Genomic DNA, 140,893 nt, shown 5'->3' on the forward strand with positions numbered 1-140,893 from the left:
CCCTGAACAACTTTGGTCAAGCCTAACTGGGGGAATTGCCTGAACCCTAATATCCCAGCTCAGTCACAGAAATCGTCTGCAGGATCATAACTGGTCATTCCCCGAGTTGGCAAGGCTCATTTGACAACAAGAAGGAACTGAGACTTCAGTGTAGTTGGCCCAGTCCTGTGGAACTCTCTACCACTAGAGATTCAGCAGGAGCCTTCTGTTTTGACTTTTAAATGCTTACTGAATTTTTTTTCCCCAGCAGGCTTACGCAGGCAGTTGAGAATACATTGTACCTCAATAGTGAATTGATAGCCGATCTTAATTTTTAATACTTCTTTACTGTATGGATTTATGTATGTTTGTTGTAAGCTGCTTTCATATGTTTTTAAGAGGTAACGGAAATAAATAAAAGAAATAAATGTTTTCCTCTCAACGGTGGGTCTTAAGAACATGGAAGGGCCCTCCTGCGGCGCACCAAAGATCCGTCTAGTCTCAATCTCTCTTTTCATGGTAGGAAGCGTAGGATCATGCCACACACACCCCCCGAGCCCAGTCCTAGTCAGCTGCTAGGAATGTTGAAAGCTACCAAGTCAGACCATTGCACAAAACAGATGAAAATCCCTGAAATGAGAAGTAATCAACTAGAAATATTATCTTATGGAAATAAACTAAATAGTAAAAATCAAAAAGTTTAAGGAAAAAATTAGAAAAACCTAAAACTGAACAAAACCTTAACGGGATGCTGGCTACAAAACTCTTTTCACTGAACTATTCAGTTTCCTCAGAAGGAAATAGAAAAATCATAAACCTTAAATGACCAAAATTCAAAAAAAAGGGGGTAGAACTCCCAAAAATTCTGAAGTATTATAATAGTTCAGTCAGACGAGGTTTGTAGCCAACATCCCGTTAAGGCTTTGCTCAATTTTTAGGTTTTTCTAATTTTCCCCTTAAACTTTTTGATTTTTACTATTTAGTTTATTTCCATAAGGTAATATTTCTAGTCGATTCCTTCTCGTTTCAGGGATTTCCATGGTATTTCATTTGTTTTGTGCAATTTCTCGGTTCCGTGACTGTCTTTTTTCTACCAAGTCAGACCATGCCTCCATCAAGCGCAGTACTGTGGACATAGCTGGCAGCTGTTCTCCAGGGTTTCAAAGATAGTTCCCAGACCTGCCTGAAGTTGGCTCTGCAATGCTCCACCGTTGAGATACAGCCCCTTCCGTGTGCATGACCACACACTCACATAAAGTCCATAAGCAGGATATGACTCCTGCTTGTGCAACGGGACTTCACCTTCCTCCCCCCCCCCACCCGCAGCTCTCTAAGGTAAAGGGTAAAGGGACCCCTGACCATTAGGTCCAGTTGTGGCCGACTCTGGGGTTGCGGCGCTCATCTCGCTTTATTGGCCGAGGGAGCCGGCGTACAGCTTCCGGGTCATGTGGCCAGCATGACTAAGCCGCTTCTGGAGAACCAGAGCAGCGCACGGAAACGCCGTTCACCTTCCCGCTGGAGCGGTACCTATTTATCTGCTTGCACTTTGACGTGCTTTCAAACTGCTAGGTTGGCAGGAGCAGGGACTGAGCAAGGGGAGCTCACCCCGTCGCGGGGATTCAAACCGCCGACCTTCTGATCAGCAAGTCCTAGGCTCTGTGGTTTAACCCACAGCGCCACCTGTGTCCCTCCGCAGCTCTCTATGTGCCCCCATAGAGAGCTGGGAGCAGATCTGGGAAGCATGAAGGGGGATGAGAGGAAGTCTGCGCACTCAGCAATGGGTCCCACCCAATCAACACACACAGACACTTTTCAAAATCTAATACAATTTTATTAATTCTCAAAACCAAGAAAAAAACAGCAAACGCTGAAGAACCGCTGTTGCAAAGAAGTGTTCACACTCACACAGGCGGACAAAGAAAGCACTGTGGAGGAATATCAGAGCACCCATTAAGAACTTACAACACCTGCTTCTCCTCCTACTTCCCTCATTCTTATAAAGAATGCTTTTCGTAAGAGGTCTCTGGGAAAAGCTAAAAACAACGACAACTTGTCAGTATTTGTGTGTGTGTGTGTGTGTGTGTGTGTGGATACACAGAAAATAGAGACTAGAGTTATAAACTAGAGTTATAAACGCTAATCTGTTCCCTTCTTGACTGCTGTTAACTCCTCAGGAGTCACACGGAAATTAATGGGCACGTTCTCTTGAGCTCAGCGCCGCAATAAAGTTTGTTTAGGGGCGGGGCAGACGTATCCCTTGCCTGGGGCGATTCAGGCGACGTCTGCCTTGTGGCTTTCCTCCAGCTTCTTCTGGACCATGTTCAGCAGCGAGTCGGAGTAATGCTTCAGAAGAGAGCGGGTCTCGCTGTCCTGAAGGCGCTTCTGCCAGGGCGATGGGCTGTCTGTGGCTGTTGCCACGTCTGCGTTGTTCTTGATCTCTCGGGAGTCCAGCTCCCTTTTCATCCAGGAGAAAGTGCTAACCATCCGGTTCTTAACGTGGAGAAGCTCCTCCTCCGTGGAGTCGCTGCAGGATGTCACCTGCACAGCAAAAGGACAAACGCTTTCACACCCAGGATTCACACCCGTGACCGAAACTGGGCTGGGACAAGGATGCCAGGGACCCACACTGCCACAATAGTACCCCACAGCCCTATATAAGCCATCTCCTAGACATCTGACAGGATAATCTGATGACCCCCAAAAAAATATGTAGATGGAGAAGAATTTTTAGAAAACGTTCTTACGTTGCTGCCTTTTCCTATAGCTTACCTTATCGTAAAGCTGCAAAGTCTCTTGAAACTTGGTGCACAAAGTCTGCAAGTTTATTTCAAAGTTTTTGACCAGGACCTGTGATTCTAAGAACATAGGGAGGGGGGCGGGAAGAGAGAGATTTCTACATTTGGAGCCTTCCTTCCCAGAAGGGGAAGAGAGGAACACACCCAACAGCATTCTTCAGTTTCCAAAGGTATCAGAAGAACGAGAACGGATTGCATCAACTGGAAATCCACCCTACACAGCGACAGAGTCAAATCTACACCCTGCAGCAGCCAATGTTTCTCCACAACAGGGAACGGTAATAACTTCCGCCTCTGCAACATGACAAACCTGCTGCAAACGCAACATTCCAGAAAGTTTCCTACCTGAGGCGATGAACGCTCTGGCGTCAAGCTTTTCCTTCAGCTCGCAGCTGGTTTCTTCAGAAGGTTTCTAAAGCAGTTACATCATAGACCGTTAGAAACCAAATCCCCGGGCTGCAAGTTTAAAAGCATTGTAGATGCCCCAAACCCAAGGTCTCAGTCCCTTCCTTGCCTGCAAAATACCTAGCCACCATTTCACATGCATCGACTTTGAGGCCAAGAGTTTGGGCATTTCAGCAGGCTATAGAGGTGCCAGCGCAGCATTTGCCAATCTGGTGCCCTCTGGAGGTTCCAGACTAAAACTCCCATCAGCCACAGCCAGCGCAGCTGCATTAGTGTAACAAGGAATGCCCTGGGAATTTCACACACACTAAACGGTTACGAGCAACTCCCAGTTTATGTGGGGGTTACGTTCCAGTTAAACTGCTTTCAAGTCATTTACGTTTGCAAATGTGGCAGGATCAAAGAAGAGCCTCTGAACTGTGCACCTGAAGCAGCCTTTGAGGACATCCATTTGTCTAGACCAGGGGTGGCCAACTCCCGAGAGACTGCAATCTACTTTCAAAATTAAAATCTGGCAGTGATCCACCCCCGTTTTTTAGGGGTTCAGGTCAAAGTTGTGGAGCTTTTTTTGGGGACGGAATATGCCCCATTTGGGGGGGGGTTAGAGATTTTCTGCAGCTCTTCTGAGGGAGGGAGGAACAGAAGCAGCCACTGACCTCACGATCGCTGGCCAGATAACGGCATCCATTTCTAAACTCCGGCTTCCCTTCTGTAACAATAGAGGCCGGTGCAGGGAGAGGGGCCGGGGCCGGAAGGGGGCCAGCGATCGACTGCGATCTAACAAAACCTCGCAGGGATCGACCAGTAGATCGCGATCAACGTGTTGGACATCCCTGGTCTAGACGACAGCCTTGTGGGGTCTTTTCCGAGACCGTATAACACCTACATTGGCTCCCAGGACGTTTCCGAGCACAGTTCAAAGTGTTGGTGCCGACCTTGAAACCCTAAATGGCCTCAGTCCAGTATACCTAAAGGCAGTGGCGGAGGAAGCCTCTAAGTCACCCAGTGTGGGGCACCGGGGGCGGGGCAAACCGTATGGGCTGCCACTCAAGCGCTGTCCGTTAAGGCTTCCGCGCAATTGGTGCCTGTACCCTCGGGCCCTCTACAGCTGGGGGGAGGCAGTGGGCCATCTTGTCACACACCCCCAGGGTGGCACCCGGGGCAGACCGTCCCCTCGCCCCCCTTCTTACGACCCTGCCTGAAGGAGCGTCTCCACCCCCATCGTTCAGCCCAGACACCGAGATCCACCTTTGAGGGCTTTCTGGCGGTTCCCACGCTGTGAGAAGTGAATCTACAGGGAACCAGACAGAGGGCCTTCTTGGTGGTGGCGCCTGCCCTGCGGAACGCCCTCCCATCAGATGTCAAAGAAATAAACAACTACCTGACGTTTAGAAGACATCTGAAGGCAGCCCTGTTTAGGGAAGTTTTTAATGACTGGTGTTTTAATGTATTTTTAATCTTCTGTTGGAAGCCGCCCAGAGTGGCTGGGGAAACCCAGCCAGATGGGTGGGGTATAAATAATAAATTATTATTATATTATTATTATTTTCCATTGTGGCTACCAGAGATCTTTTAACTGGAAATTCCCTTCTGCCTGCAGAGCCCCTGTTCTGCTGCCACTGAGTCGCGGCTGCGCCCAATCTTCACAGAAGGGCTGGGAGACAAGACGTCTGCCAAGATGCAAAAGGGAACAGCTGAGCCCAGCGGCTCATCCTCGATTCAGGCGGCCAACTTGCCTCTGGTTTCTTGTGCTCTCCCGACAGGAGACTCTCCTCCACCAGGTGGTCTGCAGCAGCGGCCTGAGAGTGCTGACGGAGCCTCGGAAGAAAGGGAGCTGCAAACCTGTGTGAAAGGAACACAGCCGTTCAGATGGTTCTTTCACGAATGGAGGGTTGAAAATACAGATATATATCTGCCCACCTGCTATTTTTTTGGCAGCTGGAGAGAAAACGGGTAGATATGCTCAGGCGAGGGTTCTGGAACAAGGCCGCCTCCTCCTCTTCCTCCTCGGGCGCCTTCAGATCCTTTAGGCAGCCATCAAACTTTTCTGCATCAAAAAGGGGAGAGCAAGCGGGAGCTTTTCCCAAGTTCTTGACACAGCCAGTGTGGACTGGGACCTGGGAGCCCAGGGTTCAAATCCCCACCCGGCCATGAAGCTCAGTGGGTGGCCTTGGACCAGTCACTGCTTCTCAGCCTAGCCCACCTCACAGGGTTGTTGGGGGGGTTAAATGAGGAGGGGGAGAACCATTCACCCCACCTTCAGCTCCTTGGAGGAAAAGGTAAACACAGCTAATAATATCACCAACAAAGAGTAGCTGAAAAGTGAATACTGGCAAACACACCGAGGCAAATGACCTCTAATCCGCCGTCAAAGTGCCAATGGCCTGCCAAGGGGTTTTCTACTTAGTCAGTGAATCAAAAGAACAGCACCCTGAGAAACTGCCCCAGGCACCTCCGGCTGTGCCTATTAGGCGAGGGGCTCTTGCTTATGGGAAGAGCACAGCCGCTGTGCCGTTCGGTGTCAGTACGCCTTGCAACCGGTGTCAGCGACTGGGCTCAATAACTGGTTCTGCCCCGACTGAGCTAGGCGACCGGGGCACTTCCAGAGACCTTCCAATCCTGGAAAACAGGTCCCTGTGCACTGGACTCACAACTGTGCATTGTGAGCCCTAGATTCAGCAGAGTATAAACAACGTGGAAGCTAGCTGTGCAGTATAACTTCTTTTATTTCTAATAGCTACTGCAAACTAAACTACCGGCTTGCATGAGAGTTACAGCTCTCACTCAGCTATCTAATCACTACATAGATAACACACAGAGACAGGCAGTCAGGCAGGAGCGGAAGAAGCAAAGAGCAGTTTCCGCCTCCTCCTTTCTCAAAACACCAACCATATCAGGAGATTCTGGCAATGGGAGGGGGTGAAAATATCAACATGCGGCTCAGTGCCGCAGCTCCGGCCTTACCTTCCGCCTGGGCATCAGCCAGCGTCTCAAAGTGATTCCGCAGGTATTTCTCTTGCTCAGGGGTTTGGGGCAAAGAGCTGGTCTGCTGGAAGTTCTCATCCACGTCCGTCATTTCCGTTTCTGCCTCCGAAACTAGAGCGTCCGATTGGCGCATTGTACAAAGCCAGGGGGGGGGGGAGGGAAGGAAAGGAAGAAAAAGCTCAGAGGAGAGCTCAGTCTGCAGACTACAAAGCCATTCTGGATTCTGGGCCAAGCCCTGGCTTCTTCTCCCACCCAAATCTCCTGGATCACCTGGCACAGGAATGAACTTGGGATGGCTCCGTCCGCAGAGCACGAGATGCTTCAGCTCAGGGCTGCGGGTTCGAGACTCACATTGGGCAAAAGATTCCTGCACGGCTGGGGGTTGGACTAGATGACCCATATGGTCCCTTTCTGCTCTACAAGTCTACGATTCTATGCTTCTCCTCCTCTCCCTGACTCTCCCTTTCCTGCAAACACACACCTCATTCCCTGTAGCTGATTTATAGAGGATGGGGGAAGGTCTCATCCTGCAGCTGCGAGTCCCTTTTTCCTCGCTTGCTGCCTTTCATGCGGGATCTTTTTTGGGGAGGGCTGTGACAACCATGAGAGCAGATTCCCTTCCTGCTGCCCCCTCTACCAGCCCAATTTGTAGGGTGCGGGGAGAGGCCGAGGCAGGCTGCATCCCCATCATCTCTTCTTGGGCAGAGCAGGCAGCTCCCCCCTCACATGCCCTTGGGGGTTCAAGGGCCAGGTCTTTCTGCTTCACTGGGCCCTGGAAACTGACACTAATTGGGCAGGGGTGGGGGCACAATGGCCGGCTGAGAGGAGAAAGCCCTTCTGCAGCTCAAGCACCAAAAAAATACCCCAGATGTGAGAAGGAATCATCTTTCAGGCTACCTTCTTGCTGGTGGCTGAAAGCAGAGACCTCTGAATCTAAGGAAGTCACAGAGTAGATTTTGTCTGGCAGCTTCTCCTTGGTATTTGCCGCTTCCTTCTGGTAAGCCGGCTGAAGGAGCAGCTCCTTCATGTAGCTCCTTTAAAGAAAGGTAAAAAGTGCCTGTGATTCTTGGGGGGTGGAGAGAACAGCGTCCATCCATCAGTTCAAGCTTCTTTCAAAACTTCAAGGGCAGAGGGCCCCAGAACGGGGTGTGCCCTTGGGATGTCTCCAGCCAAATCCAAACCACATCAGGGTCTCCCCCTCTGTAAGTCCTGCAGCTCTACCCTCAGCGCATTTACTCGACGGTAAGCCTGCAGGCTTCGAGGCCAGTTCCTCCCAGGCTGCCGCCCTGAGCGTCCAAGCGAGGACTGACCTTTCGCTCTCAGGGGTCTTGCTGCCAGTCTGTTGGGGGCACAGGCTGTCCCCACTGATTTCAAGCTCTTCTTTTGCCTCCTCATCAGAGGACAGATCTGACTGCTGGAAATCTTCAATAATGTTGCTGGGGTAGTCCTTGGCCTGGAGGGAAAACCAAAAATAGCCTGTGACCTTTCCCCCCGCCCCCGAAAAGGGAATTAGTCCCCGTGACTCTCCCTTCCAACGTTTTAAAAGGATTCAAAGACAGCAGAAAAGATGGAAGTAAGAAATGTTCTGGAGCCGGAATATCCAAGGGCTGCAGTGGCTCCAAAATAAGTTTAAAGGCGCACGAAAGCTCTCATCGATGGATCGACTCCAGGTACAATCAAACTAAAAAAAAATCACAAAGGCTAACTGGAAAATCTGCTTGTCCCCTTGAGGAAACCCAAGGCAGCCGCACCCTCTGATAACCTGGTTTTGTAAGAGAGCAACTGCCTTGATTGGTTGGTTTGTGCGCTGTTAAAAGCTGGGGGGGGGGCAGATGCAGGTTCTGCTGCAAAAAGCCACAAGCCTCCTGGCACAAGCAAGAGCCACAGAAGCGCGTCCAAAGTACAGCCCAAAAGAGAAATATTTCTCCCTGCTTCCCAGGTGGATGGGGGCTCACTGGTGAAAGGAGAGGAACTCTAGCCACACGGAAAGGCACACACATAGCATGCTCCAGGAATAAGTACCACCCCTGAAAATGAGTTCCAAGGCTTGTCCCTGGACTTCTGTCCCTGGACTCAAAGGACATGGGGTGTGGGGGTGCAGGTGGACAGCAAAGTCGACCTCAGGTACAAGCCCCTTGTACCAAGGAAACTTTTCTCACCTCCGAGAGCAGCCGATTCAGATTCTGTGGTTCCAGCTCACTGTCCTGCAGGCTGCTGTTTTTAATTGGGGTGAAGTAATTCAGGTCTGCATCCAGCATGGTCTTAATGGGCTCTTTGGCGGCACGTTCTGCCCATCGCCCTTGCGGCTGATAACTCACCCTGGAGTTGAAGGCGGCGCTGTCCGCATTATCTGCCTCTCCAAGCTAGAGAGAGGAAAGTTGAGAGGAAGTGTGTGTGTTTTTCTTCATGCCACTCATGTGGTTGGGATAAAAATCGCCAAATCAGAGAACTAATCATGGATGGGTTGATGGCTAGCAGTTGGTGTTTTGTAACCCACCCCTAACCTACAATAATAATAATTAATAATAAAATTAATAATAATAATTTATCATTTCTACCCCGCCCATCTGGCCGGGGCTTTCTAGCCACTCTGGGCGGCTCCCAGCAGAATATTAAAAACATGATGAAACATTGAACTTTAAAAACTTCCAGATACAGGGCTGCCTTCAGATGTCTTCTAAAAGTCAGATAGTTGTTGATTTCCTTGACCTCTGATGGGAGGGTGTTCCACAGGGCGGGCGCCACTACCGAGAAGGCCCTCTGCCTGGTTCAGGTACTTCACTTGCCTCCTTTGCCTTGATTTGCAGACATTTGGAGACCCACAGATCACAGTAGAAGCCCCCCCCCCATTTGATTATCAACACATTGAAGAGGACCATTTGCTTCTCTGCAGGACCCAGCAAGAGTGGTTCTTGTTTTCATCCTATCCAAGCAAAACTTGCACCAACAACGCACTCAACTGCTTAGCTGTCAAAGCTGGAGGACTGCAGCGCCTTTAAATTTTGGACCAGCAGTTTCTGCTGCCTGTGATTAAGCATGCAAAAATAACTGCAGTTCATGCTAACCCGGATGGATAGAGAGAACCATAGCTGTCAACTTACAGATATGAAAATAAGGGGCCAGCAGCCTCGAAAATAAGGGATCAGCAGCCAAAATAAGGGATTTTCAGAGCACAAGGAGGTTCAACGTCTGAACCCCTCCGAGCCAAAGGCACAAAGCCCAGCCAGCAGCCAAACGAAGCCTCAAGTGGTGGTTCCCACAGCGCAGAAACCTGGCAAAGGGGATGCAGCAAGGAAAACCACCGTCCCCTCTCTGCTGGGAAGCGCTGAGCAAAGGCGGGTCCCCAGGCAACGTGGCCGATTTGATCGGCACAAGGCATGCAAGCTCCACCCCGCAGTCATTCTTAGACGCCTTATTGGGTGAGCAACGCAGCCAAGCAACACAGTTGGAGCCTCCCTCCTCCCTGGCCGGCAAGGAGGGAGGGAGAGGAGCTGCCTCCTTTGAAACCCGGGAAATTTAAGGGACATCATCAATAAGGGACAGCAGCGGGACACAGCGCTGAGATAAGGGACTTTCCCGCCAAATAAGGGACGGTTGACAGCTATGGGGAGAACCCTTTGTCTCTTAACCATGGCAGTGGCCACATTTGGACGTCACGCTAAGCCACACCACGGTTCCGGAGGGTGGAGGGGATGGGAGCTTTTTCAGGCTGGCACGGCACAAAAGCTAAGCCAAGGTTTGGCTTTGTGGGTCATGCAAACCTGACATCCTCCTTCACATCTGCAGCCAAGGCCCAAGGCGTGGAACAAACCCACCCCTGCAAACAACACCTGTTTCATTATTATTTCCCATGCCCTGTCTCAGGACCAAAAGAGCACTTTCTGCAGGATCAGCCAACACTTGTTTGGAGATCTGCAGGAGAGGCCATGGTTTTGGCACCCTCAGGGAACGTGACTTGATTTCGGTGCTGGTGCACGTCACACGAGACAAGGCCTTCTCAGTGGTGGCACTCTAGCTATGGAAGTCCCTCTCTCCTGAGGTCAGGTGGTCCTCCCCGTTATCAGATGGCAACTGAAGACCTTGTTGTTCTGACAGACCTTTGGAGCATAGTACGAGTGAGACCATTTGTATTGTTTAATGCCGACTTGCCTGCTGTACTTTTTGATTTTACGTTTCTTTTTAATGCTGCCCCTTGGTGGTTAGATGCCCTGGGCAAGATATAGGAAATTAATTACAACAGGAAGAACGTTGGTTACTGGGATTCTCCGCCTCATAATACAGCCATGGTTAACCTGGTGCCCTCCAGCTGCTTTGGATTACAACTCCCATCAGCCCCCGCCAGCTGTGTCAGCCAGGGCTGATGGGAGTTGTAGTCCAAAATATGTGGAAGGTTGGCAATGGCTGAATTAATCCATATATAAAAAATACCATTTTTGTAAGAGCACATTACATACCAGCCTTTTTGCCCACATGGGTAGTTTACCATTGGTGAGGACGCATGCAGGAGCTGGAGAGAGCAACAGGGGAGGGAGATTGGGGTGAGCAACGTGAAAGCAGAGTTAAAACTCTTCATACAAGGCACAGATAGGAAGAAGAAATCCCCCCTTTGCATTTAACACAGAGCAATCGAAAAAACACTGAAAAGCAGAACTGGGTCCCGTGGAAACTTTATCTACCAACTCTCAGAAACCAAAGCAAGTACAGTGGTACCTCGGGTTAAGAACTTAATTCGTTCTGGAGGTCCGTTCTTAACCTGAAACTGTTCTTAACCTGAAGCACCAATTTAGCTAATGGGGCCTCCTGTCGCTGCTGCTGCTGCACGATTTCTGTTCTCATCCTGAAGCAAAGTTCTTAACCCGAGGTAATATTTATGGGTTAGCGGAGCCTGTAACCTGAAGCGTATGTAACCCGAGGTACCACTGTAGAAATAAGAGGGGTTTTGCTTTTCAAAGTAAAGCAGAGTACAGTCATACCTCGGGTTATTTGTGCTTCAGGTTGAGCGTTTTCAGGTTACGCTCCGCGCTGACCCAGAAGTAACGGAGCACATTACTTCCGGGTTTCGCTGTTTGCGCATGCGCAGGCACTCAAAATTACCGTATTTTTTGCACCATAACACTCACTTTTTTCCTCCTAGAAAGTAAGGGGAAATGTCTGTGCGTGTTATGGAGGAAATGCCTACGGGTGGCATGCCTACGGATTTTCCCCCTCTAAAAACTACGTGCGTGTTATGGTCGGGTGCGTGTTATAGAGCGAAAAATACGGTACATCACATGCATGTGCAGAAGCGGCACATCGCGACCCGCAGAGGTGGGTTGCATTTGCTTCAGGATGTGAACGGGGCTCTGGAACGGATCCCATTCGCATCCAGAGGTACCACTGTACAGATTCTCAGCAACGCTTCTGAATACCAGTCCTTGGAGACTGAAAGAGAGCGCGCTTGTCTTTAAGTGTTTTTCTTGTGCATTTCGCACTGGGGCATCTTGCTGGCCCCTGTGAGAACTGGATGGGCCTGATCCAGATGGGCCTGATCCAGCAAGTCTCTTCTTACGTTCTTTGCATCCCAACAAAACATTACCAGAAATCTTATAGGGGGCGGGGGAGGCGGAGAGGACAAAAAGGCCTTTACAAGACCACCGTCACCAGGGTCTCCATCTGGGCCTCTCCTGAAGTTTGATGGGTTTTCCGTGGCTTCTGGCCAAATCCCACGCATCCCCTAGGCATCCTCCCTCCCAGCTGCCTTGGGAAGTGCCTCGTGCCTCCATACCTGTATCCAGGACAGCTTGGGGGGGCGTCAGAAGAGCAGCGTCTTCCTCTTCCCTCTCCTCCTCCGTGTCATAGTCAGTCAGGCGCTCAGTCCCACAGGGAGACCTTTCGCTCGGCAGAGCAACGTAGGGCTCACTCCTGGAGGAAAGGAGGAGTCAGAGGGATCCCTTTCAGGACTCAAGAGCGACAGAGTCACCCCGGTCTCCCCATCGGGAGCAGAGAGCGTCCCCCCAAGACCGCAGCTGTTCCAGTACCTGACCTGATGAGGCCACACGGGCTCCCTGGCTTTCCTCGGCTGCTGGACTTCATCCAGGTCCATCAAATGTTGCTTCATGCAGGTGGTGATTTCAGGACTCAGGTGCCATATGAAGATGCAGCTGGAGAAAGGGAAGAGGGCCAAATCAGTGGCCTGAACCGTTCCACATCCCTGGTGTGTTTCCTGCCCTCTCCTGCCTAGATCTGAAAAGGCCACACACATCTGGGAACCCCGTCCAGACGTCCTCTTCCCTTAAAGCTAACTGAGCAACAAACGCACACTAAATGACCCCGCTTTCAGGTCGACAAATTTCTAATTCACGCAAGCATCTTTCGCAGTTCAGGTTGCCCACCTGTCTCCCGAGACGGTGATCAAATGTTTGCAGTCAAAGGTGAATTTCATCCCTGTAACAACTTCTGCAAGATAAAGATGCGTTCGTTGTTTGGTTGAATCAGTTATCACGACAATTTATAAGAAACAGACTGTAGTGTCTGGGGCTAATGGGATCCAAAACAGGCAGAGGGCACCAGGCGGGGTGGGTGGGTAGGCTGTACTATGTACTAGAGAAAAGGTACCATTAGGTCTAGTCGTGGCCGACTCTGGGGTTGCGGCACTCATCTCGCTTTAGTGGCCGAGGGAGCCAGTGTGCAGCTTCCGGGTCATGTGGCCAGCAGGACTAAGTGAACCACAGCAGCGCACGGAAATGCCATTTACCTTCCCACCGGAGCGGTGCCTATTTATCTACTTGCACTCTGACGTGCTTTCAAACTGCTAGGTGGGCAGGAGCAGGGACTGAGCAACAGGAGCTCACCCCATCATTGCGGGGATTCGAACCGCCGACCTTCTGATCGGCAAGTCCTAGGCTCTGTGTTTTAACCCACAGCGCCACCCGCGTCCCTTATGTACTAGATATGCGCTTGCAAAATAACCGAACCAAAAAAAGCAGCAACAGCACCACAAACCTGAGTGTCCAAACATTTTGGCAACACACTCCCCAGAGTGGAAGTCGATAATGGAAATGCTCTTGTCTGAGCAACTGGTGGCCAAGAATGTTCCAGAAGGATCCAGGTGGACCTGCAGGGATTGGAAACAAAGAGGCTTCACTCTTTCAGATTTACTTTAATTGTTGTCGGTTGAATAACGAACCACTTATTCACAGTTCAACAAAATAAGCGTGCTGGGCATTCCTTACAGCGTTTAGTCGGAAGCAACAGCCCACAAGAATATTAGGCCACATTCCAGGAGGCCTGGGTGCAAGGGTGGGCAAGAGCCCCGGGTGTTGCACCAGGGGAAAGATTATTTACTCAGTTACCTTCAGAAGGGATCCGTCATCGCCTTGTGAGCCTTTGTAGCACCACTTCTGTTTCCCGCTGGCTGTGTTGTATACCCTGGAGGAAGGTCAAGTTACATTTGGGTGTGTGCAAAGTCTTGCTGGTTTGACACAACTGAAGAGCTACGCTTTGATACTGGGCTTTGTGTCCTGTGCCCAAAGCCTTTGAAAGAGCAGTGGAGCAACAGGTTCATTATGCAAACACTGGGAATTAAAAGCACTCTCAGCGTACACAGTCCCTGAGTCAATGCCTCGGGCTTCCTAGACGTGACTGTGCTGCAACTGTGGGCGCACAGATGCTCATAAACTGGCCAAAATGGCAGTTTTCAAGCATAAAGTTAATCTGAAGGAGTTGGTGAGCTAAATACACAGGGAAACAATTTCATCAAAATGAAACAAACATTTCACAAAATGAAACAGAGCTAGACTACTAGTCCATGGGCTGCTGCTTCTGACTGGTGAGAGGACTTACTATCTTTCCTATTGCGGGGCTGTACAGTGGTACCTCGGGTTAAGTACTTAATTCGTTCCGCAGGTCCGTACTTAACCTGAAACTGTTCTTAACCTCCTGCTGCCGCCGCGCCGCTGGAGCCCGATTTCTGTTCTTATCCTGAAGCAAAGTTCTTAACCTGAAGCACTATTTCTGGGTTAGCAGAGTCTGTAACCTGAAGCGTATGTAACCCGAGGTACCACTGTACTCTGGATTTGAACCCGGAGCCCCGTGCATGCAAAGCATGAGCTAGTCTTCCTGGCTAGCACTTCTCCAGCAGCCACTGTGCTCTTGGCATCTCACTGGGCCTTGGAGCTGGAGGATGAGAGATGAGGATGAATTCCCTGGTTGGTCTGGCTCCTATCTGCTGCTCTAGCCAAGCAGTAAGGGAATTGCTCTGTGGTACTTGCAGTGATAAGGAAATCAGCCCTGGGTGCTCACTGGAAGGACAGATCCTGAAGCTGAGGCTCCAAGACTTTGGCCACCTCATGAGAAGAGAAGACTCCCTGGAAAAGACCCTGATGTTGGGAAAGATGGAGGGCGCAAGGAGAAGGGGATGACAGAGGACGAGATGGTGGGACAGTGTTCTCGAAGCTACCAGCATGAGTTTGACCAAACTGCGGGAGGCAGTGGAAGACAGGAGTGCCTGGCGTGCTCTTGGCCATGGGGTCACGAAGAGGCGGACACGACAAAACAACAACACTTGCAGTGATTTTCCCCGACCCAGAACTTCATATATTTCCTCTCAGGCTCCTGCCAGCCGCTACAACTCATACAGGACCAATTTACAGACCTTTGTGGAACCAGCAGAGCCCTCAATAAAAGCAACCGAGCCTTAATAGGAGGTGAAAGCCCAGACATACTCTCAGAAAAAGTGCCAAAATATTTAAGAAATTCTCATATTTTGTTTAGAAGAGTAAGAATATCCCGTTGATTAAAGTCCTCAAATGATAAAAGGATGAAGATTAATAATTCAGCTGTCCGTGACTCAAGAGCTGCCACAGGTGTTTGGCGATTCTTGAGATGTTTAATCCTGGCTCTTCCCATAGAATTTCCCTCTCGGATTTAGGTGAATATGGATATTCAAAAGCAAAACTTGAAAACAGCTAAAGTTTTGCAAGTCGCTTAGAGACTCTTTACAGAGCGCGCAATTAATAAATTGAATAAATAATACTTTAAATCAGAAACACTCTGGCGATAATAGTTCCACAAACAGAGCACTTAACTATATAAATAAACAACCAACAATATGACATTTAGAAGACATCTGAAGGCAGCCTTTTTTAGGGAAGTTTTTAATGTCTGATGTTTTAATGTATTTTTAATCTTCTGTTGGAAGCCACCCAGAGTGGCTGGGGAAACCCAGCTAGATTGGTGGGGTTGTTTTTTGTTTTGTTTTTTAAATAATAAATTATTATTATTATTATTATTACTACTACTACTACTACTACTACTTCTATCTCCACATCAAGATCTGCCAAACCAAAATGGCCCAACTCCACCGCTTCTTGGAGGATATATCTAAAGAGCACTGGCTGTAACAGAGAATGTCAAAAGATTTGAGATGATTTAGAATTGTAGAAATGTAGAGTTCGGAGGGACCACAAGGAATCTTTTGCCCAACACGGGGCTCAAACCCACAAGCCTGGGATTAAGAGCCTGATGCCCCATCAACTGAGCCACGCTCTCACCCTGTTCTTCCCCTTACAGGCAACTGTACCCCAAGAAAAGCACCTAAGCAAAACGCGGAGATTTGAGGCAGCCGATGTCGGGGTAAGTGAGAGTGTTTCACTCATTTCCAGAAACAGAAAGACTGAAGGAGCAGCTAAGTACTGATTGTTTAGACTATCCAAGGACACTTTCTGAGGGTACCGTTTTCTGGACATACGTGGCTTCCTACAGAACACAGCGAACCGTTTTTCCAGTCTGCGTTATCTCCTGAACTGACCACATGTAGAGAGGGGGAGAGAGATTTTGCAGCTCGGAAGAGAGAAAGGCCTTAGAACTTTAATTGTACCTTCACCTGCAGCTGTGGTGAAAGCCTGTTAATAGCAGGAACCATTTACACATTTTATTACCTACAAGTAAAGAGTAATGACTTGTCTGAGCTTTATTGCTTCCATGACCTATTTCTTCTCTGGTGTCTGGGCTAGAGAGCCTATGCGCTTTGAAGGAACGTGCACAACTATGTTGATTTACGGCCACCAGCACACACAGCGACCGTGCCAGACCTGATTCTTTTATGGTTCAAAGACCAACAGTCTTAACAGTCTATTGACAGGATGGACATACGCAACAAGGCAGAACAACAAAAGTGCAAGGAAGGCTAGCGGTCAGGAGGAGGAATGCGGAAGGCAACAGCTTACTTCCTTCCAGCATTCGACTGCGTGGAATGCCGAAAATTCTGCGGTGGAAAATGCGGAAAAGTTTACCTGACATTTCTGTCCTGACAGGCCACTGCAACATACTTCTGTGTTATGTCGATATCCATGTCGTACAAGGTCGTTTTCTCAGCAACGTGGTGAGTTCTGATGAAGTTAATTCCATCCGACACCTGCAGAGTGAAAATGACCCAACTAAGATCAGAACTGGTGCGGGAATTTTACCCAACAGCAGCGCAGCAGGTCTTTAGCGGCCTCACACATAAGCATGAACGAATCAGATAAACTTTTATCTGGATACAAAAGGGGAAAGGTCCCCCTTTCATTATTTGGCAATGGCTCTTTGGAAGAGGAAAACAAGCTGCTCAAGTTCAGATGCGAGCAGCACTTCCGGATGAGGCCAAAGGTGCCTCCTCTGGCTCAGGATCCTGCTTCCATGGCGGACAACCGGATGCCTCTGGGAAGCCCACAAAGGCAAGAGCCCTCCCTGCTGCTGTTTTCCTTCGTGGATTTATCCAACCCTCTTTTGAAAACCATCTGCATTCGGTGGCTATCGCCAAACCTCCTGGTGGCTTATTCCGTAAATGAATTGTAAGCACCTTTTGTGCACTGCGAAAATAGATGCTTTTGTCGGCTCCACAGCTGATCATTTGAATCTCTCCATTTCCTGTAGGTGAGAAGAAGAAATCTGTAGGTAAGTGAAATCTGTAGAAGAATCCCCTTCTATTTATTTAGATCCGTTGTTTCCAAGCTTGTTTAGACCAAGTTAATGACCTTACAGGCTTCCTCCACATGAATAGGAGTTCACTTTTTGAATAATAAGAATTATATGTCACGGGGAGAAGGGGCATCAGGATTTTAGAGATGCTTAGGTGGGGCATGGCCAAAAAACCCACTGATTTAGATGTACACCCCACTCTTCAAAGACAATAGCCAGGGTGGCTTACAATAAAACACTATCAACCCCAGGAAAACACTGCACTGGAAACTTCTCCTCTGCAAGCCAGCTGAAACTGGAGTGGTGCGAGAACACAGGGAGAAGTGAATTAATCTGTACAACTGCACCTAGAGGTTCCGCACCAGAACTGATATCCATTCTGGGAAGAGCAAGGCTCCCAGAAATACAATCAGCTGGAGCAGATTGTTGGGCAACTTACCAGCAAACCTTACAGCTGTTATGGCTGAGGAATGGTCGTCCAACGTCTGCTCTAGTTTATAATTTTCCTCCACGTTGAGCACATGAATCAGCCTGTCTCGGCTCGCTGAGGCCAGCAGGGCCATCCCTACAGGAGGCAAAAAAGATGGGCAACTCTGCCTCCACTCCAAAGGGACTTAAAGCAATGGAAAAGACCCACTAAGGACATGCTGAAGTTAGATCCATTCATTCCAGCGGGTCTTCTCTGAGTTGAATACCCCCCATAGTCCCAATCCTGTAGCAATGGGAGCGAGTTTGTGTGTATCTATATACATCCACATACAAAAAAAGCCCCAGGCATGAGCCTGGAATAAATGTTAACTGCACACATTTTCAAATTTGGAAATTTACCCGTTTCTGGCTTAGAATATTGTAAGCAGAGAACTTCTGAATCGTGAGCTTCCACTTTAATGACTTCATCCATATATTTTAGCTCGTGTATCCTGTAAGACAACACACACATTTTAATAACTTTTAAGTATTTGGAGGCAGTCCTGCCAAGGCTGTTGTTCCTTAGGAGCTTGCAACCCCGTTAGATGGCCTGCATATAAATAATACAATTATCGCTGTTGCTGAGAAATCAAAGATGTAGAAACCCACCGCGTGTGACTGGCATACGCAGTGCTGCCTTAGCTACAGCTCATCACGCAATTATATGAAAACACAGAATCTGGCAGACGATAGAGAATGAAACAGACCCACCTGAGATTTCCGGCTCTGTCCCCAGAGGCCAAGTGCTGGCCATCTGGGCTGACTTGCATCACACGGACACCAGATTTCACATCAAGGTAGTTGGCATTTTCACCTCTGTCTGGCAAATTTGTTAAATCTTGCAGGTGCTGGATGTTATTTTCCACATATATAATCTTCAGCAAGTTCTTTATAGAGGAAAGAATGTTTTAAGAGATATCTCTCTCTCTCCAGACACCCATTCTGTTAAAAAGAAGACTCATCAAAAGGAAAGTAATTTGTAACAAACCAGAAGGGAACTAAGTCAACAAAACCTCAATTAGTTTTAATTACTAGCATGCCTTCCAGACATTGAAATGCGCAACCTACGCATTGGTATAAATCACTCAGGTTTAATCTGGCATCATATCAAGTCTGAACCAGCCTCTTAATAAGCAATAATGCTTACATTACTATAGATGTTTTTCTGAAAATCCACATGCGTGCCATTTTCCAAGTTCCAGAACCGTATAGTATTGTCCGATGAGCATGTTAGAAAGGACCCTGGGGGTAAACATCCTCTGTGGTCTTCAAACTCAGGATAAACCTAAGATGCAGCCACAAAGAGCCGAGGGAAAAAACAGAAGAATCAAGACACAAAATCCAAGCCGTACGATGGACCTAGTTTGTCGAACGCCATTAATAATGTGTGGGCTTTAATTATTACTTCCTTAAATTGGAACGGCCCATTTTATTTCATTTTCATCGTGTAAGCTACTTCCTGAATTTTTATGAAGAGCGGCACACAGATAAATGAAATAAATAAACGTTATTTTCTTAATCCTTCACATTGTAGCAGGAACCCCCCACCCCAATCATTCTGTTTGACTGTAGCAGGAACCCCCCACCCCAATCATTCTGTTTGCACAAACTTCACACACACTCACACTCACACACTACATACGCCACATTTCTGTTATAAATTCATAGAAAATCAACCATACATCGGATTTGCACTGTTCCATTTTTATTTTACTCCATATGACAAGGACTATCAAAGGGGGGGGGGCTCGGTTCTGGTCAGCCATAATCCCTTCACCATCCCAGCACATCCACAGGAGCCCTGCCCAGTTGCTATGTCAACCCTGATGATCCCAGACAGAAGACAAACAAAATCACAAAGAACTTGCATATGGGAGTGGATTCAGCACAGACTGAAACAAAGGACAATAATCAGATCTTCCCTCTGGGGGCAGGAAACTGCAAACCCCCTTTGTCTCCTGGAAGTGACTCATGGGCAGGGGGAAAGGAGGAACCAGCCAGGTGACAGGACACTCAGGTTACCACCACAACTCCTCCCTCAACCCCTCCTTTCTGTAATGTATGCATGATGTCAACCCCTTCTGTAATGTATGCATGATGTCAACCCCTCCTTTCTGTAATGTATGCATGATGTCAACCCCTCCTTTCTGTAATGTATGCATGATGTTTCTGGGGGTGGGCTTGACCTGGAGGATGGGAATTTCAAAAGATTTTATAAGGTCTTGCACACCATTTTTCTGGGTCCCTCCTCTCTCCTGCAAGTGAGGGGAGCACCCTGTTGCAACAGTTCAATAAAGGCCAAGCCTACAGGCTGCTGTTTTGCTCCAAATTATCCTGGTTGGTATCTTTGTTTTTGTCCAAGGGAGCCCTCGGATTTTTCCGGTAACAACATCCTTTTTAGAAAAGAAGAAGCCCCATCCACTCACCTCAACATTCCACACAAAGGAGCTGTGGAAAAGGTCAGACCACACTTTCCCGACTTGACGGGTGTCCTTCACATCCCAAATGTACAGACTGTGGTCCTTGTAAACGCAGGAGAGCCAGTGATGGCGGGGGTCAAAGGCCAAGGCAATCGTATCTGAGTAGGTGGCACCTGGCCTTCTTGAAAAGATCGGGGGGGGGAGAGGGGGGGGAAACATGCTCCTTGGTTACCAAAAAGAACCAAACTGATGAGCTTCATTTTACACACCGATGCTGAGATAAGCTGCAAAGACCTTAAGTGCAAGGGAAGTGGGAACACACACACAATCAAAAGAAAGGGGCCACTGGCGATGGGGAACAGTGAAGCTTGATGTGGAGGCAGGGGCAGCAACAGCCTGCTAATGTGTGATGTCTCCCAGCTGCACCTCTCCTTTGCTTCCCATGTGCGGCCACCAGAAACACGAGAGAAGCTGAAAGTCACCAGACAGCAGCATTTTGCCCAAACTGTGCAAGGACGACGTGTCCCAGTGCAGTTGGGAATCAATAGCCTAAGCCAGTGGTTTTCCACCAGTGTGCCGTGGCACCCGGGGGTGCCTTGAATGATGGTCAGGGGTGCCGCAGGCAACACTGGCCCAAGTCCCTCTTTCCTTCCCTCCAATGCCCTCTTGCATCTCTCCCTCCCAAAGGCTGGAGCAGCTGTTTGTTGCTACAAGCTCCCCAGGCCAGGAGCTGAAGTGGCCTCGGAGTAAGCAAGCAAATGGGTGAGGGAGTCCAGCCAGCCAGTCCGCCAGCCCTTGCCGTTGGGAATGGTCTGGCAAGAGGGAGGCCAGGCAGGCAGCCCATTGGCCTTTCTTGTGCTTGCTGCCTGCCTGGGAGCCTTTCTGCTATGCAGGCCCAGCGACACTCACTGTTGGCCCTGCTACCTCCCAAAGGGAGTAAGATGGCCTCACGTTCGCCTTTGGCCAGTCTCTGTTGCGTAGCATGAGGAGGCACCTCTCTTTGGGGCAGGGGGGGACAGAGAATAAGAAGAAGAAGAAGAAGAAGAAGAAGAAGAAGAAGAAGAAGAAGAAGAACAACAACAACAACAACAACAACAACAGGAGTTTGGATTTGATATCCCGCTTTATCACTACCCAAGGAGTCTCAAAGCGGCTAACATTCTCCTTTCCCTTCCTCCCCCACAACAAACACTCTGTGAGGTGAGTGGGGCTGAGAGACTTCAGAGAAGTGTGACTGGCCCAAGGTCACCCAGCAGCTGCATGTGCAGGAGCAGGGAAGCGAACCCGGTTCCCCAGATTACGAGTCCGCCGCTCTTAACCACTACACCACACTGGCTCTCAGAGACCACAGGCAGTAGCGGCGGCTGCCCTGAGGATCCCAAGGAGAGAGGAGAGGAAGCTAAGGGAACACTCCACAAAGGAGGGTGTTTGAAAAGGGGCGAGGGGCTGCCAGCTCTGCAGGCAAGGGGTGACACAACTGAGCTCCTGAGACTCGGAGGTCTTATTCAACATCTTAATCAACGACTTGGATGATGGACTCAAGGGCATCCTGATCAAATTTGCAGATGACACCAAACTGGGAGGGGTGGCTAACACCCCAGAGGACAGGATCACACTTCAAAACGACCTTGACAGATTAGAGAACTGGGCCAAAACAAACAAGATGGACTTTAACATGGAGAAATGTAAAGTATTGTACTTGGGCAAAAAAAATGAGAGGCACAAATACAAGATGGGTGACACCTGGCTTGAGAGCAGTACATGTGAAAAGGATCTAGGAGTCTTGGTTGACCACAAACTTGACATGAGCCAACAGTGTGACGCGGCAGCTAAAAAAGCCAATGCAATTCTGGGCTGCATCAATAGGAGTATAGCATCTAGATCAAGGGAAGTAATAGTGCCACTGTATTCTGCTCTGGTCAGACCTCACCTGGAGTACTGTGTCCAGTTCTGGGCACCACAATTCAAGAAGGACACTGACAAACTGGAACGTGTCCAGAGGAGGGCAACCAAAATGGTCAAAGGCCTGGAAACGATGCCTTATGAGGAACGGCTAAGGGAGCTGGGCATGTTTAGCCTGGAGAAGAGGAGGTTAAGGGGTGATATGATAGCCATGTTCAAATATATAAAAGGATGTCACATAGAGGAGGGAGAAAGGTTGTTTTCTGCTGCTCCAGAGAAGCGGACACGGAGCAATGGATCCAAACTACAAGAAAGAAGATTCCACCTAAACATTAGGAAGAACTTCCTGACAGTAAGAGCTGTTCAACAGTGGAATTTGCTGCCAAGGAGTGTGGTGGAGTCTCCTACTTTGGAGGTCTTTAAGCAGAGGCTTGACAACCATATGTCAGGAGTGCTCTGATGGTGTTTCCTGCTTGGCAGGGGGTTGGACTCGATGGCCCTTGTGGTCTCTTCCAACTCTATAATTCTATGATTCTATGGAGTGCATGTCCCCACAGGGGAGCCGCAGAAAGAATGCAGTTGGTCAAGGGAGCCGTGGACACAAAAGGGTTGAAAACCTCTGGCCTAAGCAAATGCACTTGCAGAGCTGCGAGCTTGCTGGGTTAAAACACCACCACTACCTGCACATTCTTCAGCATCAAAGCATCAGGCCTCTGCCTAAGCACAAGCCTGCACATTCTCCAGCCCAGCTCCCATGCCTCCTGGGCCCCAAGAGCTTTGTACCTCAGCATTTCTTCTCCAGCGACGTCGATGCCCAGGTGGTGTGGCTTAGGCAAGTCCGAGAGATAATGCAAGTTGTGGGTGTGGAAGATGCGCACGGTTCCATTTGCACAACCGCAGAAAATAAACTCTTCGCTAACGCAAATGCAGTTGGCTAGAGACACCTTGAGAAAGGGAAGGAGGTGGTGTGCGGGGAGATCGCCAAGGAGGAGGCTTCTCGTCTTCCACCCACCGCCCCAGAAACAAAAACGGCATTTGTACCTTCAGATCAATCCACTTCTCCAGCACGCGCTTCTCGTTAAACTGGCAGAGGAGGCCAGAATAAGAAATGCAGAACGTGCTACCTGACATTTTGCCCTGCCCACATGCCACGTCACAGAAGATGTTGTTGTGAAGCTCTCCCAGAAGACCAGAGCGACCAACTAGTGGAACGGTCTGTTTAATCTGAAATGACACACCAACTCAAGCTCAACGGTTTAAGCTAGCCTATGTCTTGCACTGAAAACAACAGCAGAAGGACATCAACTACAGTGGTACCTCGGTTTAAGAACAGCCCTGTTTACGAAATATTTGGTTTACTAACTATTTGGTTTACGAACTCTGCAAAACTGGAAGTAGTGTCCCAGTTTGCGAACTTTACCTCGGTCTAAGAACAGAAGCCAAATGGTGGAAGGGCACCAGTGGCGGGAGGCCTCATTAGGGAAAGCACGCCTCGGTTTAAGAACGTTTCAGCTTAAAAACGGACTTCCGGAACAGATTAAGTTCGTAAACTGAGGTACCACTTTAATTTTCTCTCTGGGGCTTCATAAAATGCAAATAAAACTTCTCTGCATTCACAGGCAACAGAGTCTCATTTTATTTTATTTCTTCAACCAAACACAAACCTGATGAAAGTGGTTAATTTACTTCTTTAAATGTCTCAAAACAGCCAGTGAGACACATTTGTTGACTTGGTCGTAAGAGTGGGGATTCAAAAGGATGCTAAAATATAGAATCTAAGGTGCTTGCTTAGAATTCTGGGGGAAATGGGGCCAGTTCGTAGAGTTGCAAAGTAATTTAACTGACCAAGAAGGGTTTCCAACAAACAATGGAAAAACGAATGAACAATAGAAGGGGCTATGGAAGTACCATACAGACGGCTTAACCAGGAAGCCATTTTGAAAAGAACTTCCCGTTTTGCTGTCAGTCACAGGATGCAGACAGGTTTACCTTAAACTCCCTGGATTCATCCAAGAACCAGAACTTCACGTGCCGGTGGCCGACAGTAACAAAGTAGCTGTCCTCTGAGAAGGAGATGGCCATAACCTTTGAGGAGATTTTATTGGAGGCAATGAGTGTGCCTTTCTGCAAAACAGAAGCATGAATACCCACCAGTCATTCCAGCACGAGATGCAAATGGCACAAATAGCCCTTGAACAGAACCCATTAAGAGTATGCATCAATCTTTTCCCAGTGAGAATGTGTGATAGGAATTTTGAGGTCTTAGATATATGGAAATGTTCATAAGTGTACCAACCAAGCACGTACATAGATCAGCACAGGAAGACCAACCTGGAACCATTTTTGATTCCTAAACTGAGCAAATGTTTTCTCTGCAAGGTCAGAGGAAAATGGAAAAGCCTCCCCATTGTCTTTTCCTTCACAAATCCTGTCTTAAGGGTATGTCTGTGTTTGAACAGGGTTCCAGTTACAGATGGGTAGCCGTGTTGGTCTGCCATAGTCCAAATAAAAAAATTCCTTCCTGTAGCACCTTAAAGACCAACTAAGTTAGTTCTTGGTATAAGCTTTCGTGTGTATCTGAAGAAGTGTGCATGCACACGAAAGCTTATACCAAGAACTAACTTAGTTGGTCTTTAAGGTGCTACAGGAAGGAATTTTTTTATTTGAACAGGGTGTGAGCCTGTGACCTGTCCCAGGAACTAAGTATTTATCATTAGGCTCCCCAGGCAATCCAATCAAGTAACCTGCCAGACAGGAGATAAACAACATTCAAATTTCTGTTTTAAGACCGCCTTTTCTGTGATGTAGGTACGATGTATCTGGGGGGCGGTCTTAGGTTACACCCCTTCTGTGATGTAAGTATGATGTTTCTGGGGGTGGTCTTGATCTACAGGATGGGAATTTCAAAAGTCTTTTTAAGGCTTTGCACACCATTTTTCTGGGTCCCTCCTCTCTCCTGCGGGTGAGGGGAGCACCCTGTTGCAACAGATCAATAAAGATCAGGCTTACTGGCTGCTTTGCTTCTCAATATTCTTTTGTTGGCCTCTGTTATCTTCTTCTACCAATAGGGAACCTATGTAAGGACTCTATATGGGCTCTTGGATACCCCATAAGGGAAAGGGGCAATTTTTGTTTACAACAGAATGTATATTAAAGCACACACCATTGCATTCCTCTCCCCACACCCAGTCTTCACACTGAATAACCTGCACATTCCCGGTCCTTGCCCATCTTCTCCCACTGAGACACCCTAACATGGCCTGATGGGAATTGTAGTCCAAAGAGCCTGGAGGCCATCAGGTTGATGAAGGGCCTGCCCCAGCATCTCAGATGACATCCCTGCCCTCAAACGCGGCAGAGGCTACTTGCTCCTGGACCCCACCTTCCGGCGCCTTACCTTCCAGTCCCACACGTTGACAATCATGTCATGCGGATATCCCACCGAGACCAGGTATTTCATATTGGGGGAAAAGGCCACACACGCCACGCCGTGCTTGTGGCCGTGCAGCTCCGACACCTGGGTTTTCTCTTCGACATCCCACACGCGGACTGCCGGCCTGTGCCCGTTCTGCAGGAGGAAAGGCCAGAAGTGTGGTCACTGGGACCATGGCTAGACAGTGCTCAGCCCACGCTGATTCCACCAGGCCACTAGAGAGGGAGGGAGCAGCCAAATCGCAGGGCCTCTCCCTTGGCTCTGTTAAAAGACCAGCTGGATCCGGCCCCTCCCTGCCGCGGAGAGGGTGAGAGAGATGGGACTCCCACGGCTCTGCTGAAAGTCAGCAACTTCTCTCCACGTTTCCCTATTTCTGCTATTCACTTCAAGGTCTCCGTCACTGAGAGCCGACGCCTGAGCTTGCTTTTTTCTTTCTCCCTCCTATTCTCTTTTCCTTCTGTGTTGTTGACCCTGAGATTGTGAGACTGAGAGGAGGGACCACCTTTTCACAGATATTTGCAAGGTGCTCAGGAACTTTGTTTTGCCAACCACCACCAAGGGACTTCCTTGAAGGATGTGCAGAGAGCACTTCTTGCTCACTGGCAGATGGGGTTTTCCGGTCATAAGGTGTGACGTGCAGGCCATCTTAAGCTCTGGCACGTCTCTTGATAATTCTCACACGGCCACCGTCCATGCCACTCCACGGTGGGCTCAGAGAAAAGAGAAACGGTTTAGAACCGGGGTTCCCAACGTGGGGCACATGCCCCACAGGGAGGAAATTTGATTTTTAAAGGGGGCAATTCGATGATGAGTTATTAACAGTGATTGGCCCTCCACGTGAATAGGACTTCACTTTTTGAATAATAAGAATTATCTGTCGGGGGCGGGCATCATGATTTTAGAGATGCTACAGGGGGGCACGGCCAAAAAGGGGTTGGGAACCGCTGGTTTAGAAGGGAGCACATTGGAATCATCCAGCGCTAGAAGACCACTAGAGGGCATGATTAAGTAACGTTGAAAACACAAGACAAAATATCCCTATGATTTCAATTGGCATTCTAATCCTAAACACTCTCACTTCAGTAGCTTGTGATGGCCTGTGACTGCTGCATTTAAGATAACACAGGTATCTCCTTTATATTACTTTGCTGTCACCAGCCAGGGATTCAAAGTGGTATGACCGAGGTGCAGGTCTCTTGCCAAAGGGAGTTCAAGGCATTGCCACAAATTACAAGTGATAAAAGGAGGCTTCAAAAATGTATTAGTATAATTCGCATGTTTAGATCCGTAAGATTTTATTTTTTTAAAAAAAAACATACTTTGTACTCCTTGCATAATTTTTAAAGAAAATTCATTCAGGCAAAACTCACCTCACCAGTTGCAATATATTTCCCATCAGGAGAGAAAGATAGAGCACTAACTGTTTTCCTAAAAGTGGGAAGAGAACACCTTTACATTTTATCTCTCCATAAAATGAATTCCAAAGAAACGTCATGTAACTCTGTTACAGGAAAAGCAACAAACATTTATTGCGGCAGAAACCTGTGTGTGGACTAAAGCCCACTTTTCAGGTGCATAGAATGACATTGCTCCAAACGGAATGGGTGCAAGTCCACAAAAGCTTTTGCCACAAACTAGGTGTGAGTCATTATCGAAAGGAATAATAATAATAATAATAATAATAATAATAATAATAATAATAATAATTTATTATTTATACCCTGCCCATCTGGCTGGGTTTCCGCAGGAAACAACAAAGAGCTTTAAAGTCATCTGCACATCTTGATTGTTAACCAGCTGAGTGCTTTCTTAAAATTATTATTAGCCCACTTCATTATTTGTTTAAACCAGTGGTGGGGGACCATTTTAAAAAAAATCATAGCTACCTGCTGGTGTTACTCTAATGGAAGTGACATCAGCTGATGGGCAAGGGGACGGGGTTTGCTTCTGCACTGGCTGAGAGCTAGCGTGCAGGATTTAACCTTCCACTCATGAACTGATGGGCAGGGGTTAAATCCTGATTAGTTTGGGTGTGCATTCCTGTCAGGAGTAGGAGGAATGTCACACACAGTAGAAGCAAAACATGGAGCTAACTGTTACAGATAGGTAGCCGTGTTGGTCTGCCATAGTCAAAATAAAAAAAATTCCTTCCAGTAGCACCTTAAAGACCAACTAAGTTAGTTCTTGGTATGAGCTTTCGTGTGTATCTGAAGAAGTGTGCATGCACACGAAAGCTCATACCAAGAACTAACTTAGTTGGTCTTTAAGGTGCTACTGGAAGGAATTTTTTTTATATGGAGCTAACTGTAAGCCCTTTTACAAACCGCTGCATGCTGGTCTTTAAACCTCTGGTTTTGGGAGGTTCAAAGTGCCGTGCAGAGCTTTTGCAAATAGCTCTGCGCTGCTCTTTAAACCTCCAAAAACTGTAGGTTTGAAGAGAAATGTGGGGCTATCTGCAAAACACCATTCAAACTGCTCCACTTAAAGGTCCAGACAATTGGGGCTTCAAAGCGAAGTATTCTATGATGAGACGGCCCTGCCCTCCAGTCAAATTTGGCTCTCCGTTGGTGTGATAAGAATCTGGCCTGCTAGCAAGAAAAGGTTCCCCATTATTTAAAACGATTTACTGATCAAATAAACACCACAATAATGTTCTGTTCTCTGGGAAATCACTTTCAACAAGCTTCACCCATACTTGGCCAGGAATTCACATGCAAGCAGCAATTTTTTATTTTTATTTTTACTATAAACACTCCAATTAGGAAGAGCGATATGAAAACTAATATATACATTACCTAGCAGTATTAAAAATATGCCTCTGTTTATTCTGCCGAGGATTTAAAATCACAACCACACATCTGGAAAGAGAGATCAAAACATTTACATGAGGGAGAATTTCCCAACTCTAAATAGGGGAAAGTGACTAAATTTTACTGCCTGGAAAAATGTACTCAGGGGAGGGAAGCATTCATTTACAAAAACTGTGGTTTATTATCCTGGATTGATCAAATCAACCATAGTGAAAATCAACCACACTTCCTGGTTCAGGCATAATGGCAACCGTGCTTCAATAAAAATGGAAGAAAATGCTTCAAGTCACTTTGTCATACCCGAGGAGAGGGAAAGGAGAACATGCAGACCTGAGGCTTGTCCAGATTTATTCTCACAGCTTGATTTAGTATTATGTGCAAATTAAGCCAGCATGACTGGTCACAAGCTCCCTTCCTCTCTAGCAACACAACAGGAAATAGGATATTTGTGGATGATCATGCAGAAGACAATCAACAAATACCACAACAGTGACTAACAACATCTGTCTAAGGGTCTAATTGATGGTCCCAGAGATCTCCCCCTGCCCCCCAAAAGACTGGCAAACAAATCCATACTTCCCTTCTAATAGTACAGCTTATTTATAATAATATAATAATTTATTATTTATACCCCGCCCATCTGGCTGGGTTTCCCCAGCCACTCTGGGCGACTTCCAACCGAATATTAAAAACAATACAGCCTCAGACATAAGAAACTTCCCTAAACAGGGCCGCCATCAGTTGTCTTTTAAAAGTAAAATATTCGTTTGTTGCCTTGACATCTGCTGGGAGGGAGTTCCACAGGGCAGGCACCACCACCGAGAAGGCCCTCTGCCTGGTTCCCTGTAACCTCACTTCTCGCAGTGAGGGAACCACCAGAAGACCCTCGGTGCTGGATCTCAGTGTCCGGGCAGAACGATGGGGATGGAGACGCTCCTTCAGCTATACTGGACCAAGGCTGTTTAGGGCTTTAGAGGTCAGCACCAACACTTTGAATTGTGCTCAGAAACGTACTGGGAGCCAATGAAGATCTTTCAGGACCGGTGTTATATGGTCTCGGCGGCCGCTCCCAGTCACCAGTCTACATGCCGCATTCTGGATTAATTGCAGTTCATTGCAGTTATTCAAACCACCCGTTTCACTGAGCATCAGGCTCCAAAATATCTAGCTGCACTGACTACAGCAAAGCACCTACCCTGTTGGATAGGCTATCTGCCCTGTGTTTGGGTCACAAGTTAAAGCACTGCTGGTTTGAGTAGTTATTCCCAAGACTTTCTCTAGCATAACCTGTCCAAAGAAAGAAGACAGAAAACAGTGTCATGTGTCCATTCGTAATAATGCCATGATTTCTACTGAACGTGAATGCAAGTGGAGAAGTCATGTCCGCAGCCCAGTGACCCAGGAAGGAACTTTCCCTCGGCCTTTGCTCCTCTAGGAGAGTTATCATTTTTCATGTTTCACAACAAGCAGAAACTCAGCCTGAGGCTTTTCTCAGATGCTGATTCCATCAGTCACTATGGAAACTTTCAAGTCCCAACTTTAGAATAAGAATGTGACTGAATGCCAGTTGCTGGAGAGCAAAAGGAGGGGGAAGCTGCCACATTCACACCCTGCTTGGGGTGTCCCAGAAGCCTCTACTTGGTCACTAGTATAAAGTGGATGTTGAACTAAGTGGATCTGATGTTCTTAGTGATGTGATAAGTTTGGACTACAGAATTTCTGCTGCTCACGATGCAGTAGCCTTCATGGCAGCCCTAACGCACAGTAGGTGCACCCCAATACTTACTTTTCACCAGCTTTTAACTGGAATTCCCTCCTTCCTTCCAGTACAGTCGTACCTTGGTTGCCAAACGCCTTGGTACTCGTACGTTTTGGCTCCTGAACACAGCAAACCCGTAATTGAGTGTTCCAGTTTGCAAACGTTCTTTGGAGCCCAAACGTCCGAAGCGGCTTCCGATTGAGTGCAGGAAGCTCCTGCAGCCAATCGGAAGCCGCGTCTTGGTTTTTGGACATTTTCTGAAGTCAAACGGACTTCCAGAACCGATTCCGTTCGAGAACCAAGGGGCGACTGTATTTATATGCTGCTTTTCTGACAAAATAATGGCACATCAAAGTGGCTTCCAGGCCATTTAACCCCATCCACCCCTCTCTCTCGCTCAACAGTACATTTCCCTCCCAATTTAAAACATATTGCCCAATCATAAAACATTGCTCATTGTTGTGGAAACTTGACAGATAAAGTACTATTTTAGAAATGTTTCCCCCGCTTTCCTTTCACGGGAAGAACTCAAAGCACCTAATATAATTGATGTCAAAGATTTTTAAAATAACAAGTTTGTGAAAATATTGAACAGACTTGGCAGCTCAGCTTCCAACATGGGTCTCTTTAAAAAGAACAGGTCTCCCACTAGGCAGCAGAAATTATATAGCAATTGTAAACACTATATAATTTTATAGTCACAGAGGTGCGTCTTTATGCTGGCTCTTGACACTTGTTGTGTACAATTTTACAACCCACCTTCCTTTTGTGGCTGCATAAATTGTTTTACACCCTTTTTAATATTGTGCTTTAACATTGTAACCCGCTTTGGGGCAAAGGGCAGGTAATTAATAATAATAATATCCTGCCTTTCCACCAAAAAGTGCCTGATATAATGTATGTAACACACGAATGTGTCACATGACACATGCACCAAACACAACCCCAGGCAAGAGCCCTCAAATACAGAGCCAAGGAGCTGTATTGGCAGCCCCTCCCCCAGAAAAAATATCTTTGCCGCAAGAGCAACATTATTTGTTTACAAATTACTGCTAAAATAAAATTAATTACTGTAATGTACTGTCAATTTAGTTGTGAATGATTTAACTTCATTGATTGAATGCTCCATGCAATTTAAAGTTCATAAGCCAGTGCTTTCTTTCTTAAAAAATGTTTAGGGGGTACTCTCATTTCCTACTCATACTGAAATACTGCCCCTCAATGAGGCCAAACTTGGATTCACAAAATGTTTAGGGGTATGCGTCCAGGGTTTGATGAGGCCCTCAGCTCCTGAAGGTAATGGGGCCCTTTATATGTCCAGCTGTCCTTTGTCCACAGCAAATGGTCACTGTTTCTTGTGTTGAATATATGGTATTTAAAAGGGACGTGGGTGGCGCTGTGGGTTAAACCACAGAGCCTAGGACTTGCTGATCAGAAGGTCAGCGGTTCAAATCCCTGCGACGGGGTGAGTTCCCGTTGCTCGGTCCCTGCTCCTGCCCACCTGGCAGTTCGAAAGCACATATAAGTGCAAGTAGATAAATAGGTACCGCTCCAGCGGGAAGGTAAACGGTGTTTCCGTGCGCTGCTCTGGTTTGCCAGAAGCGGCTTAGTCATGCTGGCAACATGACCCGGAAGCTGGACGCCGGCTCCCTCGGCCAGTAAAGCGAGATGAGCGCCGCAACCCCAGAGTCGGCCACGACTGGACCTAATGGTCAGGGGTCCCTTTACCTTTATATGGTATTTATGGTAAGTTATGGACCTCATAGGTATCTCAAGCCATTTGCACATGTTGTCGTGCAAACAGCCCATGCAGAGTGTTGGCACCCTATATATAGAAAGGAGCAAACCAGAGATATTTTAGGGGGCAGGCTAGCAGATGGGGCCCATGACTTACATCACAGGAGCCTACACAACACAAAACACTGTTGCTGTTTGTAGGTTTTCTTTTATTTGTACCTCCAGTTTTTTCCCCTTTAAATTTTTCAGGGGCCCCCAAGATAGTGGGGCCCTAAGCTAGAGCTTGTTTAGCTTATACTGTACGTAAATCCAGCACTGCCTGTGTCCCCCCTGAAAAAAAGCACTGACATCAGCCAATCACGCACCAGAAGCAGTAAGTCTATACACTATAAACATAACTTGAGTTATGCACTATAATAAATGGACTAAATGCATAGCTGTCAACGTTTTTAAGGGAAATTCCCTTATTCCAAATGGGATTCCTCGCAAGAAAAGGGAAAAGTTGACAGCTATGACTAAATGTTTTAACATAACCCGAGATTCTTAACCCCGATTTAAATTCACTTCGTTACTAACCTATTTCAAATGCTTCGATTACTGCATGAACCCCTTAACCCCGCCCACCGATGTAGCCCCGCCCACAGCCCCTCCAAGCTCCGCCCCCGAGCGTTCTTCTCTCTCGCCGGCGTTCGAAGGCAGCCGCCTATGCCCCCGCCCACCGGCCCCTTGGCCCCGCCCACAGCCCCTCCAAGCTCCGCCCCCGAGCGTTCTTCTCTCCCGCCTCTCGAAAGGCAGCCGCCTTTGGCCCCGCCCACCGGCCCCTTGGCCCCGCCCACAGCCCCTCCAAGCTCCGCCCCGAGCGTTCTTCTCTCCCGCCTCTCGCCGGCGTTCGAAGGCAGCCGCTTTGGCCCCGCCCACCGGCCCCTTGGCCCCGCCCACAGCCCAAGCTCCGCCCCCGAGCGTTCTTCTCTCCCGCCTCTCGCCGGCGCTCGAAGGCAGCCGCTTTGGCCCCGCCCACCGCCCCTCCAAGCTCCGCCCCCGGGCGTTCTTCTCTCCCGCCTCTCGCCGGCGCTCGAAGGCAGCCGCTTTGGCCCCGCCCACCGGCCCCTTGGCCCCGCCCACAGCCCAAGCTCCGCCCCCGAGCGTTCTTCTCTCCCGCCTCTCGCCGGCGCTCGAAGGCAGCCGCTTTGGCCCCGCCCACCGGCCCCTTGGCCCCGCCCACAGCCCAAGCTCCGCCCCCGGGCGTTCTTCTCTCCCGCCTCTCGCCGGCGTTCGAAGGCAGCCGCTTTGGCCCCGCCCACCGGCCCCTTGGCCCCGCCCACAGCCCAAGCTCCGCCCCCGAGCGTTCTTCTCTCCCGCCTCTCGCCGGCGCTCGAAGGCAGCCGCTTTGGCCCCGCCCACCGGCCCCGCCCACAGCCCCTCCAAGCTCCGCCCCCGGGCGTTCTTCTCTCCCGCCTCTCGCCGGCGTTCGAAGGCAGCCGCTTTGGCCCCGCCCACCGGCCCCTTGGCCCCGCCCACAGCCCCTCCAAGCTCCGCCCCCGGGCGTTCTTCTCTCCCGCCTCTCGCCGGCGCTCGAAGGCAGCCGCTTTGGCCCCGCCCACCGGCCCCTTGGCCCCGCCCACAGCCCCTCCAAGCTCCGCCCCCGGGCGTTCTTCTCTCCCGCCTCTCGCCGGCGCTCGAAGGCAGCCGCTTTGGCCCCGCCCACCGGCCCCTTGGCCCCGCCCACAGCCCCTCCAAGCTCCGCCCCGAGCGTTCTTCTCTCCCGCCTCTCGCCGGCGCTCGAAGGCAGCCGCTTTGGCCCCGCCCACCGGCCCCGCCCACAGCCCCTCCAAGCTCCGCCCCCGGGCGTTCTTCTCTCCCGCCTCTCGAAAGGCAGCCGCCTTTGGCCCCGCCCAGCTCCTTGGCCCCGCCCCCAGCCCAGCCCCCGAGCGTTCTTCTCTCCCGCCTCTCGAAAGGCAGCCGCCCTTGGCCCCGCCCACCGGCCCCTTGGCCCCTCCCACAGCCCCAAGCTCCGCCCCCGAGCGTTCTTCTCTCCCGCCTCTCGAAAGGCAGCCGCCTTTGGCCCCGCCCACCGGCCCCTTGGCCCCGCCCCTCACCGCCTCCTCCGGCCCCTGGAGTTTCGACCGGCGCCTCAGGCTCAGGAGCGGCGGCGAGTCCGCGCCGGAGGCCAAGGGCCGCGCGTAAAAACCTCCTCCTCCTCCGCCGCCGCCGGCCATTTCCCGCTGGCTTGGGAGCTCCTCTCCGAGCCCCGCCGCGGCCTCCCTTTTCTCCGCCGCCGCCGCCTCCTCCTCAGGCGTAACCGTCCCAAACAGCGCGCGGAAAACCGCCTCTGCCCTGCTATTGGGCGGATATCCCGTCAGTCACGCCTGAATGCAGCCAATGAGGAGGGCGAGGCGTGTCCGCAACAGCCGCCTTTCCCCGCCGGGTGCGGCTGAGCCAATGAGGAGGCGCCGTCCCGCCCTCGCGGCTCTTCCAGTTCGCGGGTTCGAATCTCATCTAGCAACGATGCGTGTTCATTTAATTAAAATTTTAAAATGTCGTTTCCACCCCATCTGAGACGCCTAATCTACTCGATCGGCGGAGTTGACACTGCTACAGGTGCCACATTGCTGCGTTTGTAACAACTAGCCGCACCTACCCTTTGGAACTCCCTGCCTCTTGACATCACTGGGCTCTTGGGGGCGCCTGCGAAAAACATTCCTGTTTAGACAAGCCTCCCCAAATGCGCAGAAAGCCAATGCAAACTTTAATCCGTTTAAAAGCATTTTGACTTTTATATGCTTCAAAGCAGGGTTTTAATTTTTATTTCACCGTCTTCTGCAAGCTGCTTTGAGGTTTGTTTGTTTGTTTGTTTTCCAATCCAGCAGTGTGTAAATTTCAGGATGATAATAATAATAATAATAATAATAATAATAATAATAATAATAATAATAATAATAATAATAATAATAATATTTGTACCCCGCCCATCTGGCTGGGTTTCCCCAGCGACTCTGGGCGGCTTTCAACAAAGATGAAAAATACATTAAATGTCACACATTAAAAACTTCCCTGCCTTCAGGGAAAAAGACTGCCTTCAGATGTCTTCTAAATGTTAGGTAGTTGTTTATCTCTTTGACATCTGATGGGATGAAACTGATCCGGCTAACAAGCGGCAAATTGCTCAAGCGTCTGTTCAGCGTCTGTTCAGAGGGCAAGTTTAGAAATTAGAATTTAAAAAGAAAGAAGGAAATGTGTCTACTCAGAAGTAACTTCCACTGAGATCAGCGGGGCTTGCTCCCAGCTGACAGCCCCACGGAACTCAACAGGAATCACTTCTCAGTAGGAAAAAAACCTCTTTTTTGCTTTATAAAGTGTGTGCATGCGCGAGCGCACGTGTGCATTACTCTGCATTTCATGACGTTGCCTCCTGGGACTGTAATGGATCCGAGTCACACGTGGTTTCCAGTTTCCGGGTTGCCTTTGGACGCCCAAACAAATCGGAATTACAGAATCGAATCATGGGATTGTAGAGCTGGAAAAGGGGCAGAGGGTCATCTGCTCCAACCCTCTGCAAAAATACCCGAGCAGCGGTCTTTCTACCTTACCCCCCCCAAAAAAAACAAACAAACCAGGAGTTCTTTCTCTAACGCAGGACCATGTACCAGTTTACAAACTTTGAAAACGTTGGCAAACTTGTCAGAACCGCTTTCTGCAACTCAGACAAAGAGAGAGAAGCATGGGAAAGTGATAGGCAGGAAGGGCACGTGGAGTGAAGAGAATTAAAAGTGAATCCCATGTTTCCGGTTAAGGGAAGTTTTTAATGTTTGGTGTATTTTAAATATTTTGTTGGAAGCCGCTCAGAGTGGCTGGGAAAACAAAGCCAAATGTGCGAGGTATAAATGATAATAATAACTATTATTATTATTAATTTCCCCACACGAAATAAAATCCCAAGTGGGGGGAAAACAGCCGCTCCTCTCTTGGCTTCTTAGACCAGTGTTTCCCAACCTTTTTTGGGCAAAGGCACACTTGTTTGATGAAAAAAATCTCGAGGCACACCACCATTACAGCCCCGTGACGTCAGCGCGCAGCGTCACGCCGGGAGGGACGCATGAAAGTGTAAGTTTCAATTTTTTCCCCTCCCCCTTGCCGGGGAACCTCCAAGCTTTGGGGGTGGGGGGGGGAGGCAGCAAAGCGAGGCAGGAAGGAGAGCGCGGCTTGGCTGGGTGAGCTTTGGCAGGGAATGAGAGCCGTGAGGCGGGCGCTGCGGATGGAGGCGCTGCCCGCCGAGCTCGCAGGCAGCCAGGCAGGCAGACAGACGGCGAGAGCCCCACGCTGGGCGGCCTCTCCTCGCCGCCGCCGCCCCGCCTCTCGCCGCCCGACTCGCCCGCCTCCCTCCAGGCAACATCTCGCGGCACACCAGGCAACATCTCGCGGCACACTAGTGTGCCGCGGAACAGTGGTTGGGAAACACTGTCTTAGACTCTCAACCTGTGGGACCCCAGATATTGTTGAACTACAACTCCCATCACCCCTAGCTAGCAAGGCCAGAGCTGAAGCATGATGGGAGTTGTAGTCCAACAACACGTGCCCAGGTGGAGAGCCACTGATTGGAGGGAGGAAGACCTGCTCCCCTGTGAAATATTTCCAGCCTGCCCTTGGCCACCATTTCCCTATCTCTAGGGTCTCACCCGCGTTGCCCCCACCCGCAGGGTCTCTACATTTTTTCCTATCTCTACGTTCCCACTCCGGGCGCCATTCCCCCGGATGCCGGCTTCCCGGGCCCCGTCTGCGCGTGCGCGGGGGCGGGGTCTACGGGTCGGGAGGAGGGACCTGAAGGAGGGAGGCGCCGAGGCCGCGACGTCAACAACCGCCGGGCGCTGCTTCTCCTCCTCCACAGGTGCTGCCGAGGCCGCGTGAGGGAAGCGCGGAGAGAGAGAAGAGGAGGCGGCGGCGGCGGCCATGACCAAGTACTGCCGGGCGCCCAACTGCTGCAACTCGGCCAGGGAGCCGCGGACGGACAACCGGCGCCTCAGTTTCTACAAGTCAGTCAACTTTAGGGAAGGGGGGGAGGGGGAGGGGGGAGTTGGGGGGGAGGGGCGTGACGTCACCGGGGAAAACAAGAACGCGGGGGGGTTGTGACGTCGCGGGGCTGTGTTGTGACGACACGGGGGGGGGAGAAGAAACGGGGCGCGCGCGCAGCCAGTGCCGGATTTATTTGGCCCCCCCCCCCAAATTAGGAGTCTTTGTAAATTGTGTTTCTCAAGGAAGTTATTCATTATTATTATTATTATTATTATTATTACTACTATTACTATTTAATATTTGCCCCCACCCCCCAAAAATTAGGAGTCTTTGTAAATTGTGTTTCTCAAGGAAGTTGTTGTTGTTATTATTATTATTATTATTATTATTATTATTATTATTATTACTACTACTACTATTACTATTTAATATTTGCCCCCACCCCCCAAAATTATGAGTCTTTGTAAACTGTGTTTCTCAATGAAGTTGTTATTATTATTATTATTATTATTATTATTATTGTTATTTTATTATTATTACTATTATTATTATTACTATTTAATTGCCAAATGCTAATGCGTTCGCATAATTCAGTTTGTTAGGAATTTTTAAAAAAATCATTTTAAGTTGGAGCTTAATAATGATTTCGTTATTAATATACTACCTCTTAATTGTGTTTCACTATTAATAGACTTGATTGTATTTCAGTTCAACAGTTACTTTGGTAAAATGCATGTTTTGTGATGTGCCAATGGCTCGAGATACCAATGAAGTCGATAAATTACCATATACAGTGGTGCCTCGGGTTACAGACGCTTCAGGTTACAGACTCCGCTAACCCAGAAATAGTACCTCGGGTTAAGAACTTTGCTTCAGGGTGAGAACAGAAATCGCGAGGCGGCAGCAGGAGGCCCCATTAGCTAAAGTGGTGCTTCAGGTTAAAAACAGTTTCAGGTTAAGAACGGACCTCCAGAATGAATTAAGTTCTTAACCCGAGGTACGGCTGTAGTGCGACTGGGACACAACGGGGCCATTGCAAAATCGGCAGCAGATGCAACAGCGTTTGAGGCAACTGCGTGCAAAGTTTTGTGGGAATAAACAGGGTGGGCTCCTGAGAGAGCCTGTTTACTAATTAAACACATTTCTAAGCTGCTTAATATTTTAAAATCTCAAAACCATTTTCCACCTCCGGAACGAATTAAGGACTTAACCCGAGGTACCACTGTATAGCGTATATTCAACACAAAAAACAGCAGCAATTTGTTGTGGACAAAGGACAGCTGGACATGTAAAGGACCCCATTTCCTTCAGGAGCTGAGGGCCGCATCAAACCTCAATCTGGCCCTGCCTGCACGTGGGGAAGCCAAGGAAGTGGGGAGGGCACCCCCTAAAGGTGTGGGTGGTGGTGGTGGGGATAGGGGGACACCCCCCCCGGTTGTGGGTGCTTTAAATCGGGCAACTTTCCCGAACCCAGGAGCCACACGTTTGGGGTCCCATTTCTTAATCTTTCTCCATATATTTTGGTTGGTGCCCCTGTTTTCCACCCACCCTGGATCAGGCTGTGACCCATTGATAGGTTCCAGCCCACCAGTTGAAGACCAGTGCTTCAAATAATAATAATAATAATAATAATAATAATATCATTATTTTGTTAATTGTACCCCGCCTATCTGACCGGGTTGCCCCAGCGCTCTGTGCAGCTACCAACATACATATAAAAACATTGCATATTAAAAAGCTTCTCTCTACAGGGCTGCCTTTAGATGTCTTCTAATGGTTATATGGTTGCTCACCTCCTTAACATCTGATAAGAGGGCGTTCCACCATGCATCGAACTCCCGGCTGTAGCCTAGATACTTTGCCGTCTTGTTTGCATGACATCACGCTAAGCCCGCCTTTGCCAACCAGGTTCCAGCCTCAGGTGTTTTGGACTACAACCCCATTAGGAATTGTAGCCCAAAATGGCGTGGGGGGCGTCGCAGGCACCAGCTTGGTGTAACTGGCTTAACTCAGGCCTGCCAAGCTCAACATGTCAACACCGGCATGTATATTATAATTTGTTTTTAAGACTGTGGTCCTTGGAAGGAAGGACGTCCCAGTACTTTCCCTCGAATTTCACTTCCTAGTAAGCAGTGTCCACAACTTCCACCACATGGGTTTTATTTATTTTCACCCAACCTGAGGAAGCCAGAAAGAGGAACCAGAATATGTGGTTATGCTTTGTAACACGGTCATGTTGCATACATCTCAAGCTGCTTTGGTTGTCCGTTTTTGCAGAAAAACAAGATATCAGTACATTATTATTTTGTCTTTCATTTCTAGAGCTTCAGATATGGAATGTTAACCTTGGGGGTTGGCTCTTGAATGGATAGTGAGGAGGCCCCCCCCCTCAAAGGATTCTTTCAGGCAGCCTCCTGATTGCTTCACCCTCCTGTTATCTTCCTTCTTCTTAAATCCTGAATAGCTGCGTTTCTAAAGCCACTCAGTAGTTGCTAAGGCTACTTAATTCACTCTCTCCTTGATAATAGGAGACAAGCCAAACTAGATCAGACGTTGGTGATAGGAGAGCCTGACGGGTGGGGTGGTTGTTGCTTTTTGCATTTCTTTTGGAAGTGCAGGGTGGGACTAAATATGGACATTAGCCCTGGGGGAAGAATAGTTTAATCATCCTCTCTCTGCCCCCGCCTTGCTATTTTCCCAGTGTAAATCTTCCTCCCACCTCTTTTTTCCAGTGGGACTATTGTAAGGGGGGAATTTACCTTGCTGGAAGCAGGGCAGGGTCAGGAAAGGAGTATCCATCCCCCCAGCACTAAGGCTGTGTACATACCTACGCCTTTAAAGTACATTGAGAGAACATTCTTTCCCCCAAAGAATTCTGGGCATTGTAGATTGTTATGGGTTGCTGAGAACTGTAACTCTGTGAGGGGGGAATTGCAGCGCACAGAATTTTTTTGAGGTGAAAGTATGTGTTTTGAGTGTTCTCTCAAGGTATAGTGTGCGCAGGGCCTATGATTCCGATCTGATTCACACTCGCGCACCCTGTGGCTGCTTTTTAAATAAAAAGCAAAGAGATTGGATATTCAGTCACTCAGCTTGTCTCATTTGACTGTTAAGGTGTGTATGTCTCCCTTGTAAAATGAGGGTGTCCCACATCGTACTATGTATGTGTTTGACAAAAAGGTGGCCAGGTGTGTCAGTATATTTGTTTATTTGGCACCAGCCAAGTATGGTTTTGCCCCACCAACCTTGGTCTGCCCTCAGCCAGCCAGCTATCATCTGCCTGTCTTCTAGCTTAAACCCAAGCCATAGAGTGGCACTGCTTTGCCAACTGCATCTTCTTTAGTCTCAGCATTGTCCTTGTAAAACTCAGCAGGGAGGAGGATGGGGGCAAAACCAGAATTTTTTAGCTCTGCCTGTCATTGGTTCTGCCTCTGCCTGCCTTCTGTCCGGGTAGACACCAGACACCCCTGGCGAAAGGACAGGTCCCTTCCCAAAACACTTACACGCTAGAGAAAAAATTAGGGAGGCCACAGGTGACCTGGAGGGGAATGGAGGCCTGGGCCAAACAGGGGAGGAACATGCATTTATTTCAGATACAGGTGTGTAGACTTTGGCATTTATTCACTCCTCCACACAGGTTTCCTCTGCACAATCCTGAACGTCTCCAGCAATGGCTCTCCCAGATGAACCAGGAAAAGTGGGTCCCGACGAAGCACCAGCACTTGTGCAGCGAGCACTTTGCCCCGTCCTGTTTTGAATACCGGTGGGGGGCGCGCTTCCTGAAGCCTGACGCTGTTCCCACCATCTTTCAGACCTCAGAAGGCTCGCTGGTGAGTGGTTGGTCACCTGCCAAGAAAGTATATTGGAGAATTGCCGTTTTCCCAGCTGATGTTTTTGCTGGGTGGTGTATCAGTAGCTTAAGAACATACCAGAGGAGCAGGGATCCTCTGGCCAAAAGCTGTGCCCATGTTTGCCTCTGGATATGTCTGCCTCTGGCACATGGCCCCCCAGGAGGCTACTCCTTAAGCAACATGGCCCCTGGGCTGGAAAAGGTTCCTCAGTCCTAACATAGCATTTAAATAAAATCTGTTTGGAATTGGAGGCTTTTCTGTAGTAGATGCTCAGGTTGGGTTACAGCAGTGAAAGAAAAAAGTGAGTTGGTAGCCGAAGAGTGGTTTTTTTCAATTGTATTTCATAAAATGTATACACTGCTTGATTGTAAAAAGGGGGGGGGGATCCTCAAAGCAGTTTACAAAAAATGTATTGAAATGAACGAAAGAATGTAAGATTTTCAAAGAGTTGAAAGTAAAAACAGATTAAAACTTGCACCGGCTTTCTAAACATCTGGGTAGGCTTGTCTAAGCACAAATGTTTCTAGCAAGGGAAAGTGCCAGCCTGATATCAATGGGTGTTAAGTCATTTTGGTTGTGCGCTCAAATTTAGCAGCCGACAAACCCACAGCGGACGGCTGGTTAAATTTCAGAGTGGGCCTGGTCATGTTATTATCCCATGTTAAATCTCTCCACTTTTGTGTTTGGGAGATTCACTTGCTAATGACAGAAGTTCAGTCTGTACTGGATCCTTGCATGCCTCTTTGCTCTCACAAACTGTTTACGCTGATAGCACTAGTTAGATCCAGCCTGCTTTCTAGAACTGCCCCCCCCCCTTGGTGGCTGCTATATATATATCTCAGCTGCGCAGCATCTTGGACTTGGACCCGAGAGCAAACAAACCTTTGCCATGTGATTTGTAACACAGAATAATAAACACCGCAGAGTATTGGGTTAAGAGGTGGATTTGTGTATGTTCCACTGCTGGGAGCATGTTTTGAGGGTAATAACCGCTGTGTGCACACAGCAAAGCAGTTAATGCCACGTGTCCTAAACACTGGACTATGTCAGGGGAAGATCAAAGGCTGGCTGAAGAGGGACCAAAGCCCTGAGTGTAGAACGATGCCCTGATCTTTTCCTTCGTTACTCAGGTTCTGCACTCCACATGCTGCAGCATTGTAGAAATGTCCGCATTTATTTGAAACACTTTTACCTGGCTCTTTGTGAGATGAGTGATGGACAAAATGGTCCCTGCCCCACAGGCTTACAATCTTAATAACGGGACACAAAATGGGAAAGAGCTAGGGTAGGGAAGCAAAGAGGCATTGGTTCTTAAGTTTACGCAGTTCTTATAAATGACCAGCTTAAATATAAAATGGCTGAGGGAGAGGAGCAGAGCTAACTGAGTGGCGCTGCTTTCGCATCTCTTCCTGTGCTGCAGACTGATGGAATGTTTTGGTCTGTCTCCCCTGTCCCCCCCCCCATTCCTCTGTGGGCTCCTGTAATGGGTGACCTGGAGTAAGAGTCCTAAAACTGGAGGAGTATCATCTGGCTGATAATGCTTAGCCTCTAAATAGTGCTCTTTCAGTGCTTAAGGTACACATTTTCAGCTATCCCTAATGAAAACCTCTGCAACATATGAGCATTATTGTCAAGGCCTTACTGACTATCTAGAAGAAAGGCAAAGCCATCTCCCAGATGTCAGTTGGATGTCTTGCTTTCTGAAGCACCATATGACAGGCGGGCACCAGCTCTGTCCCATGTGGTCATGCTGCCCTCAGAGGCAAAAGCACAGCGTGAATTTGGCTGGGACGGAGGTGGCGGCAAACTCGTCTCCCGGCAAACAAAGGCCAGACAAAACCCATGGATTCCTGGTCACTGTCCTCAAACAGTATGGGATGGCTGGGGCTGCAGATACACCACATATTTAAAGCACGTTATCTGCGCCAAAGAATCCTGGGAAATGTAGTTTATCCCTCACAGTTTACTACTCCCAGCCCCTGTAACAGACCACAGTGCCCAGGATTCTTTGGGAGAAGTCGTGTGCTCTAAATGTACGATTTACAGTGGTACCTCGCAAGACGAATGCCTCGCAAGACAAAAAACTCGCTAGACGAAAGGTTTTTCCGTTTTTGATTTGACTCGCAAGACGAATTTCCCTATGGGCTTGTTTCGCAAGACGAAAACGTCTCGCGACTTTGTTTCCTTTGTCTAAAAACAAAGACATGTTTTGTTTATAAAGTTAATTTATTTTCCCTTCAATTTTTGAACTGCTCTTTACAGTATGTGTGACTTTAAAGAGCAGTTAATAAACTGTTGTTGTACCAAATTTGGCTTTGTTTGGACTTTTTTTGACCATAGGAACGCATTAATTGATTTTCAATGCATTCCTATGGGATTTTGTGATTCGCAAGACGAAAAATTCGCTAGACGACAAAACTTGCGGAACGAATTAATTTCGTCTTGCGGGGCACCACTGTATAAGAATGGATTGGCTGCCTGCTCAGTTTGTAGCTCTGGTGGCATTTGGACTGGGCGCTTCTCAGCTCACACCGAAGTTCTCCACCCCCTCTGGCATTGTAGCAGTGCAGCAATCCAGCAGCCTAGATGTGGTCGGGAATGGTCTGCTAGCAGAGGAAAGGCTAGGAGACCCCCCTCCATTGGCTCTTTACCACCGTAACCTACCCCTGGGTAAAGGGCAGATAAGAAATCGCATGAATAAGTCGCCCTTTGGTTCCTCAGAAACCATTCTATTCAGGGCATGAGGCGTTGATGTAGCTTTATGTAGAGCTAGTGCAGGCTTCCTCAAACTGCCCTCCAGCTGTTTGGGGACTACAACTCCCATCATCCCTAGCCAGCAGGACCAGTGGTCAGGGATGATGGGAATTGTAGTCCCCAAACAGCTGAAGGGCTGAGTTTGGGGATGCCTGAGCTAGTCCTTGAATTTCCAAAGAACATAAGCGCCTTCTGGATCAGGCTGATGGCCCCTGTTCTCGCGGTGGCCAACCAAATGCAAGCAGGATTTCCAGCACAAGAGAACTTTCCCCTCCTGTTGTTTCCAGCAACTGATATTCAGAAGGGTTGTTGCCTCCCAGCTGTGGTGGCAGTGCAGAGCCATAATGGCTAGTAGCCAGAACTAGGCCTGTCCTCCTCCATCAGTCTTCTCTTAAAGCTGTCCGCGTTGGTTGCAGTGCTCGTCTGCTGCATCAAAGAGTCTTGTGGTACCTTCAGGCCCAGCACATTGGGTTTTTGTTGTTGTTTTTGTTGGTTGCCTTGCGTCGGTCTTATGCCGCAATAAATCTGTTTAGTCTATTTTAAGGCACCACAAGACTTTTTGTGGTTAGTGCTTGAATGTGCTTCTTCCCCTGTTCTCTCATCTCTTTTTCAATCTGTATCTTGCCTCTTAGACTAAACCTGTGAGCAAAGGCTGTGGGGTGTTCTTGCCATCTTTGCACAGCTCATAGGAAATATCAGGCACTTTAAAAACAAGGGGAAGGAATGCAGTGTGGGGTTCAGGGCCTTGTCTTGTCAAGCTCACCTTGTGGGGGGATCGGTAGAGGTGTGCTCTATGTGGGGCTCCCTTTGAAGGTGACCTGGAAACTACAACTAATCCAGAATGCGGCAGCTAGACTGGGGACTGGGAGCAGCTGCCAAGACCACATAACACCAGTCTTGAAAGACCTACTTGGCTCCCAGTACGTTTCCGGGCACAATTCAAAGTGTTGGTGCTGACCTTTAAAGCCCTAAACGGCCTCGGTCCAGTATCCTTGAAGGAGCATCTCCACCCCCATCGTTCTGCCCGGACACTGAGGTGGAACCAGGCACAGGGCCTTCTTGGTAGTGGCGCCCGCCCTGTGTAACTCCCTCCCAACAGATGTCAAAGAGAAGAACAACTACCAGACTTTTAGAAGACATCTGAAGCCCTCTTTAGAGAACCTTTTAATGTTTAACAGGCTACTGTATTTCAATGCTTTGTTGGAAGCCACCCAGAGTGACTGGGGAAACCCAGCCCGATGGGCGGGGTATGAATTATTATTATTATTATTATTATTATTATTATTATTATTATTAATTATCTTGGAAGGACAGCTGCTCATTTGTCTGCTTTCGCTTTTGCAGAAGAGGGAAAACCTGGCCAGGACTTCCTCCGATGTCCCAGCTAAGAAGCTCATCCTTGAATGCCAAGGGGAGAGGAGCATGCCGGGACCCCAAGCCATAAGCCACCCTGAGCCCAACGCCCTGGAAACGCTTGCCATTGCCATTGACCCCAGCATGGCAGCTGCCCCGATCTACGTGGAGACCCAGTCCTCCGCCTCAGACTTCCCTGCCCTCTCAGGGCCCTTGGTCGGGGCTGTGAACCTGCTGCCTTTGGTCCAAATCGTGGAGCCCCTCAAGGCCGTGACGCTGACTGTGTCTTCCCCGGTTGATGCCAGCCAGCCTCTCCCGGACCGGGTGGAGCAACAGGTGGTTGACTTCTTGGCCTCGCTGCCGCCGGCGACCCTAGAAGCTACACCGGGCTCGTCCAGGGGGGCCTCTGAGCCCTTTTGTGCAGAGGTGGCCGTGCCCTGTGAGGTGGTGGCGACTGCCAACCAGCCGCCGCTCCAGGCCCTGATGGCCGACCCAGCCATGGCTCCGGAGCAAGGGGCGCTCATCATCGAGAATGTCTCCATCGAGCCCTTTCTGGAGACTGACCCCTCCGCCACCGCCGCCGTCCTGCGCTCCCTGCAGGAGCCGCCCGCCGAGGTGGTGGCGTACTTCGAGACCATCCCGACGGCGCCCATCACGGCCGCCGCCTCTTCCGGCGTGACCCCCCCAGAAACGGTGCTGTCCTCTGCCCTGAGCCTCCCCATTGTCTCCACCGTCCCCATCGTCTCCAACCAGGCGCCTCCGAAGGCCCCCCCGGCGGAAGAGGAGAAGCTGGAGGAGCTGAGCTCGGCCGAGTCCATGGAGGAGCAGCTGGAGGAGCACCGCTACCACAAGCACGAGGGGGCGGCCTCTGAGCTCGTGGAGGTGGTGATGGGCCTTCAGAAGAAGGTGAAGGTTCTCCAGCAGAGGCACCGCCGGCACTGCGCCAAGCTGGAGGCCATGGAAGGGGTGGTGGAGCAGCTGCGGAAGGAGAACCTGGTGTCCGAGGAGAAGCTGAAGCTGCTGGAAATGGTAAGCTGGCTTTGCAGGGCGGCTGGTCTCCTTGGGCTGCATCCACAGCTGGGAAAAGGAGAGAGGCAAGCATGGGTCGGAGATCAGGTCCGCCGGGATTTCTCATCTTCTGCGTTTTCCTCTTTAAGCATGAAGCTTCTAGGCCTTATGAGTACAGGGGGCGGTTGGGAATATGTATAAAAGGGAAGAACCTGGAAATAATCGAGGAAGGTAAGCAATGGGTTTTGTGGCAGGGGGTTCTTTTTAAAACACACACACATAAGATTTCCAATTTAATAATAATAATAATAATAATAATAATAATAATAATAATAATAATAATATTTATACCCCGCCCATCTGGCTGAGTTTCCCCAGCCACTCTGGGCAACTCCCAATAGAATATTAAAAACACAATAAATACATCAAACATCAAAAACTTCCTTATACAGGGTTGCCTTCTGCTGTCTTCTAAAGGTTGCATAATCATTTCCTTGACATCTGATGGGAGGGCATTCCACAGGGCTGGCGCCACCACTGAGAAGGCCCTCTGCCTGGTTCCCTGTAACCTCACTTCTCGCAGGGAGGGAACTGCCAGAAGGCCCTCAGGGCTGGACCTTATTGTCCGGGCTGAACGATGGGGGTGGAGACACTCCTTCAGGTATCCTGGACCAAGGCCGTTTAATCCAATAAAGGCCACATTAAAAACATTCCGAATTATAAAATAATAAAACATTCCAAATATTAAGCCAAATCATAAATCTTTGTTTCACTTCCTACGCTCTGAGGCTGGAGGATTGCCATCACCTCACATTTGCGCTGCTTTCTTAATTACCGTATTTTTCGCTCTATAACACGCACTTGACCATAACACGCACGTAGTTTTTAGAGGAGGAAAATCCGTAGGCATGCCACCCGTAGGCATTCCCTCCATAACACGCACAGACATTTCCCCTTACTTTCTAGGAGGAAAAAAGTGAGTGTTATGGTGCAAAAAATACGGTAGTCCATGCGGTTCTCATAAATCAATCCGATGTTCATCCTTTGTTCGTTTTCACAGCCTCTGAGTTCGTCCCGCAAGCGAGTTACTGTATATCAAAACAGTATGTTTCTGTGTGGGTGTTTATTTTCTTCCATGTCTTTCACTTTCACTTCTCCATGCCTGTATTATCCAATACAACACGTCCCAAAATGGAGGAAATCTGGCTTTCTGCCCATTGTTCCAGGCATAAGTCCAAACCTCTTCGTTTCATCTCATACCAGAACAGCTAAGCCTGTACTTTGGCTAGAAGCCTCAATTCCTATCTTCCGCTCTTAACAGTCCATCAAAATTAATTGCAGATTCATATATCTTTTCCACACAGTTAATAATTAGTTCAAAATTATATCAGTATCACAGTACAGTACCATCTCGCTTGTGTACATAATCAATTGGTAATAATAATAATAATAATAATAATAATAATAATAATAATAGTAATAAAATTTATTCCCTGGGCGGAGCTGGGCTCAGGGTGGCTAACATCAATAAAATTTCAGTAAAAACATAATAAGGAAAAAAAGAAAAAGAAAAAAACAATTGAAAATACAGGTTAAAATGCAATTTAAAATGAAGCCTCATTTTAAAAGTCAAACTTTCAGACTTTCCAGGGGGATTTGCCAAGTAAAGTAGCAAATACGCAATATATCAAAAAGAAACAAAGGAGGCTCACCCCCCCCTTCCCGTTCCGACATACCAGTACCATAATAAAGATAGCCTCTCTTCCATGGGTTTTGGTGGGGGGTTCCCTCCTTGGTGAGGGCATGTGTTGAATGGTCCTCCTGTTCCCCTGCCCAACCTTGAGCTAAAGGTTCTGCAGCTGTTATCCACGATAGAGCCTCCAGTTTCAGGGGCAGTCTAGCTCACAGTCGCATCCAGAAGCAAGATGGCGGACGAGACGAAGCCTCTTTGGCCTGCTCCAGCAAAACCACCCTTGCATTTTTAGCAAGGTCTGCCCGTTTCGCTTAAACATCTGGAGGGCGGCATGTTGCCTAGTCTTGGCTTGTACCTTCATTTCAACAACTTACAGGCCACTTAATTCCAAAGGGTTGGACTAGATGACCCTCTGGAGCCCTTCCAGGTCTACAGTTCTGCAATTCTATGAACCATAGCTCCACAGTAGAGCATCTGCTTTGCATGCAGAAGAGCGCTTCTGGATCAGGCCAGTGACCCACCTAGTCCAGCATCACAGCGCCCAATCAGAAGCCTATTATGGGAAGCCTGCAAGCAGGACCCGAGTGCGAGAGCCCTTTCCCCTCTTGGGGTCAGCAACTGATTGCAGAAGCACTGCTGCGTCTGACAGTTTTATTGCTGTAAACAGCTTAAATGAATATTTATCTAGTAACACAGTGATATGCAGATATTTTCCTAAATGAATAAACCAACAAGGTGTCGGGGAACCTCTTATTTTTTATTTTTTATTGGAAGTTTTATTTACAACATAACATAACCCCCCCCAATACAGAAATCCACCCTCATTAAACGTGAACATAACATACAGTGAGCATAACATACAACAATACAAACAGCCAAATAAAAGACTTCCTTTATCCTGTATCTCGTCTCCTTATTTACTCCTTATAAGCTGTTTCCTTTATGAATAATTATTAAGATTTTTCTAATTATAACTTTAATATCCACAAAGTCTCCTGCAGACATTAATCGAAACAAGTCCAGGTATGTATTTTAGGGCCCTGTTTTGCGAAGTATTCTCTGCATTTCCCGCGTGCTTTTCGAAACTCTTGTCTAGTGTGATCTCTCATTGCCTCTGTTAATCTAGCCAGTTCAATATACTCTAACAGTTTGTATTGCCATTCCTTTTTTGTTGGCACAGTTTCTTTTTTCCAGTTTTTAGCAATTAGGATCCTTCCCGCTCCTGTGGCATAGAGGAATATTTTCTGATCTTCCCTTGCTATACCTGTGTCCGTTATCCCTAGTAGAAAAGCTTCTGTATTTTTCATAAAGTTAAACATTTTTTTAAGCTCGCCATATACTATATTCCAGAAGCTTCTTTCGGGGACCCTCTTAACGCTCTGTCTCATGAGACCAGGGCCCTGCAGGATCTGATCTCTTTCGGCAGGGCCTGTAAGACAGAGTTGTTCCGCCTGGCCTTTGGCTTGGAGCCAATTTGATTCCCTCCGCCCCCTTTTTCTTTTTTCTTTTCCTTCTCCTGCAATGAGGCTCCATTTTAATATTTTAATGTTCCATTATTTTAATGTTGTATTTTATTTTTGTTTTTAAGTTGTAATCACTCATCTTGTTTTTATTATTGCTTGTAAGCCGCTCTGAGCCCGGCCTTGGCTGGGGAGGGCGGGGTATAAATAAAAAATTATTATTATTATTATTATTAACCTCTCCCACTCTGTTCTTCCCCTCACTCAGGCCTGCCTACAATCCAGCACTCTTGTGCCTGAAGCCGGCGCTGCTGTGGCCATCATCTGCCAGGACAATGACCAGGCGCTGGTCTACGCCGTGCCCCAGCTCCCAGAAGAGGGGAACGAGACCATCATCCACGTGGAGGAGCAGTAATCTCGGAGGCGGCAGAGGGCAGTCGGGAGCCAACCCTCGTTGCGTTCCATTTGGCCAAAGGCACCCGTCAGGGAGGGTCCCGGCGCCTACGTCTTTCGGCTGCAAGAATCTCAGGCCTGGTGCCACCAGGCCTCTTCTGATCTCAGCTGCCTAACCCGATGGCCTTATTGCGACGGCACCTTATTTTGCGGGGAAGTTGCCTGAAATAATTGTACATAAAAATTGTCTGGGTGGGGGGAATTGAGCCACTGTGTGTGTGTGTGCGTGTGTTTGCCTCCTCTTCTGCGCCTGAGCCTCGAAGCTGCTGCCGCCGCTGCCTCGTTCGTCGTGATAACTGCTGCTTGGTGTGAGCCAGACTGTCCTCGCCAGCTTGCTTTGCTAGCAAGGCACAGGCAAGGGCGGACAGGCCCATCTTGGCGGCTGAACTGCTGTACTGCTTTTTGGGCACCTGAAATTGCCACACTTTGATATTGGGCTCTCCTAGGTGCCTTTCTAAAGGGCTCAGCTTCAGGGCATCTCTGTCTTTCTCTCTCTCTCTTTCTCTCTCTGTGTGTGTGAGAGAATTGCTCCCTCTCTCTTCCTGCTTCCAGCAGAACTTAGTGCACAGACGGCGGGTATCTCTGCACTCTCCACACTAATCTGAAGGCAAAAGTATTTGCTACTTGTCCCCATAGACCTTTCCTACCTGGGCACTTGTGGGATCGTAAGGCCAGCCAGTGCCTGGGAGCAGGTGGTATCCATACAAGGAGGGGGTTGAGAGAGGAGCAGAAAGGAATCTCTCACACACACCCTTTGTGGAGAACATGTAGTGGAAGCTGTTAACAAGAGGCCGTGATGAATGGCAATCCCACATGGGCGCCTGCTACAAAAGCGAGATTGAAACCAGATCAGTACATGAGAACATGGCGTCATCCGCAGAGAGCTGAGCTGCGAAAGTGTTTTGAGCATTCCAAGACTCATTTTCATCTTTTCAGCTGCTTGACAGATTGCGTAGTAACGGAATCGTTTCAGATCCAACGCTTGTACTTGCGTCGACCTATTGCAGCTCCTTGCGATCTCTTGAAAAAGCGATTCTGTTTAGTCGAGTAGTTCAAACAGGCCACGTCTGACTGAAGGTGAAGGCTCGGTAGGGAGATTGTAGGGAGCAGCCTGTCTCAACCATCTTAATCTTGCAAACTTCAGGGAAGTGCCAGCGTAGTGCACTTCAAAACGCTGAAGGACTGCATTTGACAACAAAGCCTCCATAACTTACAGCACAACCACGGAGGTCTACCTATTCTTGAGCCCCACTTGGGTATTTAAATTCCTCGCATGGGCGAGGAGTTTGAGGATCTCCACCCCCATTGCCTCCCCACAGGGTGGAGAGCCAAACATCTGCAGCAGAGAGCTTGTTCTGCTTATGTAAACCCCCCCCCCTTTTCCAGAGATCTAGAACCCTGGAAGACCAGGATTCTAGAATCCACAGAAAGCCTTCCAGCACGCGGAAGGCAATAGTGCCAGCTGCAGGGAACCTGATGGAGGGCGCTATCCCCATGGCCCCATCCCGTTCTCGCCCTCACGTGATGCTGCCAGCAGGGTAGGGAAAAGCTTTGGCAGGAAGCGTAGCTGGTTTGGCTAGGGCTGTTGTTTCCTGCTAAGGACCCATTGCTACGCTGAATGCGTTCTGCGTCCTTGCTGGTTCAGATGGAAGATCCCCTCTAGTCCTTCGTCATGCTTCCCACGGTGACTTGCCAGGCTGCCAGTGGGGCTTGAAGGTAAATCGTCCCCCTGCCCCACAACCAGTGCTCAGTGGCAGATTCTCCCATTAGCAGATGTTGCTTCCCTAAGTCACTCTCATGTCATCAGGGATGATAGTGGAAGGCTTTACAAGAATGTCTGCTCCTTGGGTTCCCTCTGTCTTCTATCTAGACTCCTTTCATCGTTTCTTTGAGAATGCCCTCTTGCAGCTACCATCTTAGGTTTTCTTTTCATACAGTATTTTTGTCCCATAGCCAGCCAAATAAAGAGTTGTTTTGAGTTTGTGAGTGAGTGGGTGTTATGGTAAATCCTCCTTTTAAAAAAAATGTTATTAAGGTTTTGCTTTTTTAAAACAACAACAACACGGGTCTCTGTAATTGAAAGTTAATCCAGGAGTAGGAGGAAAGGCTGAAAAATAAAACATGACAATGTGATTGTAGATCTTGGTGAGGGGCAGAAACTGACGGTGGGAAGAACCTCACTGGGGGTGGTGGGGGTGATAACAGTGCTGTAATACAAAAAAAATTACCCTAATAAATGGAATATTGGAAAAACGGGGCAACGGTTGAGAATCCTTCTGTAAGTGGAAGCTTTGGCTGTGTTAGAACTTGGAAGAATTGAATGCCTGTCCTTGGATACCCCCCAAAAAAATCCCAAAGGAAAGGTTGGAATTGGTGGCCCAAGTTGTTTTGGATGTTAGAATTCTTTGGGAGAGTACAGAATGCTATGCCTGGATCTTATTTTTTTTATATTTTATTTTATTTCCCCCAAGGAGCACTCGGTGGCTTACATGGCTGTCCTCTTCTGCAATTAACCCCCCAAACAATCCTGCGAGGTTAGACTGAGAGCGTCTCTGCCCAAGGTCACCCATTGAGCCTCATTGCTGGGGGGCGGGGGGGGGGGGCGGATTTGAGCCCCGGTCTCCCAGGTCCTGGTCCAGCACGCTGACCACTATATCACACTGACACTCAGGGAACTTGCCTTCACTTTAAAACAAGCCGGACGCTTTTTAAATGAGCGGGGTTGGCATTGATAGCCTCTGGGGGTCCCTTCCAGCTCCTCAATTCTACGATTCTATCTGTAGGGAGCCTCAGGTTGGTGAAGAGGCCCTGCCTCTCGCTGCTCCCTCTGCAAACCACTGTCGGGTTGTGATGATTTCACTTACGTTCACGCACTACAGTGGTGCCCCGCAAGACGAATGCCTCGCAAGACGGAAAACTCGCAAGACGAAAGAGTTTTCCGTTTTGGAGGTGCTTCGCAAAACCAATTTCCTATGGGCTTGCTTCGCAAGACGACAATGTCTTGTGAGTTCCTGCTGGGTTTTTTTCCTTCCCCCCCCCTTTTTCTAAGCCGCTAAGCCTCTTATCAGCTGATCCGATCAGCAGATGAGCCGCTAATAGCGCTAATCCGCTAATCCGTCAAGGGGCTTGCTTTGCAAGACGAAAAAACCGCTAGACGAAGAGAATCACAGAACGGATTCTTTTCGTCTTGCGAGGCACCACTGTACAAGCAAGGAAGCCCTCTTAGGGTAGCTTGGCATTTAATTGCTCCCTTTTTGGCTACTCAAAAGAGCCTGATGGATCCCTGAACGGCTGCACACTCGACATCTTTCGTATCCGTTTCTCCATGCCATTCCCGTTTTAATTCCCGGCATACCATTTTATAGATACGGCAAGCGTAAAAAGGTTGGAGACTCTGAGTAGAGGTTTCTGAAGTTGATTTGTGGTAATGGCTCCTTCGCTGCCAACTGAGTTCCTGGCAAAACCTTGACTGTCGTCCCAGCTGGAGGGGAAACGGATGTGTTTGGGCAGAGTCTTCAGATGGGGCCACTTTGCCACTGCTCTCAACATCTGGAGCATGGGTAGGCAACCTAAGGCCCAGGGGCCGGATCCGGACCAATCGCCTTCTAAATCCGGCCCACGGACGGTCCGGGAATCAGCATGTTTTTACATGAGTAGAAAGTGTCCTTTTATTTAAAATGCATCTCTGGGTTATTTGTGGGGCATAGGAATTCGTTCATTTCCCCCCCAAAAATATAGTCTGGACCCCCACAAGGTCTGTGGAACAGTGGACTGGCCCCCTGCTGGAAACGTTTGCTGACCCCTGATCTGTAGCCTGTCGGTGGTAATTAGAGACCTTGGACAGCAACCCTGAGGTTCAGCCATAGCTGTACCACTGGGGAACATGCGCACATGAATATTATTCATATATATATAATCCAGTGCCGGATTTATGTATAAGCTAAGCAAGCTATAGTTTAGGGCCCCACTCTCTTGGGGGCCCCCAAAAAAATTAAAGGGGGGAAAAACTGGATGTACATTTCCAAAATACAAGATAAAAAATAAAACAAGATCTTCATACAGCAACAGTGGCAAATGGCTTTAGATCCCTATGAGGTCCATAAATTACTATACAGCATATATTCAACACAAAAAACAGTGACCATTTGTTCTTGGCAAAGGACAGTTGGACATACAAAGGGCCCCATTACCTTCAGTAGTTTAGGGCCTCATCAAACCAAAATCCGGCCCTGATATAATCCCATTTTTCCTCCAGAATCGGCATACAAGCCGGTCTGCAAAAATAAAAAGAAATACAGATAATACAAGGCTAGAAATAAATGAGGATGATTCTAAGGTAGATCGGTTTCCTATGGAATGAAACAATTTATTTTTTTAAAAAGTATATTAAAATGCAGACAGTTAAACCCACAAGCCCCAGTACTACAGCCCAGTATGAAGTGAGAAGCGGATGGCATGTTGGAGCGCTCCAGAACACTGTGTGCATCCTTACAACACATCCTTGTAAAATACAATGTGCAAATGTTAATTGGTTAGAGTACACAAAAACAAATTGCGGTAATAGAAGGCTGTGCATTAAACGTAAATTACAAGTACAATGAGAAGAATTGGAAGTCTTTTATTTAGAAATTCAATGTGGCCTAGGACCCACATACCTACAGGACCACCTCTCCTGGTATGTCCCACGGAGGACCTTAAGGTCCACAAATGACAACATTTTGGAGGTCCCAGGTCACAAGGTGGTTAGATTGGTCTCAACTAGGGCCAGGGCCTTTTCAGCACTGGCCCCGACTTGGTGGAACGCTCTGTCACAAGAGACCAGGGCCCTGCGGGACTTGACATCTTTCCGCAGTGCCTGCAAGACGGAGCTGTTCCGCCTGGCCTTTGGTTTGGACTCAGCCTGACCCTTATGTTTCCCTCCCCTTATGGTTTTGATCTATGGGCTACTTTAAAACGAGGCTGCATTTTAAATTTCATTTTAAGCTGTATTTTAAATTGGTGGGTTTCTCCCCCCCCCCATTATGATTTTACTGTAATTTTGCAGGCGTTAGCTGCCCTGATAGCTGCCTCTGACCGGGGAGGGCAGGGTATAAATAAAAAATATTATTATTATTATTAATGAACAATTGTAAAGGTAAAGGGACCCCTGACCATTAGGTCCAGTCGTGACCGACTCTGGGGTTGCGGTGCTCATCTTGCTTTATTGGCCGAGGGAGCCGGCGTACAGCTTCCGGGTCATGTGGCCAGCATGACTAAGCCGCTTCTGGCAAACCAGAGCAGCGCACGGAAACACCGTTTACCTTCCCGCCGGAGTGGTACCTATTTATCTACTTGCACTTTGACGTGCTTTCGAACTGCTAGGTGGGCAGGAGCAGGGACCGAGCAACGGGAGCTCACCTCATTGCGGGGATTTGAACCGCCGACCTTCTGATCGGCAAGTCCTAGGCTCTGTGGTTTAATCCACAGCGCCACCGGCGTCCCTAATGAACGATTGTAAATAATGCAAATTCTTGTTTTGTAGGTGTGTGTTCCCCCCTTCTTTTCTTTTCTTGTCTTAATCTTTTCTCTTTTTTCTCTTTATGTATGTACAGTGGTACCTCGGGTTAAGAACTTAATTCGTTCCGGAGGTCCGTTCTTAACCTGAAACTGTACTTAACCTGAAGCACCACTTTAGCTAATGGGGCCACGGAATTTCTGTTCTCATCCTGAAGCAAAGTTCTTAACCTGAAGCACTATTTCTGGGTTGTTGTTGTTTAGTCATGTCCAACTCTTCGTGACCCCCTGGACCAGAGCACGCCAGGCACTCCTGTCTTCCACTGCCTCCCACAGTTTGGTCAAACTCATGCTGGTAGCTTCTATGACACTGTCCCACTATCTTGTCCTCTGTCGTCCCCTTCTCCTTGTGCCCTCCATCTTTCCCAACATCAGGGTCTTTTCCAGGGAGTCTTCTCTTCTCATGAGGTGGCCAAAGTCTTGGAGCCTCAGCTTCAGGATCTGTCCTTCCAGTGAGCACTCAGGGCTGATTTCCTTCAGAATGGAGAGGTTTGATCTTCTTGCAGTCCATGGGACTCTCAAGAGTCTCCTCCAGCACCAGAATTCAAAAGCATCCATTCTTCGGAGATCAGCCTTCTTTATGGTCCAGCTCTCACTTCCATACATCACTACTGGGAAAACCAGAGCTTGAACTATACGGACCTTGGTCAGCAAGATTTCTGGGTTAGTGGACTGTATATATATAATTGTATTTTAATTCAATAAAGTTGATTAAAAAAGAAACAATAACAACAGCAAAATAAACCAGCCCTGGGAGGTTGGCCACCCTGGGAGGTTGCCTGAGCTTGCAGCGGTGAAGGGATCCGACCCCGGCACTTTCCCCTTTCCCCCTCCCCCCCCCTCCGCCAAGGAGGCGGGCCGAGCATCCCTCCGTCTGGTGCTGATGCTGCGCGCGGGGCGGCGCCTGAGCGTTGCTGCTGCCTCCATTCCGCTCTGCGCGCGTCTCCATCCCCGTCTCCATCCCCGTCGCCCCAGAGGCCGGAGGGCGCGCAGCAAAGGCCCCCTCGGAGGGGACGCCAGCCTCCCACAAGGTAGGTGATGGGGGGCTGGGGGGGGGGAAGCCCTATCCATCCCTCCCTCCCCACAGCGGAGGGGGAGGCAGGCAGCCATCTCTGGGCGGGGGGAGATCTCGGGCCCGGCCCCTCCATCCAGACCTTCAAAGATGCAAACCCCGCACCTGCGCCACCAAGTCCAGATGCTCCCCATCTCCATCCTTCCCCCCCAAAAAATACAAGCTCCGCCCCTCATCCTCACGGCTACCTGTTCTCCTTAGACCCCCCCAACGCATCCCTCTATCCAACCCTCCTTCCCAGCCACGCACACCTGAACCCCCCCATCTCTAATCTGCCCAACCCTCCTCCCTTTCCGGTATTTCCCATCGCGCCCCCTCTCCATTCCCAGTTGCACCTCGCAGTGGATCGCATCCATCACTGTAGACCCCATCCTGACACCCCACCCTCCGTATTCCAGCACCCTGCCCTTCTCCACAACACACAACACACCTATTTGTGGCTCCAGAATCACACCCGTTTCCATCACCTGGGGTAGAGGCCACACCCTATTATTATTATTATTATTATTTATTATTATTACTACCACTATTCGACGGGCATCTGCAACTGACATATTGCCATATCCCCCATAATCCCTCTGGTCTGCCCTCTGCCTCGCTCACACCCATCTTCCACTCCTTGTAAACAGCACCTTCCAGTGGGGTCCCCACCCAAAGCACCCCATTTCCCTCCTGTATTTGCCACCCTCTCTCCCCCCAGCGGCTTTCTAGGCCGCCTCCTGGCATTCCTTTTCCTTCCAGATATTTGCTTGCCTAAAAACAACACGGCCATTTCCCTTCTGTCCCCACCCCCTAGAACTGCCTGTCAAGACGGGCGAACCATCCCTGAACATCTTTGACAGCCTCTGAAGGCCGCAGGTTCTAGCTAGATGGAGAAATAAAAGGCAGTGTTCCTACGTTAATCCCTTGCATGCTTACTCAGAAGTAGGCTCCGCTGTCTCCAGCAGGGCTTACTCCCCAGTAAGTGTGTTGCACTATCAATTATACAACCATGCTGCAGCTAAACACTGTCCCAACACATTCTCAAGATGCTATTTTAAACAGTTTCTTTGAGCTTGGTTGTATATTTTGCTTTGGCATGGGGCCGGGTCTCTTGCCTAGTAAATGAAGAAAACTAGGCCAGCTGGGTGTGGGGAAGTGTTGTGTAATGGTTAGAGTTTCAGACGAGGAACTGCGAGGCCTGGATTCGAATCCTTGTTAAGCCACGAAGGCTGATCCTTGGGCCGCATACTGTGTCTCAGCCTATCCTACCTCACAGGGGGGTTGTGTGAGGATAAAATGGGGAGGAGAAGGACCGTGTATGTAGGTACTGTGAGCTTCTTGAAGGAAAGGTATATAGGTAATCATTAATTCAAACAAATGAATAAATGTGGAAGGGGAGTTGATTGAGAATCACCAGTACACAAACATGTCTCTGTTTTAATCTGTGAAACCCAGGAAGATACCTCAGGCACATGCAGCCAAACTTCTTCTATAAACCCTTAAAGCCAGGGATTTTTTTTAAAAAAATAAATCCTTGGCAAATAAAGGGTGCTTCTGGGCATGTGTTTATTATGGGATGGATGCTCCTCATATGTGGACAATTTTGCAGAGTCTGCACAGCATCCTTGGCATCTAAAAGCCAGCCCATAACCTCCCCCCCCCCACCGGCCCACACAAATTTAATCAGGATTTACCCTTTCTGGGGAATACTTGATAAGTTAAAACAAAACCTGTTGCCAAAGAAGCATCTGTGATATCTGAACGATCTGTTTGCAATATCAAGCCCCCATCTGGATGCGCCGAAAAATGATTGACGTTCTTTCCTACGCCGTCCATTGATCCTTCCCGACAGCTCTTTGTGCTCAGAAAGGAAGACTTGCTCATATTTCTACCTCTGGATATGAGTTGTGGGTTTTTTTAATGTTCCAAAGGAGGCTTGGGAATAGCAGTTTTGCAAGAGAGCAGTCAATTTTGGGGACTTCGAAGTGCCCATTGGGCACTCCATATGGAACCAGAGGTCGCGGTATCTCCTGAAAGCGGTGCTGTAATAGGATGTGATATTACGTTTGTACGGTATATCCTAGTCAGTATTTGGGGACGCAGTTTTATATCTCTAGTTGAGAGCTGCCAAATCAAGCAGCCCCTTAAACTGAAAATTTGGCCCGTCTTAGGCTGTGTACATGCTATAACCTTAAAGCACATTCAAATAACCTTTCCCTCAAAGAATTCTGGGCACTGTAGTTCGTTAAGGCTTGCTAGGAGCTTTAACTCTGTGGGGGTTAAACTACAGTGCCCAGAATTCTTTGAGGCAAATAACGTGCTGCGAATGTGTTTTAAAAGTGCTTAGACTGTGAACCTGCAGGCAGGGACAATCTTGTTTCTAAATTGTGACTAAGCACCTGAAACAGATTTTGAGCACATCATCGTTATCCTGATTAACATCAATAACACCAATGTGCCTTTTGAAGGAAGAGGAACATGAATTTTACAAAATCCTCAGTTGTTAAGAAGACAAGAGCCTGCGTAGAGCCTGATTTTTTTCAAAAAATATTATTTATTGAAAAATACAAAATACAAAAGTACAAGTGCACAGAGTAAGATAAAACACAAAAAAGAAGAAATAGTACCCATGGAAGAAAACATAACAGAAAAAAGATATTGTGTACAGAACATAAAAGGGGGGGGGGTTGTTGTAGTTAACCAGACCTTAATCTAATATGGTATTTATAAAAATCAATTCCATATATATATCTATATATATATCTATATCTATCTATACATACTGTAATATACTGCAATATACTGTATATATAAAAATCAATTCCAAATATCATTAACTTTGTCCATGGCAAGTCTACGTTTGTACACAACTTGCTCATGTGTAGCAAGTTTGTGTCTCCCTTTAGTGACTGGATTGAAGATGTGCTTAGAGCCTCGATATGACCATCATAGTAATGGGTTGAGTCTTCCAGCACAGTGTTCCGAAGCATACAATGAATTTCAGAGGTATAGCCGCATTAATCTGTTACTGTCCGCTCTATTGTGGCACAAGCTTTTGCTGGATAAACCCCACTGTGCACCTGATGGGTTCAGCCTGTGAAAGCTTACGCCACAAAAGACTTGAAGCTCCCGCGGGACTTTTTATAGTTCTGGATCAAAATAGTGTTTGCTGTGCTGTTTTGCTGCGACAGCGCAGGTGTTACGGGGCAGGCCTCTCTCCTGTTCTTTATCATCTCAAATCTGGAATGGCTCACAGGTCCTATCTGTCGCCGCACTGCTAAATAAATTGTATGCCCCGCGGAAGACCTTAAGGTCCACAAATGAAAACATTTTGGGGTCCCAAGTCGCAAGGTGGTTAGGTTGGTCTCAGCCAGAGCCAGGGCCTTTTCAGCACTGGCCCCGACTTGGTGGAACGCTCTGTCACAAGAGACTAGGGCCCTGCGGGACTTGACATCTTTCCGCAGGTCCTGCAAGACAGAGCTGTTCCACCTGGCCTTTGGTTTGGACTCACTCTGACCCTTACGTTTCCCTCCCCTTATGGTCTTGATTTATCGGCTACTTTTAAAATGAGGCTGCATTTTAAATTGCATTTTAACCTGTATTTTAAATTGCTTTTTTTCCCCTATTATGTTTTTACTGTAATTTTATTGGCGTTAGCCGCCCTGAGCCCAGCTCTGGCCAGGGGCAGCGGGGTACAAATAAAATTTATTATTATTATTATTATTATTATTATTATTATTATTATTATTATTATTAAATACTTGCAACCAGTGCTTTCCCCCCAAAAAAATGTTTAGGGGTACTCTCATTTTCCTACTCATATTGAAATACTGCCTCTCAATGAGGCCAAACGTAGATTCACAAAATGTTTAGGGGTATGCGTACCCCCGCGTACCCCCAGTAAAAAAGCAGTGCTCGCACCCTTTCCTGAAGGCGTCTGCCTGATAATGCTTTTCATAGAATCAATAGAATAACTGTGGAGTTGGAGGGGACCCCCAGGGTCATCCATTCCAACCCCCTGCAAGGCAGGAGTCTTTTACCCAGGGTGGAACTCGAACCCACAACCCCGTTCTCTACGACTATTTATTTATTAATTTATTTCAAAAATTTTATGCATTTTATAACACAAATAAAGAACACAAACAGGAAAATAAACAATACGAACAAATTCTTGTCATAGCCTTATTTTTCTAAACATTGTTAGGTGAGCTTCTCCAAGTCCCCCCCCCCCATTTGATTTTCATCTTACCTCATCTTTAGCAGTTCCATATATCATAATTTCTAACCATTTTTTCACCATGCTTACTTTAACCATAAAAATCCTCACATTTTATTACTTACAAATAATACTATTTTAAAATACGCTATTTTCTACTTCTAACCCTACAGCCTATATCCACTTCCAAAGCTATTCTAAGTTTTAAATATTCTCTACGACTATCTAAAGGGATGCAAGTGGTGCTGTGGGTTAAACCACAGAGCCTAGGACTTGCCGATCAGAAGGTCGGCAGTTCAAATCCCCGCAACGGGGTGAGCTCCCGTTGTTCAGTCCCTGCTCCTGCCAACCTAGGAGTTCAAAAGCACACCAGTGCAAGTAGATAAATAGGTACCGCTCCGGCGGGAAGGTAAACGGCATTTCCGTGCGCTGCTCTGGTTCGCCAGAAGCAGCTTAGTCCTGCTGGCCACATGACCCGGAAGCTGTACGCCAGCTCCCTCAGCCAGTAAAGCGAGATGAGCGCCGCAACCCCAGAGTCGGCCACGACTGGACCTAATGGTCAGGGGTCCCTTTACCTTTACGACTATCTAAAAGCCAAGTTTGCACAGTGTGAAGATCTCAAGCTTGCCCTAAGATAGGTCCGTATATCTGGAATTTTCAAATTCTGCTGTTCAGCTCCATTCCTATTCTCCTCTGCTTCTCCTCTTTAGCAGAGGGAAACATCTTCCAGGAGCCATGACCAAAGACGACTCAACGGACCTCCCTTCGGAGGAGGACCACCAGCCGCTGGAATTCCAGAGCCCTGTCCTGGAGCGGAGGAAGAAAGCGATGGTCCACCCTTCTGCCCCAGCCCCACTCCCCAAAGATTATGGTGAGTCCCTTCCTTGAAGTCCATCCTTTGCCTTGAATTCCATCGTTCCAAAGTTGGAAAGAGGCACAAAATCTGTGCATATTTTGATAAGGCAGGAGCTGGGCGGTCAACGGGTCACAAATTAAGTGGTTGCATGGGATCAGGGCCAGATTGAGGTTTGATGCGGCCCTCAGCTCCTGAAGGTAATGGGGCCCTTTCTATGTCCAGCTGTCCTTTGTCCACAACAAACGGAAATAAACGTATCTGTACACAGCATCCCCCAAACTCTTTTCATCCAAACACTCTCCCTCTTCTTGTTAAAAGCAAAAATAGCCAAGTGGGCACAGATGCTTAATAAGCATAAATTTCCCCACCAGTGCCGGATTTACGTATAAGCTAAACAAACTCTAGCGTAGGGCCCCACTCTCTTGGGGGCCCCCAAAAAAAATTAAAGGGGAAAAAACTGGATATACATTTCCAAAATACAGTGGTACCTCTGGATGCGAATGAGATCCGTTCCGGAGCCCCATTCACATCCTGAAGCGAACACAACCTGTGTCTATGGGTCGCGATTCGCCGCTTCTGCGCATGCGCGTGACATCATTTTGACTGTCTGCACATGCGCGAGTGGCGAAACCGGAAGTAACATGTTCCGTTACTTTCGGGTCGCTGTGTAGCAAATAAAAAAAAAGCAAATAAAATAAAGCCTACATACAGCAACCGTGTTTTGTGTTGTGTCAGCTCTTATGGTGTAAGTCCTGGGCCCCGCCCGCTAGCCTGCTCCCCAAAATATCACCAATTTGCTCCTTTCTATATATAGGGTGCCTGCATTCCGCATGGACTGCTTGCAGGGCAACATGTGCAAAGGGCTTGAGATACCTGTGAGGTCCATCACTGACCATCTAGCGTATATTCAACACAAAAAACAGCGTCAATTTGTTGTGGACACAGGACAGCTGGACATAGAAAGGGCCCCTTTACCTTCAGGAGCTGAGGGCCGCATCAAACCTCAATCTGGCCCTGTCCCCCACAAATTAAAAGCAATAATCTGTTGTTCCTGTGTGGAGTTCGGGGTCTAAGCTGCGCAAATCAGCTGTTTCTAGATGAGAGGGTGGCCCCCCAAGTGGTTTCCTGGAACGCTAGACCCTAAAACCAGCCCTGGCGTGTTGGCAAGGATCATCATGGCATGTGCCTGGGGCGTGTGTGTGTGTGGCGGGTTCTGAGGCCGAACCCTGGCGAGAAGCAAATAATTCAAGCATTTGGGGACGGCCAGAAACAAATACGCAACGGTTCTGGGGTGCGCAGTTTGGCCAGGTCCCTCTGATGCTGGCCAGACCTCAGCTCAAAACAGGCTTTTTTTGTATTGCGTTTTTGGCGTTGCCCGTGGAGAAAAGCCATAAAAACGAGCGAGTTGAGGAGGTCTGGGGCGAGGGAGAGGAGCAGGGGAATTGGAAGCCCTGGGCACGATCGAGGGCTCCTTCAGTCAGCAGAGGCTGAGAAAGGGACAAGGGAGCACTTGTGGAGGCTTTGGGGAGGTTGCCCTGGAGACGGCAAGGGCCATTATGGCTTTCCTCTTGACTGCAAGGGACGAGAACAAGAGACGCTTCAAATGTGACACAGAGGCAGCTCCAGCGCCGGATTTACGTATAAGCTAAACAAGCTAGAGGCCCCCCCAAAATTAAAGGAAAACTGGATGTACATTTCCAAAATATAAGATAAAAAACCAATAAAATAAAACCTACGTACAGCAATAGTGTTTTGTGTTGTGTTGGCTCCTAGGATGTAATAATAATAATAATAATAATAATAATAATAATAATAATAATAATAATAATAATAATAATAATAATAATAATTTTTTATTTGTACCCCACCCATCCGGTTGGGTTTCTCCAGCCACTCTGGGCGGCTTCCAACGAAGATTAAAATTACATTAAAATGTCACACATTAAAAACTTCCCTGAACAGGGCTGCCTTCAGATGTCCTCTAAATGTCAGGTAGTTGTTTATCTCGTTGACACCTGGTGGGAGGGTGTTCTACAGGGAGGGCGCCACGACCAAAAAGGCCCTCTGCCTGGTTCCCTGTAGCTTTGCTTCTCGCAACGGAACTGCCAGATGGCCTTTGGAGCTGGCCCTCAGTGTCCGGGCTGAACGATGGGGGTGGAGACGCTCCTTCAGGGATACTGGGCCATTTAGGGCTTGAAAGGTCAGCACCAACACTTTGAATTGTGCTCGGAAACGTACTGGGAGCCAGTGTAGGTCTTTCAAGACCGGTGTTATGTGGTCTCGGCGGCTGCTCCCAGTCCCCAGTCTAGCTGCTGCATTCTGGATTAGTTGTCGTTTCTGGGTCACCTCCAAAGGTAGCCCCACGTAGAGCGCATGGCAGTAGTCCAAGTGGGAGATAACTAGAGCATGCACCACTCTGTAAGTCATGGGCCCTGCCTGCTCCCTCAAATATCCCTGCTTTGCTCCTTTCAATATATAGGGTGCCTACATTCTGCATGGACTGCCTGCATGGCAACATGTGCAAATGGCTTGAGATACCTATGAGGTCCATAAATTACCATCTAGCATATATTCAACACAAAAAACAGTGACAATTTGTTGTGGACAAAGGAAAGCTGGACATATAAAGGGCCTCATCCGTAGCTTAGGGCCTCATCAAACCGAAATCTGGCCCTGGGCAGGTCTCTCGCAATACATCACACCCATGCAAAGCCCTCGCTGACCCCCTTAGCCACCCGTATCGTCCTGGTTGATCGATGGGTTGAATTTGCATCGTCCCAAAGGAGCCCAGGGTGACAAGCGCCTCAAATGCAAAAACTAAATAGTTAAAAAGCGGTAAATGCAATTACAGTGGAAAACATCTATTACAGCTGGAGAACGTTGTTTAAAACATTATTTCATCCTGCCAGGGCTGCCGGGAGCAGAATTCTTCAGCTCCCAAAATGCCTGAATAAACAGGAATGTTTTTGAGTTCATAATGACAGAGTGCCTTCCATCAGCTTCAGCCCCATTCTGGACAGGGATAGCTGAACGTCTGTCGTTTATGCTCTGGTAACATCTAGGATAGATTACTGCAGCATATTATACGTGGGGCGGCCTCTGAAGACGGTTCAGAAACTTCAGCGGGTGCAGAAATTGGTGGGCAGGTTGTTCACCGGGGCAAGAAGGTCTGAACATATTACACCGATCCTAGCCTGACTGCAGGGGCTGCCAATTAATTTCCAGGCCCCACTAACAGTGCTGGTTTTGATCTATAAAGCCTTAAACAGCTCAGGACCGCAACACCTCAAGGACTCATAGAATCCTAGAGTTGGAAGAAACCACAAGGGCCATCGAGTCCAACCCCCTGCCAAGCAGGAAACACCATCAGAGCACTCCTGACATATGGTTGTCAAGCCTCTGCTTAAAGACCTCCAAAGGAGGAGACTCCACCACACTCCTTGGCAGCAAATTCCACTGTCAAACAGCTCTTACTGTCAGGAAGTTCTTCCTCATGTTTAGGTGGAATCTTCTTTCTTGTAGTTTGGATCCATTGCTCCGTGTCCGCTTCTCTGGAGCAGCAGAAAACAACCTTTCTCCCTCCTCTGTGTGACATCCTTTTATATATTTGAACATGGCTATCATATCACCCCTTAACCTCCTCTTCTCCAGGCTAAACATGCCCAGCTCCCTTAGCCGTTCCTCATAAGGCATCGTTTCCAGGCCTTGGACCATTTTGGTTGCCCTCCTCTGGACACGTTCCAGTTTGTCAGTGTCCTTCTTGAATTGTGGTGCCCAGAACTGGACACAGTACTCCAGGTGAGGTCTGACCAGAGCAGAATACAGTGGCACTATTACTTCCCTTGATCTAGATGCTATACTCCTATTGATGCAGCCCAGAATTGCATTGGCTTTTTTAGCTGCTGCGTCCCACTGTTGGCTCATGTCAAGTCTGTGGTCAACCAAGACTCCTAGATCCTTTTCACATGTACTGCTCTCAAGCCAGGTGTCCCCCATCTTGTATTTGTGCCTCTCATTTTTTTTGCCCAAGTGCAATACTTTACATTTCTCCCTGTTAAAATTCATCTTGTTTGTTTTTGCCCAGTTCTCTAATCTGTCAAGGTCGTTTTGAAGTGTGATCCTGTCCTCTGGGGTGTTAGCCACCCCTCCAATATGCAGCTATCCTATAGTCTCCCCCCAATATGTCTCCCCCATATGAACCAGTCCCAACCCTGTGATCGTAATCTGAGGTCTTTCTTCTGGAGGTCCGAAGCGCAGAAACATGAGAACAGGGCCTTTTTTGTGGTGGCTCCCCATTCGTGGGATGCTCTCCTATAGAAAACACTCCTCTTAGGTGCCAGGTGAAATCACTGCTCTTCTCCCAGGCCTTAAACAACCTCTGGCCTTTTAAACTGTGTTTGTGTGTTATGGTTTCGATTGTTATTTTGTTACGTTTTTATACCGCACACCGCCCTGCGATCCTTGGATGGAGGTATATAAATTTAGCGACAGAGACAGACACACCTTGCTAGGGAGGGCATGCTACAACCAGGGAGCCACCACTGAAAAGCCCCTGTCATGGGGCAGCGGCAACCAGGAGACCCCCAACAGCACCACCACTGCCAAGGCCTCACCCACTGTGGGTATTAAGAAGGCAATCTTTGGGTCTCGAGCAATTTAGGACTTTATTTGCATTAATACTGTGGATTTGGCCCAGCCGGTCACTAGCAGTCAGTCCCTACAGATATGGTTAGGGCTGCAGCTGCAACCAACTAAATCTTCAGTTTGATTAAGGGACAGAATCCATATGTAATCAGGGAAGGCATATTTTAATCAATGGGGCTGCAAATCAGTTTTGGGGAGTTTGTATTTAAATTGTTTGGTTCTGAGGTGTTATTGTCCTAGGAAATATAGATATACACACACACACATATATATGAGGCCTTGTTTTCTAACACTGTGTATCATAGCGTTTGTTGATTAAACCGTACATTATCCTGTGCTCCAGTACTGGAGGAAGAGTTCCCTTTGAGGAAACGGCTTTATCGAGTTTGGGAATAGTGTGCTGATTAAATTGAATTGGTTAATCAGCAAAAGGGCAGGTGATTAATAGACTGCAGTGCATTCATCCGGTCAAGAAGGGCCTTGATGGAAATTGGACCTCCTCTTCTCCTGCAGTGAGCTTAGCACAAAGGAACGTCCCGGCAGGTTGAATTTATAGTTGGTTTATCATACAGAGATGAATTGCAGGGGTAGCCAAGCCCCTCCAGATAATTGTGGGCTACCGATTCCCATCAGCCCCAGCCAATATCTAAGAAGCCACTCTGCCATAACGCGGAGGGGGGCTTTTAATTTAGCTGCCCCTGTTCTGTGAAATAGCATTCCTATAATATAAATTATAAATTTATAATAAAAATTTATTATTTATACCCCGCCCATCTGGCTGAGTTTCCCCAGCCACTATGGGCGGCTTCCAACAGAATATTAAAATACAATAGCCCATCAAACTAATAATAATAATAATAATAATAATAATAATAATAATAATAATAATTTATTTATACCCCACCCACCTGGCTGAGTTTCCCCAGCCATTCTGAGCGGCTCCCAATCAAATGTTAAAAACAATACAGCATCAAAGATTTAAAAATTCCCTAAACAGGGCTGCCTTCAGGTGTCTTTTAAAAATAGGATAGCTCCTTATTTCCTTGACATCTGGTGGGAGGGCCTTCCACAGGGCGGGTGCCACCACTAAGAAGGCCCTCTGTCTGGTTCTTCGTACCTTCGCTTAACGCAGGGAGGGAGCCGTCAGAAGACCCCCGGAGCTGGATCTCCGTGTCCGGGCAGAATGATGGGGGTGGAGACGCCCGATTGGCTCCCTCTGGCTCCAAGCCTGCAGACCTAATGAATACCCAAAGTCTTTCAATATGTACATAATAAGGAACTGGACTCGGCTGACGTTGGCAGAGAGAGCCAAACTGGCAGATGACCTGTTTCTAAAATAATATTGCTTTGGTGGTGACTCAGGAATACAAGCAGAAGCGATGAGTCACTGAATGTTGTGATATACAGAATCTCTCCTTGCAGGCTGCTGTTCCCATAAATTGACTGTGCATAAATAAGAAACTTATTTTTCTTTTTTGTCTGGGCGAAGGTGAGAGGGAGAGAGGCACAACCTTTAGTTATTAAAAACCTGGGATCAGTGTCTCTTTTTTCGGTGGGAGGAGAGACAGGATAACAGGATTTTATTTGTGAAATACACACCTCTATGATTATGCTTATAGTATAAGCTTAGGAAAGATTTGAAAGAGCAGATTATGGGCTCTTTAATTCTCCAGAAGCTTAGAAGTGAAAATAATGTGGTTATTTAGTAAAAAAAAAAATGGCTTAAGAAAGTATGAAAGTGGAGGAACTAGAACAGGCTTCCTCAACCTCGGCCCTCCAGATGTTTTGAGACTACAATTCCCATCATCCCTGACCACTGGGATCATGGGAGTTGTAGGCCAAAAACATCTGGAGGGCCGAGGTTGAGAAAGCCTGAACTAGAACATCAGGCCTGCCAGTTCTATGAAGATAAGAACATAAGAGGGGTCTGGATCAGGCCAATGGCCCAAATAGTCCAGCATTCTGTTCTCACAGGGGCCAACCGGATACCCAGGCATAGGCAAGCTCTGGCCCTCCAGATGTTTGGGACTACAGTTCCCATCATCCCTGACCACTGGTCCTGCTAGCTAGGGATCATGGGAGTTGTAGTCCCAAAACATCTGGAGGGCCGGAGTTTGCCTATGCCTGCAGATACCCATATGGGAATCCCGCAAGAACAATCTGAGCAAAAAAGCTTTCCCCCTCCTGCAGTTTCCAGCAAGTGGTGTTCATAGAATTGTAAAGGGGCCTTGAGGCACATCTGGTTGGGTCCGTAAGGGTGAGGCAATATTTTGAAAAGCCGCTTTTGTTTTTCATTACCTCGGGCCGTTTCCCCTTCCGCCATTTCACCCTCCTGTCCTCTGCAGCTTTCACTTTCTTCGACCCAAACGACCCGGCGTGTCAGGAGATCCTCTACGACCCCATCACCACCGTCCCGGAGTTGTTTGCCATCATCCGCCAGTGGGTACCCCAAGTGCAGCACAAGATCGATATCATCGGCAGTGAGGCGAGTGATGGGCGTCTCTTGGGGGATCGTGGGCTGAGGGGGGGAGGAGGGGGGCGTTGGAACCTGGGCGTGCCCTGCTGTGCTGCTCCTTGCTAGGGGGTGTATTCCACAACCATGGGACCACCACTAAAATGGCCCCGTCGTGCGGGTAGGGTAGTTTCTGCAAGCGCTGGTACTCCCCCCTCTTGCAGGTCTGTAGCTAGGAGCCAAGAGGTGAAGGGGGGAAGGCCCAGAAATCCCAGCCGTGGTCAGTCTGCAGAAAGGGAGCAGCATAGAGACCCCCACCCATTCCTCATAATATAATGTGCAATACAGTGGTACCTCTGGATGTGAACAGAATCCATTCTGGAGCCCCGTAAGCATCCTGAGCAGAACACAATCTGTGCATGTGTGGGTCGCGATTTCCACTTCTGCACATGCGTGTGACGTCATTTTGAGCGTCTGCGCATGCGTGAGTGGTGAAACCCGGAAGTAACCTGTTCCATTACTTCTGTGTCGCCGCGGAGCGCAACCTGAAAACGCTCAACCTGAAGCAACTTTAACCCGAGGTATGACTGTAGGTGCTATATCATTGGGGGATGTGTGTAAGAGGCCTGAGGTTTTTTTAGATCGCAGGTGGGGAGCCCCCCAGGGGCCAAATATGGCCTCCCTGTCCTTGCCGTTTGGCCTATGGGACCCTCCTGAGACCACCTGCCCCCTGTCCTTCTCTCCTCTGGCCACATCCTTCACAGACCCTGTGACAAGCCCTCCGAGAAGGCTTTCGACTGGATGGAATGGGTCTTTGAACTGCGAGAATTCTTCTCCCTTGGCCGAAAGGAGGTGTAGAAGCCTCTGGCTTTTGTGTGGCTGGAGTACAGCTTGCTGCACAAAGTTAAGCATCAGGTCCACTCCTCAGCCCAACTCTTGCCTCCAGCCAAATACCCTTTGGTTCTGCCCTCACCCATCCAATCCTGGCAATTGACCCTAAGAAAGTCATCTCTCAGGGAATGTGGCTTTCAGGCTGGAAAAGATGCTCTGCCCCACTTTTAGATGCGCTTGCAGATCAGCTCCAGATTTAGGTGGGGGTTCTTGTTGCTGGCAGTTTGATGACCTCTGACGCCCCTTCCAGCTTAAACTCATCCTTGGCTATGCCCAGCCCTGCATGCTCAGCAGATCAACTGATGTGGGTGGTGTGTGCTAGGCCTGGGGGTAACTCATGAAACGCAGTCCAGGACCGGTCCAGAATCCATAGGTTCCACTAGGAGTCAGTCTGACAGGGCCAAGGCAGGACACAAGGCAGGAAACCAGGCAAGGTCAGGCACAGGATCTAGCAAACAGCAATGTTGCTCCCGCAACCTGGGGCGGGGTCCAACAGCCATTTATCTTTGTCGGGGCAACGGCCGGTCCTGATCCCCCGGCGACTCACCTCCCTGTCTTGCCCGAAGGCGAGCACTCCTCCTGCGAGTACTCAGGTCTCTCCTTCTCTCAGACCTCAGTCTCTGCAGCTCGGGAGACGTCAGTGGGTTCCTAGACCCAGAGGCCGCCTCAGCCTCCCCTGACCCAACTGGTAGTGGAGCAGCTGTAAGTGACAGCCCTGCTGAAGGCAAGGAGGTCATCCCCGCATCTGGAGCCAGGGCAGGATCAGGCCCCTGACTTGGCCCAGATGGTGTTTGTTGCGGGAGAACCTGGGAAGACTGGGACTCTTCAGGATCAGGCCCCAGACTTTGTTCAGATGATGCCTGAGGCAAAGTATCCGGTGCAGACTGAGACCCCTCTGGTTCCGGTTCTGAGCCCGAGCCCCAGGCCATCACACGGTGCAGGGGAGATGGATCCGTTTACACCTCTGACTGACACCCTTCTTGCATCCTGCAGATCTTGAAGCGAGGCTGCCACGTCAACGACCGCGATGGGCTGACAGACATGACGCTGCTGCATTACGCCTGCAAGGCTGGTGCCCATGGTGTCGGTAAGGAAGCCAGTGGGGGGGGGGTTACTCTCTATTCTTGGCGCGCCCCCCTGGGTGTCGCTCCTGGGCCTCAGAGCCCTGCCAGCTCTCTCAGGAGAAACCACGCTCCCGTCTGGTCTTCCAACTTGCTTTTAAAATTGGACTCCCTGAAACTGCCTGTGGGTTTTAGTCAATTTTGCATTCACGGCAATATCTGCACTGTAATACACTAAGGCAGTGATGGCCAAACGTGGCCCTCCAGCTGTTTTGGGACTGCAATTCCCACCATCCCTGGCCACTGGTCCTGTTAGCTAGGGATGATGGGAGTTATAGTCCCAAAACAGCTGGAGGGACAAATTTGGCCATCACTGCACTAAGGAGTTTGAAAATATGGATGAAGAAGTCTCTGGTGGTGATTGGCTGAGCTGCCTCTGACATCACAGAAGTTTTGGGTTTATCCAGGGCCGGATTTAGACTTTTAGAGGCCCCGAGCACTGGAAAGATTGTGATGCCCCTACCCCCCCAGATTCATAATTCAAAATAAAAACAATGCTAAACCATAAAATACCCCCCCAAAGGAGACAAAAGGTACATGTGTTATGAAATTAAATGACTACTTCCATACTTTTATTTAAGTATCACGTGTCAAACTCTTTTTTGAATAAATGTATTTTATTTTTGTGTGTGTGCTCCTGCTGTGCTGGTGCCCTACGCTTATCCTCAGTCTGCCTGTTGGGTAATCCAGTTGATCGCTGTGGTCCTCCTCCGCAGGTGACCCAGCCGCTGCTGTGCGCCTCTCCAACCAGCTCTTGGCTTTGGGCGCGGATGTGACCCTGCGCAGCCGCTGGACCAACATGAACGCCCTGCACTACGCGGCTTACTTTGACGTCCCGGAACTCATCCGCATCCTGCTGAAGGCCTCCAAGCCAAAAGGTGGGTTTGGAAGGAGGGGGGCAGAGCCTGCCCAGAAGAGGGCGGGACTTCCTGTATCTCCTGCGTCTCACCTCAGAGCTCACCTTGACAACACAAAGCCCTTAATAACTTGGGGGCCAGTTTACCTGTGAGATCACCTTACCCCTTATATGCCCCATCAACTGCTCTGATCTGCAGAGCTGACACCATTACCGGCGTCACATAATACCATTTCCACATTTGTAAGACCTGCCCTTTGGAACTCCCTGCCGATTGACGCCAGGCAGGCTCCTTCGCTATATTCTTTTCAGCACCTGCTAAAAACACACACAAAACTTTGTTTAGGCGGGCCTGCCCAGATAACACAGAATGTTAGTGTGCGTTTTAATCGCTTTTTAGTTTATCGCTGGCCTTTATTCTTTGCAGGCTTTGAATAGTTTTTGCCTATCATTTTATTGTTCTGTTCGCTTTGTAAATGGCTTGGAGGTTTTGTTTTGTTTTGTTTTTGCCCCACAATTGGTGTAAAAAAATTCACGAAATAAATAATGAGTAGTCCTCTGTAAGGAGAGGTTTGCAAAAGTGCCAGAGGTGTTGGCTCGGATTAATTCCCTGCTTCCTTCCTAAGAAACTCTGACTGATAATATTGAGCTTCACAGCAGCAGCTGCAAAAAAAACAACAACAAAAACCAGTCATCTGCTTTTTCCTCTTCATCTCCTGAGGGTTGGCTCTCCTAGGCAACCTTCTTCATCAAGAATCGCAGCACTGTCTAAGGAACTCCCAGCCATCCACCGATGTTTGTTGTGTTCCTTTTTATTATTTTTTTTTAAAAAAAAGTAATGGGCACTCAGCTCTGAAATACTGTAAGGCAGGGGAAGTCAGCCCTTGCCAGCGTGGTCCGTGATCAGGGATGATGGGAGTTGTAGTCCACAACATTGCAGGGGGTTGAACTAGATCACCCTTGAGGGTCCCTTCCAACTCTACAATTTTACGATTCCACGATCTGGAGTGTATCGTGTTGACTGCACCAGCACCATAATTCAAAAGCATCAATTCTCTGGCAATCAGCCTTCTTGATGGTCCAGCTCTCACTTCCATACATCACTACTGGGAAAACCATGGCTTTTACTATACGGAGCATTGTTGGCAAGGTGATGTCTCTACTTTTTAGGATGCTGTCTAGGTTTGTCATTGCTTGTTAGTCTTTAAGGTGCCACAAAACTCATTTTTGCTGTAAGAGCAACCCTTCTGGAATTTTTGTAGCTTCCCATGGCCTTCACGTCCTTTGACCTTGTCCCATAAACAGCCTCGCATGCTGTGGCCTGGTTTGCACATAATACTAAGCCAAACAACAGTGATTATTTTACCCTTCTCCCAGTCTCCCTGATGCCAGGCTACTTGGAGCTAAGCTATAGTTTGTTTCTCCCAACAAACCATGAGTTGCAACCAAAGTTGTTCCCGCTTTGCCGCTTTGCCGCTTTGCCGCTTGCCTAGGTTTGAAGGAGACTAAGGCGAACCATGGCTTAGTTCTGGGTAACATGGCGAAAGGAGGAGGGATGGAGCAGCCTCAGTTTCCTCTCTGGTTGCCTGCACGCTTGCCCATTCTCACTAAACCATGGTTTGGCTCATCGCTGCGAGTAAGTGCGAAATGCTAACAGTGGCAAGTTGGTTTAATACCTGCACGACCTGTATATTCCTTCCCCCTTCAGTTCTGAACTCGACGTGTAGCGACTTCAACCACGGAACAGCCCTCCACATTGCTGCTTCCAACCTGTGCCTTGGGGCCGTGAAATGTCTCCTGGAACATGGTGCCAACCCTGCCGTCAGGGTAAGCAAGGGAAGCTGTGGTGGATAAATGTATTGATGATGATGATGATAGTAGTAATATATTATTATTTATTACTTATACCCCGCCCATCTGGCAGGGCCTCCCCAGCCACTCTGGGCGGCTCCCAAAAGAATATTAAAATCACGATGAAACATCAGACATTAAAAAGCTTCCCTAAACAGGGCTGCCTTAAGATGTCTTCTGAATGTCAGATGGTTGTTTATTTCCTTGACATCTGATGGGAGGGCATTCCACAGGGCAGGTGCCACCACTGAGAAGGCCCTCTGCCTGGTTCCCTGTAACTTGGCTTTTCACAATGAGGGAACTGCCAGAAGGCCCTCGGCGCTGGACCTCAGTGTCCAGGCTGAATGATGGGGGTGGAGATGCTCCTTCAGGTATACTGGGCCTTTGAGGCCATTTAGGGCTTTCAAGGTCAGCACCAACACTTTGAATTGTGCCCGGAAACGTACTGGGAGCCAGTGTAGGTCTTTCAGGACCAGTGTTATATGGTCTTGGCAGCCACTCCCAGTCACCAGTCTAGCTGCCACATTCTGGATTAATTGCAGTTTCCGGGTCACCTTCAAAGGTAGCCCCACGTAGAGCGCATTGCAGTAGTCCAAGCAGGAGATAACTAGAGCATGCACCACTCTGGAGAGACAGTCTGCGGGCAGGAAGGGTCTCAGCCTGCATACCAGATGGAGCTGGGATACAGCTGCCCTGGCACTTGCTCTTCTTCTGTTGTTGTTATTATTATTATTACCCACCCATCTGGCTGGGTTTCCCCACCCACTCTGGACGGCTGATAGGAAATGCTTTGTAGGAGGGAGGGAGGAAGGGACAAAAAATGGGGGGTTGAGGAGGGTCCTTTTGGGGAAAGTAAGAGAGTGGGAAGTGTCCCTATTTTCATTTGTGTGTGTGTGTGTGTGTGTGTGTGAGAGAGAGAGAGAGAGAGAGAGAGAGAGAGAGAGAGAGAGAGAGAGAGAGACTGAAAGGCTGGAGGAGCAATCTAGTCTTTAACACAGACACAAATATAAGAACAGTGCCTGTACATTTTGCCTCCCATCTCTTGTTCTACAAATGCTAGAAGCTTCCTCTCCCTTTTCACTGAAATCTGGTAGTCTGGGGTTTACGGTTCATGGGGTGTGGAGGATTCCTCCCCCTCCCCAGACTCTCATGACGTCTCCTCCAGCTCAATTTAGATTCCACCTAAACATTCGGAAGAACTTCCTGACAGTAAGAGCTGTTTGACAGTGGAATTTGCTGCCAAGGAGTGTGGTGGAGTCTCCTACTTTGGAGGTCTTTAAGCAGAGGCTTGACAACCATATGTCAGGAGTGCTCTGATGGTGTTTCCTGCTTGGCAGGGGGTTGGACTCGATGGCCCTTGTGGTCTCTTCCAACTCTAGGATTCTATGATTCTATGATTCAACGCCCTCCCTGCGCAATGCTCTCTCCCAACAGAACAGCAAAGGCCAGGCGCCGTCCGACGTGGTCCCAGACCCCATGGACATGACCTTGGACAAAGCCGAGGCAGCCATGGTCGCCAAGGAGCTGAAGCAGTTGCTGCTGGACGCTGTGCCCTTGAGCTGCAACCTCCCCAAGGTCACCCTGCCCAACTACGACAACATCCCGGGCAACCTCATGCTCATCTCCCTCGGCCTCAAACTCGGCGACCGCGTCATGGTGGACGGGCTGAAGGTAAGGCCAAGGTGTCCCTCATCGTGGCAGGTGGGTTTGGGACCCTTATCACCAGTGTCTCTTGGCGAGGACTGAAAAGCCCACGGTGATTACATCTAATGGGTTGCGTCCAATGCTAGTCCTACTCAGAGTTGACCCACTAAATCAATACAGTGGTACCTCTGGTTGCGAACGGGATCCATTCCAGAGGCCCGTTGGCAACATGAAAAGAGCGCAACCCGCAGCAGTGCGTCTGAGCACGCACCGGTTGCGATTCGTCGCTTCTGCGCATGCACGTGACGTCGTTTTGCGCGTCTGCGCATGCGCGAGTGGCAAAACCTGGAAGTAACCCTTTCCGGTACTTCCACGTCATAACCTGAAAGAACGTAACATGAAGCAGACGTAACATGAGGTATGACTGTACTGTTCGTGTTAAGGAAAATTCTGGGGTGGGAGATTATCCAACAGCCCAGCTCGTTGGGGTGCAAGTCCCCGGAGAGTCCATGCGGTCAGTATAAGAAGGAAGTTGCAGCCAAGTAATTTGGAGGAAAATAGCGGTCAGTAGACCATGATTTTTATTGTTGCACAGCAGGTCCCCCCAGGAGTAAGAACCCTGAGCATGGGGTGACCTCCTCTTTTAAACCTTCCCTCTTTCCCCCAGAATACACTTTGAGAGGCATCATGGATACATCATCACTACATCACTAGCATGTCACAAATGGGGAGGGTTACACAAGGAACACAGGTGGCGCTGTGCTCTAAATCACAGAGCCCAGGGCCTGCCGATCAGAAGGTTGGCGGTTCGAATCCCCGTGACGGGATGAGCTGCCATTGCTTGGTCCCTGCTCCTGCCAACCTGTGCAGACATACGTTGGTTCCCTCGGCCAGTAAAGCAAGATGAGCGCCGCAATCCCAGAGTCGTCTGCGACTGGACTTAACGGTCAGGGGTCCCTTTACCTTTTTACACAAGGGTTACATGAGTTCAACATTAGGTCACTTTATCAGAGACCTTTCCCAACACCTCTTAAGTACCCATCGCCGGAAGAACAGTGAAACTCCTGACATCTCCTTGCCCTCAGGACTGGTCTGGAGATGGGCTTTCAGAACACCTGGCTTGCTCAACTGCCTCTGCGGATGTCCGTTGTTGCCCCTTGGTCACTCCCTGGGTGGGGGGCCGTGTCTGTGCTCTCACGCTGGGGGAATTATGGCGGGATGCCCTGTTCCTGCTTCTTGGTTCATGGAGGGAGGTGGAGCCTAAACTCACTTTTCTTTCAGTATTAAAATGGTGTTGGAATGAGGAGAGTCAGTTAAAAAATGGATTTTCTACAAATTTATAGGTATCTTCCCTGAGCTGTCAAGTTGAAGGGATACATTCAGGCATAATATTTGTAACATTGTAACAACTTTACAGAGGCGCCCACCATGTCATTTCCGCAACAGTTCGAAAGTGAGGGAAGCTGCTGCCAGCCTGTGCCAACAATATTAATTTAGATGGGTCAGTGGTCCGATTCATTTTTCTAAAGTGACTTCCTCTGTTGCGTCTTGTTTCCCCAATCTCGCCTTGCCTCCCCGCAGTTGGGCACCTTGCGTTTCTGCGGCACAACGGAATTTGCCAGCGGCCAGTGGGTGGGCGTGGAGCTGGACGAGCCGGACGGCAAGAACGACGGCAGCGTGGGAGGAATCCGTTACTTTATCTGCCCTCCGAAACACGGTAATCTAAAGCGGGGTTATGCCCCCCTTGACACCAGCACTCCTCTGCCATCAAATCCAGCAGCCACCCAAGTCAACTACACAAATATCAAATCTGTAGAAGAGTGCAACTCCTGGGTTTCCCCCAGCACACGCCTTTTAGGCCAGGGGCTCCCAAAGGGGGTGGTTCTGCCCCCTGGGGGAGCGGGATTTCCTAGCGGGATGCTAAGAAGGGGGTGTCAGGGGGTCACTGGAAGTATAAATTGTTAGAATTCCCGCTCCATGATTGCAGTCATGGGATTGTTGTCTATCACACGACGGTATATGTTTTGACTCCACAGAGTAGGAAGTGATGGAGACAGGATGTTTGCGTTCCTGTGTTCCGTGAAGTGGACCTTTTTCCTTTTTCTCTTTGCTGTCTGATGCTAGAGAGAGAGGGAGCCATGTTGCAGTGCTCTGTGTATGTTTATATGTAAATAAAGTCGATTAGCCAAAATGCTGAGTTGCTGAGGTCTGTTACGCAACTGCGAAGACTGCGGATCCCTAAGTGTGCCGGTGTCGGGTGGCATCGGTCGCTGTGATGTTCAGGCTGAAGAAAACTTATGAAGCTCCCGAACGATCGACCAGGAGGGAGAGAACATGCCAGTCGGGCATGTGTCTCTGCCAGGGTCCTACTCGAGTGTATGCTGAGCTCCTGACATAAATGACTGCCATTTTGAAAAGCTGGCATCACCAAGTTTTTTTGAATTGATTAAACTAAATGGTTCTAATTGGATGTTTCCGAGCACAATTCAAAGTGTTGGTGCTGACCTTGAAAGCCCTAAATGGCCTCGGTCCAGTATACCTGAAGGAGCGTCTCCACCCCCATCGTTCAGCCCAGACACTGAGGTCCAGCTCCGAGGGTCTTCTGGCAGTTCCCTAACTGCGAGAAGCCATGTTACATGGAACCAGGCAGAGGGCCTTTTCAGTAGTGGCACCTGCCCTGTGGAATACCCTCCCATCAGATGTCAAAGGAATAAACAACTATGACGTTTAGAAGACATCTGAAGGCAGCCCTGTTTAGGGAAGCTTTTAATGTTTAATGCTGTATTGTGTTTTTAATATCCGGCTGGCAGCTGCCCAGAGTGGCTGGGGAAACCCAGCCAGATGGGCGGTGTATAAATTGTTGTTGTTGTTTGCACAGTTCTTACCCGCCATGTAAGCTTTGGGCTTCCGGTTTCCCTTCCCCTTTGCCCTTCCCAGGAGTGTTTGCTTCTGTGTCCAAGATCACCAAAGCCACCGATCAGACGCCTTCGTCGGTGACCTCCACCCCACGAACCCCCCGCATGGACTTTTCCCGCATGACCGCAAAGGGCCGGAAGGAAAAAGACAAGGACAAGAAAGGTAAACTGGACTCTCTTTCATTGTGGTCTCTCCTTTTAAGCAGAGGTTGGAGGGGCCCCTGTTGCGGATTCTTTACTTGAGACTCCTGAATTGCAGGACGTCAGACTAGAGGACTCTTGTGGTTACTTCCTGTTAGGATTCTTTTCCCATGTTGCAGTCACGGGATTGTTTCTATCCCACGACAGTGTATGTTTTCATTCCACATTGTGGGAAGCGACGGAGACAGGATGTTTTTATTACTGTGTTTCCGTGATGTAGGACATTTGTCCTTGTGTTCTCTCTCTTTGCTGTCTGATGAGCAAGAGGAAGGAGCGGACTTGCGATGCTCCGAGTATACGTGTATACGTAAATAAATGTAGTTTCGCCAAAAAGCTGCGCTACTGAGTCTGAACGCTGACTGCCTATACTTCTGATCCTGAAGTGTGCTGATAGTTCTTGGTATCAGTCGCTGTGATGTTTGGGCTGGAGAAAGCTTTTGAATCTCCTGAAAGAACGACCAGGAGGGAGAGAACATGCCAGTCAGGCATGTAAATAAATAAATAAACCTTTATCGTCACTATACCACCTATGTGCAGTGAAATTAAACGAGCCCCACTCAGTCTTGTTCGATCTCTGTGTGCTTGTCGGAAGTCAATTGCACTACTCTTTTTTTCCATTCAGCAGCACAATAGCCCACGGATAAAAGCTGTTCTTTAACCTGTTAGTGCGGCTAACTATACTTCTATATCTCCTGCCTGAAGGTAGGAGACTAAAGAGGTGCTGCTCAGGGTGTGAGTCGTCTCTAAGAATTTTCCTCGCTCTCTTGAGGCAGCGGTCTCCCGCGAGGGCCTTCTCAGTGGTGGCTCCCGCCCTGTGGAACTCCCTCCCGCCAGATGTCAAAGAGAACAACAACTACCAGACTTTTAGAAGAAATCTGAAGGCAGCCCTGTTTAGGGAAGCTTTTAATGTTTAATAGGTTATTGTATTTTAATACAGTGGTGCCCCGCAAGACGAATGCCTCGCAAGACGAAAAACTCGCTAGAGGAAAGGGTTTTGCGGTTTTTGAGCTGCTTCGCAAGACGAATTTCCCTATGGGCTTGCTTCGCAAGACGAAAACGTCTTGCGTTCTTTGCAAGTTTGTTTCCTTTTTCTTAACACCGTTAATACAGTTGCGACTTGACTTCGAGGAGCAACTCATAGAACGCGGTGTGGTAGCCTTTTTTGAGGTTTTTGGTGATTTTTGAAGCTTTTCCAAAACTTTTCCGACACCGTGCTTCGCAAGACAAAAAAATCGCTAGACGAAAAAACTCGCGGAACGAATTAATTTCGTCTTGCGAGGCACCACTGTATTCTGTTGGAAGCCGCCCAGAGTGGCTGGGGAAACCCAGTCAGATGGGCGGGGTATAAATAATAAATTATTATTATTATTATTATTATTATTATTATTATTATTATTATTATTATTATTTCATCTAGCGAACTCCGGGGACAACCCATGATGTCATGTGCTGTATTCACCACCCTCTGTAGGGATTTCCTGTCCATGGCTGTCAAACCAGCGTACCACAATGTAATACAGGATGAAAGGGCACTTTCTATTGTGGACCGGTAGAAGGAGATCATCAGTTTTTGTTTGACATTGTTCTTTCGCAAGACCCTGAGGAAATGGAGTCTCATGTGTCTCTGCCGGCTTCCTACTCATGCGTAGGACCTCCTGACACTTCCAACTCTCCAGGTCTATGATTCTATACAGATAGTTTTACAAACAACAGACATAATAAAATTATAGACCTGGATGTGTCGTAGGAATCCCCCGCAATTGTTTTCAGGTGTTCACCATGTTTTTGGATGCTTTTAAATACGTTTTATTTTAATCGAGATAGAAATTTGATAAATAAAACAAGATAAATAAGTTATGTAGTGAAATATACTCGGAATCGAGTGTGGATTTCATGCTCTTTATTCTGCTCATAGTGGTGAGGAGGAATGGAAGTTCCCCCAGAATGTGTGCTTTATATACATTATTTACACAATGGGCCCCAGGTGATTGGCTAATTCAGGGATTCTCCTGTAGGCCAATCAGCTTGCGGATTCCCTTCCACCTGGAGCTGGATTGGGTGGCTCCTGTGGACCAATCAGACTGCTGCATTATGGGTCCTATTGTTCTAGGACCAATCAGACTGCTGCATTCTGTGTCCTATTGTTCTAGGACCAATCAGACTGCTGCATTTTGGATCTTATTGTTCTAGTACCAATCAGACTGCTGCATTCTGGATCCTATTGTTCTAGGACCAATCAGACTGCTGCATTCTGCGTCCTATTGTTCTAGGACCAATCAGACTGCTGCATTCTGCGTCCTATTGTTCTAGGACCAATCAGACTGCTGCATTTTGGATCCTATTGTTCTAGGACCAATCAGACTGCTGCATTTTGGATCCTATTCAACTCAGTACATAACATGTAGCAAACTAAAACATTCAGATCTCGCTTCTCCCTACCCGTCTGCTCTGTCCAGCTCTCAGGAAGAAGTCCTTATCTGTTGGCAGCCTGGACCGTGAAGGACTGAAGATTGAGATTGGGGATCACGTCCTGGTGGCAGGTCAGAAGCAAGGCATCATTCGTTTCTATGGGAAGACAGATTTTGCCCCAGGTAAGCCAAGAGCAGGTGATCTGGGAATCCATTTCCATTGGAGGAGTTAAGATCCTGTCTAGGGGGTGGGGCAGAGCATTGAGACCGACGTGCAGACTTTGGAACGGTACCATTAGAAAAATAACCCCAGGAGTCCTGATTCGAGCTCAAGGTCCTGAGTTCAAGTCCTGACTCTGCTGTGATGTCCCTGCGTGGCCTCAGATCATTTTCAGTTTCACCCCTTTGACAATGGGAGTAACAGTGGTCTACCTCAGGTGTTGTTCTTTTGGGAGAGTGCAAACGAGGACGCTGATTCCAAAGCATTCTGCGGGATTAAGGTTGTAGTCCTCAGCATTACTAATGTGGGAGGGAGTCCCCTTTGAAATCTGTGAGACGAATTCCTAGTCTCTGTTGGAATTAGCAACAGCAATTTAAAAATCTGCATTTCTGTCTAATTTGCATGTTTTTCTTTCCCTTTCTCTCTTTCTCTCCAGGCTACTGGTTTGGCATTGAACTTGACAAGCCCACAGGAAAACACGATGGCTCTGTCTTTGGAGTTCGCTATTTCACCTGCGCCCCTAAGCATGGAGTCTTTGCCCCTCCTTCCAGAGTGCAGAGGTGTGTGGGATTTATATTTGGCGTGATTTAACAAAATGCTAAAATAGCTTTTAACAGAGCTAAGAGTGATCCTCTTCTAATTTGGGGAGCATATTCTGGAGAGAAGCTGCTGATTCGTTTGCTGCCTTTACTTGAAAATTAGGCGGTATATATTGCGGGATAAGGGACGCGGGTGGCGCTGTGGGTTAAACCACAGAGCCTAGGACTTGGTGTTCAGAAGGTCGGTGGTTTGAATCCCTGCGACGGGGTGAGCTCCTGTTGCTGGGTCCCTGCTCCTGCCAACCTAGCAGTTCGAAAGCACGTCAAAGTGCAAGTAGATAAATAGGTACCACTCTGGCAGGAAGGTAAATGGCGTTGCCTTGCGCTGCTCTGGTTCGCCAGAAGTGGCTTAGTCATGCTGGACACTTGATCTGGAAGCTGTACGCCGGCTCCCTCGGCCAATAAAGCGAGATGAGCGCCGCAACCCCAGAGTCGGCCACGACTGGACCTAATGGTCAGGGGTCCCTTTACCTTTACCTATATTGTGGGATGTGATACATAAGCAGCAGTCAAGTACAAACATTCCTTGTTTTCCTAGAGTGGAGATGCAAGGGGATGTTTGGTCCAGCCAGTCGAAAACTTCCTGTTTCCTCCTGGCTGGGACATACTTCCTTTACATCTGACTAGAGGTGGGCGTGACCTTACCTGTCCAGGTAACAAAAGGGACAAAGCACCCAGCACTCTCTCTGTTTTTCACTTCCTCTGTCATTGGAGCAGCTTTTTAGCTAGAAATGCTCTGTTGGCTTCTAGCCAACAGAGGACACTGGGATTATCCCCATATGGGATAGATCCACATGTATAACTTTGTAACTAAGTCTGCCTTCAGGGATCCAACTGTGAACTGAATGTGAGTAAACTTTTTTATATACAGTGGACGCTCAGGTAGCGAACGTGATCTGTGCGGGATGCATGTTCGCAACCCACAGTGTTCGCAATCTGCAGCAGCGCGTCTGTGCACACACGGGTTGCGATTCGGCACTTCTGCGCATGCGCAAAGCATGATTTAGCGCTTCTGCACATGAGCGGCTGCCGAAACCCAGAAGTAACCCGTTCTGGTACTTCTGGGTTTTGGCGGTCCGTAACCTGAAAAAAACGCAGCCTGAAGCGTCTGTAACCCGAGGTATGACTGTACTTTACACAAGATTGTGGCGTGTTTATTCTTTTAAGAGGGATATAAGGGAACTTACCAGGAACCTAAGAGTGAGAGGCTTAAACAAGCCTGCAACCAGTTATCTGCTGTGCATTTAAAAGGGGAATGTAAACTCTGCTAAGTAAAGGAACTTGCTAGCACAGGTTAGGAAGGATATTAATAAACAATATATCCTCTCCTGCCTCCCTGAACATTTAAAAATAATCATAGCCACTACTACAAACACCAGAGTTCCAAAGGGGGCATGTGGGAAGACACCACGTTGAGAAGGATCTTGAGAAGCTGGAAGGTGTGCAGAGGAGGGTGACCAAGATGATCAAAAGCCTGGAAACTAAGCCTGATGAGGAACGGTTGAAGGAGCTGGGTACGTTTAGCCTGGGAAAGAGGAGAAATGAGAGCCACCTTCAAAAATCTGAAAGGAAGATGGAGCAATCTTCTTTTCTGATGCTCCATAGGGCAGAACCCAAACAGTGGCTTCCAATGACAAGGAAGGAGATTCCGACAAAAAACCAGGAAAAAAATTCCGATGGCAGGAGCTGTTGAACAGTGGAACAGTTACAGATAGGTAGCCGTGTTGGTCTGCCATAGTCAAAATAAAAAAATTCCTTCCCGTAGCACCTTAAAGACCAACTAAGTTAGTTCTTGGTATGAGCTTTCGTGTGCATGCACACTTCTTCAGATACACTGAAACAGAAGTTGCCAGGTCCTTCTATATAGTGAGAAGGTGGGGAGGGGTATTACTCAGAAGGGTGGTGGGAATGGGAGATTGGCAGATAGCTGAGATGAGCCTGTTGACGACTCTTAACGACTGTAATAGGTCTTACAGGAAAAGGCAAGGGGTGAGAAGGTGAGAAATGGCTTAGTCATTTATTATTATTTAGCTTGTGGCTCCTGCATTGCAGGGAGTTGGACTAGATGACCCTGGGGGTACCCTTCCCAATCTAAAATTCTTTGATCTCCTGGCAATTAATCTGGTTTTTATGCTTGCATTGTTCTTGACTGTGAATTAATCGTGGCCATCTCTCTGCTGCAGAATCGGAGGCCCCAGAGATTCCCAGGGAGACGGCACTTCGGCAAAGAAAGTCCACCAAGTCACTAGTAGGTACACCCCGGGTTTTGTCCCCTGTTTCCTCCCACATGAGCAAAGATGCAAAGTTTCCAAATATCTATTCCCCACTTTTGTCGGCCTCCTGTGCTTTTTAATGCTGCCTGACAAGTTCAGCAGGTGATGTTTTCCCATATACCGTATTGGCCCGGATATAAGCCGCACCCGGATATAAGCTGCAGCTTTAAAATTCAAGGGGGGGGGGGGAAAGAAAAGACAATACCCGAATATAAGCCGCTCCCTTCGAATCCGGCAGACACTCACACCCGTTCCGTTTTACCATATGTCTGTTTCGGCAGATATCGTAAAAGCTCGTTTTTGTAAGGTCGGAAATTTAAGCCGCACTTTAACTTTTCACGGTCGGAATTTGGGGAAAAAAGCGAGGCTTATTTTCAGGCCAATACAGTAGATGCAGGCTGCATTAAAAACTTTTATCACATGCCTACCTAGACACGTACTTTTGTTTTAAAACTGCTGACATTCACATGTTTTGATGAATTTTATGTTAAATCGCCGTTTTTTAAAAAAAATACTTGATTTCATTGCTCTTTTAAAATATTTTATATTATTTTATGCAAACCACTTAGAGTTTCTTTTTGTTGATTAAATGGTACATGGATCTTGCTAAATGCATTTTAAAAATTACTAGATTTCGGGTACAGGAGCCTCTCCCTCCTAAAAAACAACCGTTTGGCAACCCTATGCAAGAACCGGGAAGCAAAGGGCTGAATTGTCTCATGCACGTTGTAGGACAGGATTTCATAACAGGACATATTTGTGTAAAAAGAAGAAATTATTTTACGAGAATATACACCTGTGGGTGGGTTTGTTGTTTGTTTGTTTGTTTTGCAAGAACAGCGGCCAGAATATTGATCACAAAGAATTGGAAGGGGGAGAAAATCATTATTAGAATGGCAAAGCCAGCTCTGTGAGTTTGTGGAAATGGCGAAGTTGACGGCAACTATTAGAGGCCATTCAAATCAGAGAATAATTAAAGAGCGGGATGGAGTGGAGGAATACATGAAAAAATATGGTTCCGGAATCGGAATATTAATAGATAATGTGTAAAACGTGCAGGGGTAAGCAAGGAAATAATAAAAGAATCAACTGAATAATTATTAAACTACAACAACACAACAAGAAGGAAGAAGTTTAAAAAATATTGAGATCACACATGGTGAAGGGGAGTGGGGGGCATAGGGGAATTTATAAAAATTTCTAATATAATATTTCTAATTGTGTTGCATTTATAAATAGCAAAGGGAAGTCTATAGCAATTAGGTATATTTTAATTTAGTCAGTTATGTAGCAGGCTTATGTTACAAAACGAATATGGATTTTGAATTTGATGTTTGTAATTTTTTCAGTTTTGGAATAAAGTTTTAAAAAAAGAAGAATTAGGGGAATCTGAGAGACCCATTTCACTTAATCTTCAGGAGTGGCATGGATCATATTTTCCTCCTCTTCTGGATTTCCTTTGCCCATTCCCTTCTTTCTCTGATGGAAATAGGGACGTCCCATTCCATAACGATAATTTTACTATTTATACCCCACACACCTTACTGGGTCCCCCCAGCCACTCTGGGCAGCTCCCAACATATATAAAAACATAATAAAACATTAAAGAAACTTTTAATGTTTAACAGACTATTGTATTTTAATATTTTGTTGGAAGCCACCCAGAGTGGCTGGGGAAACCCAGCCAGATGGGTGGGTTATAAATGGAAAATTATTATTATTATTATTAAAACTTCCCTATACAGGATTGCCTTCAGACGGCTCAGGGAGTCGGATAACACCATACCCTCCAACATTTCTCCAATGAAAATAAGGACGTCCTAAGGAAAAGTGGGACATTCTGAGATCTAATAAGAAACTGGGACGTCATCTCTAAATCGGGGACGTCCCTAGAAAATAGGGGCACTTGGAGGGTCTGGGAATGGCATCTTACCTGGGGCAGAGATAGGAACCCTCAGAAGGTGGGGGCAAGAAAGAGGCATCATTAACTGAAAGTGCCCCCCTTTCTCCATTCTTTTTTTTTAATTTTTTTATTCATTTTTCATTTTCGTTCATTACATACACCTCAATTCCTTAACATTTACTATATATTCCTCCCTCCCTCTCCTCCAAGACTTCCCCCAACTTGCGTTTCTGGTTTGTTTCTATTTTTGCCCGCTTTGCTGTCCTTCAACAAAATAAGTTATTAATAATATAACATCAAACCTTAAAAACATAAAAATGAAATTAAATACATCATCTTATTTTGCTATCTTCCAAACCTAAACTGATGCTTATAATGTGAATGTTTATTTAAATCCTGCCATCAAGTCTATAGCCTTTCTTTGTTTCTGCAAACATAATATGAATGGTTCCCAGTCTTTTTCAAAGTCTCTGTTGTCTTTTTCTCTTAGTCTTTCTGTCATTTTTGTCAGTTCTGCATAGTTCATCAACTTTTCTTGCCATTGTTCCTTAGTTGGTATTTCTCCAATCTTTCAATTTTGTGCAATCAACATTCTTGCTGCTGTAGTGGCATACATAAATAAAGTCCTCATTTCTTTTGGTATGTCTTGACCTAAAATACCTAATAAAAAGGCTTCTGATTTTTTTACAAAAGTTATTTTTAACATTTTCTTCAATTCATTATACAGTGGTGCCCCGCAAGACGAATGCCTTGCAAGACGGAAAACTCGCTAGACGAAAGAGTTTTCCGTTTTGGAGGTGCTTCGCAAAACGAATTTCCTATGGGCTTGCTTTGCAAGACGACAATGTCTTGCGAGTTCCTGCTGGTTTTCCCCCCTCCCCCCCTTCTAAGCCGCTAAGCCGCTTATCAGCTGATCCGATCAGCAGATAAGCCGCTAAAAGCCGCTAATAGCGCTAATCCACTAATCCGTCAATGGGCTTGCTTCGCAAGACGAAAAAACCGCTAGACGAAGAGAATCACAGAACGGATTCTTTTCGTCTTGCGAGGCACCACTGTATATCATTTCCCAGTAGGATTTTACCTTCTTACAATCCCACCACATGTGATAGAAGGTACCTTCTGTTTCACATCTCCAACACTCTTCCTTTTTGTTTTTATACATTTTTGCCACCCTTTCTCCGTTCCTAAAAGGACCACCTCTTCCTTTCCCCTCTCCTGCAGTCTCACAGCCAAAGCGCAACTTCACAGCAGTCAGAACCCCAAAAGATATCACATCGGAAAACTCCATCTCTAGGTAAGGACAACCTATGTTTGCCTCCCTTTGAAATCTCTTCAATTCACAAACATCTGGCATGTCCAGCTCCCAAGAGACTGTGATCTACTCCCACTATAAAAAAACTGACAGTGATCTACCCATTGGATTGACCAAAGTTGTTGAGTTTTTTGGGAGGGTGTCAATCAGGATCACGTGATCGACCAGGGACACCCCGCGATCAACCGGTAGATCGCGATGGACCGGTTGGACATGCCTGACCTACGTAGACTCCTGTCCTCCTCCCACGCTAAGTAGCGAAGTAAGTGGGAGGAACTTGAGTGGACCAAGGAGGGGAGCCAAGGACCCATTTGGAGCACCCATTGGGGGGAGGCCTACTGAGGATTTTGCCTCTCAGCCTGACCACTGAGGTGGATTTTGGGGGGCTTGAGCAGGTCTGGGGTGAAGCCTAGCAGATTTGGGCAGGTCCGGGGCCTAACCTAGAGCAGGGATGGGTAACCGGTTGCCTTCCTGATGTTGTTGGACTACAACTCCCATCAGCCCCAGCCAGCTGAGGTCATGGATGATGGGAGTTGTTGCTACAAGGAAGAAGTTGGAAACATCCATTTCCTAATTCGCACTTAACCACAAATTATTGTAAGGTTCGAAAGGACAAACGGTGGGGAGGGTAAACGATGAACCGCAAACAAGCCAGGTTCAGAAACCATGGTTTGATCCTGTCTTGTTTCAATAATACATAGCTGCTGCTGCTTCTTTCTTCTTCTTCTTTGGCGATCACTTGTAGCTGAGTAAGATTGTCTTCCATAAACATGGTTTTAAAAGTGACTGTGGAGGCCAATTCTGGATCCACACGTCTTTCCACAGTGGGGACATTGGTTTCTGGGTGGGAGTTGATCACAGTGTGGATTTGCCAAGCATGCCTTCCTCTTAGCACATTTCTCCCTTGCATCTTGAGTTTGAGTAGACCCAAGTGGCGCTGTGGGTTAAACCACAGAGCCTAGGTCTTGCCGATCAAAAGGTCAGTGGTTCGAATCCCCGTGACGGGGTGAGCTCCCGTTGCTCGGTCCCAGCTCCTGCCCACCTAGCAGTTCGAAAGCACATCAAAGTGTAAATAGATAAATAGGTACCACTCCGGCGGGAAGGTAAATGGCATTTCCATGCGCTGCTCTGGTTCGCCAGAAGCGGCTCAGTCATGCTGGCCACATGACCCAGAAGCTGTACTCCGGCTCCCTCGGCCAGTAATGCAAGATGAGTGCTGCAACCCCAGAGTCCGCGACTGGACCTAACGGTCAGGGGTCCCTTTACCTTGACCTGAGTTCGAGTGTTTTCAAAGCCCATGACACCTTTGGTAAAGGCTGTTCTCCAACTGGAGCGCTCACAGGCCAGTGTTTCCCAATTGCTGGCATTTATACACAGTTACACCTTTTTGGACATAACAATAAACTGTGGTTAGTGTTAGAAACAAAATGGATGATTGCAACCTTATTGAGATGAACGGCTAATGTGCAAACCCAAGACTCCCTTGTACTCATTTGTACAATCATATTCCTTTAGTACTTTATTTTCATAACTGCCCCAGTAACTTAGTGATGGATGTTGTTGGCTGTTCTCTGGGTCTCTCCCCTCCCCCCCCCCCAATATTGTGTCTTATGATCTGAACTATGAATTGTTTTCAAGTCTCTCTGAGTGCAGAGAACATAAACATGGTTTAAATGAATTCTGCAAATACATTTGCTCAAAGCAAATTGCCTTCAGAGCAGAAGCAGAATTTCCCTTCTGGATCCGTACCTGACTTTCAAATCCACCCTAGCATATATATATACAGTACAGCTGGCTTGGGCCTTGCCTTACCAATGAAAGTGCCTAAGCTTTACATTGAGAGGAATTACTTTAAACCCGCCTTCTCCAACCTCAATATTCGTTATTGTTATTTATAAAATTTGTTAGTCGCCTCATCTTTCGCAAGGCAGCTCAAAGCGACTTGCAACCATGACGTGCCCTCCAGATGTTTTGGAACCACAACCCACCAGCCCCAGCCAGCATGGGCCCCTCCAGCACATCTGGAACGCAACAAGTTGGAGAAGGTTGGTTTAAGGGACGTCCAGAGCATTGATTGTTGAGACGCACATGGAGAAACCGGGAATCATTTAGTGGTTCTAGGAAGTGGACCTTTCACTTCCGGGTGAATTTATTTCACAATTACCCGTATTTTTCGCTCTATAGGACGCACCAGACCACAAGACGCACCTAGTTTTTGGAGGAGGAAAACAAGAAAAAAAATATTCTGAATCTCAGAAGCTGGAACAGCAAGAGGGATCGCTGCGCAGTGAAAGCAGCAATCCCTCTTGCTGTTCTGGCTTCTGGGATAGCTGCGCAGCCTGCATTCGCTCCATAAGACGCACACACATTCCCCCTTACTTTTTAGGAGGGACAAAGTGCATCTAATAGAGCGAAAAATACGGTACATTTCCATGCCAACCTTCATCCGAAGATCAAAGGGCAGTTCATACAATGTAACATGTTTCATCTTCTGCTGCTTCTCCAGAGCTTCATCAATAGTCATTTTTCAAACTCTCTCTCCCCTTCCCTTTGTCTTCTGCAGGTTACTTTTCTGCTGTTGGTTTCCGTGGATGCTCCGTGCAGAAATGCAGTCGTAAACCTACCTGCGGCTCCCTCTTCCCTTTTCCCCTGCTGTTTCTTCGCTCTCCAAGTAATCAAAGACTGCTCTTCGGTTATTTTTTGCCCTCATCTCTCCTCCCCTGATTGCCGTTCTAGTGAACCCCAGTGCCTTGTTAAAACATATTAACACCACCCCTCTAGTAGTTTGTGAGAAATGCTATACTTATACCTTCCGTCCCCCATTTCCTGGCACTCGTACCCATGGGATTTCGGCTAAAGCAGGTCTCTTCTGGCACCTCTTCGTTTTCCAGCCTATTAATTGGCACCTAAAAGCTCACGCGCTTAGTCGGCTCAGACGTCTTTAAATGGAGGACAGAGCCCTAGGAGCTATGGTTTGGAGATAAATCTCTGGCTTCCTCCCCACTCGCCTGGTGCGTGTCGCAAAAGATCCCAAACTCGCGGAATTTCTCATTATGCCTGCTGGAAAATCACACGTGCAGAGCAGATTGCCTTGGTAGAAGCTGAAGCCTGCTGCCTGAGACGAGATTAATGTTATCGTCCCTCTGCTATGCTCCCGGTTCTGCCCTCTCCTCGTTCTAGCTTTCCCCTAAAAAGAGGGTGCCCTGGGCAGCCTGGTCGCTTGCGCTGCAGGCCTGTTCAGGGGCTGCTCCGAAGTGAGCCCCATTGAGTTCACTATTTGCAGGTAAGTGTGCTCAGCAGGAGCGGCTAACCCATGGCCTGTGGGCAATGTCCACATCCACCTCCCCCAGCAATTTCTGGTGGCCCCCACAGAGCAACTGGCTTCTTTCCCTCTGCTCCCCAGACAGGCGGGTCGTGCTGATGAGTCCCGACATTGCACAAAAGGCAAAAACCTGCCTTTGAACCCCAGTTGCTGGCAATTGCAGGTGGGGAAGAGCGTTGCTGTGTTCATGGCCTGTTTATGGACTTCACGTCAGGGACTCTGCTTGGCCACTGGGGTACCCAGGTTGCCCGGGCTCCCTTTTGGCTTGATCCAGCAGGGCTTCTGATGCTTACGAGAGCGGGGAGGTTTCCAGCAAGCAGGGAGAGGGGATATCACCCCTTTTCACCTTTACCCAAAGGGTCCCTTCTCTCTTGGGGACAGCGTCTTCATCGAAGAGGTATCGAAGAGGCTCAGGAAACAGGAGGAAGCCCTCCCAAGACCTCAGAAGGACACAAAAGCAGTGCAGGATGGCAGCTCGAAACAGCAATGAAGCCTTCTCCAAGTCGAGTCCTTCCAGATGCTTTGGACTACAACTCCCATCAGCTCCAGCACTGGCCGTAGGACTGCTGTGGCCAATGGGAGCACAGCTGAGGCCGCTGGGGCTGATGGGAGTCGTAGTCCAAAATGTCTTGGAAGCGAAGGCTGGCTCTTGCAAGGCATTCTTGCCGACCTCATGCACACAGACAGGAGCAGGAGATAAAGTCTGCAGCGTCCAGGGGCCCGACTTGTAGCATCTGAGCACACCGAACTCCTCAGACAAATTGGTTTTCTTTGCAGTTGAAGAATAGCGACCTGTGGGGTGCAGATGCAAGTCTCATCTAAAACGTAGTGTGTGTTAGCAGCTGTGCTTAGCATTTGTGTGAGTTAGCCTACAGGGAGGAGGAAACCACCCAGTAACAGCCTGTGATGGTTTGTAGTATGTGTATCTCTGTGTGTATATTGAGCATATATTTCCAGAAGTCACTTTTTCCTATTAAAAAAATGGGGGTGGGTGGGTGGTGGGTGGGAGAGAATAAAGAAATATTATAACTTTCCTTTTGCCAGCCTGGTACCTTCCAGATGTTTTGGTTGCGCTGATGGAAGCTCCCTTCCGAAACATCTGGAGGGACCCAGGTTTGCAAAAGCTGCTATAACTCACTGTCACTTCAACTCCAGCATTCATTAGCTGCATGTTAGCTATTATAATCCATCTCAGTTAACATTTTAAACGTACGGCTTTTGCTCAGAGGTCCCTACATTTTAGCTCACTTGGAAAGGGTTCAATCGAAATATTGGGACAGCAAGAGAGCACATGGTATCTGCCTATCGGGGCAGTTCCTGAGGCTGGCAAGGTGGAGAGTTCCTGGGTTCAAATATTGCTGCAAATCAGCAGAATTGATCAGGACGAGTGTCAAAGTGAGCTGGGAAAGCAAAACCTTCAAATCCAGTCACCCTTTTGAAGTTTTGGTGGAGGAATCTCTGCATCAGCGCTTTAAACGTTTTGAGATTGTGGGTGCAAACCGGGTGGCACCCGCAGTCAGAGAGCACGCAGTTAGAAAACAAAGTACCGTATTTTTTGCTCTATAAGACTCACTTTTCCCCTCCTAAAAAGTAAGCGAATGCAGGCTGCGCAGCTATCCCAGAAGCCAGAACAGCAAGAAGGATTGCTGCTTTCAGAATATATTTTTTTCTTGTTTTCCTCCTCCAAAAACTAGGTGCGTCTTGTGGTCTGGTGCGTCTTATAGAGCGAAAAATACAGTAGTGTGCGTGATTTCATTCCAGACCAAGCCAAAGTTCCCTGACTTCCTCCCAGCTTGGGAGAGGAGTAAGGACAAGGCCTCCTTTCCCCACCTCCTGAGCAAATTCCTTCCTTGCTCATCTCTCTGCATGTGCTCCCGTTTCCTTCCTTATCACACCTGCAAGGTCCGTTTGGAGACTGCAGAAAGCAATCCTGAGAAAAAACAGGCCAAAGGGCTTTGGGAAGAGGACTACGAATGCCACATTCGGAAGTCTTCTGCCTTCAGCCTGTGCAGAAATGCAAACAGGTGCAGCCTTTTTTGGGGGGGAGCACAGGCTCCCAGTGATGATAACGCTGCACCTGTTGAATTAGGGCTGCTTGGACAGCCACGTCCGGAGAGGATGTTTGCATTCCAGCATAAAGACTCAAACCTGGAGAAACATTTGGGGTCTTGAGGAAAGACTGGTATGCAAAGATTGCAGTCCAAGCCTCTTGACTTTCACCTTCCCCTCCATGCTAAATCCCCCCCATTTTCTCTTTTGTTTCAAGATGCCAAGGTACCCCCAATCTTGCGCCATCCTTTGACCATCAGCTTGCCATCTCTCAGCTGTAAATACACGACCTCCTCATCCTTCACTTGTCCTTGTAACTTCCTTATCACTCTGCAACCTTTCACTGACCAGCAATAAATAAACCTTTCAGTTGATTTCAGCTTCGCGTTTGGCCACTAGGGGAAAGAACCTAGGCCTGTCCTTCCACCTCCCTTGTCCGAACCGGGAGTACGTAGTCTTCCCCAAACATAGCAATGACAACTTGCCACTGGCGTTACACCGGATCTCAGTCGCAGGCCTTCCCCGTGGCTTCCTGTGAGATTCCCTTCCTTTTTATGTAGAAACCACACTGGATTGTGTTCTTTCTGCCTCCATGTATATTCTTTATTTTTTAAACGAAACAAATAACTTTGTAAACTGTCGAGTGAGATGGCTTGCTGTGCCCTCTGCTGAGCTCTCTGTTGAATCTTGCATGATTTCTGTCCTCCCTGACCCCCTCGTCCGCCCAGGCACACTGGAAGAAGGGAAAAAGAGGGGGGCGGGGGCCTTAGCATGACGAAAATATCACTATGCTATTGCTTATCTGTTATTAACAAATGAATAAAAAGTGTTTCTATGTGCACGGTGTGCAGAGCTCTTCCTTTCTGCTCTCTCTCTCTCTCTCTCTCTCTGAGATGGATTTGGGGAATAATCTAGCTCAGCCTTTCTTAGCCTTTGGCCCAAAGATGTTGGACTACAACTCCCTTCATCCCTTATCTTGCTAGCTATAATAATAATAATAATAATTTACTATTTATACCCCGTCCATCTGGCTGGGTTTCCCCAGGCACTCTGGGTGGCTTCCAACAAAGTATTAAAATACAATAGTCTGTTAAACATTAAAAGCTTCCCTAAACAGGGCTGCCTTCAAATGTCTTCTAAAAGTCTGGGAGTTGTTTTTCTCTTTGACATCTGGTGGGAGGGTGTTCCACAGGGCGGGTGCCACCACCAAGAAGGCCCTCTGCCTGGTTCCCTGTAACTTGGCTTCTCGCAGTGAGGGAACCGCCAGAAGGCCCTCAGTGCTGGACCTCAGTGTCCGGGCTGAATGATGGGGGTGGAGACGCTCCTTCAGGTATACTGGACCAAGGCCGTTTAGGGCTTTGAAGGTCAGCAGCAACACTTTGAATTGTCCTCGGAAACATACTGGGAGCCAATGTAGATCTCTCAGGACCGGTGTTATGTGGTCTCGGCGGCTGCTCCCAGTAACCAGTCTAGCTGCCACATTCTGGATTAATTGCAGTTTCTGGGTCACCTTCAAAGGTAGCCCCACGTAGAGCGCATTGCAGTAGTCCAAGCGGGAGATAACCACAGCATGCACCACTCTGGCCAGACCGTCAGCGGGCAAATAGGGTCTCAGCCTGCATACCAGGTGGAGCTGTCCTGGACACGGCTAAGGATGATGGGAACTGTAGTCCAACATCTGGGTACCCAAGGTCAAGAAAGGCTGACCCTGCTCAACGACAGCCAAGCTGGCAGCCTCCAGATCTGTAGACTCCAGCTCACATTAGCACCAATGGTCAGGGATGATGGGAGATGTAGTCTAGGTAGAACATCAGAAGTGCACCATATTAGCTACCTACAAACAAGAGCTCACTCCAGAAATATAGCAAAAAGCCGCAGTTCAAAACGCGTATCCCAAATTGGTTGTTTATTGTACCACATTTACAACCCACCTTCCTTCCTAGGACATCCAGGCGACATGCATAGTTTTCCCCATTTTTTTCCTCACAGCCACCCTGCAAGGTAGGTTAGGCTGAGAGACGGTGATTCTCCCAAGGTCACCCAGCGAGATTTATGTGGATGAATGGGGTTTTGGACTCTGCTTTCCTAGGTCCTAACCTGACACTAACCACTACACCACACTGGAATTAAGAGCAAAGGCAAAGAACAAAGCAGATGGAGCGCAGAAAGAAAAAATTACTGAACAAAGCATTATTCCAGAAATAGACTGGAAAGAGAAGCTGCTGAATTGCAACTCATTACCATACTTAAAACCATGGAGAGACCTGGTCTGAACAAAGACATTGGATTCTTATCTCATTATACATGACTAAGCCATTTCTCACCTTCTCACCCCTTGCCTTTTCCTGTAAGACCTATTGCAGTCGTTAAGAGTCGTCAACAGGCTCATCTCAGCTATCTGCCAATCTCCCATTCCCACCACCCTTCTGAGTAATACCCCTCCCCACCTTCTCACTATATAGAAGGATCTGGCAACTTCTGTTTCAGTGTATCTGAAGAAGTGTGCATGCACACGAAAGCTCATACCAAGAACTAACTTAGTTGGTCTTTAAGGTGCTACTGGAAGGAATTTTTTTATTTTGACTATGGCAGACCAACACGGCTACCTATCTGCAAAAGCATTATACAGTTTCAGAAAGAAACGGGGGGGGGGGTTGCCTTTCTAACAGGGATGGGTCAGAGCAGGGTTAGAGTTCACTCAACTTCCCCAAGAAAACCTCATAACAAGGCATCCTTCTCCCACCCCCCCCCAAAGGGACCCAGGAGTCCTGGCCCTTCTCTTTCCTCCAGGCCCCCAAAGGAACCCAGGAGTCCTGGCCCCTCTCTTTCCCCCAGACAATCAAAATAACCTGTCCTATCTCCCTTCACCAGCCCTTTAAAGGAACCCAGGAGTCCTGGCTCCCAGCGTCCTTTGCTCTTCAAGAACACCCCCGCCCCCTCCCCACCAAAGACTCATTTTGACCAGCCCGCAGACAATTGATTGGTTCACTAGACTGAAGGAAGGCGGGACCTACAAAGCTCAGCTGTTTGCTGATCCTTCCCGCGGGAGGCTTTCCCCGCTTTCTCTCATTGGATGGATGCAGCTGTCAGTCAACGAGCTACCCGGAAATATCTTGCTGTCTGCTGGAATGAGTGAGTATGCGTGGAGCAAAAGGGCGGGGGGGGGGAGTTTGCAATGGGGAGGGGGCGGCTCAGGACTCCTGGGTTCCTTTTCCTGCCCTTGGGAGCCCTGCTAGAGGGCTTAGGCGTCGTGGCGAGGCTGGGCTCAGCTGGAATGGGGGAGGCTTCCATTGCACCCCTTATTCCCATTTGCAAGAATGTCATCAAAAAAACGAAGATCATGGCCACTGGTCCCATCACCTCCTGGCAAATAGAAGGGGAAGAAATGGAGGCAGTGAGAGATTTGACTTTCTTGGGCTCCATGATCACTGCAGATGGTGACAGCAGTCAGAAAATCAAAAGACACCTGCTTCTTGGGAGAAAAGCAATGACAAACCTAGACAGCATCTTAAAAAGCAGAGACATCACCTTGCCAACAAAGGTACGTATAGTTAAAGCTCTGGTTTTCCCAGTAGTGATGTATGGAAGTGAAAGCTGGACCGTAAAGAAGGCTGATCGCCGAAGAATGGATGCTTTTGAATTATGGTGCTGGAGGAGACTCTTGAGAGTCCCATGGACTGCAAGAAGATCCAACCTCTCCATTCTGAAGGAAATCAGTCCTGAGTGCTCCCTGGAAGGACAGATCCTGAAGCTGAGGCTCCAAGACTTTGGCCAGCTCATGAGGAGAGAAGACTCCCTGGAAAAGACCCTGATGTTGTGGGAAAGATGGAGGGCACAAGGAGAAGAGGACGGCAGAGGACGAGATGGTGGGACAGTGTTTTCGAAGCTACCAATATGAGGGAGGCAGTGGAAGACAGGCATGCCTGGCGTGCTCTGGTCCAGGGGGTCGCGAAGAGTCGGACACGACTAAACGACTAAACAACAACAACCAGCTGCATGGCAGGTGAAAGTTCAGCAGGTGAAGCTGTTATTCCAGGTAGTATCTACGCAACAGCCACAACAGCCGCGTGGTGCTTCGTCGCTTTTCCCAAAGAATTCCCTTGCCGCCTTTCTAACATCAGTTTTCAAGGCCATGTGCAAATGAAAAAATAATATGCAAAAAATGCAACGAAGGCATTAAAACTGTTGTAAAAAGCATCTCTAATTTGGGGGGCGGTTGGGGAGGAGGGAGATATACAAAAGTCCTTTAAAGCACTGTTTAAAAGTCTCAGGATAAAGTGGCAATTATGTCAAGGTGAAGCAAAGCCACAGAGAGGTCGCTGCCCCAAGGAGCTTCCAAACCAAGGGTAGGCAATTCAGAGAAGCAGCGGATAAAGGGGAAGGGGGGATAGAAGAGGCTGGGGGAGGTAAGAGTCGCAAGGGCCGGATGTGAGCAAATGTCTCCAGTAGGAAAAGGCCTTTCCTGAAAGTAGCTCATTTCCCATGGCTGATGTGCTGCTGCTTTTGTCTTTCGCAGGTGAGCGACTGGGAGTTCACCCTTCTTGGTGAGGCTCAGGGATTTGTGATGGAGTGAGAAGAAACAAAGAAAGCTCAGCTCTCCGTTCTGAGATGTCGGCGACTTCTGTGGGGATCATGGCTCTGGAGCCGTGTCGTGTGACACAGGTACCGTCTTGTGGGAGGGATGCTTTTTCCTAGAGGGTTATTGGAACGTCTTCACTATCGATTAGGAAGCTTTGTACAGTGGTACCTTGGTTCTCAAACTTAATCCGTTCCGCAAGTCCTTTCCAAAACCAAAGCGTTCCAAAACCGAGGCGCGCTTTCCCATAGAAAGTACTGCAGAATGGACTAATCTGTTCCAGACTTTTAAAAACAACCCCTAAAACAGCAATTTAACATTAATTCTAGTATCTAACGAGACCATGGATCCATAAAATGAAGGCAATAAACAATGTACTGCAGTCACACAATCAATCAATCAATCAATCAGTAGCTGAACCGAGTTCCACACAGTCACAAAAAAGAGCTGCAAAAACAAAAACGCAAAATAAATAGCAAAAACAGACAGACCTCAGCATAACACTCAAAACAGAAGTGTGACACTCAAATTGGAAGTGTAACACTCAAAACGGAGCATGTTTGGCTTCCGAAAAAAGTTCACAAACCGGAACGCTTTCTTCCAGGTTTGCATTGTTTGGGTTCCAAGTTGTTTGAGTACCAAGGCGTTTGAGAACCAAGGCACCACTGTATTATGTTCAGTGATAGGAATACACTTGTTCACAGACACACACACACACACACACACACACACAGAAGTGAATTACCGTATTTTTCGGACTATTGGACGCACCGGTCCATAGGACGCACCTAGATTTGGGGGGGGGGAAATAAAGGGGGGGGGAATTTATCCCCCCCCGCCAGGCGCGGGGCTGGGGCGGGGAAGCCCGAGCTTCCCCCTCCCCCAGAACGGGACCCAGAGCCATGCCGAAGCTGCGCGCAGCTTTGGCATCGCTCCGGGAGCTTGCGGGGCTGGGGGAGGAGGAAGCCTTCCGCCAGCCTCCAAACCAAGTCGGGGGACAGCGGGAATGGCGCGCTGCGCCTCTCCCGCTGTCCCCCGAGTTTGCGGGGCTGGCGACGGGGAGGAGCAGGCTTCTCCCCCCGCCAGCCTTCTAACCAAGTTGGGGGACAGCGGGAAGGGCGCGCTGCGCCTCTCCCGCTGTCCCCCGAGCTTGTGGGGCTGGCGGTGGGGCTCTCCTGAAGCCTGGAGGTTGTGGGGCTGGTGGGGGGGAGAAGCAGGCTTGCTTCTCCCACCCCCAGCCTCCAGATCAGGTCGTGGAATAGCGGGATGGCGGAGCGCTGCCATCCCGCTATTCCCCGACCTGATCTGGAGGTTGTGGGGATGGTGGGGGGGAGAAGCAGGCTTGCTTCTCCCACCCCCAGCCTCCAGATCAGGTCGTGGAATAGCGGGATGGCGGAGCGCTGCCATCCCGCGATTCCCCGACCTCATCTGGAGGTTGTGGGGATGGTGGGGGGGAGAAGCAGGCTTGCTTCTCCCACCCCCAGCCTCCAGATCAGGTCGTGGAATAGCGGGATGGCGGAGCGCTGCCATCCCGCGATTCCCCGACCTGATCTGGAGGTTGTGGGGATGGTGGGGGGGGGGAGAAGCAGGCTTGCTTCTCCCACCCCCAGCCTCCAGATCAGGTCGTGGAATAGCGGGATGGCAGAGTGCTGCCATGCCGCTATTCCCCGACCTGATCTGGAGGTTGTGGGGATGGTGGGGGGGGGAGAAGCAGGCTTGCTTCTCCCACCCCCAGCCTCCAGATCAGGTCGTGGAATAGCGGGATGGCAGAGCGCTGCCATCCCGCGATTCCCCGACCTGATCTGGAGGTTGTGGGGATGGTGGGGGGGAGAAGCAGGCTTGCTTCTCCCACCCCCAGCCTCCAGATCAGGTCGTGGAATAGCGGGATGGCGGAGCGCTGCCATCCCGCGATTCCCCGACCTCATCTGGAGGTTGTGGGGATGGTGGGGGGGAGAAGCAGGCTTGCTTCTCCCACCCCCAGCCTCTAGATCAGGTCGTGGAATAGCGGGATGGCAGAGCGCTGCCATCCCGCGATTCCCCGACCTGATCTGGAGGTTGTGGGGCTGGCGGGGGGGGGGGAGAAGCAGGCTTGCTTCTCCCACCCCCAGCCTCCAGATCAGGTCGGGGAATAGCGGGATGGAGGAGCGCTGCCATCCCGCTATTCCCCGACCTGATCTGGAGGTTGTGGGGATGGTGGGGGGGAGAAGCAGGCTTGCTTCTCCCACCCCCAGCCTCCAGATCAGGTCGTGGAATAGCGGGATGGCAGAGCGCTGCCATCCCGCGATTCCCCGACCTGATCTGGAGGTTGTGGGGATGGTGGGGGGGAGAAGCAGGCTTGCTTCTCCCACCCCCAGCCTCCAGATCAGGTCGTGGAATGGCGGGATGGCGGAGCGCTGCCATCCCGCGATTCCCCGACCTGATCTGGAGGTTGTGGGGATGGTGGGGGGGAGAAGCAGGCTTGCTTCTCCCACCCCCAGCCTCCAGATCAGGTCGTGGAATGGCGGGATGGCGGAGCGCTGCCATCCCGCGATTCCCCAACCTGATCTGGAGGTTGTGGGGCTGGCGGGGGGGGGGGGGGAGAAGCAGGCTTGCTTCTCCCACCCCCAGCCTCCAGATCAGGTCGTGGAATAGCGGGATGGCAGAGCGCTGCCATGCCGCTATTCCCCGACCTGATCTGGAGGTTGTGGGGATGGTGGGGGGGAGAAGCAGGCTTGCTTCTCCCACCCCCAGCCTCCAGATCAGGTCGTGGAATAGCGGGATGGCAGAGCGCTGCCATGCCGCTATTCCCCGACCTGATCTGGAGGTTGTGGTGATGGTGGGGGGGAGAAGCAGGCTTGCTTCTCCCCACCCCCAGCCTCCCGATCAGGTCGGGGAATAGCGGGATGGCGGCGCTTCGCCATCCCCCTATCCCCCGAGCTTGTGGGGCTGGGGGGGGGGAGAAGCAGGCTTGCTTCTCCCCCCGCCAGCCTCCAGATCAGGTCGGGGAATAGCGGGGTGGCGGCTCTGCAGCTCCCCGCTGTCCCCAGCTTTTGGGTGCAGGCTGCTGCCTGCAAGCCTTGCGAGCCCGCGGGACATCCCGCCGGGCTTGCAAGACTTGGGATAGCTTCCTGAAGCCTGGAGAGCGAGAGGGGTCGGTGCGCATGGACCCCTCTCGCTCTCCAGGCTTCAGCAAAAGCCTGCATTCGCACCATAGGACGCACACACATTTCCCCTTCATTTTTGGAGGGGAAAAAGTGCGTCCTATAGTGCGAAAAATACGGTAAGCAGTCATAGATTTGCCTAGAGTTGGTGAAGGTTTTCCCAGGAAGCAGATGAGCACAATCTACTTTTACTGCTATATATCAAGCCATAGTTAAGTTACAGGTGATGCCACACCTTTCCGCTCACACCTGGTGAGCGAAGTCTCATTCTCTAGGACAGGAAGATGAAAGAAACTTGAACACAATTTGGTCATTCTGGGGCTGCTTGTTATCTGGTTAAAGATAATAGTAATGATAAAGATTAAAGATGGTTAAAGATTGCCGCGGGTTGGACTAGATGACCCTCAGGGGTCCCTTCCAACTCTACAATAAAGATCATGCACCTGTTTTGCATCTCATTTTTTCAATTTTGTATTTTTTAAGTAAAATGTTGTTTGCTAATTTTTTAAAAAAACCTAAGTCAGGTTTTAATTTGTTTAGTTTGATGAATGAAAATGATATCCTTTATGATTTGAGTATGAGTACATATTCAATAAAAGTTTGCCATTTTAAAAACAAACCTGTGTGCATGCTAATGAAATGTGCTGCACATGTCTATGACCAGTATAGACTAGGGTGGCGGCTAGAGAGAAGAAACAGAATAATTATCCCAAAGAAGGGGAAACAGACAAAAACCACCCCAGAATTTGATCCCCTTCCTCTTCTTTTTCTTCTTTATTAAATTTCTATACCGCCCTTCATCCACAAGGTGGTTTGCAATATTAAACATGCGAAAATACATACCGTAGTAACAAACCAAACAATACTCCCCCCACCCAGTTTAAAAGTCCATCGGTTCTTTAATTAGCCAACATTATCAACAGTTGTTTAATTAGCCAAAGGCCAGGCTAATGAGCAACATTCTCAAAACCACCAATTATTAAATGCCAGATATTTTGTACAGAGGGGAAATCTTCATTTTATAGATGTTATTCGTTTTTCATACAGAGAGCCATGATTCTGACTGAGGAGCATGCAAAGTTCCCTAATTCACATTGCAGCGGCTGGGATTTTTTTTTTGGGGGGGGGGTTCCTTAGATCTGCATTTTTGTACTTTTCACATTTTCTCTTTTGTATGCAGTCTCCACCAGCCGCTTACTATGTTCCAGATTTCATCACAGAGGCAGAGGAGGCGTACCTTTTGCAACAGGTGCGTGCACATTTATGTTCCCCTTTGTGCGGTGTTTTAAGAACTGTCTCGTTGAACTTGAACCGGGGGGACGGGACCTTTTGGCCTCCATGGCTCACATCCATATCAAGATCTGCCCCATGGGCCAAATTTGACGAAATCCCTTTCAGTGTGATCTTAAAGGGAGACTCACAAAGGCCGATGAGCAGAGATCAAATCCTGCTGTTTAGGCTGTGCAATCCTGGGAACAGGTTTGTGCCGCCAGTACATCAGCCGGTGTCAATGGTGATGCCAACTGATGTGCCCAGCCTTTGGAGAAAATCAGCCTGCTGAGCCAAAACTGGCCTTCAAACCAGGGGTTCCTCACCCCAGAATGTCTTCAGCAATAAGCAGCCAGATGCCTCTGGGTGGCCCAAAAGCTGGGCAACCTGCCAAGGTCCATCTTGTATTGTGACCCCTGTAGGATTCCTGGATCCTGGCTGTTGACAGACATGTCCTTCTGAGCTAATCTTTTTAAAAATCTGCTTCTCTTGTCATTGTTGATGTTAAATTTGTACAGTGGTGCCTCGCAAGACGAAAAGAATCCGTTCTGTGATTCTCTTCATCTAGCGGTTTTTTCGTCTTGCGAAGCAAGCCCATTGAAGGATTAGCGGATTAGCGCTATTAGCGGCTTTTAGCGGCTTATCTGCTGATCGGATCAGCTGATAAGCGGCTTAGCGGCTTAGAAAAAGGGGGGGAGGGGAAAAAACCAGCAGGAACTTGCAAGACATTGTCATTTGCGAAGCAAGCCCATAGGAAATTCGTTTTGCGAAGCACCTCCAAAACGGAAAACCCTTTCGTCTAGCGAGTTTTCCGTCTTGCGAGGCATTCGTCTTGCGGGGCACCACTGTATTTCACATTTTCCTCCCCAAGGCAGCAGACATCAAAGTGGTATAGCAGTTAAAGCAGCCATATAGTATACTCTTAACAGCTATCAATATCAAATTTGCCAGGAACAGCTATCAGGTTGCGCATGGTGTTTCCAATGATATACACAGAGCTCAGTTCTCTTCCTCCTTTCTTTCTCTTTCCCTCTTTCTCTCTCTCTATAATGACTGTTTAGGGAAGTTTTTAATGTTTGATGTTTTATCGTGTTTTTAATATTCTGTTGGGAGCCTCCCAGGGTGGCTGGGGAGACCTGGCCAGATGGGTGGGGTATAAGTAATAAATTATTATTATTATTATTATTATTATTATTATTATTATTATGACTGATTTCCAGTCTTAGATCACCAGCGATAATTTCTGTGCAACATTAGGATAGGCAGAATTCACTTTCCACGCCTCCCTGTCGTTCTTGGCAATATTGTGATGGAGAACATAAATGTTCCAACTTACAGACTTAACATATAGAACAAGAGAACAAAAAGAAAATGCGTTTAGAGAAGATTGGAAAACGTTCATTGAATATCTGTGAAATAATGGTGTACAGCTGAAAACGCTGGCAGCATTAAATTCAACAGCGTAAATAATTTTGATGGCTGCAGTAATGGAATACTGAATGGTATGGCTTTTGTAAAATATACAGGGATTTGTGATAGGTAAAATGAGCCATGGAAAGAGAAGAAAGGGAGTCATTGGTATCTTAAGGATGGAAAATGAGTATTTTAAATTTAAGAAAAATTATATACAAAAAAAGAAGAGAACATAAATGTTCCTATCTGGGGGAATCTATCCAATGCGTTGGAAGAAGGCTGAGCTGCCCCTAGGTACTTCTGTTTTGTTTTTAATATTAATAAATATTAATTTCCATTTTCCCATTTTCCATTCCAATTAATTTCCATAAGTTTCCATTTTATCACATTTTTAAAAATCCTTATTGTACTCATTACATATTTGCTCAATCGAGCTTCGACTTCCCTCTTGTCTCATGGTTTCCATAATTCATTATCACCTCTTAGCATTTTATACATTTTCCTATTTACGTTTCACTCCTTCCGTTAATCACAATTTTTAAAATAAATATTAAAAGGTACAGATCCTTAGCATTGCATGTTGACAACCCTGCTAGTGTTGTTAATTGTTTGCGATTGTCCTTCAGATATTGTACAAATTTACTCTAGTCCTTTTGGAAAGCTGGATCGCGCTGATTTCCGATTTTCCCGGTCAGCCTTGCCAATTCCACAAAGTCCATCACCTTCGCCTGCCACTCTTCCAGCAATGAGATTTCCCGTTGCTTCCATTTTGGGGCTAAAAGAGTTCTTGCTGCTGTTGTCGCATGCATAAACCCTTTTATATCTCTCTTTGGGATCTCATTCCCTACTATACCTAACAGAAATGCTTCTGGGTTTTTCACAAATGTATTTTTAATTATTTTCTGGGTACTACTTCTGATGCCTGCGGTTTCCATGTAAATATCTTGCTTTCTTTTCCCCCACCTCCAGGTTTATGATGCCCCCAAGCCCAAGTGGACTCAGCTGTCGGGGAGGAGGCTGCAGAACTGGGGTAAATGTTGCGTGCGGACGCTGGAGGGGAAGGTCACTGCCCCCCTTAATTGTGTGGATCCCCATTCACTCCTATAGCGCACAAAGGAGGCTCAGAAGGCCAGTGTACATTGGGGTCAGTTTTCTTCAACGGCATGAAGGAGGCTCAGGCAGGGCTGATCGAAGGCATCGTGACACCCGGGGCGGGACGTCACTACGTAGGGCGCACGTGCAACGCCGCACATGCGCTGTACATAGCGCTTTGCCAGCTGCGCCACTCCAGCACCATACGGACAGTGCCGGGATCCCTATGTCGCCGCTACAGCCACAAATAGAGGATCCTCTACATGCGGCTGTAGCAGCGACGGAGGGATCCCACCCCCATCCGTACTGCGCTTGAGCGGTGCCGGCAGCAAACCGCTATGTACAGCGCATGTGCAGCGTTGTTACATACAGCGCATGCGTGCAACGCCGCACATGCACTGTATATAGCGGTTTGCTGCTGGAGCCGGGATCCTCTGCTCGCGGCTGCAGCTGCAAACAGAGGATCCTCCACATGCGGCTGTGGAGGCGCGATGGCTGCTTGTGCCGCCGCGAGCCCCCGCACGGGGTGCCTTATTGTCACCCCCCCCAGACATGGCACCCGGGGCGCACTTTCCCCCCCCCCCCGTTGCAACGCCACTGGGCTCAGGCAGCCATTTTGCCACGCATCTGCCCCTAATCTGTGAAAAAATCCCCGCTCTGCAGGGTGATATACAGTCATATCTCATGTTACGTTTGCTTCATGTTACGTTCTTTCAGGTTATGTCCCGCGGTGACCCGGAAGTGCCGGAAAGGGTTACTTCTGGGCTTTGCTGCTCACACATGGGCATAAGCGCTAAATCGCACCACGCACCTTCACAGATACGGCGCTTCAGGTTGCGTTCTTTTCATGTTGCGAACGGGCCTCCGGAAAGGATCCCGTTCGCAACCAGAGGTACCACTGTACAGCGAAATTTTGGTTTTCGAGCGTCTCGGAAGCCAAGTGTTTTGGTTTCTGAACGCCAAAATCCCGGAAGTAATTGTTTCTGTTTTTGAACGCGCCTCGGAAGCTGAACGGCTTCCGCTGCGTTTCCCCCCCAGTTTTCTCCATTGACTTTGCATCCAGCCCTTTGCAAAAGACTGGAAAGGAGAGGATATCCCATCTAAATCAGATTGGCAAAACAAATTAAGGGAATGCGCTGAACTAGCGAGATGATATCACCAAGGTTGAGAGACGTTGCAGATGAAAAAATTATCAGAGAATGGGACATATATACAGAGTTTACGTACAAGGACACTGTCAAATTACCAATCCGTTTGGCAGCTGATTGAACTTCTGTGTGTAAAATAGGAAAATTTGATGAAACTCAAAGTCAGACAACATGGAGAAGCCTTAGGCAAGTGCGTATTTAAAGAATTTAATCGGGGAACGCAAGGGGAGGATTGGAGGTCAAGTTAAATTGAATTACAAAACGATGTACAAAGCAAGGATCAATTAGGGAATGAAAGATTGTATACTTTTGTTTTTATCATCAACTGATCTTCTTTGTTATGTAATGTAATTTTCAACCAATAAAGCAGTAAAAAGAAAAAGAAAAATATTTGCAGCCAGCCCTTTGCGCCTCAGTTATTGGAACATTTTTGGAAGTCAAACAGTCTTCTGGAACGGATTACGTTTGACAAAAGCTAGTTTAGCGGTTAAGAGCGTTAGATGTGGACTTGGAGAGGGGCATCCCTTGTTTGCTGTGAAGCTTATGAAACACCATTTTGCCAGGGGGGAAATGAGGAACCCCCTACCTCATCCTGACTTTCTTGACAGAAGAGCGGGATATAAATATTATTTTTTTGAGAAAGCTGGACTTGTTTGTTCGTTCACCCAGCTGGGAGTCAGGGTGGATAAAAATCAATAATTTTAAAAATAAAAAACATATTTTTTTTACTTAAATCAGATTTTTTTATTTAAACCAGATTTTTAAAATAAAATGCTTCTGGAGGAAAAACCTTTCTAAAGATAGTTTTCTGTTTAAGTTACATTATAGTCCAAAGGCTATTCATCAGGAAATAAAGATTTCTTTAAAGTTTTTCATATGTGTTAAAAAGCAGTCTAAGTTAACAAACATGGATACATATGTTAAATAAATTGTTATTAAGGAAATGATTATTTTTCTCCTTCCAATAATATACTGCAGAAAAGTTGTCCAAATATAAACAACAATTTCACAATTATCTGTCTATGTATTTCTGACAGTATAACCAAATCAGTGATTTTTGATAGAACTGTAAAAACTGCTCTGAAAATTTATGATTCCAAAAATGAAAGCTTCATCTGGTTGTAAATATTAAGAGGATGCTGGCGAGGCTGAACCTTTCTGTAAAAAAGAAAAGATTTAAATCAAGTCTTACTGACTAGTGATTTAAATCGATTTGATTTAAATCAAATCCACCCTTTTGGGAGTGCCTAAATCCGGCCCAGAACACCAAAAATATGTCCAAAGTCCGTTTCGGGGGCCTCATCCAGCCCCAATGGCAGTTTATTTCCTGGGGTAAAATCCTAAAAAAATAATCAACAGCTTCAATCCCCAAAAAAGCTCAATAACTTTAATCCTTAAAAAAGGTCAACCATTTTGGTTGGCCCCCACGGCCCTTCACTTCATCAAATCTGGCCCTCTTTGAAACAAGTTTGGACACCACTGAATTAAACCAATGGCAGCTAAAACACTTGAGAAAAACACACACAGTCACAAACTACAGTGAAGCTGAGGTAACAGCATATTTTTGATCCGTGAAACCTTCAAAGCCTGCCAAAACAAATTTGCTTTCCTGGCCCAACTCGTCTCTTGACAGTGGAAATCTCCACAGGCCGGACCTGTGAATGACTCGGCCTGCAAGTCTTTGTAGGCCTCTGTTTTGTGAGGTAAACAGTTTCTGAGGGAAACTGTCAAGAAATTCACATAGCTGTCAACTTTCCCCCTTTTTTTAAGGGAAATTCCCTTATTCCGAATAGGATTCCTCTCAAGAAAAGGGAAAAGTTGACAAGAAACCTGTGGGAAATCACCATGTTTTGAGTTAGGAGACATGTTTGTTGGAAGGTGGCTGCCATCAGCCTTGACGTCACCACCCTCTACCCCTGTTACAGACAGCATTTTATTTTATTTTTAAACTGAAAGGGACATCGGTATTCAGACCAGGAATGTAAAAATCAGGCAGCAAAGTTTCTTAAAGAAAAAGTTTTTATTTGGATTTTGTCAGACAAAAAGCAAATAGGGTGCATTCAGGAAAATGAAGAATGCCCACCCCCCCTTTGGGGCAGTCAACTTATATATCTTTCTGCAAAGCACAGTTCAGCCCCTTGGCATCCCTTTAGCCAATGATTGACAATTTCCTATGGTCATTGATGCATATTCATTGAAGCTCAACCAATAAAAAAATGGTGGTGGCCTTTCGGTTCCAAGTTGCCCTATCCACTAGGTGGCGCCAGAAGCTTATAAACTAATTAACCTATTTACTAGTTCCTGGAAGTGCCCCTGAACCCCCCGCTTCCAAGAAATGTCCTTGTGGTTTAGCAACTTCACACCTAAGCGTTATCTCTGGAGCCTGGCGGTCAGCAAACATCCTGCTACTTGCCTTTGTCAGGGGTCGTTTCTCAGAAATGGCTTAACCTCAACTGGCAAACTTCCTGCAGGGGCAAGCTAGCTGCACCCACAAGCTTGCATGCTTGCTGCCTCTGCAAAAGGTGGCAAAGTGACAAACATGAGAAAGAGAAATAGTCTTTTGCTTTCTAAAATGGCTTTGTGCTTTTAGCTTTTAGATGGCTCTATAATATGGCTTTAGAGGTTCTTAGCCTGGCTCTCCATTGGTCATCCTGACCTTCACCCCTCCAAAACCATTTTATTGAGTTTTACAATTTTATATACCGCACAATCATCAATATCACAAAAAAACCCACATATATGAGTCTCAATCCCCTCCCCTGACTTCCCTCAACTTCCCCTTCTGGTTCTTTCAATATTTGTTTCTCCTGCCTGTTTTATTCTACCTTAATTTTGTAACCTTTTACATAAATATTATATTCTTATCATTTTCGGACCAGGCTTCCCAAATCACATCTTACATTTTATTATTTTCCCAGTTATAACGTCTTAACTTTATACTTATTTTCTTAATCGTAAGTGTTGACTCAAATCCTGCTAGTGAGTCCATTTCTTAACAATATTTCTGTAGATACAACAGAAACAATTCTCAATTCTTTTTTTAAAAAATGTTTTATTCCCAATCCTTTTTAAAGTCTCTTTGTCCTTGTCTTTTAGTTTCCCGGTCAGTTTCGCCATTTCAGCATATTCCACCAGCTTTTTTTACCATTCTTCTTTCATTGGTATCTTGTCGTCTTTCCATTTTGGGGATAGTAATATCCTAGCCGCTGTTGTAGCATATATCAATAATTTCTTCCGCTCTTTTGCCATTTCATGGCCTATAATACCTAACAAAAAAGCTTCTGGACTTTTCAAAAACATTATTTTCATTTCATTATAAATCATTTCCCAATAGCTTTTGATTATTTTACAATCTCACCACAGGGCCTTCTTTCTCTTTACACTTCCAACCCTTATCGGAGCTTGTTCTGTCCGTTTTTTGCCATTTTTGCCGGGGTGATATACCATTGTATAATTCGTATAATTCTCTTTTCAAAGTTCTGCAATCAGCGAATTTTAAATTCACTTTCCACAGCTTCCCCCAATCCTCCATTTGTTAATAATAATAATAATAATAATAATAATAATAATAATAATAATAATAATAATTTATTTATACCCCAACCATCTGGCTGGGCTTCCCCAGCCACTCTGGGCGGCTTCCGAAAAAATATTAAAATACAGATCTACCCACTCTGGAAGAATGGCAGATGAAGGTGATGGATTATATGACATTGGCCGAAATGACTGGCAGAATCCGAGACCAGGGGAAAGAGACGGCGGAAGAAGATTGGAAGAAATTCAAAATATATCTTCATGAATATTATAAAATTGATGAATGCTAAAATGTTGAGGTTTTTAGAAAGAAAAGGAGATTACAGCGACAAAAGGTTAAGTTAAAGAAAAGAATAAGGAACACATTTGATAAAATTAAGTTTAGGATTTGCTGAAATAATTTTGGAAATTGGGATGTAGAAAGGGGAGGTTTGGGGGAGTCCGAGAAGTGAGGTTTATGAAAAAAAGGATATGAAATTATACATGTTTGTTTGTCTTTTTATTTGTTTGTACATAAAAATTCTGTAAAATTAATAAAAAAATATTATAAAAAAACAAAAAAATATTAAAATACTGTAATACATCAAACATTAAAAGCTTCCCCAAACAGGGCTGCTTTCAGATGCCCTAAATCTTGTGCCCTATAGACAGTAGTTTAATAATAAATCTTTATTGCGGTCCAAAGACCCATAATATAGATTCAGAATAAAATACAGATACATGCAGACAGGCCCCCGGGAGAGGAGGACTGAGGCAATATTTATTTAGTCTTGAGTATGATGATCTTTGATACGTATGACTACCAAAAGAAACTGTGGGACATGGAAAAGACTTGGAAGAAAGTTTCAAAAAATTATTTAGAAAAGTATCGTAAAATATTAGTTTTATTTATTAGAAGTATTAGAGTATTTATTAGAAGTATTGGAGTATTAGAAAAATGTTGGAATGAAAGTATTTGGCTTTAGCAGAAATGTTAAAAAGAATTATGTAAGACTATGTTATGGTTAAAAGCATTCGGTATAAATAAGTTTTAAGTTTTAGGGTTTTTTTATGGTAAGATAAGGTTAAAATAGACTAAGGTAATTTAATGACAGAATATTGTGAAAGATGGAATTAACAACTAGAATACAAAAAAGGGAGGTGCGAGGAGGTCAATGAAATAAGTTAATGAAAGTTAAGGATTGGGGAATATTGGATTTGTTTTTAATTTTTTTGTTTATTTTTGCTTTTTGATTGTGATGCATTGTGTGTTTTGTTTTTTCTTTTTGATTTTGGTTCTTATTGATTTGTATTGTTTAATTGTTACTTTTATCTACTTTTTTCTTTCTTTTTCTCTTGTTTTTTCCTTCCTTTTTCTTTGTAACTTTAAAATTCTCAATAAATATTATTTTTTTAAAAAAGAAACTGTAGACAGTATTTTAAATATCTGTGGCGTTTTATGCTTCTTTTTTCCCCCTCAGGAGGGCTGCCTCACCCCAGAGGGATGGTCATGGAGAAGATGCCCGCCTGGCTCCAGGCCTGCGCCGACAAAGTCTCCTCCCTCGGCGTTTTCGGAGGGAAAATGGCGAACCACGTCCTGGTCAACGAGTACCGCCCTGGCCAGGGCATCATGGTATCATGGCGCCCGGGATAAAACCACTGAGATATCCCAAAGGCTCTTTGTACAAATCTGTGGCATGTCTGGAAAAAACGTGCGCCATTCTTCTGGCAGCCTCGCCTCAGAGAAGTCTGGCGCTAACGTTGGGAAAGGCTCAGAAATGGGGGAAACAAAATGGCCCCAGGGATGGCGCAATTGTGCTTGTGAGGGGAAAAGCGGCAGTCAAGGGACTTTTTAGTTCAGAGAAAATGGTAAATAAGAGGTGACATGGTCGCAGGGTGGATAAAAATCAACGATGGTTTTTTTTAAAAAAAAAAATTTAAAATTTAAATTGGATTTTTTTTATTTAAATCGGATTTTTAAAAATAAAATTCCTCTGGAGGAAAAACCTTTCTAAAGATAGTTTTCTATTTAAGTTACATTATAATCCAAAGGCTTTTCATCAGGGAATAAGGATTTGTTTAAAGTTTTTCATGTGTGCTAAAACTCAGTCTAAGTTTTTTTAAAAATATATATACCCAAAACGTTTAACCACATCGGTTAACAAACATGGATACATATTGCTAGAATGTTATTGCTTTAGTTGAATAAATTGTTTAAATAGGAGCCAACACAACACAAAACACTCTTGCTGTACATAGGCTTTATTTTATTTGTTTTTTATCTTGTACAGTGGTACCTTGGGTTATATACGCTTCAGGTTACATACGCTTCAGGTTACAGACTCCGCTACCCCAGAAATAGTGCTTCAGGTTAAGAACTTTGCTTCAGGATGAGAACAGAAATTGTGCTCCGGCGGCAGCAGGAGGCCCCATTAGCTAAAGTGGTGCTTCAGGTTAAGAACAGTTTCAGGTTAAGAACGGACCTCCGGAATGAATTAAGTTCTTTACCCAGCTACCACTGTATTTTGGAAATGTACATTCAGGATTTTTTTGCCTTTAAATTTTTTGGGGGGGCCGCAAGAGAGTGGGGCCCTAAGCTAGAGCTTGTTTAGTTTATACGTAAACCTGGCACAAATATCTCCTTTCCCCTGTCTGACGTTGGGTCTGTTTTTCCCGCAGCCTCACGAGGACGGTCCCCTCTATTTCCCCACCGTCACCACCATCACCCTGGGGTCTCACACCCTCCTCGACTTCTACTATCCCATCAGCAGAAGGCAGCAATCGGAAGGCGGAGAGGTAAATAATACTGGGCAAGAGGACGTTCTACTCCAGTCCCATTTTATTTATTTTATTTTTTAAATATAATTTTTATTAATTTTTCTGTTGTACAATTTAGAATCCTCCTTTAAACATCCTTAAAATATCAGTGACTTCCCTTCTTCTCTTTCCATGGTTCATTTTGCAAGTCATGAATCCCTGCATATTTTACATAAGCGAAACCATTCAGTATTCCATTATTACATCCATCAAAACTTATTTACACTGTTGAATTTATGTTAATGCTGCCAGCATTTTCAAGTGTACACAATTTCCCCCATATAGTCAATAAACATTTCCAAATCTTCTCTAAACGTACGTTCTTCTTGTTCTCTTATTCTGTATTAGATAGGTAGCCGTGTTGGTCTGCCATAGTCAAAATAAAAAAATTCCTTCCAGTAGCACCTTAAAGACCAACTAAGTTAGTTCTTGGTATGAGCTTTCGTGTGCATGCACACTTCTTCAGATACACAGTGTATCTGAAGAAGTGTGCATGCACACGAAAGCTCATACCAAGAACTAACTTAGTTGGTCTTTAAGGTGCTACTGGAAGGAATTTTTTTATTTATTCTGTATGTTAAGTCCACAAGCTGCGCATATTCCATCAGCTTAAGTTGTCATTCTTCGTTAGTTGGGACCTCGCTCGTTTTCCGTTTTGGGGCTAACAAAACACGGGCCGCGGTAGTGGCGTACATAAATAACCTTTTTTGACACCTGGGAATTTCCATTTGAATTATCCCCAACTAAAAGGACTCTGTGTTTTTTTTGGAAAAGTACTTTTAAACATTTTTTTCAATTCATTATGGATCATTTCCCAAAACTCTTTTACCCTTTTACAGGTCCACCACCTATGAAAGAATGTACTCTCAACCTTATTGCATCTCCAGTGCTTACCTGATTCAGTCCTATACTTCTTAGCAAACCTACTCAGAGTTAAATGCCATCTGTAAATCATTTTCAAGTAGTCCAGTCCCATTTGAGCCGCTTGGTTCTGGCCAGAGCTGTGGGGAGTGTTGGTTGGCACTGCCACTCAGATATGGGCACCTCAATTTCTGCTGGAGGTGAGGATCAGGAGTTCAAGGGAGGTCCAGTAATAATTGCCATTTAGAGGAACATAGGAAGGTGCCTCATTACCAAGCCAGGTCATTCACCCATCTAATTCAGTGCAGTCTGCACGGACTGGCAGCAGCTCACCAGGGGTTCAAGCAAAGAGAGTCTCCCAGCCTTAACCTGGAGATCTGGCCTTCTGCACGCAAAATAAATGCCCTGTCAATAACCTATGGCTGTTTGATCCCCCATTGGTAGCCTGCTTGCCACGTTAACCATGCACATTATCTGCCTGTTTTCCCACTCCCCCCCGAAAAAATATTGCATCTTTCTCCGCTGTTCTAGGTAGCTGCTGTTGCCCTGATCCTAGCTGTGCTTACATCGTGTAAAAAGGACAGTCAGAACCCACTTACAGGTGTCACCAGGCAATTGCAGTGCTACTGACTTTGCTTGGGCATATTTTGGAAATGTGGGTGCATGGAATTTAGCGGCAAACCCAGGGGATGGAGTTGTGTGGCACAATAATTTGATGAGCACTGCTATAAAAAGCACACTTCCATTTCTGCCTGCATGCTAAAATGTATTGCTCTCAGGCTGCGCACATCTTAATAATAATAATAATAATAATTTATTATTTATGCCCTGTCCATCTGGCTGGGTTTCCTCAGCCACTCTAGATGGCTTCCAACAGAATATTAAAATACAATAACCTATTAAACATTAAAAGCTTCCCTAAACAGGGCTGCCTTCAGGTGTCTTCTAAAAGTCTGGTAGTTGTTTATCTCTTTGACATCTGGTGGGAGGGTGTTCCACAGGGCAGGTGCCACTACCGAGAAGGCCCTCTGCCTGGTTCCCTGTAACTTGGCTTCTCACAGGTAGGGAACCGCCAGAAGGCCCTCAGAGCTGGACCTCAGTGTCCGGGCAGAACAATGGGGGTGGAGACGCTCCTTCAGGTATACTGGGCTGAGGCCGTTTAGGGCTTTAAAGGTCAGCACCAACACTTTGGATTGAGCTCGGAAACATCACAGCTAAGGGTTTTTGTTTCCCTTTCCAGGGGCCCATCCCTCAGACTGAAGATCAGCGCCACTTCTTGTCCTTGCTCCTGAAGCCCCGTAGCCTCTTGGTCTTGCGGGAGGACATGTACTGCCATTACCTTCACGGCATCCGCCCGGTTGCAGAGGACACTGTCACAGAGAAAGTGGCCAACGCAGGCATGTGTGACGCTGAACTTGGGGACACGTTGCAGCGGGGGACACGGGTGTCGCTCACCATCCGTCACGTCCCCAAAGTGCTGAAAACCTCTATTTTCCTGGGCAGACGGAAGTGACCGTTTTGCTTTGTGGTGGCCCACGCACTGGAACACTTTTCTGTCCACAAGCAGCTCCCTGCATGCAGAGAGCCAGCATCTCAGGGAGAAGAGTTCTAGCCTAGACTTCTCTCTCTCTTTCTCTCTCTCTCTCTCTCTCTCTCTCTCTCTGGGATGCAGGGAATATTTCTGCGTACAGAGAGTTTGTGGTGGTTCTTTGTTTATTTAGCATGGAGGGGTATTCCTCCTTGTAGTCCGAAGTGTTGCAGTCCATGCTTGACCTCCTCTTCTGATGTTTGAGAGAGTGAATCTTAACACAGAGAAAGACTGTGAATTGCAGGAGAGAAAGAGCAGCCGCTATAGACTGCAAATTTGCATGAGCTATTAAGCGGGGGCGGGGGGGGGAGTGAAGAGAGAGACGAGAATAGTAAGGCCTGGAGGCAAAGGAGAGGACGAGGCTGCGCTCTGGTGCGTAACATGTTCTATAACACGCAGCGTGCAATGTGGCCTGGCAGATGGAATAGATGCTTGTCCTTCCAGCAAAGCCAGAAAGTCAGGCCATCCTCATTCTCTTCCCAGCAAAGAACCGTGTCTGACTTTGCTAGCAGGAGACTGGATGCCTGGGTTTGACTCACATGCCCACATAGCCATGGCAGAGAGGCTCTGGCTTGATCTGTGGGCATGTCCTTAGGCCTCCAGACCTCCCTGTTTGGCCCACAAGGCTGCTTCTGCCAAGCCATGACCACCTGTCCTACAGATAAAGATGCTGATGGATGCCACAAGGGAGTTTGCCGGCACTGATGGTCAGCTGATTGCCGGGGCCTGCAAAGCCCTGCACTTTGCAAGCCCACAAGGATCATGTCATAGTGAGGGCTTGCAAAGGGTCTTTTTGCTTTCATGGTCTGATTGCAAACCGCAAGGGTGCAAACATTGTGGTGTCAGGTGACTTACAAGCAAGCAGTGAGGGAGATCTATCCTGGCCCTGCCACAGAAGTCCAGTGCCTGGCCTGTAGAACTGCAAATCTGGGCTATCGGATAGGTTTCCATCTCCTGGTTTTAACAAGTTGCCCTACACTGCTCCTTATCCATGCTAGTTCTGGCTCAAAAGACCATTTCAAGTAAGGCACATTTCCACTCTTGGAAATATTTTATGAGGAAGTGCTAGCTTTGAAGCTGGGACATTCAAATAAATGACTTGCCGGGCATGTGCTAACGTCATAAAGGTTTTGTGTGTGGTTCTTGCAAAACCCTTGTGGTTCTGAAAACCTTTGAGATCAAATGAGCTCCTTGTGTTTTGCCCCAAAGACTAAATCCACACTATTGTGTCTGAACTTAGCACTCCAAAGATGCCCTGAATCCCAGGGTACATTTCCAGTCTTCCGTCGGGGCATGTCAAAGCATCGTTTGCAAGGCTGACTTCAGCACATCGCAGTCAGTGGCGAAAAATAAATGTGAAGTCAGATTTAAAGATAGCTATGGGGGGAAGAGGTTACTGAGATACAACAGTAGAAGAAAAGAGAAAGTCCATCTACAATGAGACAAAGGAGGAAATCTTACAACATCCAGATATACTGCTGACCTAGAGAACTGTATGTCTGATGCACTGGAATACAAAATAAAGTTCCACCAAATAAGAAATTCCCTTTTAATAGGCGTATGTTATGGGTAATTTTTTGTCCAGTTATGGGTAAATATTATTGTACCAACCTAGCAAGCAAGGAGAGTCAAGCGTTTCAAAGTCTTCCATAATAATAATAATTTATTACTTACACCCCGCCCATCTGACTTTGTTGCCCCAGCCATTCCAGCATAATATAAAAACACAGAGAATCATCAGACGTTAATACCTTCCATTGCCAGGACCGTGAATGTGTCGGGGCTGCAATTTGGCCAGCTGCAATCAATAGAAATACTGTAATAAAAGAGGTTTAGGTTGGACATGTTTGTTGGGCCCATGAAACAGCGATCGGAAGGACGTCACCTGAATATTATGGGCTTTCAATGTTATTTGGCCAAGGCTGAGCTGCTGGCCTCGTCTTCGTTTGTGGCAGCCCACACCAAAACCCCTTCTCAAAGGATTCTGATAAGGAACCCATAAGAAAAGGAAGCAGGTCCATGGGGATGGATTGGGCCCCAGTAACCTCAGCTTGCCCTCCACCAGGCCCCACCTGCCTCACTTCTTTATTGCGTCCAGTCCATGGGAGCAATGCCTATCAGATTCTTCTTCCTTAGCCTCAGTGTTGCCCTTGTAGAACTGAGCAGGGAGGAGGATGGGGCCAAGCCTAGAAGGAGTTGGCTCTGCCTGTCATTGACTCTGGCTCCCCCTACTGTCCGTCTCCCTGGCTTCTGCCCTACCAGCTCCAATGACCACCAGCCCCTTGCTTCTGGGGCTTGTCTTGAGGGGAGAAGAACCAGTAGGTCTTCTGCGGTTGTACATTTTTGTACGCGTAGGAAACCAGAGAACTTCAAAGGCTTAAAATTTGGGGCGTTTTTCAACATACAATGAATTAAAAATACATATATTTCTGTATGGACTGTTGCCTTGCATTCAAAACAAAGCTGTCCCGATTCAAAGCATCTTGTAGTGCGACTGGGACACAACGGGGCCATTGCAAAATCTGCAGCAGATGCAACAGCGTTTGAGGCAACTGTGTGCAAAGTTTTGTGGGAATAAACAGGGTGGGCTCCTGAGAGAGCCTGTTTACTAATTAAACACATTTCTAAGCTGCTTAATATTTTGAAATCTCAAAACTATATGCAAAAAGAGAACACATGGACAATGAAACAGTGTTTTAAACAGTTACAGCATAAAAACAGGAATTCACTAATAACAGGGTTCAATAGTATGTGTCAGGGAAAGCCTGGGCAAAAGATACGCTGTCTTTACAAGAGGTCTGATGCAATTGTTGGGCAATGCTTCAAATGTGGTAGTGAAAAGGACCTTCCACAGTGCAGGGGCAACAGCAGAAAATGCACATTTTCAGGTCACTTCCTTCTGATATCCTATGGTCTGGTGTTGTTTGCTATCAAGAAATGGAAACAGCCAGTTCCATCCTGGTTCATAACTTTACGACGTTGATTATTCCACTTGATTAAGTTTATGGCATACTGTTCATGCGGCTTATCCTGTCTGGCAAAACAAGGAGCCACCGTGCACCTATGACTTTGTTGCCTTCTGCATCTGGGCTGTGGGTTAAAGTGCACTAGACTAGGAGGCCTTTAAAATGTACACAAATGAAAAGGTGCCTATTTATTTATTCTGCCTTTGCTAGCAGTTAAAAACAGTTTTATTCAAACAAGCATTTACTGGCCTCGGTTGCCCAATATTTTATTGCGTGTTTCTGCTGTTGTGCGTTAATTGTACTGTTGTCAGTGGAGGCTGGTCCTTTGGAGGAAATTTGGCACTGCTCCACCCCAGCTCACCCAGCCCTGGTCCCCACCTGCCTGCCTTCCAGTCCAGGGGGTGGCACTGGCTGTGAACTTCCTCCTCAGGGTTGCCCTGGTACAACTCAGCAGCAAGGAGGAGGATGGGATGTCATTGGCTCTCTCTGCTTTCTTCCCTTCCAGTCCCAAGCCACTTTTAACACCATGCATTTAATGTGCAATGCTCCACAGTGGTGTCCAAACTTTTTTTCAAAGAGGGCCAGATTTGATTAAGTGAATGGCCGTGAGGGCCAACCAAAGTTGTTAGGCTTTCACCAGCTTCTAACAGACACATGGAGTTGGGGGCACAGTTGGGTACCTGCAGCAGAGATCTTAGAAATTTTGCCTGAAAGCCATCTAGCTTAGGCAGGTCCCTTGGCAGTCATTGATAGCTTCCTCCTCCACAAATTTGCCTAATCTTCTTTGTACAGCCATTCACATGAGTGGGGAGAGAACGCCACCATTTCTCCTTATTGCTGCGTGAAGATGTACTTTATTCCCTCTCTCTCTCGCCTCTTCCTTGGTCACTGCAGCCCTTGTTTGCACGGTGCAGAGTGTGTGCTTTATTTTTTGTTCGTTGCAAAGGGAGAAGAAGCACCTGGCCTGTCCGAGGGAGTGCACCGATGGGTTGGGCTCCCTCTCCACACACCCGTGTTACCGTTGGAGAATCAAATTACCTGGCAACCCTCCCTGCTCCTGGTTTCTCTTTGTGCAGGTATCTCCAGAGAGAGAGAACACAGCTCACCTGTTGAGGGAGGGCGGAAGTAGGAGGAGGAGCGGCAGAGGTTTGGGGTTGCCCTTTTCAACCCTTCGCTTGCAAAGTCCATCCCCTTTCTCACCGCGTCGCTTCTAGGTCTCCATCCATCAAGGTGTGCGCGCCCTGCAGAGGAAAGGATGGAGTCAGCTGCGCCTCTTGCGCGCTCCCCGCTGTGGGTGATGTGGCAACCGCGCTAGGACACCTGTTTAATGATTGACAGGCGCGCGGGAGAAATGCAAAAGGTCAGGCTGTCGACTCCAAGCTTCCCGCAGACACTGGGTTTCGATCTGGCGGGGATCGCTGAGCCACACGAAGCTGGGCTGCTTTGCGTGACTCTTTAGAAAGGCAGTTCAGGTAAGTCGCCACCTGCCCGTGCCAGCTTTCCAGGCTGAGGCTTATTGGCCCCCGGCGTGAAGTGAAACCTTCTACCTGCTCCTTAAATTGCTGTCAGGGTGAGAGTGAAGTGCCATAAAACTTGGCAGCGTTTCAGTCTCGGTTTGCATGATGTCAGACTGCAGTCTTACAGTGCAAGCCCAGCCGCGTCTACTTGGAAGGAAATCCTGTTGAATTCAACGCAGCTTGCTCTCACCTCTCAGGGAAGCGGGGTGAGGATTGCAGCCTAAATTGCTGGATTGGATGATGTGAAATGTAGTTTATTAAGGAGTCCAAATTCGGCTAGTAGGATGGCACCTTAAGAGCACATTTGGGGCTGTTTTGGTTTCAGTGCATTAAGAGTAAATAGGCAATGAAAATAATAAAGGAGCAGCAATTTGTGTTTTATTAAATTTTGGGTATTAAATTATTTGCTTCTTGCAGTTCCTTCAGTTTATTTTTTTTTTGGGGGGGGGAGCACGCTTCTCAAAATGCCAGATAATTATAGAGAGGCAGTGTTTACTCAATGGCAAATGAATCACACTCTGTGCATGCTTGTGGGCTATCTCACTGTCTCAGGTATTGGCATGCTGGCGTTCCTGAAAGCAGTTTCTAAAGCTGAGCCATAGTACTGGAGGTTTGTGTAGGTCTGGAGAAACAGACAAAACCCAAACCTTTGATCAATTTCTGCCATTTGAAAACATTCAAATATTGGGGGTGTATCTAACTACTGTGCCTAGTGAGGGGACTGGGACCAGTTTGGAAAACTACAATGATGGCGTGAGGCAGAGAGACACAGCCTGTTCCATCTTGGGAAATCAAAATGTCACTCCAATATGCTAGAACAATATGTTTGTTGGACTTCTTGGTGGCTGTTTGACCTATGTGAAATCGCAGACAGCAGTCCTGCAGGTGTGGCACACTCTCTCTTGCTGCTAAATTATGGGATCGACAAGGCACACCGTTACTGGGGATAGTTTGCAAAGTCATTTTGGCAAGAGGTTTATTTTTATAGGAGCGGATTTTCACCAGAAAGGTTGCATCAAGATTAAAGGTGGATGAGGAATGCAGGCTGGCATTTTGACGGCAACAGCACCATGTGCAAAAGTTTTCATGCAGAAGAACCCTGGGTCCCACAGCAAAACATTGTCCAGAGACACTCTGAAACCCTGAAGAGCTGCTTGCGGTCAGTGTAGACAACACTAAGCTAGCTGGACCAAAGCCCTATATTTGAAAAGAGTGCCCTGCCTGTGTGTCTGTGGTGCCGTTTCAACTTTGAGGAATGCCTTTTTCTCACTCTGGCTAATCAAACCATATATTTCCTCTGGCACCTTCAGTAGCTTGGACGCTCAATTTTGGAAAACGAGATGCCTCCGATCTACCTAGAGACCACAGCTTTTGGCACGGATTCTGTGCTCCCTGATCCCAGGCAGGCATGGACACCTGTGGGGGAAAGAATGAATTCTGTGTATGCTTAGAGCCACTGTCCTGTTTACTGTTGCACCCCACAAACTCTGGATAACAGATCCCTGGCTGGAGCGCCCTGGCCAGCCCGTTTGCAAGGTGCATGCCCTCAGCTACGTGCCAAAAGAGAAGCCAAGCAAACCTCTGCGTACACCGATACGTGTTTGCCAAGTCTATTGGCAGGGGACGCCGCAGACGACCCAAGGGAAGCTGCCGCTGTGCTTGCTTTGGTGCCGCAATAATTCTGCAAGGGCCATCAGGGAAACACGGTGTTTGTTTTAGCTGCAGTGAGAATATTTGCAATATTTGAAAAAGTCACAAGGGCTGATAAGGCAGGGCACAGAGAGGGGGGCATCTTCTGGCCTGAGCATAAAAGGGAAGGAGGCTGGCATTGTTCCCAACCATACCTGTAGCCTTTTGGAAGGAAAAGAGAGCCAGGTGGAGCTTAATTTTTGTTATTATTTTTTTCCCCAGAGCTAATCATAAGGACAAAAGTACCTTTGAGAATGGGCAAAGTATCTTCTTTCTTTCTTACTAAAGATTAGGAGAAATTTACGGAGCCTGGTTTTCAGATGTGTTGGGCATCCCTGATGGGTTGATGTTGTAGCTTCCTGTTTTTGTTGAGAGCAATGGCTGTAGCTCAGTGCTATCAAGCATAATGCATGCAGAATGTCCCAGGTTCAACACTTAGCAGCATCCCCAGGTAGGGCAGAGAGAGAACCCCAGTCTCAAGCCCTGAAGAGCAGCTGCCAGTAGACAAGACTGAGCTAGTTGGACCAATTGTCTGGATCTATATAGGGAAGATTCCTATGTTGTATTAAATTTTGGGCAGGCCTAAAGAGAGAGGGAGCGGCCAGGGTGATCTCAAACCTATCTGACAATGGCAGACCTCAGGCTGGTATGCAGGATGAGACCCTCCCTGCCCACAGACTGTCTTGCCAGTGTGGTGCAAGCTCTGGTTATCTCTCGCTTGGACTACTGCAATGCGCTCTACGTGGGGCTACCTTTGAAGGTGACCTGGAAACTGCAACTAATCCAGAATGCGGCAGCTAGACTGGGGACTGGGAGTGGCCACCGAGACCATACAACACCAGTCTTGAAAGACCTACATTGGCTCTCAGGACATTTCCAAGCACAATTCAAAGTGTTGGTGTTGACCTTGAAAGCCCTAAATAGCCTCAGTCCAGTATATCTGAATGAGCGTCTCCACCCCCATCATTCTGCCTGGACACCGAGTTCCAGCTCCGAAGGTCCTCTGGCAGTTCCCTCACTGCGAGAAGCCAAGTTACAGGGAACCAAGCAGAGGGCCTTCTCAGTGGTGGCGCCCGCCCTGTGGAAAACCCTCCCACCAGATGTCAAAGAGAAAAACAAGTACCAGACTTTTAGAAGACATCTGAAGGCAGCCCTGTTTCGGGAAGCTTTTAATGTTTAATAGATTATTGTATTTTAATATTCTGTTGGAAGCCGCCCAGAGTGGCGGGGTATAAATAATAAATTATTGTTATTGTTATTGTTATTGAATCATAGTAATCATAGAGTTGGAAAAAGTACTGCCAGGGGTCATCTAGTCCAACCCCCCTGCAATGCAGGAATCTTTGGCCCAAAGCGGGACCCTGAGATTAAGAGTCCCTTGCTCTGCTGACCGAGTCACAAGTGGGGAAGCTGCAGTTCTGCAGCAGCAAGGGAAATTCATTCTTTGCATGCTCAGAGGCTATGTGCTTTGTTATCGTTGCGTGCCTACTTCTGGGGCAAAGCTCTCCCTCCGTGAAAAACAACTTCTGAGTCTGAGCTGCGAAGCACCTCACTTCAAATTAAGCCCTGGACCCAAAGCCTACCTTTTAATTTGCAGATGAGCTGTAGCTCAGTGGAAGAGCTTTGCATGGGGATGCGCCACCTCTGAAATCCTGGAGAGCTGCTACCAGCCAGTGCAGGCAGCAGTGAGCTAGATGGACCCGTGATCTGACTTACCATAAGGCATCTTCCTGTGATGCAATTATATATTTGGTGGGCAGGCAGAGGAGACTCAGTGTGCGTTATCATAAACAAAGTTGTTTGTAGGGATAAATGAGGATCATTTCTCCTAAGAGGAGTCAGTAAAGGAGGTATCCTGTTGCTGAAGAGCTAAATTTTGAGCTTTTACATGGAAAGGACTGTCTCCATGGATAGTGGTGGACCCTCTTTCATTGCAGACTTTTAAACAGAGGTTGGGGGGCATGGGCGTAGCCAAAGGGGGGCAGCTGCCCCCTTAAATCAATAAAAATAAATAAAAATACATAGCTAACGGAGGTTAGAATAGAATATAATTTATTATTCATACCCCACCCATCTGGTTGGGTATCCCCAGCCACTCTGGGCAGCTTCCAACAAAGTATTAAAATACAGTAATGCATCAAACATTAAAAGCTTCCCTAAACAGGGCTGCCTTCAGATGTCTTCTAACTGTCAGGTAGTTGTTTATTTCCTTGACATCTGGTGGGAGGGTGTTCCACAGGGCGGGCGCCGCTACCAAGAAGGCCCTCTGCCTGGTTCCCTGTAGCTTTGCTTCTCGCAATGAGGGAACCACCAGAAGGCCCTCGGAGCTGGACCTCAGCGTCCGGGCAGAACAATGGGGGTGGAGACACTCCTTCAGGTCTACTGGACCGAGGCCGTTTAGGGCTTTAAAGGTCAGCGCCAACACTTTGAATTGTGCTTGGAAACGTTCTGCTAACAAAAGGCCTGCCCCCCCCCCAAACAAAAATCCTGGCTAGGCCATCTGTCAGGGATTCTTCAGCTGTGATTCCTGCACTGCAGGGTGTTGGACCAAATAACCATTTGGGTTCCCTTTTCAACTCCCCAATTCTATGCTTCTATCGTTCCCCCTCCTTTTCTTTTCTTTTAACAGCCTCTGCTCAGACAGTGATTTTCCTGCCTCTTGCGAATATTGGCTAAATTGCTTCCTTCGCAACAAAACCCACTTGGTCTTTTCCTTCTAACAAAAGGACTGTGTCCTTTTCTTTCTTTCTTTCTTTCTTTCTTTCTTTCTTTCTTTCTTTCTTTCTTTCTTTCTTTCTTTCTTTCTTGGATGCCAGTTTGAAATGCCATCCCTCCCGCCCTCAATCCAGCACCTCAAAGCAGTATACGTTAATTGTGAAAACCACCACAGAAGAAGTGTGTGTGTGTGTGTGTGTGTGTGTGTGTGTGTGTGTGTGTAATCTGGCTTTGCAGCTTTCTTGCTAAACCTGACATTTCTTTTTCTGCTCTTCTTCCTGCCTTGATTGCCATTTTTGCTGTGCTTTGCAGAGTTCTGCTCAAAGGGATATTGTCTAGTTGGCAAAAGCTCAGAAAAGGGCGACCAAAATGATCAAAATGGGGGTGGAGTGGAGAATCGTAGAGTTGGAAGGGACTAGAATCATCTAGTTCTTTTTATATATATATATAATTTTTTTGTTAATTTTCAACATATCATTTTCAACAGTAATTAAGCATATTTTAACATTTTATACAATTTCTTCACTTCCATCAATCTCATCTGAAAATTTTCCAATCTGGACTGCATGAGCCTCTGTTACTGATCTCCTTTTATATCACTGATGGTGCACAGTAGGTGATGCGGGAAATTCTCAGCAGACTTTAAAATAATACTAATTAATGGGTTCCCTGGGCAATAAACCTCCCTGTGTTTATTTGCTTAGAAGCAGATATATCGTTATGAACTTGGCTACCTAAGCGATAAACTAAAGGAGAAGGAAACTTGGATGAGGAAGGTTACTCTTTGCAGTGTCTGAATTTTATCTCTCTGCAATAAATAGGCCTTTGCCCTCACCCTCAGAGTTTTTATTTCTTAGCGTGGTGATGCTTAGGTAAATGCACTCTGCACATGCCCAGAGTCCTATCTTGCGGCTCCCCCACCCCTGGGCTAAGCCTGTCAGAAATTGGATTTGACCCCTTTGTCTTTTCTTCAGATAGATGTTGATCTGCAACGGCTAATTTCTCTCTTTTCCTTTCGTTCTCTAAAATTTAACTGTGCTCCTTCTCAGACAGAGTTGGCGGGCAGATCCTGAACTCGCTCCACGAACCGACGGGCCGCCATGTGGCATTCATTGTTTCCCGCGCCGTCTGCAAATTCTAGGACGGGGCTGACGCATCCTCTGCCACAGAGATAGTCAGCTGAAGCCATCACACCAAAACTCTGGGCTGGGGATGCAGAGAATTGGCTGGAGGCAGGAAATGCCCCTTGATTTCAGCAACTGGCACGGATGTGCCACGCTCCGTGGAGAGCAACCGGTGCCAGAGATGGCTGCTTGCGACCTATCCACGGTGTCCGTGGAAAAATGCATCAGGTGAGCTCTTGAATAAATCTCCCTGTTTTTGGTTAGCGCACTAGGCTAGGCCTTTGGGTGAAGACCCACAGCCCCTCGAAAGAGGTTTCCTTGCCCACCTGGAAGCAAACTTAACATTTATTTCTTTATAATAATAATAAAAAATAATTTTTTATTTATGCCCCGCCCTTCCCGGTTCAGAAAACTGGGCTCAGGGCGGTGAACAACAAATTTAAAACACTTAATTGATGCAACAAAAAACAGCATGAAACGTGAATAACAATAAATTCAGAATTCAGAAATCAATTTAGGGGGGGAAATCCATCCAATAAACATTAGATGATCACCAGGGCTACCTGGCTAAGTTAGTCCTATTTGGGCCAGCGAGGAGGCCAGGGGAGAACTAGCTGTGGGATCTCAGAGCGGGGAATCTTCATATAAATGGGAGGGGGAGGGAAGAGAAGGGAAATAAAAGATCAGCCTGAATTCAAATTAAAGGCCAGGTGGAATAGCTCTGTCTTACAGGCCCGGCGGAAGGAGGTTAAATCCTGCAGGACCCTGGTCTCCTGGGACAGAGCATTCCACCAGGTGGGAGCCATCACTGAGAAGGCCCTGGCCCTGGGGGAGGATAGTCTGACTTCCTCAGGGCCTCTAAACTATGGTTGTTCAGGGACCTTAAGGTCCTCTGCGGGGCAGACCAGTATTTCTGTACCACCGTATTGTAAAGTGTATCAAGGAAGGAGTGCGAAATGCAAAATGGAGTTTTGAGATAATGAAAAAATACAGGCCACCTGCACACCGCACATTCAAAGCACAATGATACCACTTTGAACAGTTGTGGGAATTGTGGCTGGGAATGTTGGGAAGTGTAGTTTGTTCAGGATGCTGAGCATTGTTCGGAGAGCCCCCTCCCAGAACTACAATTCCCAGAGTTCCCTGTGGAGAGGGGTTTATTGCTGGGAAGGGAATAGGGCATCTCGTAAGAACTCTCAGCATCCTGAACAAACTACAGCAAAACCAAGATACCTATAGCTCCGCTCACGTATTATTACGAAAAAGAATGAAAATTTACAACTCCTCCCATTTTTATTCCCTCCACCTCTCTCTCTCCCTCAAACTCATACTACCCCTAATAATAATGTCTCAAAACTGAACGTAGCTGAACTGTATGAAGGACTCTACGACTTGAAAGCAGAGGCACTGAATGTACTTCTGTTACTCATGAAAAAATCTTTGAATTAAAACAATGTTTTTTTTACAAAATACGGTTCCCAGATTTCTTTGGGGGAAGCAATGACAATTTAAAGTGGTGTTGTGGTGCTTTAAATATAAAGTGCAGGTGGGGAAACAGATAATCACTCAGGAGACTGATCAATCAACATTTAAACGGCTGCAAAGGCCTGTTGCCACACAAAAAATGTTTTAAAAAGTACATAGTAATTGAAATAATACATAGGGACTTTGAGGGTCATCTAGTCCAACCACCATATGAAGAATGGTTGCAGTGTTTGGATATTTTTAGTTTAGAGAAAAGGAGAGCAGGAGGTGACAGGACAGAATTTCATAATATTATGCATGGCAGGATAGAGAAAATGGACAGAGAAGAGGTTTAACGTGCAACGAAGCTGAATGTTGGAAGATTGACACAGAGTTAACCTGTGGAACTCCCTCCCACAGTAATTGAAATAACAGTTAGAGGTGTTTTTTTTAAAAATTAAGCTATTTACAGGGTGAGTCCTTTAAAAGGGGCCCCGTGGATACAGAGTATACAGGGTGAGTCTCTTTTAAAAGACTCGCCCTGTATAAATGTTTTTAAATTCAAGATGGGAGTTCTGGCAGGTGGTTGGTGGGGTAGTTCTTCTTCCCATAGTCTGCCTTGGTTTCGTGTATTGACGGATCGATTCCTCTCCCTGTACCAGAGAGGAGCAGGCATGGCAACTCCAGAAAGCCTTCCAAGACTTGCTCTTCCGCTTCCAGGACTGGCTGTGGGCTGCCGAACTGATGGCCGCCTCTCCAAACTCTTCTCAGGTGTCCTATGCCATTTCCAAGAAAGAGCTGCAAAGGTTCAAGGTAAGGAGGGACCTCCTGAGGGCCGGGTTGTCTGGCCCTTGCTTTGCATACACACCATGCCCTTTAAAGCACACTGATTCCCCCTAAAGAACACTGGGAATTTTGTTGTTGTTTAGTTGTTTAGTTGTGTCTGCCTCTTCGTGACCCCCTGGACCAGAGCACGCCAGGCACTCCTGTCTTCCACTGCCTCCCACAGTTTGGTCAGACTCATGCTGGTAGCTTCATTGAATTACAAGAGGATCTGTCCTGGAGTGTCAACACAAGGGGGCTTGTGAAGAAGGCGCAGCAGAGACTGTACCTTTTGAGAATACTAAGGAAAAACCATCTTCCGCAGAAACTGCTGCTTGCCGTCTATCACTGTGCCATTGAGAGCGTGCTCACTTATGGCTTCTGTGTGGTACGGAAGCTGTACTGCCCAGGACAGGATGGGGTTGTGCAGGGTTGTTAAGGCAGCAGAGAGCATTGTTGGCTGCCCACTCTCCTCCTTAGAGCAGATTTATGCCACAAGGTGCCATAGGAAGGCACTGGACATAGTAAAAGATCCATCGCATCCTGGTCACTGTCTCTTCGAGCTCCTGCTGTCGGGATGGAGATACAGGACGATGAAGACAAGAACAAGCCGTCCAGGGGCGCCGACTTATAAAAAATATTGGGGGAGCCCGCAAAAGCTCATGAATAATAAATAAGCTCATGAATATGCAGATAAAGTGGCGCCGCCTCCTCGTGAGCGAATAGGGGAGAGTGTGCTGCGCCTATTAATCAGCTCCGAAGGAAATTGGGTGGAGCTTTTGCTCGGGAGGGAGGGCAGGAGGCATGCAGCCCGACCCTGTGCATTTTGGGCTGGGGGAGGGGCGGCGGTGGCGCTCTGCTGGAGGGGCGCCCGAGATTATTGGGGGGGCGGAGCCCCCCAAACGAATTTTTGAGGGGGCTCGGGCCCCCTCAGGCCCCATGGAGTCGGCGCCTATGGAGCCGTCTTAAGAACAGCTTCTTCCCCAGAGCGATCTCGGCCCTGAATGGGAAGCCTGGACTTTGAAAGTCATCTAATCTTCCTTGCTGTATTATACTGTATTGTTTTAATTAGTGTTTTTATAGTTGTTTTGATTTTGTGTGGAGTGCCCTACCTGGGTGGATGGAGCAGCCAAGTAATTTCGTTGTCCCTGAGAGGGGGCAATGACAATAAAGATATTATTATTATTATTATTATTATTATTATTATTATTATTATTATTATTATTATCAAGAACACTGTCCCACCATCTCGTCCTCTGTCGTCCCCTTCTCCTTGTGCCCTCCATCTTTCCCAACATCAGGGTCTTTTCCAGGGAGTCTTCTCTTCTCCTGAGGTGGCCAAAGTCTTGGAGCCTCAGCTTCAGGATCTGTCCTTCCAGTCAGCACTCAGGGCTGATTTCCTTCAGAATGGAGAGGTTTGATCTTCTTGCAGTCCATGGGACTCTCCAGAGTCTCCTCCAGCACCAGAATTCAAAAGCATCAATTCTTCGTCGATCAGCCTTCTTTATGGTCCAGCTCTCACTTCCATACATCACTACTGGGAAAACCAGAGCTTGAACTAGACAGACCTTTGTTGGCAAGGTGATGTCTCTGCATTTTAAGATGCTGTCTAGGTTTGCCATCGCCTTTCTCCCAAGGAGCAGGCGTCTTTTAATTTCGTGTCTGCTGTCACCATCTGCACTGATCATGGAGCCCAAGAAAGTAAAATCTCTCACTGCCTCCATTTTTTCCCCTTCTATTTGCCAGGAGGTGATGGGCCCAGTGGCCATGATCTTCGTTTTTTTTGATGTTGAGCTTCAGACCATATTTTGCGCTCTCCTCTTTCACCCTCATTAAAAGGTTCTTTAATTCCTCCTCACTTTCTGCCACCAAAGTTGTGTCATCTGCATATCTGAGGTTGTTGATATTTCTTCCGGCAATCTTAATTCCAGCATGGGATTCATCCAGACCAGCCTTTCGCATGATGTATTCTGCATATAAGTTAAATAAGCAGGGAGACAATATACAGCCTTGCCGTACTCCTTTCCGAATTTTGAACCAATCAGTTGTTCCATATCCAGTTCTAACTGTAGCTCCTTGTCCCACATAGAGATTTCTCAGGAGACAGATGAGGTGATCAGGCACTCCCATTTCTTTGAGAACTTGCCATAGTTTGCTGTGGTCGACACAGTCAAAGGCTTTTGCATATTAAAGCACACTGCTTCCCCCCAAAGAACGCTGGGAATTTTAGCACTGTGAATTGCAGTTACTGGGATTATTCAGGGGAATCCGAGTGTTTTAAGTGTACTCTGTGTCTTACGCAGCCCTGAAGCTGCAGTTACAGAGCTTCCCTTGCCAGGTACGCATTTGATAGCTTGGGATTCGCCAGCCCTTTTATCTTAAAGGAGCAGCGAGGGGCCAAAAATAACAAATGAGCGAACAAATGAGGCATTTAGGAAGGATCGGCCACCTTTCTGAGGGGAGCCAGTGGGAGAGAGAATGTGCCTTTGTTCTCTTCCCCACCGACACTTCTGTGTGAATTAACAACTTTTGAAGCCGCAGCAATCCAGGTCACCTTGTGTGCGTGTATGTGCACGACAGAGAGGAACGGAAAGATGAGAACGGCGCGCTCAGAAATTCATAGCGCTCAAAGCAAGGCATCTGGACTGCCAGCCAGCAGGTTGAATTGCTAAAATGGAGACGGTTCTGGGACTCGCTTAATTTTGCAGTGGTGCGTTAATTGACATTGTAGCATCACTTATGACGGGTGTTTTGTGGGGACAAAGCACAAAAGTCACAAAAGTGATTGTGCTGATTCTGGTAGTGGGCTGCATGTGCATGATATCTGCTGGAGGGGCAACCCCCCCCCCAACCTATACATAAATTCCTGCAACATCCCTGCTGGCATTTTTCATGGCTCCTTTTCAGGTGCTACAAAGACAAGTGTCAGACAAGCTGCTTCCTCTGGAATCCTTAAACAGGCGATACCATCAGCTGGTGAGGAGCGGGGCCATCGGCCCACAGCTCCGGCCCATGGTGCAAGAGATCAACCAGCGCTGGGACGACCTGCAGGCTCGGACGGCTGCCATTTGCAAGAGGCTGAAGGTGGGTCCTGGTGGGCGCTGGACCTTGGAGGTCCACAGTCACCTTGAGGTCCACATTCCCTCCAGGATAACTGAAATATACTCGGAGTCGAGAGTGGATTTCATGCTCTTTATTCAGCTCATAGTGGTGAGGAGGAATGGAAGTTCCCCCAGAATGTCTGCTTTATATGCATTATTTACACAATGGGCCCCACGTGATTGGCTAATTCAGGGATTCTCCCGTAGGCCAATCAGGTTGCGGATTCACTTCCACCTGGAGTTGGATTGGGTGGCTGGTGTGGACCAATCTGACTGCTGCCTTCTGGATCCTATTGTTCTAGGACCAATCAGACTGCTGCATTTTGGATCCTATTCAACTCAGTACATAACAATAACCTTTCGAGGGCCACATGCCAGTGGTCTGTGGAGCAGCAAACCTGAATTTTAACTTTATACACTGGGCTGGTTCAGGAACACAGGAAGCTGTCAGATCTTTGCTCCATCTAACTCAGTACTGTGTACACTGACTGGCAGCGGCTCTGCAGGATTTTAGGCAGCCCTGTCTGGAGACGCCACAGACTGAACCTTCCGCTTACAAGGCAGACACCCGACTGCTGAGCTATGGCTCTCCTATGCACATTCACAAACACCTGTCTCTCTCCTCCCTCCGTTGCCAGAGCTCAAGGATATATTATTCCACCCAAGGAAAATGGGACCAATGAGGGGTGTGTGTCTTGGGAAGGGTCCTGGGGGCCACATAGAGAGGTCTCGAAGGCCACATTCAAACCCTGGGACTGTGGCTCTGCAAAGGCGGCCACAGATGCGGCCTAGGACCCCCGTACCTACGGGACCACCTCTCCTGGTATGTCCCACGGAGGACCTTACGGTCTTGGAGATCCCGGGCCACAGGGAGGTTAGGCTGGCCTCAACCAGAGCCAGGGCCTTTTTGGCCGTGGCCCCGATCTGGTGGAACGCTCTGTCACAAGAGACTAGGGCCCTGCAGGACTTGACACCTTTCCGCAGGGCAGGCAAGACAGAGCTGTTCCGCCTGGCCTTTGTTTTGGACTCAGTCTGACCCTTATGTTTCCCTCCCCTTATGGTTTTGATCTATGGGCTACTATTAAAATGAGGCTGCATTTTAAGTGGCATTTAAACCTGTATTTTAAATTGCGTGTCCCCGCCCCCCCATTATATATGTCCCCGCCCCCCCCAATATATATGTTTATATTGTAATTTTACCGGTATTAGCCGCCCTGAGCCCGGCTCTGGCCGGGGAGGGCAGCGGCCCTGGCCGGGGTATAAATAAAATTTATTATTATTATTATTATTATTATTATTATTATTATTATTATTATTATTATTATTATGACCCAGTGCTGTGGATCATGCATCATACGATTCCACAGGTATAACCTAGGCCATTTTTGAATAGCTGCTTCAGGGCAGATGTTCCTCCTACAATATTGTCCAGGTATCTCTTAGCTCTGTGAATAAAGGGCGGCGTTTGATAGGCTCTTTCCCTTCCTTCCCCCTGCCAGCATTTTGTGAACCAGTGGGAAAAGTTTGAGCTGGAGAAAGAGACCATCCGGGTTTGGCTTGTGGAGCTGGACCTCCGACTCACCGACGTGGAGCACTTCTCCGGAGGGACGTCGCTGGAGAAAATGATACAGCTGCAGGTAGGGAAAAAGCTGAGGAAGGGGGGGAATCAAGAATTTGCACTCTTGCAGTTTTCCCACAAGGCTACACGTTTCCCCAGGGAAACGTGATTCACCAAACACATCTGGAGTCTGGTGTCTCAGCTCAGGACCTGGCATCTTGAGCAGGGGGACATTTGCTGAGGAAAACGTTTCTGGACACCTCAATGTTCTTGCAAAAAAATTAATAATCCATGCATGGATAGTGTCCAGCAAAAGCTCAGAGATTTATCTTATTAATTTCAGTGTTTGTTTTTTTAAGGGATGGTACTCGCCATGGGACGCGGGTGGCGCTGTGGGTTAAACCACAGAGTTTAGGACTTGCCGATCAGAAGGTCGGCAGTTCAAATCCCCGCAACAGGGTGAGCTCCCGTTGCTCTGTCGCAGCTCCTGCCAACCTAGCAGTTCGAAAGCACGTCACACTGCAAGTAGATAAATAGGTACCACTCCGGCGGGAAGGTAAACGGCATTTCCGTGCGCTGCTCTGAATTATTATTATTATTATTTATGTGACATTTTAGTGTATCTTTCATCTTTGTTGGAAACCGCCCAGAGTGGCTGGGGAAACCCAGCCAGATGGGCGGGGTACAAATAATAAATTATTATTATTTGCACTCTTGCCGTTTTCCCACAAGGCTACACGTTTCTCCAGGGATTCACCAAACGCTTCTGGAGTCTGGTATCTCAGCTCAGGACCTGGCATCTTGAGCAGGGGGACATTTGCTGAGGAAAACATTTCTGGACACCTCAATGTTCTTGCAAATAAAAATTTTAAAAATCCATGCATGGATAGTGTCCAGCAAAAGCTCAGAAATTTATCTTATTTCATAATAATTTCAGTGCTATTTGGTTTTTTAAAGTGCTGGTACTCGCCACGAAGTTGTTACAGGAAGTGCCACAATTTAAACATTGGGGGGGGGGGAGATGTTGGTACTGCATACCTTTGAATACCCCCAGAAAAAAGCACCGAATAAAAATTTATATTTTGCTTGATTTCTTTCTTCCCCCCCCAAAAAAAATTATTGGTTTTTCAAATTTATAGCAAACATAAACAACATAAAAGACATAAATTTTGCTTGATTTCTTAAAAAAGCAAAAGTTTACAAATGGGGGGGGGGACCATAGAATTATCAGTAAAAACAGTGTATCTGAAGAAGTGTGCATGCACACGAAAGCTTATACCAAGAACTAACTTAGTTGGTCTTTAAGGTGCTACAGGAAGGAATTTTTTTATTCAGTAAAAACAGTTGAAAACAGCAAGAAGAACTACTGACGAAAGAAGAATGGGGGATGAAATTGATGGACTATGCAGAATTAGATAAATTAACAGGAAGGATTTGAAACCTGCGGGACCAGCAATTCTCAGAAGACTGGAGTAAATTTAGGGACTATTTGAAAAGCAGTTGTGATGAACAGTTTACGCTAGTAGGTTTGCAAGAAGTTTTGTAAGGTGAATTATTTGAAATATTGCAAAGAAGATAATGAGGAGAATTATTAGTTAAGGGCAATTAAAGGTAATATGAAATTAAGAAATGCAGAATAAGTGATAAAGAACGGAAAATCATCAGAGGTGTTGACGGAAGTCTAAAAATATTCTATAAGACGAGAAGTTATGTTGTATGACTGTTGGAATTGATATGTTAAAAAATTAATAAAAATGTATAAAAAATAAAACAGCAAGTTAAAATACTGTATTTTTAAAAAATTAAAATTGGCAGTAAACGAAAAACAGATGGAAATACACATCTAAAGCCATCCAGGTTGATGGCAGTCACTGCCTCCTATCATCCCTGACCACTGGTCCTACTAGCTAGGGACGATGATGGGAATTGTAGTCCAAAACCAGTTGAGGGATAAGCCCTTTGCCTCTCTCTTTCCTGACGTCCAGGCATTCCAGCAAGACGTGCAGGCCAATGCAGACCGCGTGGACCACCTGCTGGTGCACGGGGAAGCTCTGATCCAGAAGAGCCAGCCTGAGGACGCGGAGGTCTTGGAGGAGGAGCTGCAGGACCTGAGCTGCTTCTGCCAGGAGGTCTTCCGCAGAGTCTTCCGCTTCCAGGGACGACTGGTCAGCATGCGGCTGGTGAGTAACGGGGGTCTCCCTTGCTCAGGAAGAGGGAGAGGGAGTCTGATACGCCAATCAAGGCATTGGAGAAGGCGAGCCGCAGATTAGGATTAGATTAAGCTCACACGTATATCGTAATAATAATAATTTATTATTTGTACCCTGCCCATCTGGCTAGGCTTTCCCAGCCACCAATTAAAATACAGTAATACATCAAACTTTAAAAGCTTCCCTAAACACAGCTGCCTTCAGATGTCTTCTAAACATCAGATGGTTGTTTATTGACATCTGATGGGAGGGCGTTCCACAGGGTGGGTGCCACCACTGAGAAGGCCCTCTGCCTGGTTCCCTGTAACCTTACTTCTCGCAGCGAGGGAACCACCAGAAGGCCCTCGGCGCTGGACCTCAGTGTCCGGGCTGAACGATGGGGGTGGAGATGCTTCTTCAGGTCTACTGGGCCGAGGCTGTTTAGGGCTTTCAAGGTCAGCACCAACACTTTGCATTGTGCCCGGAAACGTACTGGGAGCCAATGTAGGTCTTTCAGGACCGGTGTTATGTGGTCTCTGCGGCCCTTTCCCAGTCACCAGTCTAGCTGCCGCATTCTGGAGTAGTTGTAGTTTCCGGGTCACCTTCAAAGGGAGCCCCACGTAGAGCCCCATGTAGATATATTCATTGCTCGACGGCTGCAGGTTTTCTCTAGTTTTGAGAAAAGGCAGGAGGTGACATGATAGTTTATAAAATTTTGCAGGGCATGGAGGAAGTGGATGGAGTAAAGGTTTTCTCCCTCTTGCATTAGGTGAGAATTCATGGACATCAGTGAGGTTGAATGTTGAAAAATAAAAGAGTTCGTTTGCAAAGTTCAGGGTTAATCTGCGGAACTCGCTGCCACAGGAAGCAGCCATGGCCACCCACTTGGCTGGCTTTAAAAGAGGATTGGACAAATTCAGGGAGGAGTGGGCTACTAGCCATGATTTTTATGCCCTTCCTGCACAGCTGGAAGGGAGAGCTGCTCTGTGTTCGAATCCTCCTTGAGGGTTTCCCACGATGGCCGTCTGGTTGGCCACTGAGAGAACAGGCTGCTGGACTAGATGGGTGTGGCGATCACACAGGGTCCCCGGACGGTCTATTGATCCCTGTGCCACCACTATGATCACTTCCGCGCTGCCACCAACCCGTTTCTCTCGGGTACACACTGAGTCCTGACAGCTGTTAACATTAAAACAAATAATCCAGTTTATTTTATAAGCCTTAGCAAGTTTATGGTTTCAGATAATTTTTCTTGTCAGTTTCTTAATCTTAGTTCCTGTACCAGCCTATACCTTCCTAATAACTCTTAACCGATTATCCCAACTGTCTCTCTGACTCCTCCTATCAGTTTCTCTCACTCTCTCACATCAAAACTCAACCAACCCACAGACTTATCCTCCCTCTTCCAACTCCCAACTGACTTCCCAACAACTCCCACTCTAACTCCTCCCCTTGGGTTCCCACTGGCCAATCACTGCACACCCATTTAACCCTTTCCTTGTGACCCACCTAGGAGGGCAAATGCCACAATGGGCCCTTGGCCAGTTCCAGCAGGCTATGTCCATCAAATGATGAGTTGCACGTCTGAATTGCATGACAGAAATTGGACAGAAACTGCTACGAGGGTGCAGAATCCAGCCCCTTGCAAGTGAAGGGCACTGCTCAAGGGCAGAGCATATTTGCAGAGCATATCTCCAGGTTCATTCTTGGACATCTCTTTAGGAACCCACGGCACTATATCTTGAAAGCACATGCAAAGCTCGTTCTTCCCCTCAAAGAATCCTGGGCTAAGCTGGGAATTGTAACTCTGTGACGGGAAAACGACAGCGCTCAGAATTCTTCTAGGGAAAGGATGTGTTGCAAATGGGCATTGAAGGTGCAGTGAGTTTACTGCCTGAGATTTCTTTAAGTGAAAAGAATATGAAAAAATTGGATTTTTAACAGGTAAAAATTTAATGATATAATATATTAAGATCAGGATAAAATAAGGAGGGAAAGGAATTGCTGAACTAATAAATTGAACTGGAATACAAAAAAGGGAGGTATGAGGAGGTCTGGGAAACAAGTAAATGAAAGAAAAGTGACAAAAAGATGGAATTGTTTTTAACTGTTTTTTATTTTGTATTTTTTCTTTTTTCTTTTTCATTATGTAATATTGTGAAAACTTTAATAAATATTTATTAAAAAAAAGAGATTTCTTTAAGTGGACGATAACTCTTCCACGTCTGCAGAGCTCACTCTTTCTCTCCTACCTTGCCCCCAGGTCTTTGAGGACGAGTGGCTGTCTGACCGGGACAGCGATTTGGAGTCTGAGTCCCTGGCGGAAGAATCCCTGGATGGGCTGCCCCAGCCTCCTGCTGCCCCCATGCGCCAGTCGACCCCAAAGAACCCCTCTCTGCACCGCAGGCAGCCAGCTCCCGCTGTGGAGGCAAACATGGATCTGGAGTGGGATCCTTCTGTGGATATAGGGGGATCTACGTCGCATGACGAAGAGGATTCCTCATACTCCAGCGCCATCACAGGTAGGCATGGCCTGGGAGGGAGGGAGGGCCCCCCGCTTTGTGGGTATGGAGCTGGTCATGACACAGGAACAAGGGCCCATCTGGTACGCAGGATGAGACCCTCCCTGCCCACAGGCTGTCTCGCCAGAGTGGTGCATGCTCTGGTTATCTCCCGCTTGGACTACCGCAATGCGCTCTACGTGGGGCTCCCTTTGAAGGTGACCCGGAAACCGCAACTAATCCAGAATGCGGCAGCTAGACTGGTGACTGGGAGCGGCTGCCAAGACCATATAACACCGGTCTTGAAAGACCTACATTGGCTCCCAGGACGTTTCCAAGCACAATTCAAAGTGTAGAGCTTTAAAGCCCTGAACGGTCTCAGTCCTGTATACCTGAAAGAGCGTCTCCACCCCCATCGTTCAGCCCGGACACTGAGGTCCAGGGCCTTCTGGTGGTTCCCTCCCTGCGAGAAGCGAGGTTACAGGGAACCAGGCAGAGGGCCTTCTCTGTGGTGGCGCCCGCCCTGTGGAACGCCCTCCCACCAGATGTCAAGGAGATAAACAACTACACAACGTTTAGACTATATCTGAAGGCAGCCCTGTCGTTGGAAGCTTTTAATTTTTGATGCTGTATTTTTGTTGGATGCCTCCCAGAGTGTCCGGGGCAACCCAGTGTGATGGGAGGGGTAGAAGAAATAATTTTTTGTTGTTGTTACTATCATCATCATCATCATCATCATCATCATCATCATTACCATCGTCTCCACCCCCATCATTGGTTTCAGAGATTCAGAGCACCTACACCCATCAAACAGGGACAGGAGTGGCGCTGTGGTCTAAACCACAGAGCCTAGGGCTTGCCGATCAGAAGGTCGGCGGTTTGAATCCCCGCGACGTACGTCAAAGTGCAAGTAGATAAATAGATACCCCTCCGGCGGGAAGGTAAACGGCGTTTCCGTGCGCTGCTCTGGTTCGCCAGAAGCGGCTTAGTCATGCTGGCCACATGACCCGGAAGCTGTACGCCGGCTCCCTCGGCCAGTAAAGCGAGATGAGCGCTGCAACCCCAGAGTCGGCCACGACTGGACCAAGTGGTCAGGGGTCCCTTTACCTTTTACAGCCATCAAACAGCACCTTCAGCTCTATGAGTCTTCCATCGCAGAAGAGGCACTGTGGTTAGGCTGTTGGGCTAGGACAGGCATGGCCAATCTTGGCCCTCCAGCTGTTTCAGAACTACAGTTCCCATCACCCCTGACCACTGGCCCTGTTAGCTAGGGACGATGGGAGTTGTAGTCCCAAAACATCTGGAGGGCCAAGTTTGGCCATGCCTGGGCTAGGGCCTGGGACAGCAGGGTTTGAATCCCCACTCAGTCACAGACCTTGGGCCCGTTACTGCCTCGTAGCTGGGGCTGATGGGAGTTGTAGTCCTAAACATCTGGAGGGTGCCAAGCTGGGGAAGGCTCATAAGGGCTGGAAGTTGACTTTTTAAAGGAAACAGAAGCAGATATTCTGATGTGGTCACTGATAGATTGGGCAGCAGCTGGATTCCTTTCTCCTGTTTTGTTCTCCGGCAGGTATGGGCCAATGGGAAGAACCTCGCCGGAAGTGCAGGCCTTCTGTCTGTGCATCCCGTTCCTTGCCTTTGAGATGCGGCAGCCAAGAAGACTTTTCTGTAAGCATTTGGGAATGGCTGGGGTGGGTGGGTGGAAGAGGTCTTACTCCCAGGGCTTGGTAGGAGGAGAGAGCAGGAATATGGAGGCTTCACTTTTCTGCCTAAAATAGATATATACAGCAACAAAAGGGTGTTTTAAGCTGGCCTGCTAGATCTAGTCCAGCACCCTCTTCTCACAGTGGCCATGCGTGGACTAGGACCTGGGAGAGCAGGGTTCGAATCCCCACTCAGTCACCAAGCTCACCGGGTGACCTTGGGCCAGTTACTGCTTCGTAGCTGGGGCTGATGGGAGTTGTAGTCCAAAACATCTAGAGGGTGCCACGCTGCTGAAGGCCATAAGAGCCAACCAGATGTCTCTTCTGGGAAACCCACAAGCGGGACCTGAGTGCGAGAGCAACTCTCCTGTCTGGTGGTTTCCAGAAACTGGTACCCAGAAGCTGCCTCTGAATGTGGAGGGTGAGCAATAACCATCCTGGCTAGTGGCCATTGATAAGACTTCTCCTCCACGAATTTGCCCAATTGTCTTTTAAAGCCATCTGAACTCGTGGCCATCACTGTCTCCAGTGGGAGAGAGTTCCACAGATTAACCATGTTCACCCCATGCCACGTAACCCCTACCCCTACCCCATCTGGTTTTCAGAATGGCCGATTCCCCCACCCCAAAATCTTGCCCTTCTTCTTGCCAATTTAATAGCTTTCCTTGTGGTTTCATAACTGGCCCCATCTTTCCCCTCCTTTCTTGCAGGTGCAGAATGGCTTCCAAGTGGAGTGGGATCAATTCAGTTCCTCCGTCACAGACCAGGAAATAAAAAGGTGCAGTTCTGGTAAGTCCTTGCATTTGATCTCCCAGGGTCTTCTTAGAGGAGATGCTGGTTTAATAAGCTGAATCGTCCCTGGAACGTATTTGTAAAAGTATTTTCATGCTGTTATTTCATTAAAACAAAATCAAAACAGTTTACAACAAGAGGACATAAAACCATACAAATTGGAAAAACCATATGGAAAGTCAAAATCAGAAACCACATGATTATTTTGAAAGATGTGCTCTTAATTGCCAGCACAGACTTGGCAGAATAGAAAAGTTTTCAGCAGGTGTGTAAAGTCTGGCACAGGCGGCTCCCTCCAGATTGCCAGCATTTTGCGAGACTGAGTCAATCACGTACTGGAAATTTAGATTTTTGCCCACTTATAGTATATGAAAGCACTCTGGTGTGAAAATGACCACAATTGTTTCTTAATTATTGTTTTTACTGTGTTTTTAGTGGTTCTTGTTTTTATCTCTAAGCTGACTTGAATCCTGTCAGGGGAAAAGTCGGAGTATAATTTATTGTTGTTGTTATTAATTTACGCAGTTAGGAAAGTGATGGGGAAAATGTGCTAAAAGTGTGGATAAATTATTGGTTAAAGTCCAGGGGTCAGCAACATTTTTCAGCAGGGGCCCGGTCTACAGTCCCTCAGACCTTGTGGGGGGCTTGAAGGGAAAAAATGAATGAATTCCTATGCCCCACAAATAACCCAGAGGTGCGTTTTAAATAAAAGGACACATTCTACTCATGTAAAAACATGCTGATTCCCGGACCGTCCACGGGCCGGATTGAGAAGGCGATTGGGCTGGATCCGGCCCCTGGGCCTTAGTTTGCCTACCCATGGGTTAACGGAAGACCTATAACCACCATACAAGCAACTCAGGATTGATGCTCAGTGCCGTATAACCTGCCCGCAAGCAAATGAGAAACAAATGTCCGTTTCCTTCTTGTTTGCCAGCGCTCTGTGACCATCTAATCTGGAAACTAGAGTTCCACTTTAGGGACAGGATTCCCTCCCTGATCTGATGTTCTTGCTGCCTTCTCTGGTAGGAACGTCACACTCGTGGGAGCTCCAGGGACGTCAGCACCCCCAAAATGGGCCACCAGAGAAAGGGAGCCCCCGCCAAGCAGAACCAATGGGATTTGACCCCGAACGGATTGAGACTTGGCTGGGCCAGAGCTGCCGGGAGAAGATGGAAGGGAAGCTGGAGGTGGAACAAGTAAGTTCTTCCGATGGAGCAGGGCTAGAACATCTTGGGTTGTAGAGATATGTTAGTATCTTCGCTCACAGGCAGAGGTACCTGGCCTCCCCCGAGGCAATTTAGCGAGATACTGTGTTTACCATCCGTCTGCGACTGCCGGCAGGCTAGGTAAACAAACCCGGCGATTCTTCTCATTAGTCGTGAGAAAGAACACACCCTCTGCTTTCCTCTTCTCTCTCCCTCCCTGCATTCCCCCAGGGAGGGGAAATGAGACAGTCAGGGGTCCTTTTTACATGTTTTATTCCTGTCACTCAGCAGCACATAGAAATGCGTCTGTTCCCTTCAGACTCCATCAGAAGAGACTCAACTCCTCCCCTGTACTTCCAGTACAGGTCACATGACACTCTGAGCTAACATCCGGTGCTCAGTACAGAGAATAGGCTCCACCTTTTCTCCAACAGTACATCTGCAAAACATAACATCCTGCTTTGCATTCCAGCCATCTGGAGCTGGCTTTTGCCTTGGTGCTTTTTCCTGACAGTAGAGAACGTATATATTGGGGGCAGGAATCTCCTGCTCCATCTGGCTGTGCCTTCTCTGCACCAGGCTCCTCCAACTTGGCGCCCTCCAAGCTCTTGGGACGGCAACTCCCGTAACTGGGCTGGCTATGGGCTGATGGGAGTTGTAGTCCAAAACATCTGGAGAGGGGGGCACCAGGTCGAGGAAAGATGGTGTACACCAGTGTTTCTCAAACTCGAGTCCACTACTCCCTGGTGACAATTCCGTTCCACCTTAAGGAAGAGACATGAGATGGTTGCATGTTGCATGTTCCATGTCTGTTTACTTTCCAGCACAGTATGCTGGGAACTTCCGTTTTGTGTATAGCTTTTGCTTTTGCTTTTGCTGTTCTCTCCGAGACGACATGTTTCTTTGTTCTGATTTATGTTCAATAAATCTGTAGCTGTAGCATGACTTACGCCTCATGCCTACTTCTGTGTGCACAGTTGTTGTTGTTGTTGTTGTTTAGTTGTGTCTGACTCTTCGTGACCCCCTGGACCAGAGCACGCCAGGCACTCCTGTCTTCCACTGCCTCCCGCAGTTTGGTCAGACTCATGTTTGTAGCTTCAAGAACACTGTCCCACCATCTCGTCCTCTGTCATCCCCTTCTCTTTGTGCCCTCCATCTTTCCCAACATCAGGGTCTTTTCCAGGGAGACTTCTCATGAGGTGGCTAAAGTCTTGGAGCCTCAGCTTCAGGATCTGTCCTTCCAGTGAGCACTCAGGGCGAATTTCCTTCAGAATGGAGAGGTTGGATCTTCTTGCAGTCCATGGGACTCTCAAGAGTCTCCTCCAGCACCAGAATTCAAAAGCATCCATTCTTCGGCGATCAGCCTTCTTGATGGTCCAGCTCTCACTTCCATACATCACCATGGAAAACCATGGCTTTTACTATATGGACCTTTGTCGGCAAGGTGATGTCTCTGCTTTTTAAGATGCTGTCTAGGTTTGTCATTGCTTTTCTCCCAAGAAGCAGGCATCTTTTAATTTTGTGACTGCTGTCACCATCTGCAGTGATCATGGAGCCCAAGAAAGTCAAATCTCTCACTGCCTCCATTTCTTCCCCTTCTATTTGCCAGGAGGTGATGGGCCCAGTGGCCTCACTCTGCTATTTGCGTGCCCTGGCTTTTGAAGTTTGGGTCGCTGATTTACACCAGAGCACGGGCCGATGGAAGGAAATGTCTGAGCTGGGCTTGCCAGCTGGCCTCCCGGCCCCTCTGCATGTCAACACTCCCATCATCCCTGACCACTCATCCCACTAGCTAGGGATGATGGGAGTTGTAGTCCAACAACAACCGGGGACTCAGGTTTGAGAAATATTGGTGTACTCTGAGGGTCAGTGGCTGTCCAGGGTTTTAGCCTTTCCCATCTTGGCCCTACCTGGAGATGCCAGGGATGGACCCCAATGCCTTCTGCATGCCAAGCAGGTGCTCCAAATAACAGAGGAAGGTCCCAGGTCCAGTCCTGGGCAATAAATCCTGCTGCTGCCAGCCAGTGTAGCCAACACTGAACTAGATGGACCAATGATCTGGCTCCCTAGAGGGCAGCACCTTATAATCTTACGGTCCACTCTGCAGGTCACTGGGGCTTGTGGGCCTGTCTCCCTACGTGTCCTCAATCTGCAATTCCCAGCGCAATCCCAGGCAAGCGGGAAACGACCCAAGAGGCAGAAGTCACAGCAACGGGCGAAAAAGAAAACTCGGCCAACCCCAGCCAGCAACGTTGAGCAGGTAAGCAGCTGATAGGTTGGGAACCCTGGGAAACGAATCCCTGGATCTTTGTGGCTTCACTGCCTTGGGCTGCAACCGAGAAAGGAATGGTTGGAGATCCTGAAGCTGTAAGGAATGCACTTCTGAGCATGTGCAGAGTGCTTTCTTTGGGTAACACTGGACAACCTCCAGCCACTTCCACCCCTCTGGATTTAGGAGCTTGTGCTTCCTACCAGACTTTAGCCCTGGTGGCATCTCCTTGCAATAATAATAATAATAATAATAATAATAATAATAATAATAATAATAATAAAAATAAAATATTTTTATTTATACCC

The 140,893-nt window shown here is 47.7% G+C and overlaps 5 protein-coding genes across 9 annotated transcripts in view; 4 read left to right on the plus strand and 1 right to left on the minus strand.

Annotated features, from left to right (window-relative positions):
• Nucleotides 1–1,788: 1,788 nt before the first annotated feature.
• On the minus strand, nt 1,789–33,988 carry WDR62 (WD repeat domain 62). Of its 3 annotated transcripts, none has more exons than XM_081200163.1 (30): nt 33,728–33,988; nt 29,331–29,422; nt 28,121–28,183; nt 26,696–26,753; nt 25,290–25,460; nt 23,882–24,016; nt 22,934–23,116; nt 22,676–22,836; nt 19,997–20,168; nt 18,718–18,855; nt 18,282–18,457; nt 17,931–18,022; nt 17,542–17,667; nt 16,984–17,051; nt 16,436–16,557; nt 13,496–13,571; nt 13,146–13,257; nt 12,536–12,599; nt 12,182–12,304; nt 11,929–12,065; nt 10,619–10,671; nt 8,324–8,527; nt 7,475–7,647; nt 7,062–7,198; nt 6,144–6,275; nt 5,100–5,226; nt 4,916–5,021; nt 3,120–3,186; nt 2,749–2,834; nt 1,789–2,517 (listed from the first exon to the last, which is right to left on the minus strand). In XM_081200163.1, the coding sequence occupies exons 1-30, from the start codon at nt 33,845–33,847 to the stop codon at nt 2,251–2,253; spliced, it is 3,741 nt and encodes a 1,246-aa protein (XP_081056289.1). In that variant the 5' UTR covers nt 33,848–33,988; the 3' UTR covers nt 1,789–2,250. The 3 variants fall into 3 exon arrangements, with proteins under 3 accessions (XP_081056289.1, XP_081056290.1, XP_081056291.1); XM_081200164.1 differs by having other exon boundaries at nt 7,475–7,617; nt 19,997–20,171; nt 33,728–33,987; XM_081200165.1 differs by having other exon boundaries at nt 19,997–20,171; nt 33,728–33,956.
• A 2,470-nt stretch (nt 33,989–36,458) lies between these two features.
• On the plus strand, nt 36,459–51,463 carry THAP8 (THAP domain containing 8). Its single transcript, XM_081200473.1, has 4 exons — nt 36,459–36,658; nt 40,276–40,468; nt 44,588–45,625; nt 49,026–51,463. The coding sequence occupies exons 1-4, from the start codon at nt 36,576–36,578 to the stop codon at nt 49,170–49,172; spliced, it is 1,461 nt and encodes a 486-aa protein (XP_081056599.1). The 5' UTR covers nt 36,459–36,575; the 3' UTR covers nt 49,173–51,463.
• A 4,185-nt stretch (nt 51,464–55,648) lies between these two features.
• Nucleotides 55,649–89,373, plus strand: CLIP3 (CAP-Gly domain containing linker protein 3). Of its 2 annotated transcripts, none has more exons than XM_081200430.1 (14): nt 55,649–55,794; nt 60,747–60,904; nt 67,879–68,018; nt 69,870–69,963; nt 70,714–70,875; nt 72,562–72,680; nt 74,139–74,375; nt 75,930–76,065; nt 77,286–77,426; nt 79,921–80,055; nt 80,529–80,652; nt 82,875–82,939; nt 86,089–86,161; nt 88,743–89,373. In XM_081200430.1, exons 2-14 carry the CDS (start codon nt 60,769–60,771, stop codon nt 88,795–88,797), a joined length of 1,617 nt encoding a protein of 538 aa, XP_081056556.1. In that variant the 5' UTR covers nt 55,649–55,794; nt 60,747–60,768; the 3' UTR covers nt 88,798–89,373. The 2 variants fall into 2 exon arrangements, with proteins under 2 accessions (XP_081056556.1, XP_081056555.1); XM_081200429.1 differs by having other exon boundaries at nt 55,650–55,794; nt 60,744–60,904.
• A 5,142-nt stretch (nt 89,374–94,515) lies between these two features.
• Nucleotides 94,516–114,509, plus strand: ALKBH6 (alkB homolog 6). Its single transcript, XM_081200667.1, has 7 exons — nt 94,516–94,682; nt 96,067–96,212; nt 100,447–100,515; nt 102,918–102,978; nt 109,183–109,334; nt 110,381–110,497; nt 112,620–114,509. The coding sequence occupies exons 2-7, from the start codon at nt 96,159–96,161 to the stop codon at nt 112,890–112,892; spliced, it is 726 nt and encodes a 241-aa protein (XP_081056793.1). The 5' UTR covers nt 94,516–94,682; nt 96,067–96,158; the 3' UTR covers nt 112,893–114,509.
• A 2,047-nt stretch (nt 114,510–116,556) lies between these two features.
• SYNE4 (spectrin repeat containing nuclear envelope family member 4) overlaps nt 116,557–140,893 on the plus strand; it is a 26,957-nt gene continuing 2,620 nt past the window's right edge. Inside the window, exons 1-11 of one of the 2 annotated variants that reach the window (XM_081200369.1) lie at nt 116,557–117,405; nt 122,904–123,206; nt 125,105–125,255; nt 128,172–128,348; nt 129,865–130,002; nt 131,909–132,103; nt 134,376–134,634; nt 136,184–136,281; nt 137,027–137,105; nt 138,138–138,307; nt 140,424–140,576. In XM_081200369.1, coding sequence (XP_081056495.1) covers nt 123,067–123,206; nt 125,105–125,255; nt 128,172–128,348; nt 129,865–130,002; nt 131,909–132,103; nt 134,376–134,634; nt 136,184–136,281; nt 137,027–137,105; nt 138,138–138,307; nt 140,424–140,576 — 1,560 coding nt within the window. In that variant the 5' untranslated portion in view covers nt 116,557–117,405; nt 122,904–123,066. The remainder of the gene's footprint in view (nt 117,406–122,903; nt 123,207–125,104; nt 125,256–128,171; nt 128,349–129,864; nt 130,003–131,908; nt 132,104–134,375; nt 134,635–136,183; nt 136,282–137,026; nt 137,106–138,137; nt 138,308–140,423; nt 140,577–140,893) is intronic. The other variant, XM_081200370.1, reaches the window with a different exon arrangement.

This window comes from Podarcis bocagei (genome assembly GCF_964188305.1).
Source record: "Podarcis bocagei genome assembly, chromosome: 7".
NCBI classification, from domain to species: domain Eukaryota; kingdom Metazoa; phylum Chordata; class Lepidosauria; order Squamata; family Lacertidae; genus Podarcis; species Podarcis bocagei.

Bases quoted from the DNA above. Each gene is read 5' to 3' on its own strand.
- ALKBH6 (XM_081200667.1), top strand. From the start codon at position 96,159: ATGTCGGCGACTTCTGTGGGGATCATGGCTCTGGAGCCGTGTCGTGTG. The intron at 96,213-100,446 runs GTACCGTCTTGT...TTTTGTATGCAG, and splicing joins AGCCGTGTCGTGTGACACAG to TCTCCACCAGCCGCTTACTA. The intron at 100,516-102,917 runs GTGCGTGCACAT...CCCCACCTCCAG, and splicing joins AGGCGTACCTTTTGCAACAG to GTTTATGATGCCCCCAAGCC.
- CLIP3 (XM_081200430.1), top strand. From the start codon at position 60,769: ATGACCAAAGACGACTCAACGGACCTCCCTTCGGAGGAGGACCACCAG. The intron at 80,653-82,874 runs GTGTGTGGGATT...TCTCTGCTGCAG, and splicing joins CCTCCTTCCAGAGTGCAGAG to AATCGGAGGCCCCAGAGATT. The intron at 82,940-86,088 runs GTAGGTACACCC...CCTCTCCTGCAG, and splicing joins GAAAGTCCACCAAGTCACTA to TCTCACAGCCAAAGCGCAAC.
- THAP8 (XM_081200473.1), top strand. From the start codon at position 36,576: ATGACCAAGTACTGCCGGGCGCCCAACTGCTGCAACTCGGCCAGGGAG. The intron at 36,659-40,275 runs GTCAGTCAACTT...TCCTCCACACAG, and splicing joins CGGCGCCTCAGTTTCTACAA to GTTTCCTCTGCACAATCCTG. The intron at 40,469-44,587 runs GTGAGTGGTTGG...TCGCTTTTGCAG, and splicing joins AGACCTCAGAAGGCTCGCTG to AAGAGGGAAAACCTGGCCAG.
- WDR62 (XM_081200165.1), bottom strand. From the start codon at position 33,847: ATGGCCGGCGGCGGCGGAGGAGGAGGAGGTTTTTACGCGCGGCCCTTG. The intron at 18,458-18,717 runs GTAAGCATTATT...TCCTCTATAAAG, and splicing joins AGAAAAACATCTATAGTAAT to AACTTGCTGAAGATTATATA. The intron at 2,835-3,119 runs GTAGGAAACTTT...CTATGTTCTTAG, and splicing joins CAGAGCGTTCATCGCCTCAG to AATCACAGGTCCTGGTCAAA.